Here is a 144179-nt window from a genome sequence, read left to right on the forward strand (position 1 = left end):
CCAGCAGCTTAAGGAGCCTCTCAACACAGGCAAGTTGAGCAGTTCAACAACAAACAGTAACAATATGCATTCATATAGCATCGTTAGCATAACAAAACATCCCAAGACACTTCACAGGAGTGTTATCTGACAAAGTTGTGCTGTTGGCACATCCCAAGCCACATAAAGAGCTATCAGGACACATGACCAAAAGCTTGGTCAAAGAGGAGTGTCTTATAGGACTAGAAAGGAGTAAAGAGACGTCGAGGCCTAATGAGGTAATTCCAGAGCTTAAGGCCAACGCAGCTGAAAGCATAGCCACAGCCACCAACGGTGGGGTGAAGAAAGTAGGGGATGTTCAAAAGACCAGAGTTGAAAGAACGTAGAGTTCTCGGAGGGTTGTAGGTCTGGAGTAGGTTCCGGAGGTAAGGAGGGACTTGAACATGAGGACGACAATTTTAAATTTGAGGCAGTGATGGACCGGAGCCAATGTAGTTCAGCAAGCACAGGAGTGATGGACGAATGATACAGGGTTGAGTTAGGGTACCACACTGGAAACTATTACCTGGGAGGGATTTTATGTGGCTGAAGCGTTGGGGAGAGCCCTATGTCACCTCCTCCAGGGAAGACCTGCCGCATTAAGTGCCAGTTAGACACTTAAGTGGACAGCAGCAGGCCTTCCGTGGGATTAAGCACCCCAGTGATGGAAGTCCCGCCTGCCAAGAGCTGCTAGCCAATTAGAGGTCATAGGCCACAGGTGAGTCAGGGTGGGAAGGGTTTCGCAAGGTGGGGAATGCAGGGAAAAGGGGTGCAAGGGGATCGGCAGCAAGTGCAGGGGGGTGTGGCTTTCAGTGGGCTCTTCCCCTTCCTGATGCCAGGTCCCTCGTTCAGGCACTAAGTGCCTTTTAATATGAGTGGCGATGGGACTTGGACCTTAATTGCCCACTTAAGGGCTCAATTGGAGGCGCGACAAGAAGACCATTCATGGGACTTCTCGCCATGGTCTTAATTGGGGTGGAGGCAGAAAAGTGATCGCCTCCCCAGTCAGAGAAAGGTTCAGTTCTCACTTGAAGCAATTCGGCAAATCGGATTAATCACATGACCGGCAGCCTGTTCCACAGGTTCACTATTTTCTGGGAAAGGAATCACCTCCTGACATCTAAACTAGTTCTGCCCCTACATGACTTGTATGCGTGACCCCTGATCCTCTCTTTATTGTCCAGTTTAAATGGTTGGTCCACAAAAACACAATCTAATTCCTTCATTGTTTATAAACCTCGATCAAATCACCCTTAATTCTATGATTCTTGAAAGTGTGGAGACCCACCTCTTCGAACATATCTGGGTAACTAGCGTGTTTTAAAGTGGGAATTAATCTGTGGCCCTCCTAGAACCATAGAAAGGTTAGGGCACTGAAAGAGGCCATTCAGTCCATCATGTCTGCACAAGCTGAAAAAACTAGCTGCCCTTCTAATCCCACCTTCCAGCATCTTGACCGGAGCCTTGCAGGTTACAGCACTCCAGGTGCATCATGTCCAGGTACCTTTTAAATGAGTTGGGCGTTTCTGCCTCCACCACCATTCCTGACAGTGAATTCCAGACACCCACTCCCTCTGGGTGAAAAAGCTTTTCCTCATGTCCCCTCTAATCCTTCTACCAATCACCTTAAATCTGTGCCCCCTGGTAATTGACCTCTCCGCCAGGGGAAACACGTCCTTCCTGTCTACTTTATCTAGGACCCTCATAATTTTGTACACCTCAATTAAGTCACCCCTCAGCCTTCTCTGTTCTAAGGAAAACAACCCTAGCCTATCCAATCTTTTCTCATAGCTCTAACTTTCAAGCCCTGACAACGTTCTTGTAACTCTCCTCTGTACTCACTCCACAGCAATTATGTCCTTCCTGTAATGTGGTGACCAGAAGTGTATGCAACACTCCAGCTGTGGCCTAACCAGCGTTTTATACAGTTCCAGCATTACATCCCTGCTTTTGTATTCTGTACCTCTGCCAATAAAGGAAAGCATTCCATATGCCTTCTTGACCACTTTATCTACCTGTCCCGCCACCTTCAGGGACCTGTGGACATGCACTCCAAGGCCTCTCACTTCTACCCCACTCAATATCCTCCTGTTTATTGTGTATTCCCTTGCTTTGTTTGCCCTCCCCAAATGCACTTCTCTGGATTGAATTCCATTTGCCATTTTTCTTCCCACTCAACCAAACCATTGATATCATTCTGGAGTCTATGGCTATCCTCTTCACTATCAACTACATGGCCAATTTTTGTGTCATCAGCAAATTTCCCAATCATGCCTCCCACATTTAAGTCCAAATCGTTAATATATACCACAAACAGCAGGGGCCCCGACACTGAGCCCTGTGGAACACCACTGGAAACCGCCTTCCATTTGCAAAGACATCCATCGACTGCTACCCTTTGGTTCCTGTCACTGAGCCAATTTTGAATCCAACTTGCCACATTCCCCTGTATCCCATGGGCTTTCATTTTACTGACCGATCTGCCATGTGGGACCTTGTCAAATGCCTTACTAAAATCCACGTAGACCACATCCACTGCACTACCCTCATCACTCCTCCTTGTTACTTCCTCAAAAAATTCAATTAAGTTAGTGATATATGATCTACCTTAACAAATCCATGCTGACTATCCCTGATTAATCCGTGCTTTTCTAAGTGGCAGTTTATCCTATCTCTCATAATTGATTCTAATAATTTGCCCACCACCGAGGTCAGACTGACCGGCCTATAATTATTTGGCCTATCGCTCACACCATTTTTAAACAATGGTACAATGTTCACAGACTCCAATCGTCTGATACCTCTCCTGTATCCAGTGAGGATTTGAAGATGATCCTCAGAGCATCTGTTATTTCCTCCCTGGTTTCCTTTAACAGCCAGGGATATAATCCATCTGGCCCTGGTGATTTATCCACTTTCAAGGATGTCAGACCCTCTAGTACTTCCTCTATCATTATGCTTATTGTATCTAATATTTCACAATCCTCCTCTTTTACCACAATGTCTGCATCAACCCTCTCCTTTGTGAAGACAGAGACAAAAAACTCATTAAGAACTCTGCCCACATCTTCTGCATCCACGCCTAAGTTCCCTTGTACATCTCTGATAGGCTCTATCCTTTCCTTAGTTATCCTCTTACTCTTAATGTACTGATAAACCATCTTTGGGTCTTCCTTGATTTTACCCAGCAATAATATTTCATGTCCTCTCTTTGCTTTCCTAATTTCCTTTTTTACCTCACCCCTGCACTTTCTATACTCCTCTAGGCTTTCTAAAGTATAAAGTTTTTTTGTGACCATCATAAGATTTCTTTTTCTGCCTTATCTTACCTGTAAGCTTCTAGATAAGCAGGGGGCTCTAGATTTGGCAGTACCACCCTTTTTCTTTGTGGGGACATGTCTACACTGTGCCTGTAAAATCTCACTTTTGAATGTCTTCCATTGGTTTGCCATTGATTTTCCTTCAAGTAGCTGTATTCAGTCCACTTTCGGCAGGTCAACTCTCAGCTTCGTAAAATTTGCCTTCCCCCAATTTAGAACTTTTACTATAATAAATAAAAACAAGAAATGCTGGAACCACTCAGCAGGTCTGGCAGCATCTGTGAAAAGAGAAGCAGAGTTAACGTTTCGGGTCAGTGACCCTTCTTCGGAACTTTTACTCCTGTTTTATCTTTGTCCTTTTCCATGATTATGCTAAAACTAACTGTATTATGGTCACTATCTCCAAAATGGTCACCCACTGCTACTTCATCCACTTGCCCAGCTTCATTACTGAAGATTAAATCTAGAATTGTGCCCCTTCTCATTGGGCTTGTTACATGCTGGGTAAAAAAGATCTCCTGAATGAAGTTCAAGAATTTTGTGCCCTCTGTGCCCTTCACACTTTTTGTATCCCAGTTGATATTGGGGTAGTTTAAATCCCCAACTATTATTGCCCTATAGTTTTTCACTCAGATATTTGCCTACTTACTTGTTCTTCTACCTCCCTCCCACTATTTGGGGGTCTATGGTACACTCCTATTAGTGTGGCTGCCCCTTTTTTTATTTCTGAGCTCAACTCATATGGCCTCATTTGATGATTCATTTAGCATATCATCCCTCCTCAAAGCTGTTATTGATTCCTTAACTAATAATGCAACACCCCCTCCTTTTTTATCGCCTTCTTTATCCTGCCTGAAAACTCTATATTCAGGGATGTTGAGCTGCCATTTTTTGCCCCTCTTTAAGCCAAGTTTCCATTATAGCAATGATATCATGATGCCATGTGTCTATCTGTGCCCTCAGCTCATTAGCTTTATTTGCTATACTCCTTGCATTTAAATAAATACCTTTTAACACTGCCAAATTCCTCTGCTCACACTTTTTAACCTTTGCTTTGTCTGTCTGTCTTTCTCCTCTGCACCCTTTCCAAAGTCTCAATATTCCCCGTCATATGAACTCACCAAAACTGGGAAGATTATTATAGCTGACGCCTAACCAAGGTTTTTGTCAAAAGATAAAATGGTAGCGTGTGTTGTATGGTGAATTGTCCTGTTTATACCTGTTAGGACCCAGTTTACTCGGGCTGGAGCATTTTGGCCATGGACCTTTAGAGATTTTCATTCTATACAGAGAAATACAAAGTCATGGTGTTGGGAAAGGAAGCAAACAGTGGGAGTACAAAGGAAAAGAAAGACTTGCATTTATATAGCACCTTTCATGACCACCAGATGTCTCAAAGCACTTTCCAGCCAACAAAGTACTTTTTGAAGTGTAGTCACTGTTGCAATGCAGAAAGCGTACAATATTTACACAGCAAACTCCAACAAACAGCAATGTGATAATGACCAGATAATCTGTTTTTGTGATGATGATTGAGGGATAAATATTGTCCAGAACACTGGAGAGAACTCCCCTGCTTTTCTTTGAAATAGTGCCATGGGATTTTTTACATCCACCCGAGCAATCAGATGAGCAATCAACGTCTTATCCAAAAGACGGCACTCCGACAGTGCAGTTCTCCCTCAGTGCCGCACTGGAAAGGAACTGGGAATGGTCTACAAGAAATGAGAAAAAGGGCCTGGGCGCTTGAGTAGAAAACTCCCTTGAGCCATCCGCACAATGAGTAGAAAATGCTGGAAACACTGAGCAGGTCAGGCAATATCTGTAGAGAGAGACAGCCCCCACTTCTAATGAAATATCATTGACCTGAAATGTTAACCCCTACCTTTCTGTCTCCACTGATGCTGACTTACCTGTTGAGTTCTTCCAGCATTAAATTTTTATTTCAGATTTCCAGCACATGCAGATTTTGTTTTTCGCACCATGAGCAACAATGATGAAAAAATAAAGGATCTCAGTGGACAGAGTTGAAGAGATTGAGCCCAAGAAGTTGTAACAAGCGAAGTAAGAGGAGTGGGGTCATGTGGAAGAAATGAATTTGAGTTGTGTATGTAAATATCTAGTGTGAAGGAAGCTGCGTACCTAGAGAACAGGATATAAAGTTAGATCCACTGCTAACAGTGCAGTAGTTAGTGAGGTAGTTGGGTTTTTGCTTTAAGACGATGAAGACTGCGCTGGTGCTTAGGGATGGCCAAGGAAAGGAATGAAGAGAGTGCTCTGTGTGTTGCTTTGCCAGCCCAAGTGAGGTCATTTGCCATTTTGTGGCACTGGGCTGCAGTCCTGTGGGTGAGGGAGATTGGGAATTAGTGTCTGTCTTGGGGGGGGGAGTTGGGAGTCCGTGTCTGTCCTGGGGGGTGGGGGGGGTTGGGAGTCCCTGTCTGTCCTGGGGGGTGAGGGGGTTGGGGAGTCCGTGTCTGTCCTGGGGGTGGGTTGGGAGTCCGTGTCTGTCCTGGGGGGTGGGGGGGGTTGGGAGTCCCTGTCTGTCCTGGGGGGTGGGGGGGGTTGGGGAGTCCGTGTCTGTCCTGGAGGGTGTTGGGGAGTCCGTGTCTGTCCTGGGGGGGTGGGGGTTGGGAGTCAGTGCTTGTTCCAGGGTCTTGTGGGGGGGGGGGCGGTGGGGCTGGGGGGGTTGGTACTCAACATTTGGATGTTTAACAACAACAGCACCTTTCGTAAAATTTCCCAGGATGCTTCACAGGAACGTTATAAAACAAAATTTGATACCAATTCCCATAAGGAGATATGAGGTCAGCTGACCTGTCTTCTCTTGGCATTTCTTCGCGGACGAAGATTTTGGGAAGGTTGTAGTCATCGGTTGCAGGCCCGCTGGTAGCTAGTCAGGCCTATCCGTGAGCGGCAGTTTCTCCACAGCGGGTACAAGTGAAGGTGTAGTTGCTGCTGGGGGCAATTGGATCTATCCTTCTCCTCCTTTTCTCTTTCATGCTGGTTCTTCGCTTAGTCTCAAAAGTGTCTGGAGTCCTCCTGATGTAGCATCTCCAGGCATCACAATCTATGGCCTGCACTTCCCATTGGCAATGGTCGATGTGGCACACAGAGAGGGACTTCTTCAGGGAGTCCTTCAAATGTTTGCATGGGGCCCCTCTGTTCTTTTTACCCATGGTCAGCTCTCCATACAACACGATCTTGGACAGGCAACTGTCGTCCATCTGGGCAACGTGACCCGCCCAATGCAATTGGCTTTGCAGGAGGATGGCCTCGGTGTTGGTGATGTTGGCTGTTTCCAGGACTTCAGTGTTTCTGATGCAGTCCTGCCAGCGGATCATGAGGATGCTGCGGAGGTAGTGCTGATGGAAGAGCTCTAGAAGGCGTACATGACGGCGGTACAGGATCCATGACTCGGCGCCATACAGAAGGGTGGTGAAGACTATGGCTTTGTACACTGTGAGTTTGGTCTGTGCTCTGAGGCTGTAGTTGTTCCACACACATTTGTAGAGCCTGCTGAATGTACCGTTTGCTTTTGAGATCCTATTGTCCACTTCCTTGTCTCTGGTGGCATCAAACAAGATGACGCTCCCCAAATAAGTAAATTGCTTGACGGCATTCAGCTCAGTTCCCTCGATAACAATGCTTGGTGGTCTATATTCACCTGGGGTGCAGGCTGATACAGGACTTCAGTTTTCTTTAAACTGATTTTTAATCCGAAGAGTTGTGCCGCCTCGGAAAAATGTGTTGTTATACGTTGCTGGTCTGACTGACTGTGGGCCAGCAGAGCACAGTCATCGGCAAAAATAAGTTCATGGATGAGTTTTTCTTGTGCCTTTGTGTGAACCTTTAGACGCCGGAGATTGAAAAGGCCTCCCTCAGTCCGGAAGCGTACGTAAACTCCCTCCTTAAGGTCTTCCGTTGCCTGCTGCAGCATCATGCTGAAAAAGATGGTGAATAGGGTCGGGGCCAGCACACATCATGAAACTGCTTCACCATGGCCAGGAACCTGGGTGGGCATCCAAGTTTTTCAAGGATTTTCCAAAGTCCATCTCTGCTCACAGTGACAATGCCTTGGTGAGGTCTACAGGCCTTTGTTTTGCTCACGACACTTTTCTTGTAATTGTCTGAGTGCAAATACCATGTCGGTGGTGCCTCTGTTTGCTCTGAAACCACACTGGCTCTCTGGGAGGTTTTCTTCCACACAAGCCTGTTCAGAAGTATTCTAGCCAGGATCTTCCCAGCAATAGAAAGGAGGGTGATTCCGTGGCAGCTGGAGCAGTCTGATATTTCTCCTTTGTTTTTGTACAAGGTGATGATAACAGGTGGCATTACAGGTGACCAAAAGCTGGCCAAAGAGGTAAGTTTTAAGGAGCATCTTAAAGGAGGAAAGAAAGGTTTAGGGAGGGAATTCGAGATCTTAAGGCCCACGCAGCTGAAAGCATGGATACCAATGTTGTGTCTATGAACATCAGGGGCACACAAGCGGCCAGAATTAGAGGAATCCAGAGATCTCAGGGATTTGCACTGGTAGAGGAGATTTCAGAGATAGAGAACAGAGAGGCCATGGAGGGGATTTGAAAACAAATATGGGAAATTCTCTGAGGCAGGGGCAGAGACAGGCGATGTTATGATGTGACAGTAGGTAGTCTTGGTAATGGAGAAGATATGGGATTGAAAACTCAGCTCAGCATCAAATGGGATGCCAAGGCTGCGAACAGTTTGTTTCAGCTGGAGTGTCCAGTGAGAGGGTTGGAGCTGCTCGGGAACAGTGCCAGGCACTGAAGATATGGCTTTGGTCTTCACAATTTTTAAGCAGGGAAAATTTCTTCTCATCCAATACTGGATGTCAGACAAGCAGCATGACAAATCAAAGGCAGTGGAGGGATTGAGAAAGGAGGTGGTGAGGTCGAGCTTCATGTTATAAATTTACATGTGGAACTGGACATATTTTCAGGTGATGGGGCCAAGGGTCTGCATGTAGATGAGGAATAAGAGGGTACCAAGTATAGATCCTTGGGGAAATCCAGAGGTGCAAACATGGAGTTGCAGAAAAGATGGATATCAATTTTGGAGATGACAATATGTTCAAGGACTTTGGAGAGGAAAGGGAAGTCAGAAATGGGACAATAGTTTTCAAGGACAGAGTGGTCAAGGGTTGTTATTTTGGGGAGGGAGGTGATCATAGCAGATTTTATGAGGAAGGGACAGTACTGAGGAAAAGCAACCATAAACTGTATCAGCAAACATGAGAGCCAGGAAGGGAAGTTGGGTGGTCAGTAGTTTGGTGAGAAGATGTTCAAGGGAGCAGAAGGTGGGTCTCCTGGACAAGCTGAGCTAGGGGAGGACATGATGGGAGATGGAGAGAAGCAAAAGAAAAATGTGAGCTGAGGGATAGGCAAGGGTAAATCTTCAAGGAAGTTTGAGCTGGTGTGCTAGGGTAAGGGAGGGAAGCTTCAGAAGCAGCTGTTCGGATTTTAGCAAAATGCAATCTTCTTGGTTTATCCTGCCCGATGTTTACAATGAATGGGTTGTTATGAATGAACGTTTAGTACACCATTAAGTAGCTGAAAGAGCAATTTGACAGGATGTGTTAATTGCACGTACTATAACACCACTCTGTGCCATTACTCCCCACTCTTCGTTTGATTGGTGCTTTAAGTAGGTGTACATTTAAAAGTATGTCTAAAATCCTGTTGCTCTTAAAATGAAAATTGTTTTAATTAAATGCGTGGTTTGTAGCTGCAGTTTGAGGCTGTGATCGACAGGCACTCTTTGCCAAGCCACAGCAATATGAGCTGAGTGGGAGGATCCATTATAAATGTCAGCAAGTGGGCTTCAAAACATTTTGTAGTTCTGGCTAGCACCATATGGAAGCAAACTGCTCATTACCACTTACAGCAAATTAAATTACAATTAGGGCATTAGGACCCTGTAGAATACTGGCCATTAAAGGGGAGATTATAAAATCATAGGAGGCCATTCGGCCTGCCGAGTGCATGCCAGCTCTCCACAGAGTTATCCAGTCAGTCGCACTCCCCCGCTCGATCCCCGTAGCCCTGCAAGTCGATTTTCCTCAGGTGGCCATCCAGCTACCTCTTGAAGTCATTGATTGTCTCCACTTCCACCATCCTTGTAGGCAGCGAGTTCCAGGTCATCACCACACGCTGCGTAAAAAGTGCTTCCTCACATTGCCCCTGTATCACTGACCCAAAACTTTCAATCTATGTCTCCTAGTCCTTGTGCCATTAGTTAATGGGAACAGTTTTTCCTTGTCTAACTTAACTAACTTATCAGTAGGAACAATCCAGAATTTGCTGTAACAGGGATCTAACACTGGCTGCCGTTAGTTCGATTGCCCCCAAACACTTCAGCTCAAAAACTGTGAAAGAGGGTGAAATAGAGTGGATGACTTCAATGTCAAACTAGGTATAGATAAATAAATTGAGGGAAAGAAAGATTCAATTAAAGCAGAAAAAAAAGAAAAAGGCAAAAAGCATTTATAAGTTTAAAATTTTACATTTTTAAAATCTCTCTGAAAAATTAAAAGCCTGAAGGAATGAGGCTGCTCATTTTCATTTTCTGTGCCAAAGAGGTTGGTTGACAAAAATTAACAATTATCATGTCATTAGAGGGGTACTTTGCACTTTTACTTTCTTCTTTATCCTCCTTGTCTCGAGAGACAATGGGTAAGCGCCTGGAGGTGGTCAGTGGTGTGTGGAGCAGCGCCTGGAGTGGCTATAAAGGCCAATTCTAGAGTGACAGACTCTTCCACAGGTGCTGCAGATAAAATTGGTTGTTGGGGCTGTTACACAGTTGGCTCTCCCCTTGCACTTCTGTCTTTTTTCCTGCCAATTGCTAAGTCTCTTCGACTCACCACACTTTAGCCCTGCCTTTATGGCTGCCTGCCAGCTCTGGTGATCACTGGCAACTGACTCCCACGACTTGTGATTAATGTCACAGGACTTCATGTCACGTTTTCAGACGTCTTTAAAGCGGAGACATGGACGGCCGGTGGGTCTGATATCAGTGACGAGCTCACTGTACAATGCGTCCTTGGGGATCCTGCCATCTTCCATGCGGCTCACATGGCCAAGCCATCTCAAGCGCCGCTGGCTCAGTAGGGTGTACAAGCTGGCGATGTTGGCCGCCTCGAGGACTTCTGTGTTGGAGATACGGACCTGCCACCTGATGCCAAGGATTCTCCGGAGGCAGCGAAGATGGAATGCTTTGAGACGTCGCTCTTGGCTGACATACGTTGTCCAGGCCTCGCTGCCATAGAGCAAGGTACTGAGGACAGAGGCTTGATACACTCGGACTTTTGTGTTCCGTGTCAGTGTGCCATTTTCCCACACTCTCTTGGCCAGTCTGGACATAGCAGTGGAAGCCTTTCCCATGTGCTTGTTGATTTCTGCATCGAGAGACAGGTTACTGGTGCTAGTTGAGCCGAGAACTCTTGAACCACTTCCAGAGCGTGATCGCCGATATTGATGGATGGAGCATTTCTGACGTCCTGTCCCATGATGTTCATTTTCTTGAGGCTGATGGTTACGCCAATTTCGTTGCTGGCAGCCGCAAACCTGTCGCTGAGTCTCTGCAGACACTCTTCAGTGTAAGATGTTAATGCAGCATCGTCAGCAAAGAGGAGTTCCCTGATGAGGACTTTCCGTACTTTGGTATTTGCTCTTTGAGTGGCAAAGTTGAACAACCTGCCACCTGGTCTTGTGTGGAGGAAAATTCCTTCTTCTGAAGACTTGAACGCATGTGAGAGCAGCAGGGAGTAGAAGGTCCCAAACTGTGTAGGTGCGAGAACACAGCCCTGTTTCATGCCACTCAGGATAGGAAAGGGGTCTGATGAGGCACCGCTATGCTGAATTGTGCCTTTCATATTGTCATGGAATGAGGTGATGATACTTAGTAGCTTTGGTGGACATCCGATCTTTTCTAGTAGTCTGAAGAGACCACGTCTACTGACAAGGTCAAATGCTTTGGTGAGATCGATGAAAGCAACGTAGAGGGGCATCTGTTGTTCACGGCATTTCTCCTGCAGCTTGCGAAGGGAGAACAGCATGTCAATGGTGGATCTCTCTGCTCGAAAGCCACACTGTGCCTCAGGGTAGACGCGCTCAGCCAGCTTCTGGAGCCTGTTTAAAGCGACTCGAGCGAAGTCTTTCCCCACTATGCTGAGCAGGGAGATTCCACGGTAGTTTTTGCAGTCACCGCAGTCACCCTTGTTCTTATAGAGGGTGATGATATTGGCATCGCGCATGTCCTGTGGTACTGCTCCCTCGTCCCAGCACAGGCAAAGCAGTTCGTAGAATGCTGAAAGTATAGCAGGCTTGGCATTCTTGATTATTTCAGGGGTAATGCCGTCCTTCCCAGGGGCTTTTCCGCTGGCTAGAGAATCAATGGCATCACTGAGTTCCGATTTTGTTGGCTGTACGTCCAGCTCATCCATGACTGGCAGAGACTGGGCTGCAATGAGGGCGGTCTCAATGACAACATTTTCCCTGGAGTTCAGTTCTAGGTAGTGCTCAACCCAGCGGTCCATTTGCTTGCATTGGTCAGTGATTGTGTCCCCTGATTTAGATTTGAGGGGGGCGATCTTCTTGATGGTTGGCCCAAAAGCTCTCTTAATACCATCATACATTCCTCTGATGTTTCTGGTGTCAGAGGCTAGCTGAATATGACTGCATAGGTGTTGCCAGTAGTCACTTGCGCAGCGCCTGGCTGTTCTTTGTGTAGCGCATCTGGCTGCTTTAAGTGCTATGGATGTTAACTCGCTGGGGGCTTTCTTGTAGTTCAACAGCGCAATGCGCTTAGCAGCTATGACAGGTTCCAGCTCTTCAAAGTGAGATTGAAACCAGTCTGCATTCCGTTTCACACGTTTGCCATAGGTGGTCATTGCTGAGTCATGGATGGCGTTTCTGATGTGGGCCCACTTGGTCTCTGCATCCCCTGTCGGAGTGTTATGAAGGGCTTTTTCAAGTGATTTTAGAAACTTATATAACAGCTGTGGATGAGAAATTCTGCTAGTGTTGATGCGCGGGTGGCCCTTCTGCTTGGAGTGATGCAGCTTCTTTGGTTTGAGTCTAACCTTGCTGCCCACCAGGGAGTGGTCAGTTTTGCAGTCCGCACTGTGGAAGTTGCGTGTGATTTGAACGCTGTCTAAAGAGGCTCGCCTTGTGACGATGAGGTCCAGCGGGTGCCAACGACGTGATCTTGGGTGCCTCCAAGAAACCTGGTGACAAGTTTAGTATGAAAGAATGAGTTGGTGATGCAGAGGTTATGATAGGTACACAACTCAAGCAGTCTCTGTCCATTCTCATTCATCCTTCCAATGCCATAGCGCCCAAGGTAGGTGGGCCATGAGTCATGGTCGGCCCCAATCCTGGCATTCAAGTCCCCCAGCAGGAACAGGTGTTCGGTATTGGGAACGCTACTAATGATATTATGGAGTTCCTCGTAGAACTGGTCTTTAGCTTCAGGTGGGGAGCAGAGTGTTGGAGCATAGATGCTGAGTAGGTGTACTGGACCAGAGGCAGTGAACAGTCGGATGGACAGTATGCGTTCCGAGCCATTTGAGAGTGGCTCTATCATGCTGAGCAAAGAGTTTCTGATGGCGAAGTCCACTCCGTGCTGTCTTGGTTCTTCAGGATCCCTACCCTGCCAGAAGAAGGTGTAGTTTTGCTCTCTTAGAGATCCGCTCGCAGGGACGTTCTGACGTTCCAGCTTGCAAAACGAAGGGCTGGTACCTTTTTTCCATTTTCTGTCGTGCTGTTTGGTGCGGTGCTACAGTCCACTTGTCGGGCAATGACCCTGAGCTCCAAGCACCCATTGAAGCAGGTGGACTATGGCGGGACAAAACCTTACTGACCGGGGGCTGCCCGGTTTGAGGTGGGCGGTATCTGTCCAGTGAGATGCGATGACCTCTCCCACCAACAAAGGCAACACGTGGCGCCCAATCTCTACGCCAATTGAGCTGGACTTATAACCCATAACTGTTGCCTTCCGTGTTGTTTTGGTCGCTGTGAGGCGACTGTGGAGTGACCTCTCCATGGCGCATGCCTGGGCGGATGTATGGAGGTTGTGAGTTGCAAGTTTACTTACTGGCCCTAAATATGTATGGTAGGTTTAGATCTTATGTACCATGCAACTTCAGGATATTCAGTGCATGTCAATGGTGAGTTTAGACAGCGAGATGCCGTTTTCGTGAAGCTAGCAGTGGATGGTGCAACACTGGCAGCAACTTTTGGATATCCACATTTAATCATGCACCTTCCCCTTGCTTGAGATGTCCCTACACCATGTGGGATTACAGCTAACTATTTATCTCAGTCATGGACAAGTTGCTAATTAGAGTCCTGGAGATTGGAATGAAGTGAGGAAGAGAGGCAAGCTGAGGGTGAGAGGATCTCCCAACAACATCCCAGCTGTATAAGTTGAAGACCTATGAATCAGAACCAGCCACTGCTCCAGTAAAGCTGTCCAGTACAGCTATGACATTGACAATTGCCCAAGTACATCCTACTTGCAAAAACATAACCTCCCCCCCAGTCATCAGTTAAGTGATGGAAGGAGTCATCAACAATATCATCAATTGACATCAACTCAGCAATAACCTTTTCCTGAAGCTCAGTTTGGATTCCACCAGAGCCACTTGACTCCAGATCTCATCACAGCCTTGATTCAGACATGGACAAAAGAGGTGAATGTCAGAGGAGAATTGGAAATAGCTTCCCCAACATTGAGGCAGCTTTCAACTAAATAAGGCACTAAGGCGCCCTATCAAAACTGAGGTCAATTATTTATTTTATTTATTTTATTTAGAGATACAGCACTGAAACAGGCCCTTCGGCCCACTGAGTCTGTGCTGACCATCAACCACCCATTTATACTAATCCTACACTAATCCCATATTCCTACCACATCCCCACCTATATTTCCCTACCACCTACCTATACTAGGGACAATTTATAATGGCCAATTTACCTACCAACCTGCAAGTCTTTTGGTCAAAGCAAAATCCTCCAATGGCTGGAGACATACATTGACACAAATGAAGATGACTATAGTTATTTGGGTCAGCTCCAGGACATCACTGCAGGAGTTCCTTCAGGAAGTATCTCCTTGGCCCAACTATTTTCAGCTGTTCCATCAATAACCTTCCCCCTATTATAAGATGTAGAGTGGGGCTGTTCATTATTGACTCCACAGTGTTCAGTTCCTTTCAAAGCTCCTCTATTAATGGATCATCCCATGCCAGCCTACATCAGGATCTGGATAACATCCAGACATGGGCACCCAGGTAACTGTCACACCACAGAAGACATGCCAGCCATATCAACAATGTGGCTCTAAGAGCTGGGCAGAGGTCAAGTTCTGTGGCCACCTCCTGAGCTCTGAAGGCCTCTCCACTATCTAAAAGGTTCAAGTCAAGAATATGATGGAATACCCACCACTCGCCATGAGGGTGGCAGCCCTAGCAAGACTCGAGAAACATTTTACTCAATGAGCGCAACTTTGATTGTACTCAATATCCACCCGCTCCATCACCGGGTGCACTGTGGCTGCAGTGAGTATAGTTTACAGCAACTAACCAAGGCTCCTTTAACAGCAACTCCCTCCCCATGACCTCTACCGCTGAGAAGGACTAAGAACAATAATATCATGGCAACACCATCACCTTCAAGTCATACACGTCCTGACTTGGACATAGATCATCGTTCCATCATTGTCACTCAGTCAAAATTCCTGGAATTCCCTACTTAACAGCATTATGGGAGCACTTTCACCACATAAACTGCAGTGATTCAAAGAGAAATTCCACTGGCCCCACATTCCCAGAGCAACTATGGGCAATGACTGTGGCCTTGGCACTGTCACCTACATCCGGAGATCAAATAATAAAAATAATTTGTAAATCATGCAGGAAGTATTGGCCAGAGAGTAAGTCACCTATTAACTCATTTTCTTCAACTCCCCATCAGGAAATAGAGTTGGAGATTTACCTTCCCCCTCTAAGGTTTATTAGATGCTTCAAGTTAAACTGTCCTGCATTCACCAGTTCACGGGATATGAAGTTACACAAATCAATCACTACAAGTGCCTTGCCATCATTGAATAAATTAGCTAACTGCTCCTTGCAAGAGTCATCAAAAAACAAAGTCAAGCATGGATGCACACCAACTCTCACCACTTCATTAATAGATTTGTGATAGTGCGATTAATAGGATGAAGCCATGAAGAGAACATGAAATATTTGATTAAAATTGTTATCTTTTCAATTTATAATAGTTACAGGCTCACATGTGATTTAATTTAGAGCTGTCTGGGTTCCATTTAATCAAGTACAAAGACTGTAGCCTTGTGTTATTTAAGAAAATCGCGAAGTTTATTAATTACATAGTTGGAGATCTAACAAATTTGAATAATGACTCTATTCAGGTACCTTTAAATTCCATTTCAGTACATCACTGGTAAACTATAATCAGTATTACTTCTGCATTTCATTCATCCTCATCCTTCCAGGTTGGTTGTGGTAGAGTTGAGTGGATCTGCCTCTCTCTGGGTACTCGGATTGGCCGCTGAGACACCTCCAAAGTGGATCCTGAACTGTAGCCATGTACTCCTTCCAATTTCCATCGTCTGCTCTTGGACAGGTGAATCTAATCTTACACCTTACAATATGTGTACAGGCGCAAACTGTGCTGGCTGCCATCCCTCTGCTCCCAAACATTTGAACTGATGCACTTAAAATACTTGCCTGTATCTGGCTAGACTTTATAGACTTTCACTCTTCACACTTTCTTGGTTTGGTCCATAAGCTGATCTGAATTTTTCACAGATCACTGCAACCTCTCCAGACTTCTGAGTGCAGGAAGTGGGCCTACTTACTGCTGCCTGTTCAAGTAACACCTGAGAGTTCCATTGCCATTCAAATATGAGGCCCACCTTAGAGCAAGCAGCAGGCAGCATTTATCAGGCCTGCACTTCTTGGTCAAACCAGCCTCTGGACCACTGTCCCCTTGACCTCGAGACAGCAGCAAGCTGCTGTTCTGAGATCCCATCAAGTCTACAGGGTAAGAGTACAATAGAACTGATACTAATGTGGGCACTTGCCACAAAGTGCAAGTGACCCAGGCTCTGGGATTAGTGACAGGACCATAGAGAGGGCAGAAACCATTGCTGGAATCTTGAGGTTAATAAATTGTGTTGGGAGCAGAGAATCAATTGCACACACAGGAAGACATCAAACTCTGTAATCTCCTTCAGCCTAACAATCCTCCCAGATCTCTAGTTTAGCACAACCCCAATTTTCATTGCTCCACCATTGATATCCTTTGCCTTCAACCATCTAGGCCCTCACCCCTGCTCATCTCTACCCCTCTCCCTCAAAGACGCTCCTTAAAACATACCTCTTTGACCAAGCTTTTGGTCACCTGCCCTAATAAAGCTCCTTATGTGGCTCAGTGTCATATTTTGTTTTGTAATGCCCCTTGAAGTGCCTTGGGACGTTTTATTAATTTAAAGGTGCTATAAAAATACAAGTTGTTGTTGTATTTATATACATCAAAGAGAGCAGTGGTCCCATGGAGGGAACCATGTTACCCTTCCCTACAGTCTGCACCTCTGCTCCTGCTTTCTGTTCCTGAGTCAGTTTTGTATCCACTGCCCCTTAAGCCCATGTGATTCTTTTTTTTAAATCAAGTCCATTAAGTGGTACTTGGGAGACTGTGGCATAGCGGTAATGTCACTGGACTAGTAATCCAGAGATGCAAGCTAATACTCTGGGGACAAGGGTTCAAATCCCACCACATCAACTGGTGGAATTTAAATTCAATTAATTGATAAATTCAATTAAATAATTTTTAAAAATCTGGAATTGAATGCTCTCAGTAATGAAACTACCATCAATTGTTGTAAAAACCCATCTGGTTCACTGATATCCTTTAGGGTTTGACTCCAGACCAGAACAATGTGATCGACTCTTAACTGCCTTTGAAATGGCCTAACAAGCTACTCAGTTGTTCAAAACTGCCACACAAAAGTTGAAAAGGAATAAAACCAGACGGAAAACCCGGCATTGACCTCGGCACTGAAAACGACAACGGCAAACCCAGTGCTGTCGACCCTGCAAAGTCCTCCTTAACATCTGGTGGCTTGTGCCAAAATTGGGAGAGCTATACCACAAACTAGTCAAGCAACAGATTGTCATAGTCATACTCACAGAAACATACCTTACATCCAATGTCCCAGACACCACCATCACCATTCCTGGATATGTCCTGTCCCATCAGCAGGACAGACTCAGTAGAGGTGGTGGCACAGTGGTATACAAGAGGGAGTCGCCCTGGGAGTCCTCAACATTGACTTCGCACCCCATGAAGTCTCATGGCATCAGGTCAAACATGGGCAAGGAAACCTCCTGCTGATTACCACCTACTGCCCTCCCTCAACTGATGAATCAGTACTCCTCAATGTTGAAAACCAACTGGAAGAAGCACTGAGGGTGGCAAGGGTGCAGAATGTACTCTGGGTGGGGGACTTCAATGTCCATCATCAAGAGTGGCGCGGTAGCACCAGTACTGACTGAGCTGGCTGAGTCCTGAAGGACATAGTTGCTAGACTGGACCTGTAGTAGGTGGTGAGGGAGCCAAACTAGAGGGAAAAACCTACTAGATCTCATTCTCACCAATCTACCTGTTGCAGATGCATCTTTCCATTAGCGACCATCTTCAGCCAGAAATGCCAAGTGGATGATCCATCTCGGCCTCCTCCTGAGATGCCAGAATTCAGCCAATTCAATTCACTCCACGTGATATCAAGGAACGGCTGAAGGCACCGATACTGCAAAGGCTATGGGTGCTGCCAACATCCCGGCTGTAGTACTGAAGAGTTGTGCACCCCCTATCAAGCTGTTCCACTACAGCTACAACACTGGCATCTATCCGCCAATGTGGAAAATTGTCTAGGTATGTCCTGTCCACCAAAAAGCAGGACAAATCCAATCCAGCCAATTACTGCCCCATCAGTCTACTCTCAATCATCAACAAAGTGATGGAAGATGTTGTCGACAGTGCTATCAAGTGCTACTTAAACAGCAACAATCTGCTCAGTGATGCTCAGTTTGGGTTCCACCAGGGCCACTCAACTCCTGACCTCATTACAGCCTGGGTCCAAACATGGATATAAGAGCTGAACTCCAGAGGTGAGGTGAGAGTGACTGCCCTTGACATCAAGGCAGCATTTGACCGAGTATGGCATCAAGGAACCCTATCAAAACTGGAATCAATGGGAATCGGGGGAAAACTCTCCACTGTTTGGAGTCATACCTGGCACAAAGGAAGATGGTTGTGGTAATTGGAGGTCAATAATCACAGCCCCAGGACATCACTGCAGGAGTTCCTCAGGGTAGTGTCCTAAGCCCAACCATCTTCAGCTGCTTCATCAATGACCATCCCTCCATCATAAAGTCAAAAGTGGGGATGTTCACTGCGCAATGATCAGCATCATACACGACTCCTCAGATAATGAAGCAGTCCATGTAGAAAGGCAACAACATCCAGACAATATCCAGGCTTGGGCTGATAAGTGGCAAGTAACTTTCGCGCCACACAAGCGCCAGACAATGCCCAAGTCCAACAAAAGAGAATCTAACCATCTCCCCTTGACATTCAACAGCATCACTTTCGCTGAATCCCCCACCATCAACATCCTGGGGGTTACCATTGACCAAACTGAACTGGACCAGCCATATACATACTGTGGCTAGAAGAACAGGTCAGAGGCTGTGAATTCTGTGACGAGAAACTCACCTCCTGACTCCCCAAAGTCTGTCCACCATCTACAAGGCATACATTAGGAGTGTGATGGAATACTCTCCACTTGCCTGGATGGGTGCAGCTCCCACAGCATTCAGGTAGCTCGACACCATCCAGGCCAAAGCAACCTGCTTGATTGGCACCCCATCCACCACCTTAAATATTCACTCCCTCTACACCGATGCACAGTGGCAGCAGTGTGTACCATCTACAAGATGTACTGCAGCAGCTCACCACGTCTCCTTCGACAGCACCTTCCAAACCCGCAACCTCTACCACCCAGAAGGACAAAGGCAGCAGATGCATGGGAACACTACCACCTGCAAGTTCCCCTCCACATCACATACCATCCTGACTTGGAACTCTATCACCGTTCCTTCATTGTTGCTGGGTCAAAATCCTGGAACCCCCTTCCTAGCAGCATTGTCGGTGTACCTACTCCCCAAGGACTGCAGCGGTTCAAGAAGGCAGCTCACCACCATCTTTTGAAGGGCAATTAGGGATGGGCAACAAACGCTGGCCTAACCAACGAAGCCCACATCCCAGGAACAAAAAAAAACGTTATCAAACGTCTTTTGAAAATCCAAATACACATCAAACGCACTTAGTTGTTGTTGTTTAATTGGCTTTATGAAGGAGTGGGTTTTAATATACTATTGCATGACTCTAACTTCTATTGGCATTAAGATCAGAAATAGATCAAATGATGCCAGAAGGCCATTGCCAAGATAAATCTCTCTGCTGTGTACTTGCTGACAGACAGAAAGGTAAAAAGAACTTTCATTTACATAGTGCCCTTCACAATCTCAGGACACCCCAAAGTACTTTACTGCTAATCAAGTGCTTTTGAAATGTGGTCACTTGTGATGTAGGGAAAGGTGGCAGTCAATTTCTGCACAGCTAAGTCCCGCAAATAGCATGGCAATAATGACATCAAATTCACATTTACAAGTAACAATCTGCAATGCTACAAAAGGTAGATGATTTAAACTGTGCTGAATGAGAATATACTGCATAGCTTGTAGTGTGGAATGTGAAATGTGTGTGAATAATGCTGGGCATTGAGGACCATGTCAAATTGTGACTCATTCAAGATATGAGAAAAAAGCTGAATATATCTACACATAGCCATGTTAAAATTGCAAGTCTTCTATAAAGCTGCAAATGGAGGCAGCAGAAGGTTCTAGAGACACTATAATAGAGCTGACAATCACAATGTAGTGAATCTAAAGAGCTGGGAGACTATAAGGACTCAGAACAAGCAAATGTCAAAGCATCAAATGGCACAAATATCTCATATTAACTGTTGATGAGCGAGCCTGCTTATCAGTGTCCTCAGAAACTGGCAGTAATCTAAACCTCAGATTAACTCTTATCAGTCTGATTGGTTTACTTGTTTGCTGCAGCAGGCGATTCTGGTCCCATATGATTATATAAGGACCTAGATTAAATTAACAAAAAATAAATCACTGAAAAAATTCTCCACCAGGCTGTAATTTCTGCATCGATTTCCTGTCCTTACTGTGGATACAGAGGATGAAATAGGTGCATCTGAGATTTGGGATGTTCTTGGAGCCGCCTGTTCCCCTTAGTGATTTAATTATCTGCCAGCATTCACCACTGGATGTGGTAGGACTGCAGAGCATTAATCTGAACCATTGGTTATAGGATCACTTAGCTGTCTATAGCATGCTGCTTCTACTGTTTGCCATGTATGTGGTTTGTGTTATGCCTTCTCCAGGTTGCCACTTCACCCTTTAGCACCCCGCCCCCCCCTCCCCCCCACTCCTTGGAAAAAGAAAGCTTTGCCATCATAAAGTTTTCTTTACAACAGTTCAGAAATACAGTAAGTTTTTCACATCATAAACACTTAACAAATAGCTTACTACATACTGTACTTGTAATATTTTTATATTCCACTATTATACATATATTTACAAAATCATAAGGGCTTAACCAATAACAAAATGAAGTAAATGTGACAATTAGAATTATCATGATTCAAACAGTATATAATTATCATAACTCAGAGTGTTCCCTCTCTCTTACACCTCTTCTTTAAACTCTGGACAGAGCATCAGCAATTACATTGTTTTTCCCGGCAACATGCATCATTTTTAGTGTAAATGACTGTAACATCAAACTCCAGCCAAACAACCTGAGGTTCTTCATTCTGAACCTTTCGAGAAACACAGGTGGGTTGTAGCCTGTAGAAAGGGCGGCACAGTGGCGCAGTGGTTAGCACCGCAGCCTCACAGCTCCAGCGACCCGGGTTCAATTCTGGGTGCTGCCTGTGTGGAGTTTGCACGTTCTCCCTGTGTCTGCGTGGGTTTCCTCCGGGTGCTCCGGTTTCCTCCCACATGCCAAAGACTTGCAGGTTGATAGGTAAATTGGCCATTGTAAATTGCCGCTAGTATAGGTAGGTGGTAGGGAAATATAGGGACGGGTGGGGATGTGGTAGGAATATGGAATTAGTGTAGGATTAGTATAAATGGGTGGTTGATGGTCGGCACAGACTCGGTGGGCCGAAGGGCCTGTTTCAGTGCTGTATCTCTAACTAACTAACTAAAACCAATACTTCCCCTGACTATTGGTTGTATATACCTCAAACTGTTGAAGGCTTAAAGCTTCATTCTCAATGGTTGAATACTTTCTTTGATGCTCATTAAGCTTTCTAGAGAAGTAGTTAATAGGCTGTTCCATACCAGGATCATGCTCTTGGAGCAGCACAGCTCCTCCCGCTACATCACTGGTGTCGATAGCCACCTTGAATTGCTTACTAAAATATGAGGCTGCAAGAACGGCTCCTTTAACAAAATGGCTTTTAACTTCTCAAATGCTGTTTGGCATGACTCTGACTGTTCGCACTTCACCTTTTTCTTTAACAAATTTGTCGTTGGAATAACTACTGTGCAGAAATTAGAGACAAATTTCCTGTAGAACCCACACATACTCATACATCATAACACTTCTTTCTTTGTCTTGGGTACAGGAAAGTCTATTATTATCTGAACCTTGACCTTTCACAGTAACACTTGACCTTGATCCATGATATGTCCTAAATAAGTGACCTTGGCCTTGGCAAACTCGCTCTTTGCCAGGTTTATGACAAGTCTAGCTTTGGCCAGCCTGTCAAATAGTGCTCTTAAATGTCTGACATGATCACTCCAAATGTCACTGTACACCAAAAGGTCATCGATGTACACAACACAAATACTTAACCTGGCAATCATTTGATTGTTTAATATTTGAAATGTGCACTTTTCATACCAAATGACATGACTTTACACTGGAACAGACCATCAGGAGTAACAAAATCAGAAATTTCTTTGGCTTGGTTGGTCAAGGGGACTTGCCAATATCCCTTAAGCAAATCAATCTTGGTAACAAAGGATGAGTTCCCCACCCTATCGCTACAATCCTCAAGCCTTGGGATCAGATAAGAGCCCGTCTTAGTTTTCGCATTAACCTTTCAGGAATCAATGCAGAATCTTTGATGTTGTCTGGTTCTGGTACCAGAACAACAGGAGAACTCCAAATACTTTGACTGGGTTTGATTATACCATTACTTAACATGTATTGAACCTCCTCCCTGACTAGCCAATTTACTGGGATTGAGCCTGTAGGTTTTTTTTTATTGATTTAGCTTCCCCAACATCAAACTCATGGATAGCTAGAGAGGTATGACCTGGCTTAGCAGCAGGGGCGGCACAGTAGCCTCACAGCTCCAGTGACCCGGGTTCAGTTCTGGGTACTGCCTGTGCAGAGTTTGCAAGTTCTCCCTGTGACTGTGTGGGTTTCTGTTGGGTGCTCTGTTTTCCTCCCACAGCCAAAGACTTGCAGGTTGATAGGTAAATTGGCTATTGTAAATTGCCCCTAGTGTAGATAGGTGGTAGAAGAATGGTGGGGATGTGGTAGGGATTATGGGATTAACGTAGGATTAGTATAAATGGGTGGTTGTTGGTCGGCACAGACTCAGTGGGCCGAAGGGCCTGTTTCAGTGCTGTGTCTCTCTGTGACCTGGTTCATCACGTGCACGAGTATCACCATCTGCATTCTCTACCACCTTTGCTACATCTACTGGCTGACTATGTTCACAGTCATAGTACCTCTTCAGCATATTCACATGACTCATCCTTTGTCTGTCCAGGGTACTGACTACATAGTTCACACCACTGAGTTTCCTTTTTATTCAATAGAGTCCACCAAACCTAGCTTTCAAGGGTTTGCCAGGCAAAGGCAACAATACTAGCACATGGTTGAAAACTACGTCCGTTAGCTGTTCTATCTACTTGTCCTTTCATTACCTGCTGAGAAACCTTGAGATGTTCTCTGGAAACCGCACAAGAGTTTGAGAGCCTTTCTCAGAGCATTGACACATGACCTAGGAGGGTAGTTTCTTCCTCCTGTGCCAAAATCTCCTTAATGTGTTTAAGGGGACCCCTAACCTCATGCTCATGGACCAATACAAAACCAGTAGACTCATTTGGGGTGTCCCTCATTGCAAATAACAAGGATGATATCCCCTTATCCCAATCCTGGGGATACTCAAGACAATAAAACCTAATCATACTCTTTAGGGTTTGGTGATATCTCTCCAAACCACCTTGGGATTGCGGGTGATAAGCATATGACTTGAGCTGCTTCACTCCTAAATTATACATGACCTCCCAAACAACACCAGACATGAAATTTGGCCCCTGGTTAGACTGAATTTCTTTTGGTAACCCATTCATAGTGAAAAACTGGACCAACTCCTCAAACACAACTTTTGCTGTGATCTTCTTCAATGATGCTACCTCTGGACAAATCGAGTGGACAAATCCAGGATGGTCAGGAGATACCTATCACCCGACATAGTCTTAGGCAAGGGGTCAACACAATCCACAAGAACCCTGCTAAATGGTTCATCAAATGCAGCTATCAGTATTAATGGGGCGGGCTTAATCGAAGGCAGTGGCTTCCCAAACATCTGACATGTCTTACAAAAGTGAACCACATGCTTATGCAACTTCGGCAGGTAAAAATGTGCTATGACCCTAGCTTGAGTCTTCTGAATACCTAAAGGACCTGCCACTGGAATCTCATGGGCAATTCTCAAAATGTCATTGCAGTAAGCAAGGTGCGACAACAATTTGATTAACTACAGCCCAATCCTCATCAGCGGACCTCTGGGGAGATCTCCACTTCCTCATCAAAATGTTATTCTTTACACTCAGGAACCTTTTCAGCCTTTGCGCCAGAACACATCGGCTGAGACAAGCTCCTTAAATCAGGGTCTGCCTGTTGCGCCTCAACCAAGGAAGATCTGCTAAACAATTCACTATTGTTATTATTGGGCGGCACAGTGGTGCAGTGTTTAGCACCGCAGCCTCACAGCTCCAGCGACCCGGGTTCAATTCTGGGTACTGCCTGTGCGGAGTTTGTAAGTTCTTCCTGTGTCTGTGTGGGTTTTTGCCGGGTGCTCCGGTTTCTTCCCACAGCCAAAGACTTGCAGGTTGATAGGTAAATTGGCCATTATAAATTGCCCCTAGTATAGGTAGGTGGTAGGGGAATTGAGGAAAGATGGGGTAGGAATATGGGATTAATGTAGGATTAGTATAAATGGGTGGTTGATGGTTGGTACAGACTCGGTGGGCCGAAGGGCCTGTTTCAGTGCTGTATCTCTAAATAAATAAATCCTTGGAGCCTTTAACACTAACATCCCCATGCAAATCCTTGAAAAAGGTTTCAGCCCATTAAATATCCGAATTGTCCTGCACAACAGCTGAATTGTCTCATCGTGTTTAACCCTATGAAGCTGGGATCTAGTCACAACACAATCCGGGAATAGTCCAGGAAATTTTTCCTGCTAAACCTCAAAATCCACAGCCTCAGTTGTCTTCCCCGAAACCACTGGAGACACCAATACCTTATCCCCAGCCAAGTTATTTCCCAGCAAAAAATCCATGCCTTCAGTAGGCAAACTAGGAATGACACCGACAGTAGCAGAACCAGTGATTAAGTCACACTTTAAATCAACCCTATATAAGGGAACAGGTAAATAATTTCCATCAATACCCTGAATTAATACCTTCGTATTCAGCAAACTACCAGGAGGAAATTCATGTCACCTGCCAACATCAGTGACTGCGCCACACCTGTTTCTCTAAGGATCACAATTGACTTGCCTGCCTTACTACATAGACATGGGAATACTTCACCTTATATTTTTCTGCAACCTGATTCACCTTATCAGCGAACGGGGGAAAAACTACTTGCTTGTCGTGAATGTTACCTACTAGGACAGTATTTCCTGAGGGGGTTCACCATTTGACTGGACAAATACAACGGGCTTGTTTTTTCTACTTCCAACACTTAGCTTTCACATGCCCTTGGTAAATGACAAAAATAGCATGTCAGTCCCCTCGAACCAAACTTGTCCTCCGGATTTTCTCTTTTACGAACCCGAGGAGTGTCTGTGTACTTATCTTTGGTTCTATTGAGAAAGATGGCTAGATCTCTTTTCATTACCAAACTTCCTTTCTCTTCAATTTCTCTGAAAGTTTCCAAATTGAGGCCTGTGACTACTGCTCTTGTGAATCAATTCACAATCATCTGTGGCTTCCTTTATTTTACAAGCTTTATGTTCTTCTAGGTGGGACCTTATTCCCGAAGGGGCCCTATTTTTGAAGTCTTCCATCAGAATCACTTCCCAAAGGCGCTCAAAGTCCTGAGCAGCCTTCATCGATCTATACCACCTATCGAACACCATTTCCTTCTCTAGAAAATTCTACATATATCTGGCCCCGTTTCCTTTTTCATTTTCTGTCTGTAGGCCCATGGCATTGAGAACAGCAATCGTTATTGTCATTGTCCTGTGAGTGCTCTTCTGAAAAAGAGGAGTATACCTCCAAAGCATTTCCTATGAAAAGATTCTGTAGGAGCATTGTCACAGATGATTTAAGCCAATTCAGATTTGTGGCAATTTTCTCAAAAACATAAAGTACATTTCTACTCCCTCCTCACAAAAGTAAGATACAAAGCAAATACTCTTTTCCAAATCAAAACTATGAGGAGTTTTCTCTGGGTCATCCTCAGCTTTCATCTCCAATCCATGTTCACAGACTTTGAGCTTTTTCCTTTTGATATTCTAATTTCTCCCTGTCCCTTTCAAATTCAAGTTGTTTCATTTCACTTTCTCTTTCTAATTCTAATTCAAGGTTTCACATTTCTCAGCCTGGATTTTATGGGCCCCAGGATGGGGTCAGAGGTGAGGGAGCATGGAGAATCGCGACGGGTGATTGGGGGGGGCAGAGGGCCCCGCGCTGCCCCTTTGCAAGTGATTTCGATAGGCCGATGATGGTCTTCCTGCCCAGAGGCCCTTACGTGGCCTATTAACGGCCACATAAGGGCCTCTTACCTCCACCACTAGGATTTAACCAGCAGCAAGAGTTGCCTCCACCACGCGAGGAGAGCACCTTGTAAAACAAAGCACAGTCCCTGTGGGCTTGAGGGGGTCCCTCCTCCGTGGGCAATCTGTGGTCCACAGAGGACCCCAGCTGGGAAACAGTACACATCCCAGGACTTCCCTCCCCTTGGACTTTACAACCACTCCCCACCCGCCCTCACCGAGGCTTCCGGCCTGGCCCCAGCGTCCCCGCCTAACTTACCTGAGGTCCGGGGTTCCAGCGCTGGGCCTGGGTCAGAGGCCTCTGCAATACCAGCAGTGGCTACTGCTCCCAGTGGCACTGCCCATAGTGCTGATCTGCCAGCCCAGTGATTGGCCAGCAGCTCTTGGAGGCGGGATCCCCGTCTTTAAAGGAACAGGGATCCCGGTGCCAGAAATATCATCTCTTGGTTTTAAGCTAACCCCTAGATTCCCTGCCTTAAAATTATCTTTTCTCAACTGTTTTAAAGCACTAAGAGACAAATCCTCTTACCCCACAAAAGCCCGAGCAAAGGGTCTCGTTGATTTCCCACTCAAAACAGCAAAGATAAATGTGAAATCGTGTTTGGTTAAATTCGGGAAAATTCCACTGAACCTGTTTCACAGCCTACTTTGGATGGATCCCAGACAAGCTCCCAATTTTGTTATGATTCCTCCATGGAGACCAACAAACCAAAAGAACCAAATTTACTAAATGACCCCAGTGAAAGAAATAAACTGGACAAGATTTCACTTTTATAACATCGACATTAACGAATCAAATCAAAATCAACAGACATTAAACATGAATGATCAGACAAATCATGGTCAAGATATTACAAATTACACATTTACAGTCAGATACAACAAAGATGGATCTCATTTATTTACTGGGCAGTTCACTCAGCAGATATGGCACCAAATTACAGACACACAGTTTTTCAAAACTCTGAAATTCCTCAGGTAGATCTCCAGATCCTGTCTTCTAAGATGCAGCCACCAATTCCCGATGGACAGCAATTTCCCCTTTAATCATAAACACCACAGGTACAAACAACACCAAAAAATCTGTGTGCTTTTCCGTAACCTTCCCAGTTCTGCTCTCGACAGGCTTGATCTCGTGGTCCACCAGTATTACCTTTATCCATGCCCTTCCATGACAACTGAGTATGGTCAGATCCAGTTAATTAGTTCTTCTAAATAACAAAAACCGCTCCTAGATCCAGTCTTCATTTTCTTCAACCTACCTGTAAAAATGCAGCTTAGATGGCTATGTCCCCTTTTTATCTGGTTCCAACCGGTTTTAGTTCTCCAAGAAACCTGAAGCATTTGGTTTCAATTTATGTTAGGATAGTATGTTTCAGTACCTCACAGTCTGTTCCAACAAAAAAGAAACAATCTTTGTAATCAGGGTCTGTGCACCTAACAGAACATTTGACAAGTCATCTGTTTACAAGACAGCTCACACATACTTCCCAGGGTCCCACAGACTCCATGACAACATAGGAACAGGAGGAGGCCATTTAACCCCTCGAGCCTGTTCCACCAATCAGTGAGATCATAGCTGATCTGCAGCTTAACTCCACATACTTGCCTTTGCCCCATATTCCTTCATACATTTGATTAACATATTTTTAAATATGAAATTGATAGGTTAAAATTGATCTAGCATCAATTGCTATTTGTAGAAGAGTGTTCCAAACTTTTACCATCCTTTGTATGTAGAATTGTATGAAAGGATTGGTTCTAATTTTTAGACTATGCCTCCAAGTTCTAAACTCCCCAGCCAGGAGAAATCGTTTTCTTTCTCGACCCTATCTGTTCCCATTAATACCTTGAAAACTTCAATCAAATCTCTCCCTAATTTTCTAAACTCCAGGGGATAAAACCCTAGTTTGTGTTCTCATAATTTAACCCTTGGAGTCCAGGTATCATTCCGATAAATTTAGACTGCACTCCTTCCAAGGCCAATATATCCTTCCTTAGGGGTGGTGCCCAGAACTGTTCACATTATTCCAGGTATGAATTAACTAGGGCTTTGTCTAGCTGAATTATGACTTCTATCCCCTTGTATTCTAATCCTCTGGATAGAAAGGCCAGAATTCCATTAGCTTTTTTGATTATTTTCTGTACCTGTTCATGATATTTTAATGATCTATGTACCTGCATCCATTAGGCTTTATGGACCTCCAGTGTTTCTAGCTTTTCACCATTTGAACAGTACTCAATTCCATGTGTTTTAGGTCCAAAGTGGATGACCTCACATTTGCTTACATTGAAATCCAATTGTCACAGTTTTGTCCATTCACTTAATCTATTGATAGCTCTTTATAATTTTATGCTTCCATATACATTGCTTGCAAAGTTGCCTATCTTTGCTTCAATGGCAAATGCTGTCCCATCCTCTAAGTCATTAATAAATACAGTGAATAGTTGAGGTCCTAACACAGATCCTTATGGGGCACCATTAGTCACATCCTGCCAATTAGAATACTTGCCCATTATCCCTACTTTCTATCTCCTGCTGCTCACCCAATTTCCTAACCAGGTCAATAATTTGCCCACAATTTCATGAGTGTTAACTGTCTCTTATGAGGGACTTCAAATGCCTTATGGAACTATTAGAGAGGATTCTTCGGGTCAGGATTTACTCCCATTTGGAAACAAATGAACTTATTAGCAAGAGACAGCATGTTTTTGTAAAGGGGAGGTCGTGTATTACTAATTTGATTGAGTTTTTTGAGGAAGTGACGAAGATGATTGATGAAGGAAGGGCAGTGGATGTTATCTATATGGACTTCAGTAAAGCCTTTGACAAGGTCCCTCATGGCAGACTGGTACAAAAGGTGAAGTCACACGGGATCAGAAGTGAGCTGGCAAGATGGATACAGAACTGGCTCAGTCATAGAAGACAGAGGGTAGCAGTGGAAGGGTGCTTTTCTGAATGGAGGGATGTGACTAGTGGTGTTCCGCAGGGATCAGTGCTGGGACCTTTGCTGTTTGTAGTATATATAAATGATTTGGAGGAAAATGTAGCTGGTCTGATTAGTAAGTTTGTGGACGACACAAAGGTTGGTGTAGTTGCGGACAGTGATGAGGATTGTCAGAGGATACAGCAGGATATAGATCGGTTGGAGACTTGGGCGGAGAAATGGCAGATGGAGTTTAATCCGGACAAATGTGAGATAATGCATTTTGGAAGGTCTAATGCAGGTGGGAGGTATACAGTAAATGGCAGAACCCTTAGGAGTATTGACAGGCAGAGAGATCTGGGCGTACAGGTCCACAGGTCACTGAAAGTGGCAACGCAGGTGGATAAGGTAGTCAAGAAGGCATACGGCATGCTTGCCTTCATCGGTCAGGGCATAGAGTATAAAAATTGGCAAGTAATGTTGCAGCTGTACAGAACCTTAGTTAGGCCACACTTAGAATATTGCGTGCAATCCTGATCGCCACACTACCAGAAGGACATGGAGGCTTTGGAGAGGGTACAGAGGAAGTTTACCAGGATGTTGCCTGGTCTGGAGGGCATTAGCTATGAGGAGAAGTTGGAAAAACCCGGATTGTTTTCACTGGAACGACGGAGATGGAGAGGCGACATGATAGAGATTTACAAAGTTATGAGCGGCATGGACAGAGTGGATAGTCAAAAGCTTTTTCCCAGGGTGTAAGAGTCAGTTACTAGGGGACATAGGTTAAAGGTGCGAGGGGCAAAGTTTAGAGGGGATGTGCGAGGAAATTTTGTTACACAGAGGGTGGTGAGTGCCTGGAACTTGCTGCCAGGGGAGGCGGTGGAAGCAGGTACGATAGCGACGTTCAAGAGACATCTTGACAAATACATGAATAGGATGGGGATAGAGGGACATGGGCCCCGGAAGTGCAGAAGCTGTTAGTTTAGGCAGGCATCAAGATCGGCACAGGCTTGGAGGGCCGAATGGCCTGTTCCTGTGCTGTACTGTTCTTTGTGAAGTCCACATAAATAATACCCAATGACATTTCTCTGACCACTGCTTTAGTCACTACTGGTCCCAAGGAGACAAGTGCACAACAGAGGGAAGCATAAAAGGGAGCTGCACAAAAGAGAGGTGCAGAACAGCAGAGAGGAGACCAACAGGGGTGGAGATAACAGGAGGCACTGCCCAAGTGAGGGGGTGTACAGACAGAGGCTCAGTTTCCTAGATCTAGCTGAAGAGCAGTGCTGCTGCAGGCTCAGAATGGCAGGGCAAGAAACCTAAGAGCGAGAACCATATTAGAATCTATGTTGATATGTGATCACCTTACCGAGCCATATAATGAGAAAGACACTTGACACCAACAAATCAATAATATCAGAGAAAGTGAGTGATGCTAAACACTTTGCTAAACTTGACCTCAATGTAGGCTGCAAACAAATCAAGTTTGCAAAAGAATCAAGATCTCTTAAAAGCAAAATACTGCAGATGCTGGAAATCTGAAATAAAAACAAGAAATGCTGGAACCATTCAGCAGGTCTGGCAGCATCTGTGGAAAGAGAAGCAGAGTTAGCGTTTCAGGTCAGTGACCCGATATACAATAAGATATCTTAACGTATTCTCCACTTACATTGGACTTTTTCAATACAAGACGCTCAACTTGAGTCAACTCAACAGCTGAGGTGTTTCAGCACCTGATTCAGGCTGCACTTCAAGGACTAGAAGGCACACTGAACATCAGTGATGACATTCTCATCTATGGTTGCACTGATAGTGAACTCAAGATGCGCCAACATGTATGCCTGCAACATCTTACAGAATGGAACCTCACCTTGAACAAAGATAAGTGCTTGTTATGAAAGCAGAATCGAATTCTTCGGTTATATATTCAGAGGTGGAGGAGTGTCACCTCATCCACAGAAAGTTGAAGCCATTGCAAATGCTGCAGATCCTACAACATGCAGGACTCTCATGTAGGATTCAAACTGTAGTTGCTTCATTCCTGACCTCGTTACATTATCTGATCCCTACACAATCTGACAAGAGACCACCAAGTAGGAACATTGGAAGATAGGAACAGGTGTAGGCCATTCAGCCCCTCGAGCCTGTCCTGCCATTCAATGAGATCATGGCTGATCCGTGGCCTAACTCCATATACCTGCCTTTGGCCCATATCCCTAAATATCTTTGCTTAACAAAAATCTATCTCAGATTTAAAATTAACAACTGTTCTAGCTTCAACTGTTGTTTGTGGGAGAGAGTTCCAAACTTCTACCACCCTTTGCATGAAGAAGTGCTTCCTAACATCTCTCCTGAACGGTCTGGTCCTAATTTTTAGACTATGCCCCCTAGTTTTAGAATCTCCAACCAGTGGAAATAGTTTATCTTTATCTAGCCTGTCTTTTCCTGTTAATATCTTGAAGACTTTGATCAGATCACCCCTTAACCTTCTAAATTCTAGCGAAAACAGGCCTAATTTGTATAATCTCTCCTCGTAACTTAACCCCTGTAGTCCAGGTATCATTCTTGTAAACCTATGTTGCACTCCCTCCAAGGCAAATATATCCTTCCTAAGGTGTGGTGCCCAGAACTGCTCACAGTACTCCAAGTGGGGTCTAACCAGGGTTTTGTACAGCTGCAGCATAACCTCTGTGTCTTTATACTCCAATCCTCTGGATATAAAGGCTAGCATTCCATTAGCCTTTTTGATTATTTTCTGCACTTGCTCGTGGCATTTTAAAGATCTATGCACCTGAACCCCTAAGTCTCTTTGGACTTAACCTCTTCCCATTTAGAAAGTACCCTGCTCTATCCTTTTTGGTCCAAAATGGATAACCTCACACTTGCCGGCATTGAAATCCATCTGCCACAGTTTTGCCGACTCACCTAGTCTGTCAATATCTCTTTGCAATTTTATGCTATCATCTAGACTGTCTACAATGCCGCCTAACTTTGTATCATCAGCAAATTTGGATATATGACTTACTATGCCATCATCCAAGTCGTTAATGAATAATGTGAATAATTGAGGCCCCAACACAGATCCCTGCGGGACACCACTAGTCACATCCTACCAATCGGAATACTTACCCATTATCCCCACTCTCTGTCGCCTACCACTCAACCAACTTCCTAACCATGTCAATAATTTGCCCTCAACTCCATGGGCTTCCAGCTTAGTTAACAGTCTCTTATGTGGGACTTTATCAAATGCCTTCTGGAAGTCCATATAGATAACATCCATAGACATTCCCCTGTCCACTACCTTAGTCACCTCTTCAAAAAATTCAATGAGATTTATCAGGCATGACCTTCCCATCATGAATCCATGTTGCCTGTCCCTGATTAACTGAAAATTTTCTCGGTGTTCAGTCACCCTATCCTTGATTATAGACTCCAGCAACGTGCCCACCACAGATGTCAGGCTAACTGGTCTGTAGTTTCCTTGGTTCCCCCTTTCACCCTTCTTAAAAAGTGGAGTGACATGTGCAACTTTCCAATCCAGAGGGACCACTCCTGAATCTCGGGAACTCTGAAAAACTATAGTTAGGACATCCCCTACTTCCTTTAACACCCTCGGATGGAAACCGTCAAGTCCTGGGGATTTCTCACTCTTTAGTTCCATTAATTTCCTTGTTACTGATGTTTTACTTACGTTAATTGTATTAAGTCCCTGTCCCCTATCGGCTATTAATTTTTTCGTGACTTCCTGCAAGTTATCCTCCTTTTCAACTGTAAATACTGAGGCAAAGTAATTGTTCAACATGTCTGCCATTTCCCCATTATCAATGACAATATCTCCATTTTCAGCTTTTAGTGGGCCGACATTGCTCTTGATCACCCGTTTTCCCTTTATGTATCTATAAAATTTCTTCTTATTGATTTTGATTTCCCTTGCAAGTTTCCTTTCATAATCTCTTTTAGTAGCTCTTATAAGCTGCTTTGTGACCCTTTGCTGGTCTTTGTATCGATCCCATTCGGCCGGATCTGTGCTGTATTTTGCATTTTTGTAAGCCCTTTCTTTTTGTTTTATGCTATCCCTAATCTCTTTAGTTTTTTCTGTTTTCTGTTTTTTCTGTGAAGTGGAGCTTTTTCCTCTCGGGTATATACTCGCTCTGTATTTCATTAAATGTTTCTTTAAATATTCTCCACTGTTTTTCAGTCGTTTGACCCATTAACAGATCTACCCAGTTTACTGTGGACAGTCTCTGTCTCATCCCGGTAAAGTCAGCCTTACCCAAGTCTAAAATTCTAGTAGCTGATTCGTGCTTTTCACTTTTAAACGCTACCTTGAATTCGATAATGTTGTGATCACTATTTGATAAATGTTCACGCACAGTTAGGCTACTAATTAAATTTGGTTCATTACTCATAACTAAATCTAATATTGCCTGTCCCCTTGTTACATCTAGGACATATTGCTGTAGGAAACTATCCCGGACACATTCCAGAAATTCACTACCTTTCTGACAGGTGCTAGTCTGCCTCTCCCAATCTATGTGTAAGTTAAAATCCCCCATTAATACTACTCTGCCTTTGTTACACACTTGCCTAATTTGTGCATTTAGACAATCTAACACCTCAGAACTGCTACCAGGGGTCTATACACAACACCTGTTACAGTTTTAGATCCTTTACTATTCCTCAATTCCACCCATAAGGTCTCCACTGGATGCTTTCCCCTCATTATATCCTCCCTCACCAATGAGGTGATATTATTTCTAATCAGTAAGGCTACTCCACCCCCTCTGCCATTTTCCCTGTCCCTCCTGTAAACTTTATAACCATGTATATTTAGTTTCCAGTCCCGACCATCCTGCAGCCACGTTTCCCCAATGGCCACCACATCTTAATTTTCCATTTGAATTTGCACCTGCAGCTCATCTAGTTTATTCCTTACACTCTATGCATTTGTATATCGAACTCTTATTTGGGCTCTACCCCCTAACCTGTCCCTCAGCACTGATGCTTTATTCGTCTGTTTATTATTTCTCTCTTGTGGTTTAACCAGTATACGTCTTGCAGTTTGGTAACAATCAGCCTCACCACTAACCTACACTCCTACCTTCTCCTTTAACTTCCTGTATTTCCATGCAACTGAACCCTCCCCCCCCACTATTTAGTTTAAAGCCCTATCTACAGCCCTAGCTATGCGATTTTTCAGGACTCTGGTCGCAGCATGATTCACAGGTGGAGCCCGTCCCATCGGAACAGCTCCCTCCTTCCCCAGTACTGGTGCCAATGTCCCCACGAATTCAAACCCATTTCTCCCACACCAATATTTTAGCCACCTCTTTAATCATATTGACCCTTTGCCAATTTGCTCGTGGCTCAGGTAGTAATCTGGAGATTATTACCTTTTTGGTTCTGCTTTTTAATTTAGCCCCTAGCTGCTCATATTCCCTCAGCAGAACCACTAACCTCATTCTACCTATATCGTTGGTACCTACGTGGACCACGACAGCTGGATCTTCCCCTCCCACTCCCGCTCAGATGAGATATACTGAACCCTGGCACCAGGTAGGCAACAGAGCCTTCGGGACTCTCGGTCCTGGCCACAGAGAACAGTGTCTATGCCCCTAACTATACTATCCCCGATTACGACTCCATTTCTCTTTTCTCCCCCCACGTGAATGGCTCCCTGTACCATGGTGCTGTGGTCAGTTTGCTCATCCTCCCTACAGTCCCCGTTCTCATCCACACAGGGAGCAAGAATCTCGAACCTGTTGGACAAGGACAATGGCTGAGGCTCCTGCAACACTACCTCCTAGATTCCTCTACCTGCCTCACTCATAGTAACACCCTCCTGTCCCTGACCACTGGCCGAATTCACGGTAGTTAATCTAAGGGGTGTGATTGTCTCCTGAAACACAGTGTCCCGATAACTCTCCCCCTCCCAGATGTGGGAGTGGACTAAATCACACAAACAGGTAATACACCAGATCAAACGTCTTTTGTCAGCAAGTTTCACAAATGCCTATTTCAACCCTGAGAAAACCACCCAGCTAGCCGTGGATAGTTAGTCGTTGGCTTCGGTGCGATTCTCATACAGAAAGACAAGACAGGTAGCCCATCAATCATTGTGATGGCAAGCAGATCACTAACGCCCGTAGAGCAACATTATTTGCAAAGGGAGAGAGAAGCACTCTCAATCACATGGGGTATCTTACACTTTCATCTCTACTTATACGGAAGCGAGTTTAATCATCGACCGCTAATGAGCTTGTTCAACAATTCACGTAGCAAAGCATCCACTCGAATAGCAGGTTGGATTCTCAAACTACAAGAGTGTGAGTTCCAGGGTGAGTATCACCCCGGCAAGCTCAACCCAGTGGATTATCCTTTGTGACATCCATTGCTGACAGTCAGTCCAACTGATAGTTAAGAAAAGATTGCTGAACAACATCTTAACTACGTAAGCCTAAAATGCGGTGCTAAACTCGCTGAAACTCTCTGACTTCAGAACGGCAACAAAACAAGATGAGGCATTGCAACTATGTATGATGGCTATGGAATCACGAAACTGGAAAGGTGTGATTGAGAGAGTATCTACAAACAAAATCGCTCACAAAGATCTTCACAATGTTCGAAATGAACTCACCATTACTCAAGATCAGATGTGGTTGTAATGCAGCAACTGTACAGTCATTCCACACTCATTGAAGAATGTGTTATCGAGATAGCACATGAAGGTCACCAGGGAATTGTCAAAACCAGACAATTCCTTAGGAAAAGGCATGACTCCCAGAAATTGACCGAATGGTCGAGCACAAAATCAGCGTTTTCCATGTCAAGCAACCACAATGTGAAATCCTCATAATCCTCTCAAGATGTCCGAACTACCTCCAGGACCATGGATTGAAGTTAGCGTTGATTTTGCAGATTTGCCCACAGGTGAACACCTGCTTGTTGACACTGATGACTACAGCAAATTCCCAATTGTGGAATTAGTTATGTCTACTTCAATGAAAGTAGTCATCTCAAAGTTCGACTTGTTTGACAGTGACAAATGTGACAATGGACGCTCATTTCAACAGCAATGAGTTCAGTAAATTTGCAAACTTCCTAGGTTTCACTTGAAAAAGTGATACAGCAAACAGCTAAGAGCAAATTGTGGAAGCAAGAGTTGTATCACTTTCTTCATAATTAGAGCGACTTCTCACTCGACTGCTGGAAAGTCTCCAGCTACACTTATCTTTGTACATCCTATGCATACACATCTTCCTGAGCTACCCCACGGAGCTAATGATCAAGATGTATGCAAACACAATTGAGAGCAGAAGGATTAAATGAAGGTAAAAGCAGAGCGAAACATGAAATTTAGAGCTACATCACTAAAGCCAGGAGATAAAGTACTTGTGAAACGTGTTGATCATATTGGAAAGCAAACAATCCCTTATGAAATCCAACCATTTGTTGTGAGCAACATAAAAGGGTCAATGATCACTACGAAGCACAATTCACAAACCGTCACACGAAACGCATCATTTTTCAAAGCACTGAAAACACCATTCACAAGCATTGAATCTGATTCCAACATCGACATCTCAGATGAAGAACATGAGTTAAACGAGATTATGTCAGATGATATCCTACTTGTGAGAAAAAACATTCACCATACTTAATTGATTATATTACCATGTGCATTATTGTAAGTTGTTGAACAAACATTTCATCTCATTGTATACGACCGAGTGCATTATTAAATTAATACAAAAGTTGGAATATGTAATAGTGTTACTGAAGTTGAATGTTCAAGTTATGCTTAATTTTATTGTTTACACGTTTAGAAACAAACCAATGAAAAATGCTATGCCTCTCATTTACTATGAAGCCAGAGATGTAGTGTATTGAGAATTGCATTGCGCATTTAGTCCACTTAAGGATACTATACACCATCATATGGTGTATAGTACCATCACACCATGCATATACACAGCAGAGGGAGTCTGGAAGCGAATAAAGGAATCCATGTTTTAAGAGCATGTGCAGCTGTTCTGTGTCTTACCGACTCTGGCTGAATCTTACTGTTTATTCCCAAGAACATCACCACCACCCCCCATCCCCCACCACCACCCACCCCCCCCCCCCCCCCAACCCTTGATATCTAAGTGAAAGAGACCACATTCTTTGCCCCCTGGGAGTTTTAAGTTGCACTGCTGTTTGAACATTGGAGGAATGATACAGTTGGGGTCAGGATGTTGGGTTTGAGTCCTCCCAACCTGACTGATATCAATCTTACCAAAAAGGTGCCAGACCCCACAAACCAGGAGGAAAGCAACAACTCGGATTATTTATAGACTTAATTGGATGTCCTGACAGTTCTGGCACCACTCGCTCCCTCAGCCCAGTCATACTTCATTGCTGGGAGGCCGGAATTCTACATGCACCTTTCCACCAAGAAACTTTGAGTTGAGCAGCCAATCAGCCCTGTGCTATGCCGGTTTTACAATTAAGCAACTCTTGGTGCTAACAATGTTGAGGAACAGCATTGTCCCGTATAGGGGAAGTGTCCCTGGCTTGGTCTCCAGCTAGGTTAGAGGTTTAGACCAGGAATGAGTTAAAGGATGTAGTCCTGGCTTGGCTGATTCACAAGGAAGAGCATCGAAGATAGGAACAGTGAGGACGACTTGCTAGGAGATAGTGCAGCCACATGGTTTCCAAGGATCATGGAAGACTGTCACAGCATAATAAGCCACCATTCTCCCACTCCCATGCCTGTTTTTGCCTCACCCTTTCTCCTTCTGTTATTGCTAGTGATTGCAGCGTTTAGTATGGTGACCGCTGAGTATTACCATGCGACTAACAAAGAGAACAACAGTTGGGTGATTTGGGAATAATCCCCTGGTGCAGTGATCAAAGTGGAATTTAAGTGTTTTGTGCTACGGTTTGGCATAACCTTTGCCCCCTCAGTTTATTTTACCTCTGTTCTTGTAACGTTCGGTTCTGCTAACTTAGAGGGCCAGAGACACACTGCTGCAGTACAAACACCGAACAGTGCCAAATACTGTCACAGCAATAAATTGCTTAGCTCCTGGTGTGTGTGAATTCTGCTTCATCAGTGTCCTACTTAGATAGGAAAATCCACATTATTACAGACCCCATGGAAACCTGGGGCTGGATTTTCTTGGATATATGCCCATGAGGTTGAGATCAGGTGCAGGCATGCATTGAAAATAGTGGTCTCGGATGGCATCACTGATTCTCGACACCTCCAGAAGGTCATGCGATTTTCAAAGGGAGTATGAGGGGAGCCGGCAACCCACATACCTCCAATTAACAGATTGTTGAGTTCATTGTGGAGCTCATTAACAGTCTTTGGGGCAGCAGTTTGTGACTTCCAGTTGGGAGGCACAGGGCAAACAGAGTGTCTGGGACTCATTAGGGAAGCCACGAGTACTAATGAATGCATTGCACAACAGTTGTGAGAAATGGGAAATTTAAACTCAGCTGTTCCACCAATGGCAGAATTGCCTTCGCTGGTGCTGAGAGGGTGGTATCTGTGAATGGTAAGCGGTTGGACTCTTGAGGAACATGAGGCTTCGGGGGTCAATTGGGCAGAGGTGGGTAGAGGAAGCCCAGGTTAACCAACAAGCGGCAGGTGAATGAGTTGAGATAGGAGCAGGCTACTCTGACAATGGACAGAGTAGAGACAAGGAGCTTCAGCAGATGCATCCTCCTGGTCGGGGGGAGGTCAGAGGAGCACAGCGAGGGGCTGCAAGGGGAAGAAGGCACTAGGCAAAACAGAGTGTACCGCCCAAGAGTCAGCTACCTGCAAATGACAGAGTGCCAGTGTCATAGGAGACTGCGCCTATCAAGGCATTGGTCTTGGAAATGTGTGCTCTGCTCCACAATGACTTGATACCTCACGGCCGCCATGACAGTCCCTTACCTGCAACTGTCAAAGTAACCATGGCGCTGAATTTTTTATGCATCCAGGTCGTTCCAGGGATCTTCTGAGGATCTGGGTGGCATCTCATAGTCAGCAGTTCATCACGCATCAGACCGGTCACGGGTGCCCTATTCCAGAGGGTGGGGGCTACATTCATTTTGAGATGATGGGCCAGTGCAGGCAACAATAAAACGTTTTTGAAAACATGTCAGAGTGGATCCCCAATGTCTTACCACCACCAGCCAAATTTCTCAGAGGTGGCCGGGCAGTGGGTTTGAGACCAAGCAGGCCAGCAGCGCTCATCCTATTGAGACTGGTAAGCAGCCAATTGACCACGATTCTGCACAGCTTTTAGTATTTTCCATGAGGTTCCATAAAGTTTCAGTGGCTCAACGGCTCAAAGGTGGCGAGAGCTCAGCAGCAAGTGAGTGTTGGCTGAAACTAGCAGCCATTCCATCATGCTGCGTTTATAAGCAGACAGGTCAGGCCAGAGAATCAAAGGCTGGGATCTTTAGAGGGATTGCTGTGTGGAAGATCAGTGTGGAGGGCTGTCAGTTGAAGGGTGTCTCCCAAGTGCCCTGCAGTGAGTGCAGGCAACACAAGGCCGGGGAGGGTGGGTGGTGGGGTGTGGTCAGAGTTATTGTGCCGGGCCGGCTCTGAAGGAACATGGTTGCTCTGCATTCAAAGTTTGCCTCCTGCAGTGAGAAGGAGAATGGGAGAGAGAGGCTGCATCAGCCACATGGGGAGGGGCAGCAGCAGGCAGAGAATCACCAGTGGCAGGACACTGTGATGGGACACAGACAAGGAGGAAGCAAAGGGGCAGTTAGCCAGTCAAATGTTCAAAGAAGGCATTAGTGAGTTCAAAGGGTGTACAGACAGGCTTCACTTCATGGAGATGTCGGAGCACCAGTGTCTCCGAAGACTGTGTCTGTCATGATAGGTGTTCACTGACCTGTGCGGAATGCTGCAGCAGGAGTTGAGGTCACTGGGATGTGGTGGAAACTCATTGCCTGTGGTGGTGAAGGTGACTGTGATGCTCAACTTTTTTGCATCAGGGTCATTCCAGGGAATTGGCTGAGGACATTTGAGGGATTACTAAATCAGCAGATGCCTTGTTCCAGAGGGCAAGGGAATACATCAGGTTTTGCACCGATCAGGCAAGTAAGGCCAAGAGGGTGATGGGATTCGGAGTCATCACTAGTTTTCTCAGATCCAGGGGGTTGTAAACTAGTCGTATGTGGCCATCAAGCCTCCATCAGAGCAGCCTGGCACGTTCATGAACAGGAAGACCATTTGAGCAGCCAATTGGCCTTTTGAAAATGCAATACAGATGCCTAGACCGATCTGGAGGGAGCCCTCCAATACGGTCCCTCAACCGTCACGCCTCTGTTACGTGCTTGGGCATGTCTTGGCCATGCTCACCAGCTGGTGCCACCTGTCCTAAATGCATGTTAATACCCACCAAATCTGAGTGGATCTGCACTGGTGGAGAGTGCGCTGGACTGATGTGATGGCGCATCCTCACGTGGCGACTCCTCTAAGGTCTCAGGTGGCTCCGGTGCCCCCAGCAACTCCTCATCCGCAACTGGCACTGCGGGAGAGACAAGAGTGGTGTTAACAACATTCATGTCCACCCACTTCCTCCTGCCTGTCAATGATCCAGGGCTTCATGTGGTCATGTGGGCCGCAGAGGCAGCACTGCAGAGACTAGTGAGATGTATTGGCTCCTGCGACCATTGCTTTTCTCAATCTCTCTGGGCTCCACACCTTCCTTGCCCTCTGAGACAGGTTGGCCTGCTTCCACCCATCCAATCTCCATCACCTCCTCCTCCATTTGTGTTATTAGAGCAAAGCATGGCACACCTCCTCCCTTGCATCTCCGTTCCTAAGCATTGAGCTCACTTCTCCTGCAATGACAAAAATACAGAGTGTCACACAACTCTCCTAGCCTAACTATGCTTGTCAGACTGCCTCACTTTAAATGGCCATTTTCATGCCACTGGGAGGCTTTCTGCAAGTGTTCATTCACCCTTGTCATTTGAAAGTCCCTTGTGGATCCAAATCCAATTAGGCAAGACTTAACCGATTAAGGCAACAGGATATTGATTAATAAGTATAGAGAATTTATTGAAAATAAAATGCTACTTAAGAATTAAAAATTATACTTAAAATTGGGAATGTAACTTCACAGCTCTCACAGGTGCGCTTTGCTGGTTGAGTATTGGTCACAGAGCGAGGCAGTCCTTTCTTTTCGGTTTTGATCCCTTGTCAGGCGGAGAGCTTGGCTGTCGATCTGCAATTCTACCTCTGAGGTCTTCTATTGTTTCTGCACACCGGAGCATTGTGGACCCTGTTTTTTTAATCCCTTTTTAGCCATCAAACCACCTTGTAGTTTGCCCGAGGTTTGGTCCAGGCCCTGAGATGTTGGTTACTACCCTACTCTAATTGGGGCTTAAATCGATAAAGTACTTGCCAATAATTATTTTTTAAAACTATGAAGAGTTCTATTTATTACAGTTATTATCTCCTTATGCTGATGTAGACAGTATGAAATTTGTACAGAAATGGATTTTGTTAGCCAGGCTATTGAATGTTATCAGGGTTTGCAATGCTTTTCTGCTGGCTTTGTATTACTGTGAGTTAGAGAAGAGATTCAACTGACTCTGAACTTTCTCACAAGCTTAGAAACTTAGTTTTAAACATGATAAACTTTAAATCAAAACCCGTTCTTTCTCGCATGATTATTAATTCGTTGATTATAACTCAATCAAGGTCCATTACTTTTCTGTTTGATGACCAGTTTCTATTTAATACCGTAATTTGATTAATACAGTAGTTAATACAGGATACAAAATGGCTTCTTTGGTCATGTGTTAGTATTAAAATGGCTTCCTTGACTTTGTTGGTTATTAAAGAGAAATCAGTATGAAAATGGTCAATTTAAGCCAAAATCAAACTACCCAAGCCTACTTACACTCTGCAACGTGCAGCTCTGACTGACCATGGTCCTCTATTATGAGGCCACTCTGTGGCTCACTGTACATGGTGGTCCTTAGTTATTCCCTCTGCCTGGGTCAACCACCTCACCTCACATCTCATTGGCACCATGTAAGACATGCAGGACTGCCACCTTGCATCATGTATGCCACCTACCTTGTCAGACCTCACCAGGTCATTGAACCCAGCACTGCACCCATGTTCTTGCAACCACCCCACAGCTGCTAACTTCCTCAGCCATCTCTAGCCATGCCTTCATCAGGCTTGCTGTCCTCCTCCTCCCATTCACAGGGAACAGAACCTCTCTCTGTTCCCTCACCACCTGCAAGAGCACCTCCAGGGAGGCGTCACTGAAATGTGGAGCCACCGTTCCCTTTACTGCAGCTAATCCTCCACATTCTCACTTGCACCCCTTCCTTTGTCCTCTGTGTGTGCAGCCTGTATGAAGGCTGTAGTGGCCCACCTGCGACCTCTTATTGGCTGGCTCACCCGCCACCATACGCTAATTGGCTGCATATCAGAAGATCGCTGAGGAAGACCTGTGTGGCTGCACAACCAACAAATGACCCCAGCATTGGGATGTCAACTCGTTTGGTAAAATCCAACCCAGTATTTCCAAGAACCAACAAGATGGCAGGTCATATTACATTAGGAACATTTATCTGATAGTTCAATGTAGTGTTTGAAAAGGAGAAATGCAAAACAGGTACTAAGATTCTAGATTTAGGTAAGGCTGCTGTCTATAATGCAATGAGATAAAGACTTTCCATAGTATCTGAGCAAACTTGTTACTGGAGTAAATGACAGAATGACAGTGGGAGGTATTCAGGCAGGTATTTAATACAATACAGAGCCAGTTTACACTCCTAAGGGGCAAGACTTCTACAGGACAAGATACAACTAAAGGAAAAAGCATACAAAAATGCAAAAACTAGCACAGATCCTGAAGAGTGAGGGGTATACAAAGAAAAATAAAGGTTGACAAAACAGATAATAAAAGCAACAAAAAATGAAGTATGAAAAGAAACTTGCAAGGGATATCAAAATCAACATAGAAAATGTTTACAATTATATTAGGAGCAAGTGTGGTCAGGAGCAATGTGGGTTCTTGAAAACTGATAACTCAGATATTGTAAATTAAAATAAAGATGGGGACATTTTGAATCAGTATTTACAGTAGAGGAAGAGGATAGCATGCTGGACATTCCAAGGAAACTAATAGTGAATCAAGGACAGGAACTCACTAAAATTAACATAAGCAAAATAACAGTAATGAAGAAAATAATGGAACTAAAGAGTGACAAATCCCCAGGACCAGATGGTTTCCATCCAAAGATTTTAAAGGAAGCAGCTGAAAACATTGCAGATGTCCTAACTATAATCTTCCAAAGTTCTTTTGATTCAGGCAACAGTCCTTTAGATTGGAAAATTGCCCATGTCACTCCGCTATTTAAGAAAGGTGTCGTTAATTGAGTCTCTGATTAAGGATTAGATGATAAACACCTTGAAAATTTCCAGCTTTTCAGAGACCAGCATGGATTTGTAAAGGATAGGTCATGCCTGCCAAACAAGATTAAATTGTTTGAACAATTGACTAACAGTACTCAAGCGAATGTCTATGGATTTTAAAATAATAATATAATATATGTCTATGGATTTTATTTGGGCTTTCTCAGAAGCATTTAATGAAGAGTCTCATAAGAGACTGTGAGCTAAAGCTGAAGCTTGTGGAACTGATGGCAAATTATTGATCTGGTTAGGAAATTGACTGAGCGGCAGGAGTAGGGATAATGGGCAGGTACTTTAATTGGCAGGATGTGACATGTGGTATCTGGCAAGGATCTGTGTTGGGGTCTCAAATAGTCACCATATTTATAAATGATTTAGACGATGGGATGGAAAACCATGTATCCAAATTTGACGATGGCACGAAGATAAGCAGCATTGCAAGCAATGTAGATAGTAACATAAAATTACAAAGAGATTAATAGGTTGGGTAACGGAACAAACCTGTGTCAATGCTCTGGGGCATAGTCCAAAAATTAGAGCCTGACCTATGAGGGTTGTAGAAGCAAAGACAATCAATGATTTCAAAAGGAAATTGCATAGGCACTTGAGGGTAATAAACTTGCAGGACTACTGGGATACAGCGGGGTAGTGGGACTGACTGGATTGCTCTGCAGAGAGCTGGCAAGGACTCGATGGCTGAATGGCCTACATCTGTGCTGTAATGACTCTATGACCTCTACACGTAAAGGGTGGAAGTAGTTTGGAGCTTTCTTCTGCAAATGGCAATTGATGCTAGACTTTTGTTAATTTTCAAACAGATTGATAGATTTTTATTAACCATAGCTATTAAAGGATATGGGGCAAGGGTGAGAATATGGAATTTGGTCATAGATTAGCCATGATCTCATGAAATGGTGGAACAGGCTCAAGGGACTAAATGGCCTCTTCTTGTTCCTATGTTCCTGTGTGTTGCATTTAGAGATAGTTATCAAATCCTACTCAGAAGAAAAGACTTGAATTTATACAACATCTTTCAGAACCTCAGGATATCTCAAAATGCTTTATGGCTAATGAACCTTATCAAATGCCTTCTGGAAGTCCTCATAAATAACATCCCTTATCAACCATGTTAATTACCTCTCAAAAAATTAGCTAGGTTAGTCAGACATGACTTACCCTTTACAAATCCATCTTGGTTCTCTCTAATCATGTTTGTCCAAGTTCTCAGTCACTCTGTTACTAATAGATTCTGGTAACTCCCCCACAGCGCAGGTTAGACTAATAGGTCTATCATTTTCTAGTTTCTCTCTCCACCCTTCTTAAATAATGGCATAATATTGATAATTTTCCAAACCAAGGGGACAATTTCTGAATCAAGAGATTTTTGGAAGGCAATGATCAAAGCATCTGCAATTTCCTCACCTGATTTAATGCCTGGTTTGGAAACCATTGGCCTGGATTTTAGCCTAGAAGTGTCTTCTATGCAGAAGGGAAACCCAGAACAGGTTTCCTGAATGTCCTGCAGTTTTAACTGCAGGGCTCCTTTAATTTTTTTCTGTTGGGTTCCCACACACAGTCAGCCTAATTTACAGGCTGCAGGCATTTCAGGTGTGAAGCCTGTTTCACAAAGTAACAGCCTGTGGGAGCAGGTAGGTGTAATCGAGCAGTGAGAGATTGCTAAAGTAAAAGCAAAATACTGCAGATGCTAGAAATCTGAAATAAAAACAAGAAATGCTGGAAATACTCAGCAGGTCTGGCAGCATCTGTGGAGAGAGAAGCAGAGTTAAAGTTTCAGGTCAGTGACCCTTCTTCAGAACTGACCTGAAACGTTAACTCTGCTTCTCTCTCCACAGATGCTGTCGGACCTGCTGAGTATTTCCAGCATTTCTTGTTTTATTTAAGTGAGAGATTGCTAGTGGGTTCCGATGTTGCTTGAGTTGGGGGAGAAAATAATGGTGGTGGGGGTGGGGGGAGGGAGTGGATGGTGGTCGGGAGGGGAGAAGACAAAACCCTGGGGTGGGGGATGGTGTTTATCGGTTAGCTTGTTGGGCCTGGAAGAAACACCTGTGTTCCTCCTGGCCCACAAGCAGTGGTGTAAAAGCACTTTTGGATTCAGCCCTCTTGCCTGCATTCACCTGGTGAGTTTCCTGTGGCCTGGGAAACCTGGTCGAAATGAATTTAAAAATAGAATCTGTTAAAATGAAGACAGGCAGCCTTATTATAATATTTAAATGGCCAATCTATTTCCCGCAAATAGACTCGTCCCCTCTCAGTTAAACTCAGAAGTGGACAGGTTGGGTTCCTGTTTCAGATTTTTTTTTGTATCATAACCTCTAGCACAGCATCCATGTTTGTAAGTTAAGAGTCAACCCACTAGGTCTATAGATGTGTTAATCTTCAGTCTCATTTTTTTTCTCCATTTCCATATTTTCCTTACTAACTCTAATAAGTTCCTCCGATTGATTTATTTTTATTTTGTCTCGTATCTCTTGTACTTAATCCCCTTCCTCTGCACTGAAGACAGACACAAAGAGCTGAATTTTCAGGCCCTGAAGGGGCGAGCGCAGTTGGGGGGGGGAGGAGCCCCTCCAAAAATCCCAGTGCCGGCTGGTGTTTCAGTTGCAGGACACCATTCCCAGCGCCAGCCATTGTTTTAGGGGAGATGAGTTCAGGACCTGGGAAGGCCACCTGCCCCCACAAGATGGGCAGGCAATTAGGCTCATTAAGAGTTGAAAACGGCTAACAAAAGTTTTGACAGGTATTTAAAAAAGAAAAGAGTAAGTAAAGTGAGTGTTGGTCCTCTAGAGAGTGAGAATGGGGAGTAAATAGTAGATAATAAGGGAAATGGGGATGAAATGAACAAATATTTTGTTTCTGTCTTCACTATAGAGGATACAAAAAAAATTGCAGTAATAGCTGTAAATCAGGAAGTGGAAGGAAGAGAGGAACTTGGTGAACTTACAATCACCAGGGAAGCAGTACTGTCCAAACTGATGGAGCTGTGGGCTGACAAGTCCCCGGGTCCTGATGGGCTTCATCTTAGGGTCTTAAAAGAGGTGGCTAATGAGGTAGTAGATGCATTGGTGTTAATTTTTCAAAATTCTCTAGGTTCTGGAAAGGTTCCATCAGTCTGAAAAGTAACAAATATAACCCCTCTATTCAAGAAGGGGAGAGGCAGAAAACAGGTAACTATAGGCCAGTTAGCTTGATGTCTGTCATGGGGAAGGTGTTAGAATCAATCATTACGGAGGCTATAGCTGGGCGCAGTGGTTAGCACCGCAGCCTCACAGCTCCAGCGACCCGGGTTCGATTCTAGGTACTGCCTGTGTGGAGTTTGCAAGTTCTCCCTGTGTCTGCGTGGGTTTCCGTCGGGTGCTCCGGTTTCCTCCCACCTCCAAAAGACTTGCAGGTTGATAGGTAAATTGTCCATTGTAAATTGCCCCTAGTGTAGGTAGGTGGTAGGAGAATGGTGGGGATGTGGTAGAAAAATATGGGGGTAGTGTAGGGTTAGTATAAATGGGTGGTTGTTGGTCGGCACAGACCCGGTGGGCCGAAGGGCCTGTTTCAGTGCTGTATCTCTAAAAAAATATATAAAAAATAAATAATCGGGAATAGCATGGTTTTGTGAAAGAGAAATCATGTTTAACCAATTTGAAGCTCTTTGAAGAAGTAACATGCGCTGTGGATAAAGGGGAGCCCATTGATGTACTGTACTTGGATTTCCAGAAGGCATTTGACAAGGTGCCACATAAAACGTTATTGTGCAAAGTAGGAGCTCATGGTGTAGAGGGTAACACATTAGCATGGATAGAAGATTGGCTGGCTAGCAGAAGAGAGTATGCATAAATGGGTCCTTTTCTGATTGGCAGGATGTGACGAGTGGAGTCCCACAGGGGTCTGTGCTGGGGCCTCAACCTTTTGCAATTTATACTCAGTGAATTAGATGAGGGGAGCAATGGCATGGTAGCTAAATTTGCGATGACACAAAGATAAGTAGGAAAATATGTTGTGAAGAGGACATCATTATATATATATATCGATATAGATAGACTGAGTGAGTGGGCAAAAATCTGACAGATGCAGTCTAATGTGGGAAAATGTGAAGTTGTTCACTTTGGCAGGAAGAATAATAAAACAGAGTATTTCTTAAACGGGGTGCAGATGGATCTCAGTGTTCTAGTATATGAGTCAGAAAACATTAGTATGCAGGTACAGCAACTAATAAAGAAGGATAATGGAATGCTATCCTTTATTACGAGAGGAATTGAAAATAGTTATACAGGGCATCGGTGAGACCACATCTGGAATACTGTGTGCAGTTTTGATCTTCTTATTTAAGGAAGGACGTAAATGCATTGGAGGCGGTTCAGAGGAGGTTTACTAGATTGATACCTGGAATGTGCGAGTTGTCTTTTGAGGAAAGGTTGGACAGACTGGAGTTTAGAAGAGTGATTGAGATTTGATTGAAGTAAATAAGATCCTGAATGGTGTTGACAAGGTGGATGTGGAAAGGATGTTTCCTCTAGTGGGTGAGTCCAGAACTAAGGGACACTGTTTTAAAATTAGGGGTTGCCCTTTTAGGACAGAGATAAGGAGAAATGTTTTCTCTCAGAGGGTTGTGAGACTTTGGAACTCTCTGCCTCAGAAGGTGGTGGAGGCGGGGTCATTGAATAATTTTAAGGCGGAGGTAGATAGATTCTTGTTAGACAAGGGAATCAAAGGTTATCGGGGGTAGATAGGAGTGTGGAATTCAAAACACAAACAGATCAGCCACGATCTATTGAATGGCAGAGCAGGCTTGAGGAGCCGAATGGCCTACTTCTCCTAATTTGTATGTTCGTATGTAAAATAAGTTTAGGAGGCTGACTGGGATTTTCCAGTCAGCCTCCAGTTTCCTGACCCGACCAACTACCTGGAGGTGGACACCTGCCAGCCCTATAGGCCCACCCTGCCTGGCTGGGCAGTCAAAGACCACCCTGTGGAGGGGCTTCCTCCCACAGTGGTGGCTTGGCTTCTTTTTCTGTTTCTTTAATTAAAGTTTTTAAAAAGTAGCTGAGAGAGCACCTTCTTGTCGAAGCGCCCTCTCAGTTACTTACCTTGTACTGCCGCCAGGTGCTTCTCTGAAGCTGGAAGGCCTCCAGCTTCGAGAGCCCACTCGCCGTCCTTAATTGTACTTGAAACACGTCTCCATGCCAAGTAAGGGCTTATCCACTTGAAAATCTTAATTTCTATCAGTTTCCCTCCAGAGTGGGGGGGGGGTTTCTGACCCAAAAACAAACCCGACTTCTGTTTCCCACCTCCATGGCAAAAATAGTAATTATTTAGCAAGTCTGCTATATCCTGGCTTTCAATTACAATATCACCTTGGTCTGTCTTTAAGGAATCCACATTACCCTTAGCCACCCTCTTTCTATTAATATACGTGTAATAACTTTTACTGTAGTCCTTGATATCCTTTGCATTTTTTCTCCTATTTCATTTCTCCAACTCTTAACACTTTCTTCATATCCCTTTGCTGTTCTTTATACCTCTCCCTGTCTGTGCAATCACCACTATTCTTTACGTTCATATTAGCCCTTTCTTTTAGCTTTATCAAATCTCCCATCGTTTTGTTGACCAAGCCTGTTTAATTACACAAATATAGTTCTTAGATTGTATGAAATACCTTCTTGAACACCTCCAATTATTATTCTGTAGTTTTATCCATTAACAGTTTGTCCCAGTTTACAGTGATCAAACCTTCAAAATCCGCCTTATCTAAATTTAACTCCCTCTCAAGTCAAATATCCAATTGTATGATGTTATAGTCACTATTAACTAAGCGTTCATTTACTGTTAGATTGTTGACTAAATCTGGCTCATTACTCAACAGTAAGCCTAATGTTGCCTGTCCTCTTGTTGTAACAAGAACATACTGTTCCAGAGAAGTGCCCTGAATACATTCAAGAAAGTCTGTGCCTTTGGGACTCAAGCTGTTCTGTATCTATGTACGAATGAAAGTCTCCCATTTAACCATTTTGCAACAAGTTGCTCTGATCTCCATATTTATACAGCCCACTGCTTTATCCTGGAAAAGTCAGGGAAGCAATATAATGACGATAACTCTTTTTTTATTTTTGGGGGGGAACATTTCGGGGATAGTGACCATAACTCTGTAAGATTTAAGGTAGTTATGGAAAAGGACAAAGATGGACCGGAAATAAAGGTACTGAATTGGGGGAAGGCCAATTTTAAGATGATAAAACAGGATCTGGCCAAAGTGGACTGGGAGCAGCTACTTGTAGGAAAGTCTACATCAGACCAGTGGGAGTCATTCAAAGAGGAAATAATGAGAGCTCAGAGCCAACATGTACCCGTTAAGGTGAAGGGTAGGACCAACAAGTCCAGGGAACCCTGGATGTCAAGGGATATAGAGGATTGGATCAGTAAAAAAAAAAGTAGGCTTATGGCAAATTCAGAGCGCTGAAAATAGTAGAGGCACTAGAGGAGTATAGAAAGTGTAGGGGGGTACTTAAAAAAGTGAAGAGGGGACATGAAAAAACATTGGCAGGCAAGATAAAGGAAAATCCTAAGGCATTTTATAAGTATATTAAAGGCAAGAGGATTACCAGGGAAACAATAGGGCCCATTAGGTACCAAAGAGGCAATCTGTGTGTGGAGCTGGAGGACATAGGTGAGGTTTTAAATGATTACTTTTCATCTGTGTTCACTGTGGAGAAGGACAATGTAGGTGTAGAGATCAGGGAGGGGGATTGTGATATACTTGAACATATTAGCATTGAAAGGGAGGAAGTATTAGCTGTTTTAGCGGGCTTAAAAGTGGATAAATCCACAGGCCCAGATGAGATGTATCCCAGGCTGTTATGTGAGGCAAGGGAGGAGATTGCAAGGGCTCTGACACAAATTTTCAAATCCTCTCTGGCCGCAAGAGAGGTACCAGAGGATTGGAGGATAGCGAATGTGGTACCATTATTCAAGAAGGGTAGCAGGGATAAACCAGGTAATTACAGGCCAGTGAGTCTAACATCAGTGGTTGGGAAACTATTGGAAAAAATTCTGAGGGACAGGATTAATCTCCACTTGGAGAGGCAGGGATTAATCAGGGATAGTCAGCATGGCTTTGTCAGGGGGAGATCGTGTCTAACTAACTTGATTGAATTTTTTGAGGCGGTGACGAAATGTGTAGATGAGTGTAAAGCAGTTGATGTAGTCTATATGGACTTCAGTAAGGATTTTGATAAGGTCCCGCATGGGAAATTGGTTAAGAAGGTAAGAGCCCATGGGATCCAGGGCAATTTGGCAAATTGGATCCAAAATTGACAGTGGCAGGAGGCAGAAGGTGATGGTTGAGGGTTGTTTTTGCGAGTGGAAGCCTGTGACCAGTGGTGTACCGCAGGGATCGGTGCTGGGACCCTTGCTGTTTGTAGTGTACATTAATGATTTAGATGTGAATACAGGAGGTATGATCAGTAAGTTCGCAGATGACACGAAAATTGGTGGTGTTGTAAATAGTAAGGAGGAAAGCCTCAGATTACAGGATGATATAGATGGGCTGGTAAGATGGGCGGAGCTGTGGCAGGTGGAATTTAATCCTGAGAATGTGAGCTGATGCATTTTGGGAGGACTAACAGGGCAAGGGAATATACCATGGATGGTAGGACAGTAGGAAGTACAGAGGGTCAGAGGGACCTTGATGTACATGTCCATAGATCACTGAAGGCAGCAGCACAGGTAGATAAGGTGGTTAGGAAAGCATATGGGATACTTGCCTTTATTAGCCAAAGCATAAAATATAAGAGCAGGGAGGTTATGACGGAGCTGTATAAAATGCTAGTTAGGCCACATCTGGAGTACTGTGTGCAGTTCTGGGCATCACACTATAGGAAGGATGTGATTGCACTGGAGAGGGTGTAGAGGAGATTCACCAGGATGTTGCCTGGGCTGGAGCATTTCAGCTATGAAGAGAGACTGAAAAGGCTAGGGTTGTTTTCCTTAGAGCAGAGAAGGATGAGGGGTGATATGATTGAGGTTTACAAATTATGAGGGGCATTGATAGGTTAGATAGGAAGAAACTTTTTCCCTTAGCGAAGGGGTCAATAACCAGGAGGCATAGATTTAAGGTAAGGGGCAGGAGGTTTAGAGGGGATTTGAGGAAAATGTTCTTCACCTGGAGGGTGATTGGAATCTGGAATACACTGCCTGAAAAGGTGGTAGAGGCAGGAACCCTCACAACATTTAAGAAGTATTTAGATGAGCACTTGAAACACCATAGCATACAAGGCTACGGGCCAAGTACTGGAAAATGGACTTAGAATAGTTAGGTGCTTGATGGCCGGCACAGACACGATGGGCTGAAGGGCCTGTTTCTGTGCTGTATAACTCTGTGACTCTAATATTTACAGAGGGATTGCTGTGAAGCATATTCTGTAATGTGCTCAGCAGTGACAAAGTGCACTTCTGATTACTACAGAAACATAAGATCACCTGCTCATTAAAGACAGCAGCTTTAAGTTAGTCATTCAGCAGAAGTTCTACATTGTAAAAACAAAGTTATAAGAGGACATTTTAGCAAATTCCTTTAATCTGTTCTTCAGGCATTGATGTTCCACCCTGACTGTAACCTGCTGTTGGAGATCCAGCTGGCGGAGGAGATGTGCCTATCTGACATATCAACTTTCCACATGGACTGGGAGTCTGGTGAGTAAAACACAGGAGCTACAGAATGGACCTGACACATGGTGAGGTGAGGTTCCTCGGAGCTTCCCCCCCTTTGGTGGAGAAAGCCTGTTTACACAGCGGATCAGATGGTCTGAGGATTTCAACCCGTTCGACTGTTAGCACATCCAGGGAAATGACAGTCCCCCTGGGCTGACCAGCTCCCATTCACATTTATTGATTTTGAAATATTATAATAGCATTACTCCCAAGGTGAGTCACTGACTGATGTCACACCTTGGAATAGTCTTGACTTTGTGCGATAGCTTAAAACAGGTGACAGTGATTGGTCAACCCGTTTTACATCTTGCCTGTTTATATTTTCAGTGACTTCATAAAAATGAGGAGGGATGTTAAGCTGGCTGCCAACTCACTTTTCCCTGTTTTACACTATTGCATAAAGTCAAAATGACCCCTTATCTCTCCAAGGTAAGTCTCTCAACAATATCAAAATACCACAACGAAGGTAAGGTACAGACTGATATTGCAAAAATGGGTCACTGACCTGATTTCATAACATCACTCTGAAGTGGGATTAATCCCCAAAATCACAATATCATACTTACTTTGGTAGTACCTCCCAAACCCTTGAATTCCATCACCTAGATTTACAAGGGAGCAGGTGCATGGGAACACCACCACCTCTGAGTTTCTCTCCAAGTCACACACCATTCTGATATGGGCATATATCGCTGTTCTTCCATCATCGTTGGGTCAATATCTTGGAATGCCCTACCTAGCAACACTGTGGATGTACTTACCAGTACCACCTTCTCAAGGGCAACTAGGGATGGGCAATAAGTGCTGGCCTTGCCAGTAATGCCTCCAAATAAACACTGACAACTTTCTTCTCTGCTCTTGCTCTGCAATGTTAGATTGTTGATGCTCCTAATGCATTCCTTTTGTCTCCTGCCTCAGGATGTGACTCCATGTGGGACAACCTATCCTGCTGGCCAGCTGCAGTTACTGGAGCCACCGTTGTACTCCCTTGCCCTAAACTTCTACTGCAGTACTCGGACAAACCAGGTAAACCACCATGTTTGAAGATGGGAGATTGCTCTCTATACCTCCCCACCCCAGAGTCCCATTCCAGAGACTTGATGACAAAAATCCAGGCTGACACTTCAGTGCAGTACTGAGTGAGTGTCGGAGATGCTATCTCTTGAAAGAGATTTGAAACCAAGGTCTCATCTGCTCAATAAGGTGGACATAAAAGATTCCATGGCACTATTTACGAGGAAGAGCAGGGGAGCTATCCTCGGTGTCCTGGCCAATATTTATCCCTCAATCACAACACAAAAAACAGATTATCTGGTCAGTATCACATTGCTGTTTGTGGGATCTTGCTGTACACAGATTAGCTGCTGCACTTCCTACAACAGTGATAAGTACTTCATTGGCTGTAAATTGCTTTGGGATGCCCTGAGGTTGTGAAAAGAGCTATATAAATGCAAATCTTTTCTTCCATTTTCTATAATTTAATAATTTTCTATAATTAACAACCCACGAATGAAACTGCAGAACACGTGACATGGACAGTGCGATCTTTTAGGGGAGTTTATCGTGAGTCTGTGCCAAGGGACTGGATCACTTGGGCACAGAGAATATCAGAAAATCGGGTGGATTGAAGTGCGCACTTGTAAAGGTGTTGCCTGATTTTTGGTATTTTCCACGACCGAGTGTGAAAATCTCCCGGTAGAATTAAATCCAGAGAAAGCCTGTTTCTCATTGAAAGAGAAATGTCACCACTGATGCCGTTAAGGATGAGGGAACATGCATTGATCTGGATTCTCCTCTGCAATCTTATCCAATTTTACTGGCAAGAACATGTTGGAGATAGCGGGTCGGATTCTGTTGTCCCGTCGCCGGTAGTGGCGGCAGGAACAGAAAATGGTGTCCGGCCCGCACGGGATCCATGCCACTGTGCCATCATGATTCTGCGGCAGGCAGCCACTTAACATACTGACGGCGGGGGCGGCATCAATGTCCCCGTGAATGGCGTCACCTGATGCGGGAGCAGGTGCTGGCACCATTTTTAAAAGGCCGCCAGCCCTGCAGACAAAATGCAGAGTTGGCCCCTTCCCCCCCACCCCCCTATCTATAGATAAAATGCAGAGTTGGCCCCTTCCCCCCCACCCCCCTATCTATAGATAAAATGCAGAGTTGGCCCCTTCCCCCCACCCCCCTATCTATAGACAAAATGCAGAGTTGGCCCCTTCCCCCCGCCCCCCTATCTATAGACAAAATGCAGAGTTGGCCCCTTCCCCCCACCCCCCTATCTATAGACAAAATGCAGAGTTGGCCCCTTCCCCCCACCCCCCTATCTATAGACAAAATGCAGAGTTGGCCCCTTCCCCCCACCCCCCTATCTATAGACAAAATGCAGAGTTGGCCCCTTCCCCCCACCCCCCTATCTATAGACAAAATGCAGAGTTGGCCCCTTCCCCTCCTCGGTGGCACCAGCTTCTCGTGGACGAGAGAGTGAAAGCGCGCGAGTGCCACACGTCAAGCTCAAGATCAGGAACGGACGGGAAGATCGCGGTGGATGACATTGAAATTTATGCAAAGAAGTGTTTGAAATATTTAAACTAGGGTTCCTTACTGGGGCACTGTACACAGACCCTCAGCTGCATTCTGTTATTTCATTCAAGTAGCCATTCTTCATGTGTGGGCCCTGACACTGAATGCCAGCAGGCCATTCGCAAATGTGAGGCATCACAGCTTGATCCTGTCCTTACTCACCACCCACACCCAGGAATTTTTGTAAAGGAAGTTTCTGGACAGCTATAAATAAGCAGGTGATATCTCACCTCCTTAACAAAGAGCTGCTTAGATCATGGTTCAGGCAGACCTTTCCTAGACTGAGAGTTATACATGCATGAGGGATGATTTGAAATATTATGGGGATTCAGCAGCCATTTTCTGATATACAATCTTGTGGATGAGGTCCTACATGGGGTGTGTTTTTGGTAAAGTTTCATAGAGAAAGAACTTGCATTTATATAGCACCTTTCACAGCCTCAGGATGTCCCAAAGCACTTTACAGCCAATCAAGTCTTTGAACTTGCTGTTATAATGTAGGAAACGCAACAGATAATTTGCACACAGCAATGAAATAAATCAGATAATCTGTTTTGATTGATGGATAAATATTGGGCAGGATAATTTTACATCCATCTAAATGGGCAGATACGTCCTTGGTTAACATCTCATCCGAAAGATGGCACCTCCAACAGTGCAACACTTCCTCAGTGCTGCTACATGGAGTGTCAGCCAGGATTTAGTGCTCAAGCCTCTGGAATTGGATTTGAAGGGGATGATAGCATAGTAGTAATGATACCAGACTAGCAATCCAAAGGCCTGGACTAATGCTCTAGAGACACAAGTTTAAATCCTACCATGACAGCTGGGGGAATTTAAAATCAATTAATTAATAAATCTGGAATAAAATGCTAGTCTCATTAATAATGATCATGAAAATATTGGATTGTTGTAAAAACCCATCTCGTTCACTAATGCCCTTCAGGGGAGGAAATCCTCCATCCTTACCTGGTCTGGACTACATGTGACTCCAAACCCACACCAAAGTGGTTGACTTTTAACTGCCCTCTGAAATGGCCTAGCAAGCTGCTCAGTTGTAGGCAGCTCACCACCTGCTCAAAGGAATTAGGGATGGACAATAAATGCTGTCCATGCCAGTGAGACTGACATCCCAAGAATGAATTTTTAAAAATGCGCAACTTTCTAACTCTGAGGTGAGAGAGCTGAGCCACAGCTGACACATTTCACCAATGCTTCTCAGTTCAAAACAATGCTCCCTGTGTGATTTTCTTCCCTCGGGTTGTTCTTTAATATTCCTCCACTCAATAACTCACACAGAAAAGTTCAACTATTGAAAAGACTTGGAAAGCATCCAGTGATGTGACAATCCCGCACAAAATATAAATGAGAGAAACTGAAACAAAACGGATTGTTTATCTTTCACGGTTCAGCATCTTCTTTGGAATAATCTTTAACAATGACAAATGGAAGGATTTCACAGACGGAGACACGAAAGGGTCATTATTGCTTCCTGAATACCAAAGCACTTCCAATGCATTCTGTCTAACATCATTACACAAATACATAATTCTGTCCTGGGGATTCGTGAATGAGCTGATTCTGACAGCTCACTATGACATTTATTTCTGGGTGACATTTTATTATGTCCCTTAACAATGTTTACATAAACTCTTCCTCTGAACAGTGCTGCTGTCAGGGTTTCACACAGAGCTGATGAAAACTCAGATGAAGAAACCATTTAATTTTCCTAAGCTCTGTCTCACGGCCACTTTACACCGAGAGGGCAGTTTTATGAATTCAGCCTTCCAACATTGAGCTTTGCACATTAGGAGCAGAAAGCTCCACACCCAGAAATGCCAATTTGTAAAATGACTTCCCAGCTTCCCTTTTGCAAGCCGTGGCTCAGTGGTAGCACTCTCACCTCAGTCAGAAGTTTTTGGGTTCAAACCCCACACAAAACCTAGGCCAATGCTCCAGTCCAGCACGGAGGGAGTGCTGCACTGTCTGTGGTGCCATCTTTCAGATGAGGCATGAAACCGAGGCCCCATCTGTCCTCTCTGGTGAATGTAAAAGATCCCATAACACTCTTAAGAAGAGCAGGGGAGTTCTCCCCATTGTCCCGGCCAATATTTGTCCCTCAAAGCAACATCACTAAAACAGATTATCTGATCATTATCATGTTGCTGTTTGTGCAACCCCCTCCATTCCTTAAATATTTCTCCATTCCTTATGATTTCTACATTCTCTGAATACCCCTTCATTCCATGTACTCTAGATAAAATCCTTCATGCCTAGAAATGATGTTGCTTATTTCTGTTTGCTGTGCACAAATTGGCTGTCACAATTCCGTTATTACAACAGTAGTTCATTGGCTGTACAACACTTTGGACATCCTGAGGTTATGAAAGGTGCTGTGGAAACACAAGTCTTTCTTCTTTCTTCCACACTTCATTAATGTACAGAAGTTTTTTTTTTAAATGCACAGTTCCTCTTAGTGACAGCGGCCAACAAAGGGAATCCACATCAAGTACTCTGACAACCATTGCACAGCGTCATTTCAATGGTGTTAATCTGGGCGATTCTATTTTCAGAGAATCATGATGTCCCTGAGTTTGGGAGGTTTCTGAAGACGACAGTAAATCCTTGAGATGACCTTGACCTGCATTGAAACAAAAAGCATTGCCATTGATGATTTGTCATATTTTCCCTTGGAAAACAGTATGAAATAATGGAAGGATTCGTAGACTGATTACCAGTCTGACAGGGCGCAACATGAACCCTCCTTCCATGGCCATAACCATGGTTAGTCCTATACAGCTGGGAATTTTATGGGCTCCCACAACCCAGACAATGAGGAAAGGGCCACCCACATCTATTGGACACAGGTATCCTGCTGGTTGTCAACCCAGAATTCAGAGCGGTCTGGTCTCCACTTGCTGTGACTGTCTGGAGTGGGGTTCGAGTGATGCATCTTCTGACTCAGAGGCTATCACTAAGCCGGAGGCTCACTCCCCTATTGTTCAGTGATAAGAAAATGTGTGACACAATTTTGGGTACAATAGGCTAAAGGAACTTGGGGCTTTCGACACGTTCACACAGCCCCACATGGAAAGCAAAAATTGAAAGTGTGTTTTGAAAATTTACTGCCTGGTTTGAACTGCGTTCCTTGGGGTTTGTGTTCAGCACATTTTATTAACGTGCCTGTTAGTTGCATTAATGACTTCCCACAGCTATCCTCACAGTCAAAGATTTGTTTTTAAACATGCTGATGGTACATTCTTAATCAGTATCTGACACAACTGCTAAAACTCTTGTAAAAGTGTTAGTTCACCACAAATAGAAACCAGGGCAACCAGAACATACGTAAAACCCAATCAATTTTATGCCTAAGTAATTTAAGTAACTGTCACCTTCAGAATGTGATTTTTTTTGGTGTATAGTTGGAGAAAAGCCCTTCAGAAATCTGATTGTAGGAAGTGTTACCAAAGCACCAGTCAATTCAGCCGATCAGTTCCTAACGCAGGCAGAGATGTGACCACTCTGAATCCAGGCAATTCAACTCACAGACTGCAACCAACCCAGGCCCATTTGTGTGGCTGTTTCTTGCTTGCTCATCCACTCAGACTGGAGGCAAGTATACAATAGTGTCCCACAAGAGTCATTCTTTCTGACATATATTAGCGACCTGGAGTTGGGCTTACAGGGCATAATTGTAACATTTTCAGATGACACGAAACTCTGAAATTTTGTAACTATGAGGATACTAACTGACTTCAGAAGGACATTGACAGACTGATGAAATGGGCAGACACATGGCATATGAAATTTAAGGCCGGGTAGTGTAAAGTGATACATATTGGAAGAAAGAATGGGAGAGGCAATATAAACTAAATGGTACAGTATTAAAGGGAAGCATTAACAAAGAGCCCTGAGGGTTTACATACACAAATCTTTTAAGGTGGCAAGTTGAGAAGGCTGGGAATCTTGGCTTTATAAGTACAAAAGCAAGGAAGTTGTGTTGAACCTTTCTAAATCACTGGTTAGGCTCAAGTTGGAGCATTATGCCCATTCTGGGCACCACACTTTAGAAAGGATTTCAAGACCTTGGAGAGAATGCAGAGGAGATTTATGAGAATGAGAATGAGAACAGGGATGGGGGACTTCAATTACATGAAGAGATTGGAAAAGTTGGGATTGTTCCCCTTAGAGCAGAAAAGGTAAAAGAGAGATTTAATTAAGATGATCAACATTTTGAGGGGTTTTGATAGAGTATTTAGGGAGAAACTGTTGCAGCTGGCAGAGATTTAAGATAATTGGCAAAAGAACCAGAGGGGAGATGAAAGGAAGTGTTTTTTTTATGTAGAGAGTTCTTATGATCTGGAATGCGCTGCCCAAAAGGGTGCAGGAAGCACATTCATTAATAACTTTCAAAGATGAATTGGATAAATACTTGAAAGGAAATATTTGTAGCACTATGGGGAAAGATCAATGGACTGAGTCTAATTAGATAGCTCTTTTGAAGAGCCAGTAGAGCATGATGGTTTGATTGGCTTTCTTCAGTGCTGCAGAAGATTCTATCCATTAGCATTTTTTATTGATTTTTGTACCTGCCTATTAGCTTTAAGTGATTTGTGTACTTAGACACCCAAATCTCTTTATTTCTCTACAGTTCCTGATATCTCACCATATAGAAAATATTCCAATCTGTCTTTCTTGGATCCAAAGTGACCCTGCACTTGGCCAAATTGAACTCCATTTACCATAGTTTTGCCCACTCACTCAGTCTATCTATGTCCTTTCTGTAATTTCCTGTTCCCATCTACACTATTTACTATCGCTCCTAACTTAGTGGCATCAGCAGACTTGGATATGCCACTTTCTATTCCTTCATCCCTGTCATTAATAAATATGATGAAAAGTTTGAACACCGCTTGTTACATCCAAACAATTCGAGTATGTTCCCTTTATCTCTGCTCTTGGACAGAAAATTCCACAGGTCGTGAACTAGGTGAATTGAGCTCATTCTGCAAACTCTTGATACACACTCCTGTCATGTGAAGTTCCACTTCAGAAAGCAAGTTCTACACAAGTTTACAATTTCATTAGATGTGGAATAATAAATATTCCCCTCTGGTTAGTAACACAGGCTCATGAATTGTAAACAAAGGATTAAGTATCCTTACCAATGGCCCATTATTGAACTTACATATTAAAGATTATACAAGGTTTACTTGAGTGATATCAGTGCTGCCTTGTGTGCCCTTAACTGCCTTTAGAGAGGGGCCCACTGCAAACAACTCCTCAAAATTACAAGGAAAATTAACCCCAGGAAAAACTTATTTTTAAGGAACGTTGGGTTGTTAGTTGACACATGCTGAGGAACGGACGGTTCTTTCCACCATTGTCAGAACCAAGCATACTGGGGTTAGATTCAGAGATTTATTCCCTCTACTTTCCCTCAATAGTGTCCCCTCACCCAAATGTTTCCATTTTTCAGAAAATCTTTCCATTTACCACTTCAAACCTGTCAGTTTGCTGCTTTGATTCCAGTTTGTATGGTGTGGGATTTTTGGTACCATGGGCCCTCACCCACTAGGAGCTAACTCGAGATTACCCCAATTTGTTTAATCTGATACCTTTACAAGCCATTGAGGGGGAAGACAGTTATTGTCAGCCTAAGCTGTAATCACACACTCATCTGAGAGGTGAATGCATGGGATTCTATCTCTCTGCATGACTCTTCTCCATTTGATTGCTTTCAACGTTTCACTACCAATCTCCATACATTTGATAAGACGTAAAGCTCTTGGAGGACACAATGAAACATTGGAATAAAAATAATTGAATTAAACTGCATCGTCCATCGTAACCCTTCACAGAAGTTGAGTGACTGGTTTATGTTTGTAGTTTGTTGAAGTTCCAGTCACAGTACAGATAGAAAGACTTGCATTTATATAGCTCCTTTTACAACCTCAGGACATCCCAAAGTGCAGTACAGCCAATTAAATACTTCTGAATTGTAGTCACTGTTGTAATGTAGGAAAACACAACAGCCAATTTGCACAAAGCAAGAATCCACAAATAGCAATGAGAAAAATGAACAGATAGTTTGATTTTTTTTTAGGTTGTTGGCCATGACACCAAGAGAATGCCCCTGCTTTTCATGAAACAGTGCAGAGATATTTTTTACATCCACCTAGGGTTTAATATTTCATCTGAAAGACAGCACAGCACTCCCTCAGTACTGCACTGAAGCATCAGACTATATTTTGTGTTTAGGTTTCTGGAGTTGGACTCGAACCCACAACCTTCTGAGGGAGGTATAAAAGTCCTACTCACTGAGCCACAGCTGATATCAAGGAGAAGGTTAAAACTGATAGAACCTGATCATTAAATATGGGCTTGCTCCTTACTAAACAGTGAGCTGGATTTTATAGAGGCCTCAACGTCGGGTTCTGTGGCGGGGGGTGCATGAAGATTGCCCCGGATGAGGCCCTCCACGGACCTCGATACCAGCAGGACGTGGCCCGCTCTCCACAGAGGCGGAGAGGCCTCATGGTGCCCCCCACCCCGCTCCCGCTACTTGGCATTCGGACCGTAATTTAAATATTTAAATAAATCTACATACCTGACTTAATTGCAAGCCCGCCTTTGCCTCCGGTCCCATTGCAATCTTCATCCCGGAGTCTGGCACTCCCACACCTTCCAATCCCCGTCCGGGGAATCAAGGCTGGTTGGGAGGGGGGAGCAGGTCAGTTTTTCTGTGGTGGGGGGAGAGCAGTAATAAAGTCTTCTCATTGGTGGAGGGGATGGTGGGAAGGGTGATGCACTTTGAGGGGTGAAAGGTCGTTTGAAAAAGGCAAGTGTTTTGGGCTGGAGAGGGCAAGGATTTAATATTGCGGTGATTGGGGATGGTGGGAGAGTTTCAAAAATACTGGTTTTAATTATTTTAATAAATATATTCCGATTTCTTAAAAAATCCCGGAAGGACTCAAAGCCCTTTAAAAATGGCGTTAGCACCTGTGCACAGGCAGCTGACGCTATTGCCAGTGACGGACGGGCCACCTGCTCCATGTGATCGGGGGGGGGGGCGGCCCACTCTGAATGTTTAAATGAGCTGCCGCGCTTGGCATTGCAGCGGCTCTTTGCCGTGCAGCCTGGGACGGTGGGACGCCATTTTTTTCACCCGCCGCCACTTTCAGCGGCAGGTCTATAGAATTCGGCCCAGTTTTTGTGACCTGAAAAGCACCAAGAGAGTAACATTTCAGTTATTTCACATAACTTATTCATGAATTTAATTTTTCAGTAATACAGTCAAGTTTATGTTATATAAAAACAGAAAATGCTAGAAATGCTCAGCAGGTGTGGCAGCATCTGTTAACGTTAACGTTTCAGATCAATGACCTTTCCTCATGAATTCTGATGAAAGGTGATCGACCTGAAACGTTAACTCTGTTTCTCTCTCTACAGATGCTGCTAGACCTGCTGAGTATTTCCAGCATTTTCCATTTTTATTTCAGATTTTCAGCAACCGCAGTATTTTGCTTTTGTATTTTACTTTTATGTTCTTATATGTTCTGCCTCCTCTCTACATCCTCTGTGTTGAAATCCAGGGGTATTGTCCAAGCTCCTGCTTTAACTCATTCTTACCCTCAACGTCAAAACTGTGGAACTCCTCATCTCCCTCAGTCTCTTCAATTTTCAGTTTTTTAATGCTCAGGACTTGACGATTACCAAGCTTCTCTTTCACCTTGCAGTCTGGGCTTTGACCCTTCATCCCGGTTACAAAAAAAAGTAGAACAGTAAAACAAAGCAGCCCACCAGCTTTATGACTGAAATATAAACAGAAAATACTGGAAACATTCAGCAGGTCAGGCAGCATCTGTGAAGAGAGGAAGGTTGGGTTACCGTCACTCTGACAAAGGGTCGTCGCACTGAACCATTAATTCTGACTCCCTCTCTCCACAGATGCTGTCTGACCTGCTCAGTATTTTCTGGCTCTATTTCAGATTTCCAGCAACTGCAGGATTTTGCTTTTTATCTTGATGGTCGATTTTACTGTCAGCTCATTGAGATTAAGAACCTGTTCAGCCTATCACCAATAAGTGTTCTCGAATTCTCCATTATACTCCAGGATTCACCTGACAAACATTCATAAGTGTTCCTTGGCCATTTTCCATGCTTCCGTTGTGAATATTTCAGACTTCACCTGGTTGCCACAGTTGGTTCACTGACTCAATTCTACAGGTTAATCAATGTAAAAGTGCCCTAGGCTTCTCAATAGGTCTGATCCAATGATTATGCTGATTTACTGCATCACTTGAAGATCACCTTGGCTCTCCAGCAATGTTTAACTCTTTATCCCTTCGTCCTCAATGGAGGTCATCAGATTTTTGACTTATTAGGGTGTGAGTTTGGCTGTCAGACCAACTGAACAACTAAAAATAGCAAAATGCTGTAAAACCTTCAATCCAGGGTAGCTGACTGGTTCATCTATGTTGCTCCGAATTTACAAAGGTTCCTGTTCACTGTAGCAGAGGGAAAATCAGTCGTTATTAACCACAGTTCTAATGATGTTGCTCCCACCATAGGGAATGTGAGCAGGCAGTGCACTGATGAAGGTTGGACTGAGATGCTGCAATCTTACTCAAACGCATGTGGAATCGACATTAGCAACATGGAGGCCGATGTTGAGGTCAGTCTTTCCGTTTGGGCTACTGTCTTTAAGTATCAGGATTTATTCCTTCCTTAGACAGGCTTACTAACACCACCATTTTTACTCGGGCTGTCTAAAAATAACATTCCAGAACAATTCTCTCCTTCCTTAATGTGTGAGTTGCTATCTAACCATAGCAAAATGAATAACTATTACCATGTGTATCATAATCCATTGGGCAGAAATTTGTTTTGGATAGTAGAACTAAATGGTATTATGTTAGCAACCTATATTTATTTATTCATTCATGGGATGTGGGTGTCGCTGGCCAGGCCAGCATTTATTGCCCATTCATAATTGCCCTTGAGAAGGTGGTGGTGAGCTGCCTTCTTGAACTGCTGCAGTCCATGTTGGGTAGGTACACCTGTTGCCCTCCTTGATAGATATTCCATTCTATTACCTTCAATAAAAGGAAACTTTTTCTGATCAATTTCATTGGATGTGGGCGCCACTGGCTAGGCCAGCATTTGTTGCCCATCTCTAATTGTCCTTGAGAAGGTGGTGGTGAGCTGCCTGAAGAACTGTGCTGCAAAGCTTGCTGTGCCCCTAGCCAAGTTGTTCCAGTACAGCTACAACACTGGCATCTACCCAGCAATGTGGAAAATTTCCCAGCTATATTCTATACACTAAAAGCAGGCCAAATCCAACCCGGCCAATTACCGCCCCATCAGTCTACTCTCAATCATCAGTAAAGTGATGGAAGGTGTCCTAGATAGTGCTATTAAGCGGAACTTGATTAGCAATAACCTGCTCAGGGAAGCTCAGTTTAGGTTCTGCAAGGACCACAGCCCCTGACCTCATTACAGCCTTGGTTCAGACATGGACAAAAGAGCTAAACTCGAGGTGAGGTAAGAGTGACTGCCCTTGACATCAAGGCAGCATTTGACCGTGTATGGCATCAAGGAGTCCTAGCAAAACTGGAGTCAATGGGAATCAGGGGGAAAGCACTCCGCTGGTTGGAGTCGTACCTAGCACAAAGGAAGATGGTTGTGGTTGTTGGAGGTCAATCATATGAGCTCCAGGAGATCACTGCAGGAGTTCCTCTGGATAGTGTCCTAGGCCCAACCATCTTCAGCTGCTTCATCAATGACCTTCCTTCAATCATAAGGTCAGAAGTGGGGATGTTCGCTGATGATTGCACAATGTTCAGCACCATTCTTGACTCCTCAGATACTGAAGCAGTCCGTGTAGAAATGCAGCAAGACCTGGACAATATCCAGGCTTGGGCTGATAAGTGGCAAGTAACATTCGCACCACACAAGTACCAGGCAATGACTATCTCAAACAAGAGAGAATCTAACCATCTCCCCTTAACACTCAATGGCACTATGATCACTGAATCCCCCACTATCAACATCCTAGGGGTTACCATTGACCAGAAACTGAACTTGAGTAGCCCTATAAATACTGTGGTTACAAGAGCAGGTCAGAGGCTAGGAATCCTGTGGTGAGTAACTCACCTCCTGACTCCCCAAAGCCTATCCACCATCTACAAGGCACAAGTCAAGAGTGTGATGGAATACTCTCCACTTGCCTGGATAGATGCAGCTCCAACAACACTCAGGAAGCTTGACTCCATCCAGAACAAAGCAGCCCGCTTGATTGGCACCCCATTCACAAATATTCACTCCCTCTGACACACAGTGGCAGTAGTGTGCACCATCTACAAGATGCACTGCAGCATCCCACCAAGGCTCTTCAGACAGCATCTTCCAAACCCATGACCTCTACCACCTAGAAGGACAAGGGCAGCAGTTGCATGGGAACACCACCATTTGCAAGTTACCCTCCAAGCCACACACTATCTTGACTTGGAACTATATCACTGTTGCTTCATTGTCACTGGATCAAAATCCTGGAACTCCCTTCCGAACTTCACTGTGGGTGTACCTACCCCACATGTACTGCAGCAGTTCAAGAAGTTGGCTCACCACCACCTTCTCAAGGGCAATTGGGGATGGCCAATAAATGCTGAAATAAAAACAAGAAATGCTGGAAATACTAAGCAGGTCTGGCAGCATCTGTGGAGAGAGAAGCAGAGTTAACATTTCAGATCAGTGACCCTTCTTCAGAACTGGCAAATATTAGAAATGTGAAAGGTTTTAAGCAGGTAAAGCGGGGGTGGGGCAATACATAACAAAGGAGAAGGTTATCTCTTGCCCCACCCCCGCTTTACTTGCTTAAAACCTTTCACATTTCTAATATTTGCCAGTTCTGATGAAAGGTCACTGACCTGAAACATTAACTCTGCCTCTCTCTCCACAGATGCTGCCAGATCTGCTGAGTATTTCCAGCATTACATGTTTTTATTTCAGATTTCCAGCATCCACAGTATTTTGCTTTTATGACAATAAATGCAGACCTTGCCAGCAATGCCCACATCCTTTGAATGAACAAAAAAACTTACCCTTGTTTACTCTCTCTCTTACCTCTTCAAAGAATTCAAGGAGGTTGGTCAAGCAAGACTTTCCCTTTGGAAATCCATACTGACTATTCATTGTTATATTTTTTGTTTCCATATATTTTTCTATATTTTTATTTAGTCGGGAATTAATTATTTTTCCGACCACAGATGTTAAAGTGACTGGTATATAGTTCCCTGGGCACGTTATATCTCACTTCTTAAATATTGTTATAAAGTGAACTATTTGTCAGTCCTCTGACAAATTAATTACTAAATATGTGCATCATGTCTCTCTTCTCTAATTTATTTTAAAATATGTGGATGCAATCCATCTGAGTCAGGGGTTTTGACCTTTTTGAGTTTGATTAGTTTATTTAATATTTCCCCTCCTTTTAAATGTGTTTCTATCATTTCTAATCTCATCTTCCGATGTCATATCTACCTGATCTGTCTCCCTGGAAAATACTGAAGCAAATTAATTCTTTAATATTTCTGCCATTTTGCTATCGCTGCCTGTGATTTTTTTCTGTTCAGTCCTTAGTGGCTCTATTCCCATTCCAACTTTTTTCTTATGTGCTTGTAGAATTTTTTTTATTGTTTTGTTTAATTTATAGTCCCTCTTTCCTTTCCTAGTTTTTTTAAACTTCTCTCCTCGTCTCTTTGTATTCTCCCTTGTCATGTTCTGCCCTGCTGCCCAAGTACTTAGTGTATGTCTCCTTCCTTACCCTCAGTTTTTCCCTTATGTCTTTCGGCATCCATGCTGCCTCATTAGTATTTAGCTTGTTCTTGTTTTTTTAGTGGAACATATTTTTCCCAGAGTCTGTTGAACACTGTTTTAAATGTTTCACGTTGCTCTTCAACATCATTGTCCGGTTTATTTTCCCAAATTCTACTGTCAACTTCTCAAAATTGGCTTTTCTCCAATCTATTGCTGTGGTCTATAACATGCTTATGTCCTTCTCAATTATTAATTTAAAGTGTATTATATTATGATCACTATTGCCTAGATGTGCCCCATACTTTTACTTCTCTAATCTGCACTGGTTCATTACTAGATACAACAACAACAGCTTATATTTATATAGCACCTTTAACAGATTAAAAGGCGTTTCACAGGAGCACTATAAAACTAAGTATGACACATGAGGTGATAATAGGGCAGATGACCAAATGCTTCGTCAAAGAGTGAGGTGTTAAGGGGTGTCTTAAAGGAGCAAAGCGAGGTAGAGAGGCAGAGAGGTGTGGGAAGTGAATTTCAGGCTTGGGTGCTAGGCAACTGAAGGCACAACCATCAATGGTGGAGTAATACCCAGTCGTAAATCATCCGTTATTGGGTTTCTTACACACTGGCTGGAATGTTGCGCTAGTCAGACAGGTGCCATCCTCTGACCGAAATGTCAATGATGATCCCGCCTCCGCCGGGCCTGGGGATCCAGCCGGATTTTACAGTCCCCAGGCCCTTAATTGGTCATCAGCAGGACTTCCACCTCATTGAGGCAGGAAGGCCCACCTAAGGGAGCTGCCAGCCATTCACTGGGCTCTTAGTCCCAGCAGCACCACTGGGAGCAGTGGCCACTGCTGGAACTGCAACCCAGCTTCATGGTCAAGATGGCGGAGCGGACGGAAAAGAGATAAGTTTTTGTAGCCTCGCTGGGGTGATCGGTTGGGCCCCAGCAAGGCAAGGGGGGGTCGATTGAGGGACGGGGGAGGGGCGTGTTGGGCATTGGGGGTGATTGGGGCATGAGGGGCAGCCCTCCATGGGGCACAGGATGCCTGATCAGGAGGCCCCACCCACCAGGCCGGCAGAAAGCCGCCTACTTTTTACAGGTGGCTTTTCTCAGGCCTGGGCCACCCGCCTGTCAATGATAAAATCCCCGTGGCGGCAGACGGAGGCCCTTAAGTGGCCGTTAACTGGTCACTTAAGGGCTTTGATTGGCCTGGGGCGGACGGGCGGTTCCCACTGCCGCCATCCCACATAAAATGGAAGTGGGAGTGGGTTGGGAAGGGCCCCCTGAGCCTCCCACTCCATTTTACGGCATCTCCCCACCACCAGCCCGCTCTTTGGTGGGGGGGTTGAAAAATTCCAGCCACTGGGTTAGAAAGGAGTCTTGTGCACATGTCGGAACTCCATTCCCTTCACCCCTCCTTCTGGCCAATTAATTTTGGGGTAGTTGAAATCTTCCATGATTATTATTCTATTTTTTTTACTCATTTCTCTGAACTGTTTGTATATTTGTTCCCCCACCTCTGTTATATTTTTTTAAATTTTGTTTAGAGATACAGCACTGAAGCAGGCCCTTCAGCCCACTGAGTCTGTGCTGACTATCCACCCATTTATACTAATCCTATATTTATCCCATATTCCCACCACATCCCTCTACCTATACTAGGGGCAATTTTATGATGGTCAATTTATCTATCAACCTGTAAGTCTCTGGCTGTGGGAGGAAACTGGAGCACCTGGTCAAAACCCACACGGTCTCAGGGAGAACTTGCAAACTCCACACAGGCAGTACCCAGAATTGAATCTGGGTCGCTGGAGCTGTGAGGCTGCGGTACTAACCACTGCGCCACTGTGCCGCCCTTGTTATACTATTGGTAAAGTGCTAGGAACTAATTAGCTGGGAACTAGTTGTTATGTGTAAGTGTTCCAGTGGGGCCACATTCATGGCTGCACTGGAGAATCATGGGATATATAACACAAAACCAGTTTCACCAGTCCTATAGATGGCAGCATGGTGGATGAATGATTAAACAAAGACTCCAGTCTTTCCAAGTTTAAAGTGTGATTATTTCCAACATTTGGGAACCAGAAAACAACAAGACAATGTAACATGGTGACAACGAGTGTCTGTGAGTAAACCTGGAACATTTTAATAGAATTAGATTGGGAAAACTGACCCTAATTAGTGCCAGAGAGAGAAAGAGAAACTGACTGACTCGTGCAAAAACAAAAACTGAAATGTCAGCTGGGTCATGAATGAATGCACAGCTGCAGCCCATAAAGAATTGGTGAGCTGATGATGTCGTAGAGGCATTTGAGAAGTTCAAACGAAAGTGCAGATTGACATTCAGTAGTTTCCTAAAAGGCACTAGTGAAGAGGAGCGGGTCAGATATATCCTTCTGTGGGCTGGAGATAAAGGATTAAATTTATTTAACAGCTGGGACCTAAGTGAAGAGGACAGAAATGTAGACAAAATTTTTGAAAGATTCTGCACCCATATCCAGCCAAAATCAAATCATCGGATATACCAATATGAATTTCAAGGCCTCAGACAGGAACTAGGTGAGCCTATTGACAATTTGTAACAAGATTGAAAAATGCAGCCAGAAAATGTAAATTTAAGGACACAGATGAACACAGATGATAGATCAGCTCATTTGGGGTTCTGCACATCCTGAAGTACAGAAAGCTCTAATCAGAAAGGACAAGCTCACAATATCACAGGCTGTAGACACTGCCAGAGCACATGAAGCCACAAACAGACAGATGAAGACTCTGACCACCCAAACGGCTGGTCTTCAATTAAGCCAAGGGAAAGGCAGCAGGGTTGATGCAGTGAAACAACAACAAAAGAATGTACAACAGACAGAGAGAAGGACGTGCAGGAGCTGTGGACGACCACATGAATTCACAGACATAAGGAAATGTCCCGCATATGGATCAATCTGCAGAGCTTGTGGAAAGAACAATCACTGGGAAAAGAAGTGCAGAACAAGGCAACAAGGTGGTAGACGAGTCATCAGAGCCAGAGTAACAGGGCACAGGAACAGTGAAAGAAACCAAAACATCCATACCCGGGAAGATAACGATGGGTTTGAGAACATGATAGACATAGGAACCATAGAATTGTACAAAATGTCTGGATGTGACAGTTCCCAGAGAAAAGAAATTCACACAACCATTCAGATCAGGAAGAGGCTGAGAAAAAAGCCCACAGCGATAAATCTGAAGGTGAAAATCGATACTGGAGCGCAGAGTAACATCATCCTGCTCGGACTATACCAACAGATCTTTCCTGAAAATTTGGAGGAAAATGGTTATCCAAGGAAAGGTGCTCTGAAACCAAACAACGTCATGCTAACAGCATACAGGGGAACTGAGATTCGACAGCTAGCAACAACCCAAATCAGAGGGACACACAAAGGAAAAGATGTTAACTATATGTTCTACATCGCAGAAACAGATGGTCCATCTATCCTGGGGTTGTGAAAAGCTTCAAATTATCTCAGTAAACCATGAGGTGAAGGAGGTGACACTGAGGGTTGAAGATAGTACACCCATTGAAAAGCGCCCTCCGATCAGAAGCAAAGAAGATCTGGTACAAATGTACCCAGCGTGTTTTGATGAGACAGTTGGATGCTTCGAAGATTTTGAGTATCACATCACTATTGACCCAGTGATGAAACCAGTGATTCATCCCCCACGCAAAGTACCAGTAGAACTAAAAGGAAAGCAGAAAGAGAGCTCCGAGAAATGGAAGGAAAAAAGGTGATCGTCAGCATCACAGAGCCTACAGATTGGGTAAATGATATCGTGGTGAGAGAGAAGCCAAATGGATTGCAAAGAATTTGCCTAGATCCCAAAGATCTTAACCAAGCAATAAAGAGGGATAATTACCCTATTCCAACATTAGAAGAAATCACACCAGCACTGGCAGGGTCAAACGTTTTCAGCAAGCTTGATGTCAGAAATGGCTACTGGAATGTGAAGCTAGACGCAGAATCTTCACTGTTGACAACATTCAACACACCCTTTGGATGGTACAAATTCTTGCGTCTACCCTTTGGCCTTAAAGTGAGTCAGGATGTGTTCCAACAGAAAGTAGACGAGACATACAGGGGATGCAAAGGAGCAGTCGGCATAGCTGATGATATCCAGATATATGGTGTAGATGGAAAAGATCATGACAACCATCTACATGAAGCCATGGAGAGACCAAGGAAAGCTGGGATTAAGCTAAACAAATGCATTGTGAAAGTGACAGAATGCCAGTTCTTCAAAATGGTGTGCACACCTGACGGAGTTAAGCCAAGCCCTGAAAGAATCTCAGCCATTTCTGGGATGGAAGCCCCAAGAGATGAGAGAGTTGAGAAGTTTCCTTGGTTTGATACAATACATGAGCTCCTTTATTCTGTATGTCGAAACAACACAGCAAACCTGTGGGAGCTGATAAAAGATGTAGAGCACCAATGGTCAGAGTCACATGACAGGAGTTTCAGCAAACTCAGAAAGGTAGTATGCAAGGAGACAAGTCTGTCACACTACAACAGGAAGAAACCTGTCACTCTGTAAGTAGATGCTTCCACAAAAGGACTGGGAGCAGCCCTGGTACAAGAGGGAAAGCCAGTAGCATTTGCATCCAAAGTCTAACATCAGCTGAGACAAGATATGCCAACACAGAAAGAGAGCATTTGGCAGTCATGTATGGATGTGAGACATTCCACATATATCTCAATGGGAGAAAGTTCATAGTGGAGAGTGATCATTGTCCACTGGAGCAGATCTACAAGAAAAATCTATGTAAAGCACCAGCAGAGATTACTCTTGAGGCTTCAGAGTTACGATTTCACTCTGAAATACAAGCCAGGAAGAGAAATGGTTCGAGCAGACACCCTATCTCAGCTGTCACCACAGCAGAAACATGAGATAGAAGATCTAGGCATAAAGATTCATCACCTAGTGAACGTAACACCACCGAAACTGAATCAAATCAGAGATGAGACCAGCAACACAAGGAGTTACAGATGCTATCTCAGCAAGTGATCCAGGAATGGCCTGATAGGATACAGCACACACAGCCAGCAATACAGCAGTACTGCTCTACCAGAGATGACATTTCATAGAAACATAGAAAATAGGAGCAGAGTAGGCCATTTGGCCCTTCGAGCCTGCTCCGCCATTCATTATGATCATGGCTGATCATCCAACTCAGTATCCCACTTTCGCCCCAAACCCTTTAGACCCAAGAGCTATAGCTAACTCCTTCTTGAAAACATACAATGTTTTGGCCTCAACTGCTTTCTGTGGTAGAATTCCACAGGCTCACCACTCTCTGGGTGAAGAAATTTCTCCTCATCTCAGTCCTGAAAGGTTTACCCCGTAACTGGCTCAGTCATAGAAGACAGAGGGTAGCAGTGGAAGGGTGCTTTTCTGAATGGAGGGCTGTGACTAGTGGTGTTCCGCAGGGATCAGTGCTGGGACCTTTGCTGTTTGTAGTATATATAAATGATTTGGAGGAAAATGTAGCTGGTCTGATTAGTAAGTTTGCGGGCGACACAAACGTTGATGGAGTTGCGGATAGTGATGAGGATTGTCAGAGGATACAGCAGGATATAGATCGGTTGGAGACTTGGGCAGAGAAATGGCAGATGGAGTTTAATCTGGACGAATGTGAGGTAATGCATTTTGGAAGGTCTAATGCAGGTTTGGAAGTATACAGTAAATGGCAAAACCCTTAGGAGTATTGACAGGCAGAGAGATCTGGGCGTACAGGTCCACAGGTCACTGAAAGTGGCAACGCAGGTGGATAAGGTAGTCAAGAAGGCATATGGCATGCTTGCCTTCATCGGTCGGGGCATAGAGTATAAAAATTGGCAAGTCGTACTGCAGCTGTACAGAACTTTAGTTAGGCCACACTTAGAATATTGTGTGCAATTCTGGTCGCCACACTACCAGAAGGACGTGGAGGCTTTGGAGAGGTTTACTAGGATGTTGCCTGGTCTGGAGGGCATTAGCTATGAGGAGAGGTTGGATAAACTCGGATTGTTTTCACTGAAACAATGGAGGTGGAGGGGCGACATGATAGAGGTTTACAAAGTTATGAGTGGCATGGACAGAGTGGATAGTCAGAAGCTTTTTCCCAGGGTGGAAGAGTCAGTTACTAGGGGACATAGGTTTAAGGTGCAAGGGGCAAAGTTTAGAGGGGATGTGCGAGGCAAGTTCTTTACACAGAGGGTGGTGAGTGCCTGGAACTTGCTGCCGGGGGAGGTGGTGGAAGCAGGTACGATAGCGACGTTTAAGAGGCATCTTGACAAATACATGAATAGGATGGGAATAGAGGGATACGGTCCCCGGAAGTGCAGAAGGTTTTAGTTTAGGCGGGCATCAAGATCGGCGCAGGCATGGAGGGCCGAATGGCCTGTTCCTGTGCTGTACTGCTCTTTGTATCCTTAGACTATGACCCCTAGTTCTGGACTCCACCACCATCAGGAACATCCTTCCTGCATCTAACCTGTCAAGTCCTGTTCGAATTTTATAGGTTTCTATGAGATCCCCCCTCACTCTTCTGAACTCCAGCGAATGTAATCCTTACCAACTCAATCTCTCCTCATACGTCAGTCCCGCCAACCCAAGAATCAGTCTGGTAAACCTTCGCTGTAATCCCTCTATAACAAGAACATCCTTCCTCAGATAAGGAGACCATAACTGCACACAGTATTCCAGCTGTGGTCTCACCAAGGCCCTATATAATTGAGCAAGACATCCCTGCTTCTGTACTCGAATCCTCTCGCTATGAAGGCCAACATACCAGTTGCCTTTTTTACTGCCTGTTGGACCTGCATGCTTACCTTCAGCGACTGGTGTACGAGAACACCCAGGTCTCGCTGCATATTCCCCTCTCTCAGTTTATAGCTGTTCAGATAATAATCTGCCTTCCTGTTTTTGCTACCAAAGTGGATAACCTCACATTTATCCACATTATGCTGCATCTGCCATGCATTAGCCCACTCACTCAACTTGTCCAAATCATTCTGAAGCCTCTCTGCATCCTCCTCACAACTCACCCTCCCACCCAGTTTTGTGTTATCTGCACATTTGGAGATATTACATTTAGTTCCCTTATCTAAATCATTAATATATATTGTGAATAGCTGGGGTCCTAGCACCGATCACTGCGGTACCCCACTAGTTACTGCCTGCCATTCTGAAAAAGACCCATTTATCCCTCCTCTTTGTTTCCTGTCCGCCAACCAATTTTCTATCCATCGCAATACACTAACCGCAATTCCATGTGCTTTAATTTTACATGCTAATCTCTTATGTGGGACTATGTCGAAAGCCTTCTGGAAATCAAAATAAACCACATCCACTGGCTCCCCCTCATCAACTCTACTAGTTACATCCTCGAAGAATTCTAGTAGATTTGTCAAGCATTTCCCTTTCGTAAATCCATGCTGACTCTGTCCGATTCCACCACTGTTCTCGAAGTGCTCTGCTATAAAATCTTTGATAATGGACTCTAGAATTTACCCCACTACTGACGTCAGGCTGACTGGTCTATAATTCCCTGCTTTCTCTTTACCTCCCTTTTTAAATAGTGGGGTTACATTAGCTACCTTCCAATCTGTAGGAACTGTTCCAGAGTCTATAGAATCTTGGAAGATGACCACTATTTCTAGGGCCACTTCCTTAAGTACTCTGGGATGCATACCATCAGGCCCTGGGGATTTATCGGCCTTCAATCCCATCCATTTCCCCAACACCATTTCTTTACTAATACTGATTTCCTTCAGTTCCTCTCTCTCACTAAACCCTGTGTTCCCCAACATTTCTGGTATGATATTTGTGTCCTCCTTGTGAAGACAGAACCAAAGTATGCATTTAGTTGGTCAGCCATTTCTTTATTCCCCATATGGGGCGGCACAGTGGCGCAGTGGTTAGCACCGCAGCCTCACAGCTCCAGCGACCCAGGTTCAATTCTGGGTGCTGCCTGTGTGGAGTTTGCAAGTTCTCCCTGTGTCTGCGTGGGTTTTCTCCGGGTGCTCCGGTTTCCTCCCACAAGCCAAAAGACTTGCAGGTTGGTAGGTAAATTGGCCATTATAAATTGTCCCTAGTATAGGTAGGTGGTAGGGAAATATAGGGACAGGTGAGGATGTGGTAGGAATATAGGATTAGTGTAGGATTAGTATAAATGGGCGGTTGATGGTCGGCACAGACTCGGTGGGCCGAAGGGCCTGTTTCAGTGCTGTATCTCTAAAAAAACTAAAACTAAAACATAATAAATTCCCCTGTTTCTGACTGTAAGGGATCTACATTTGTCTTCACCAATCTTTTTCTCTTCACATACCTATAGAAACTTTTAGTCAGTTTTTATTTTCCCCGCAAACTTGCTCTCGTACTCTATTTTCCCCTTCTTAATCAATCCCTTGGTCCTCCTTTGCTGAATTCTAAACTGCTCCCAATCCTCAGGTCTGTTGTTTTTCCTGGCAAATTTGTATGCCTCTTCCTTGAATCTAATGCTATCTCTAATTTCCCTTGTAAGCCATGGTTTGGCTACCTTTCCCGTTTTACTTTTGCGCCAGACAGGAATAAACAATTGTTGCATTTCATCCATGCGCTCTTTAAATGTTTGCCATTGTTCATCCATCATCATCCCTTTAAGTAACGTTTCCCAATCCGTCATGGCCAACTCGCGCCTCATACTTTTGTAGTTTCCTTTACTAAGATTCAGGACCCTTGTCTCAGAATCAACTACGTCACTTGATGAAGAATTCTATCATATTATGGTCGCTCGTCCCCAAGGGGTCACTAGAAGATGGTGTTCTGCTGGCCGGATCCAGAATAATCAAGCCCAAAACAATGCAGGAAGAACTTCTCCAAAAGATACACAAAGCTCATATGGGAATGGAGAAGTGTAAGCTCAGAGTCAAATCAGCTGTGTACTGGATAGGCATATACAAAGATATTGAAAATATGGTGTCTACATGCAATGTATGCCAGAAGTACTGAAACACACAGCAAAAAAGAGATGATAGCAACTGAGGTACCACCCAGACCATGGCGTACTGTAGGAGTCAATTTATTCACACATAATCAAGAATGATATCTCATTGTCGCAGACTACTACTCAAAGTTCCCTTTTATCCAGAAGGTGAAAGACTTGAGAGCCACATCAATCCTCTCAGCAGTACGAGTTCTGTTCGCTGAGCAAGGGATTCCTGAAAGGTTTACATGTGACAATGGCACACAATTTAGATCCAGAGAATTTAAGGAATTCGCTGACCAGTATGGGTTCAACACCATCACCTCATCACCACACTACCCACGGGGACACGGATTTATAGAAAGACACGTCCAAACGGTCAAAAGAACACTTGTGAAATGCCGAGAGATGAAGGAAGACCCAAACCTGGCCTTATTGTCACTCCGATCCACACCTCTCAAGGCTGACATGAAATCACCTGCAAAGCTGTTGAATAGAAGAAAATATAAGACAACTCTGCCAAGCAAAATACATCCTTCAAGTGACCAGGAATAAGTGAGACAACTCACTGAAGCACAGGTAAGAGGAGAGCAACACTTCAACAAATATACTAAATCCCTACCCGAGCTGTTGAAAGGACAAACTGTACACGTACAGGATCCAATCATGAAAACCTGGACTGAGACCGAAACCGGTAACCAAATGAGAAGGAACAGAATCCATATTCGACCTACACCAGAGCTGGAACAACAGAAAAGACCATCAACAACACTGGAAACATCACAATCCAGCGAGACAACTTTAACGTCACCAGCAAGTGACACAATATCGCCTGTACAGTGTGCCAACTCACCACTGAGACCAACAAATACCAAATCTACAAGATGGAGGCACAACATCTTACCACCCAAGCGATACCATGAATATTTTTTAGAAAAAGAATACACACTATAAAAGACTATAAAAAGGGTTCAGATTATTTCTAAAAGTCAGTTGATAATCTTCTTTAGTTACATTGACAGTTATATTGATATAGGGGCATTATGTTTTAAAGAAAAATGGATGCTATATATTGTTATACTATCCGTAAAGTGCTCGGAACTAATTAGCTAGGAACTAGTCGTTATGTATAAGTGTTCCAGTGGGGCCACATTCACCGCAGCATTGGAGAGTCATGGGATATGTAACACAAAACCAGTTTCACCAGTTCTACAGCAGACAGCATGGTGGCTGAACAAATAAATAAAAAACTCAAGCCTTTCCAAGTTTAAAGGGTGATTATTTCCAACATCTGGGAACCAAAAAACAACAAGAAGACGTAACAACCTCCCTTCTACTATTAGGTGGTATGTAGGTCAGTGTTAACAATAATATGTTTTGAGCAGTAGCCAGTTCCCCAAAATGGTGCAGGCACACACTGCATGACACGCTATGCACACAGCTTCACCGGCACCGTGCATGCCCTGCCTGTTACTGCTCCAGAATGTTCTTGTGTTCCAAGGCAACTGGGAGTGTGAGAACCAGCCTGTCAGGTGCCAACAGCCAGGGAAAAGCGGCTGGTTGACTGTTGTACAGGGAAAGGCAGCAGGCATAGGAGAGAGCAAGGTAAGGGGCAGGGGGCTCATACAGAGCAACTGGGCAAATTGATCATGAGTGCTAGGATTTTTTTTTTTTTTACATACAGCCTCCTTTGCATCCATTCTGAACAGTCATGGTGAAGCCTAAGAATGGTAGGCCTCAGGCTTTTGTATTGGCTAATATTGGACCCCCATCATCCATCCCAATTATGGCGACATTGGAAAGGGATTTGTGGAAATCTCTCCTAGTCAGAGAAATCATCAAAAAGTTGGAAAAGAGCTCTCTCTCAATCTTTTTAGAAATACCAAACAATAGAAATTTCTTGAGCATATTTAGGCTGTGTCACTAAAGCAGACCAGACTCTCCCTCCTCCCACGTCAATGTATTTTGCATTTATTTGCCATCAATAGGACTGTTCTCAAATTTCATGATCTCTGTTATTTTCCCATTCAGGAAATATTTCTCCAGGCAGTGAAGATAAGCTACACAGTCGGTCACAGCCTGTCTCTGCTGTTCCTGAGCGCAGCACTGATCATTCTATGTCTCTTCAGGTAAATTATTCTACAAATATTACAATGCATCATATTTGGGTGGTCGGTTGGCATCCTTCCATCTACAAAGGGTGATAGACATACAGCAAACAATCTATATTTAGGTGGGGTGTCTTCTCTTGGTGAACCTTTGTTGATGGCTGTGAAGGTCAATCCTTGAGAGGCAGGTTCTGCCACAAATGCTGGACGTGAAGCTGCCAAGTGATGCTGTGAATTGTTGTTTTTGACTTCGGCGCCTGTTGCCAAGCTGCTGTAGCAACTGGTTGTTGTGCTGGCGCAAGACACAGGATTTGTCGCCATTTCCCTCTTCCACCAGCAAGTAACTCCCAGGTGCGATAGTTGACATTTAGGGCCTTCACGTCGCGCTTGCAAGCATCCTTGAAGCAGAGCTTTAGGCACCCCACTGGTCGTCTTGCCCCAGATACCTCATCATACAGAAGGTCCTTGGGTATGACACCATCTTCCATTCTGCAGACATGCCTGATACACCAAAGCCACCTCTGTTTGATTAGTGCCAACAGACTCGGGAGCTCTGCCTTTGAGAGGACTGCCACATTTTGTTGTAGATTTAGATCTTCTTTCAAACTTGGCTTCAAATTTCTGGACTTAGCTCAACATCAAGAAGATGCTTTTGCTTTGGACTGCACTGGTTACAACACATCATATTCATAGAATCTAAAAATGTTAGAGGACAGAAACAGATTGCCTCCGTTTATTTCCTCACAAGAGTGATCACATCAACTCTCCAAAATCCCTGTTACCTTTAATATCCCATCTAAACTAATCCCTCTCTCCTCACTCCCTATACATCATAATATTCCACCTTGTCTAATTCCACTTTCCCACTCACTCCCCATACCCTTCAATATCCCACGCAGTCTAATCCCACTCTCATCACTGCCCAGACCCTTTAATAATTTACCTAGTCTAAGGCCTGCCAGCTCATGCTTTTTAGATTGTGTTAAAATGTGGGCTATAACTCCCACAGACCATTGAAAGAGAGAAAGCCCAATCCCTCTATCATCTGCAGTTAGGAAGCAGTAAATTACCTGAAAAGTAGAATGTTAAGGAAAGAAAGAAGTGATAAATATTGACTAGGACGCAAGGGAATGAGAGGGAAATCTACAGAAACTAATTAGAAAGTGCAACGTGGAAACAGGCTGATTGGCTCAACCAGTCCATATTGGTGTTTATCCTCTCCATATACCCGCCCCGTTCCAATATCCCTTTTGTTCTCTTTCCAGAAAACCACCTATCTAAGCCAATCTTAAATGTTGACATAGTCATAGAAAGATACAGCACTGAAACAGGCCCTTCGGCCCACCAAGTCTGCGCGGACCATCAACCACCCATTTATACTAATCCTACATTTAATCCTATATTCCCTACCACATCAATCCCATATTCCCTACCATTCTCCAACCACACTAGGGGCAATTTACAATGGCCAATTTACCTATCAACCTGCAAGTCTTTGGCTGTGGGAGGAAACCAGAACACCCGGCGGAAACCCACGCAGTCACAGGGAGAACTTGCAAACTCCACACAGGCAGTACCCAGAACCGAACCCAGGTCACTGGAGCTGTGAGGCTGCAGTGCTAACCACTGCACCACTGTGCCGACATGGTTTCTCTATTTCAATCACTAACCCTACTGGTGCATTCTACAGGCTCACAACCAACGGTGTAAAAAAGTCTTCCTCTCTGTCCTCTCTTACAATTAATCTGATTCCTATGTCCCCTTGTGCTAAACCCCTCAAATCACTGGAAACAAGTCTGTTTCTATCAATTCTGATCTAGCCCTTCATAAACTTAAACTCCTTTATCAAATTACCCCAAACTTTCTGCTGTTCTAATGAGAACAGCCCTAATTTTTTTTATAATTTTTTATATGTATTTCCTTATAACAGGCAGCATCCTAATGAATCCTAGTTTATCCTCTCTATCACCACTCAGAGTCAGAGAAGGGAAGGTTGGAGGGGAAAATGAAAACACGACAATGGGTGAGATTGGAGGGCAGGATAGGTCAGAGGAGAGTGAAGGGAATGAAGTATCTGGAGATCGTTGGGATCTAAGAGTTGTTGAAGCCTGTGGTCCTTCACATCTGAAAGGAAGAAAAAAAGTTATTTGTTAAAGTGTTGGATGACGTGATGGATGAAAGGGAACTGAGGATCATTTGAGGTACTGCTTTTAATAACTTGTGAAGCTAAACTCCCAAATGATGCTGCTCTTCCTCATCACCCAACCAACCCCCATTCAAAATATAATTATTATTTTTCACTTGTTTTACATAAATGTTCCACCTCACATTTACTGACATTGAATTCCATCTGCCACTTTTTTGCTTATTCCAAAATATTAAAGATTATAGCAAAGGTTAGCATGACCTCACTCTGTGCATGTTATTAGAACAAGGAACACAGGTTAAACATGCAGAAGCAGAAACTTTAGAGAGAGCTCAGCAATTCCTTCTTCAAATGAAGAGTGATTAGTGTTTAGTTTGTCTCTGGATAGAGTATTGAGGGTAATGGATTGATAATGTGATGGGGAGAATGTTAGTTACCTGTATTTCTGTTGGGTGCGTTAAGGATGGACTGAATGGCCTTCCTCACCTGCATCTAGCCTTGAAATGAGGCATGTCCTAACCCCACCCCCACCCCCTAGCCTCACCCGCCCTCACCCCCCCCCCACCTCTGCCTCACCACCCCTCATCCCAGGATCAGGATAGGGAAGTAGTTGTCATTAGGCAGTTCACTGGGACAGAATGCTGGAGGAAGTGCAATATAGAAGCAAAAGTATGAAATTTTGTATAGTTAAGACAATAAAGTGTTGTTGCTATAGAAACAGCAGGCACAGAGGGAATTAAAATGTACTGGTGTCAATTTTTACATTAGTTAACAAGTTCCTCAACTTGTTTTGCAAACCTATTGGAAACTATTTCTCTGTACTGTGAAATGCATAGGGACTAAAATTAAATTTGTAAAATGCATATCTAAGGAACCATTAATTCGTATTAAAGTTCAACATATACACCACCCACACTTGCATTCACTAATGCACATGACTGCCATGATAAGAGGAAGAGAGCTGAATTTATTACCAGGATCCATTGATCTGGTAAATGCAGTAGATGAACCTTTAATGAGGACAGATATGTTACAAATTTGAACCTGGTTATTGCTGAAAGCCTTGAGGGATTCAGTGAGGATGTCACTGGTCTCCCTCATAACTGACTACATGTGCTGAGGACCTAGTTTCAGTTTGTTTAATTTAGTTTCAGGATGTGGATGTTAGTGGCAAGGCCAGCATTAATTACCTATTCCTAATGACTGAGTGGAAATCTAGAACTCTCTCCTCCAAAAATCTGCTAAGGCTGGGGTCAATTGAAAATTTCAAAACTGAGATTGGGATATTTGTTGTGGATAGGTATTAAGGGTTACAGAACCAAAGGGGGGAGATGAAATTAAGATATAGGTCAACCATGATCTAATTGAATGGCAGAATAAGCTCAAGGGGTTGAATGGCCTATGAGTGGTTTAACTTAGAGAGTTAAGAATTCAGTACAGTGGAGTCACGTGTAAGACAGGTTATGTAAGGAAGGCAGGTTTCTTTCCCTGAATGACATTATTGATCCTGTGAGTTTTTTTACAATAATCTGACAGTTTCCTGTACTGATACCAGCTTTCCAGATTTTTAAATTACGAGATTTTTCTTTTAAAATTGAATTTAAATGGCTACAGAAGCATTTGAACTCATGTTCTCTGGGTTAACGAGTCTAGTAACATAACCACTGTTACAGTGAGGCACCCTGTAAGGGTTTGTAAGCTTGTCCCAGAACTGCCTGACCTGTCTAGAAGAACCAAAGTGAGCAGTGAGGATGGATGTGAATATCTGGAGCCTTCCATGTACAGATATCACAGGAGGGGGTCCTATATGTGTACCTGAGTATTTTACAGAGTACAGCTCACCTAACTTTAGCCAGTAACTCAATGGAAGTGCAACACAAAGGGACTAATGAAGATTGGTGAGAAATGCTCAATCAGGCCAAATAAGGGAATGTACAAGATGCAGGTAACGAAGGTTGATGATTGCCAATCATGCACACAAATAACTGGAAATTGGACTTCTTTCACTTTGTATCATTCCTGCTGCCAAGTTACTTCAAAATTCATTATAAAGAAAGACAGGATGTCCCAGAGTGCTTTAATTCAATACTATTTGAAATGTAATCACTGCAATCTAGGAAATGCAGCAACTAAACTGTGCACAGCAAGGTCCCACACATAATGACCAGATGACCCCTCCAGCAGTACAATGCTCCTTCAGTACTGCCCTGAGTGTCAAAACTCTTGGGGTAAGACGTAAGCCCACAACCTGCTGTTTTAGGGGGCAAAAGTGCTACCACTCAGCCCAGCTAACACCAGTATACTTGTGTAGTATACCTACATGAGACGTTAAACAATGAAATACAGATTTAGCTATAGACTGTGTAATGCCCACCCACTCAGCGTACATTGTCTCCTTACAGACGATGGAGACTGTAGGCTACAACATAGTGCATCCCCTATATGCTTCTATCACACAGGTACAAGCAGGTTCAAAATAAACTGATTACGACTTATGAAAAATCACCCAAAAATGTTCAACTGCAAAAGCCAAGCTACTGTCAATGGGATTTTATTAAAGCAACATGGCCCAGAGGAAAAAAGGACAAGACATAAGATGGAACATTCCCTGCCCTCTTCTCTGCAAAAACATAGGAGCTGTGCAAATTCAGACAGGATGACATGAGCCATGTAAATTCCTTCAAGCAGTACTTTCTGCCTGCCACACTCTAATATAATTTGCATTTTGCCATTTTAAATTGTATCACTTTGTTAGATACTTCTTAACATTCATGTGTGCATAATGTTTTTCTTGCATATTTTAACCTCATATCCCATATATGTCCTACATCTCCATATTAAGAATGTCTGAGTTGGCATCTGGAAATTCATCCATCTCTCTGTGTGAGTACTGTTTTTCTCATTGATATGTTTAACACGTGTCGCCTAAGTGCACTGCCAATACATGCCATCCACTTTAAGATTTGGTTCTAGCAAATTGATTCACTTGTGGGAGTGCTGCTTTTTTATTGATGTATTTTTGATATCTGCAAGGGAAAGGTAAGTCTAGGACGGGTTGTGAGGAAGGTAATTTTTGAATCATTTCCCAGCCTGTAAATGGTCTCCTTGAGTCAAGGAGCTCTTAAACTGTTCTGAGGCTGATCTGAAGCAGTAATCTGCTGTGGAGCTGTTCTTTGATTTACAAGAATGTTCGCCATAATTGACATTGCTGGAGTGACAGGAAGGGAAACTTTTCTCAAGGATCTGAATGCTGATAATGAAATTGGCTTTTTTGTTTTCATAAAAGAAAAAAAATTAGTAACAAAATTATTTGCTTCTCTAAAAAGGGAGAGTGTTTTGAATAAGAACTAGTCCTATACACTTTCCTTCATTTCAGCAAATGAGATTTAAACACATCACCCACGTTAAGACAGAATGATATTCTTTCCTTAGTTTGCCGTTTCTTTCAAGTTATGAAATGTCTTCCAGACCTCCTCTCAGGCCCTTCCATAAATTGACCCCTGTGATAATGTATGGCCGAGATCTAGGGATCAGGTGAAGTTTTGCGAGCTCCCACTGCAAGCAAACAGCATTCATTCAATTTTCTAAAAAGATGCTAATGTTTTCAAATATAGGTGGGGGGGGGGAATTTTAACACCCCATGACAAGCATAAGTGGGCCTAGGGTGGGGTCAAAATGGTAAAAATGTGAAACCGGACCCCAATTGGTCATAAACATGTCTATTTCTAGTTTAACTATGGCGGATTTCAGAACATGCGAGTAATCCGCTCTGGAGAGGCAGGTCAGTTATTAGAATATGTTAATGAAGCTGCCTGCCTCCGCTTTTGACAACTAATTTCATTTAATGGTTTTCGGCCATATTTCCCAGAACTCAGAAAACCTAAGCTAAAGGAGGCAAAGGCTGCCGCTCCCAGAAGATGTGATTTTCCTGCACTGCTTGTGGGCCATGAGGAAAAGCAGTGCTTCCCCAACCCCACTTGCAAACCTGCTACAATTTGTCTCCTCCCTGTGATCTGATCACAGTGCCCTGCAATCTCCTTTCCCCCATGACCTCCCTCCTCCCACCGTCTCCCTCCTCCATGACTTTCCCTCCTTTACGACCTCCCTCCCTCATGACCTTCCTCCTCCAACGACCTCCCTCTGCCAATGACTTCCCTCCCTCCCTCCATGACCTCCATCCTCCACGACTGCCCTCCTCCCACAAACTCCCTCCCCCTGTGACCTCCACCTGCAATCCCTCTTCTCCACTCCCCCCCCACCGTAACCCCCTGCCAGTTTCTGCCAGACATCCCCACTTCCTCTCTGCCTCCCTGTAAATATCAGGGCCAGTCTTCAACTGAGCCAGGAAGGTGGGGATGTGTGGTTGAGGGATATGGAGGTGGTGGGGTTGAGGGATATAGTGAGAAGATGGGACTGAGCAATGAAAAACAGATTACGAGGCTTATTAGGTCCCAAAATGCTTTTTTTATTTGTAAATCTTCTGTTCTTTAACTTTCTTTGACACAGAAAGCTTCACTGCACCAGGAATTATATCCACATGAACCTGTTTGTCTCCTTCATTATGAGAGCCATTGCTGTGTTTATCAAAGATGTGGTGCTGTTCGGCACTGATTCTGATCAGTGCACCCTATCCACGGTAAGTGAAAGCTTGTGGTGATCCCGGGTATTGTACAGGGAGACATGTCGAGCAGTTCATAGTGCTTGGTCAGCAATTACAGATATGATCTCACTCTCAGTATTGACTTTAAATTAAAACAGTAATGAAATAGGGTCAGATTTACCCTTAATTCTTAAATACGGTTCTGCCACAGCCATGGGGGAAAGCTTTCAGTTTCTTCGCCAGGCAGGAAACAGTGATAGTGGTTCAGCTACCCAGTTTACATACTGCCCAATTGAATTCCTTCACTCCAGAAGATGAACAGCCTCCCTTGTAAATTGGAATGGGGTTTGTTTCCATTTACATCTGAATCCCATTCCGAACTTATCCAGTCACCTTTCTTAGCCGGACAGGAAGCTAAAGGTTTGTCTCTGACCCTCCCTAAGTTCTTTGTGCTGAAGGATAGGTCATCAAGCTGTAACTAAATCTGCTACCCCTCTCCTCGATGTGGGATCCTGGTAACTACACCCCCAACCCTGTCCCCATTGAACAGACGGATGATCAACTCCCTGTAGATGTTCATTGTAAGCTGCCGCCGTGTAATGAGTAGCTTTTTATGTTGTCTGATGCAACATAAATGAGATGTGTGGAGTTCAGTTGACTGAAGATCTCAAACAGGTTTATTAACAGCCAGCTATTATGTACAGTACAGAGCTAACCATTTACAGGACTTGCCTCTTGATGTTGCAGTTACAGAGTGAGACTGGCATGTAGTCACGTGACTGCATACTGGTACTCAGCTCATTAGGATACTAAGATCTTAAAGGCATCACTCTTAAAGGCAATCACACAACATTCATTACCGTGTTGTATTAAACCTCCATTGCATTAAACCTCCAAGATGACCTGGTACGCAGGAACCTGATTCACATTTCCAGAATATATGTGTTCTATGGATTTAATCCTTTGGTAGCTAAATTTAACTTAATATAAATAACCTGAAATTAGTCCTGTGTAAAAATTGTCAAGTATCACAAAATGTGACAAGACAATAATTGAACTGTATACCTGGATTTTAACTCCATAGTCTGTGTCTTTCATAATTCACAGATTCCTGGCCCGGAAGTCAGCCTGATTGGCAGGCTTAGCATCCGAAGGGCTCCAGAAAAGGCTACAGGACCAGGTTCTCTAATCTATGGCCCTGGAGGGTGGGGGTGTGTGATCCCCGACCCCGGGGGTCTTTGTACATAGGGCTGGGCAACTAAGGCTGATGAGGTGGGCTTGGGGAGACAGGGGAATTGCGTCTATTCCTCCTGGCCCACAAGCAGCGCTGTAAAGGCATCTAAATTCTCTTCAAAGCTATCCTCACCTCCCCTCAGTTGCCAGGTTTCCCGAGGCCTGGAAAACCCAGATGGCCACAGTTAAACCAATAAAACAGCTTAAATCAGAGGCTGCCAGACTCATTAAAATATTTAAATTTCCAAACTGCCTCCTGGGACCACCTTAGTTGCCCAGCCCTTGTCCCATCTCTATTAAACTGGAGGTGTGCAGGTTGGAGGTGGATTAGGGTCATGTTTGAGATTTTTAAATTTGTAACCTCTGATCTGACCCCAACCCACTCATTTTTGGCTGTTAATATCCAGCCCATAGATTCATAGAATCGTACAGCACAGAAAGAGGCCATTAGGCCCATCATGTCTGTGCCAGCTGGTTGATAGAGCTATCCAATTAATCTCTCTCCCCGCTTTTTCCTCATAGGCCTGCAAATTTTTCCATTCAAGTATTTAACCAATTCTCTTTGAAAGTTATTATTGAATCTGTTTCCATTGCTCTTTCAGGCAGTGCATTCCAGATCATAACAAGTCACTGTGTAATTTTTTTTTCCTGTTGTCGCCTCTGGTTCTTTTGGCAATTATCTTAAATCTGGGTCCTCTGGTTACCAACCCTTCTGCCACTGGAAGCAGTTTCTCCGTATGTACTCTATTAAAACCATTCATGATTATGAACACCTTTATTTAATTTCTCCTTAACCTTCTCTGCTTTAAAGAGAAGACCCCCAGCTTCTCCTGTCTCTCCACATAACTGAAGGCCTTCATCCCTGGTACCATTCTAGTAAATTCTAGAGTGTGGTGCCCAGAGCTAGCCACAATACCCTAGCTGACCAGTGTTAAAGGTTTCACAGAACTCCCTGGCTTTTCTGCTCTATAGGGGAATTTTCCCAGGCAAGGGGAGGTGGGTTTGCATGTGGCAGCGAGTTAAATCCCCAGAAATTGATATGAGGTTGAGATCCCAACATTATCCTGCTCTCTTCCGGGTTTCACCAGGACGGGATTGAAGGCATGTGGGGAATCCTCCTTGGAACAGCTGGGTAAGTAATCAAGGTAATTAAAAAGCCAATTAAGAACAGTTTTAACCCCTAATTGTAAATTTCCCAACCGGGAAACTGTTTATAGAACTGTCAGCAACTCGCCAGCGTCACCAAGGTGAGAGCACAGCGGGAAGAGCCTCATCAGTGAAACTGACAAGCTGGGAAGGCTTTGATCAGTTATGCAGAAGAGCTTCCTCCATGGCCAGGTGAGAGGCTGCTGTTCAGAGACTGCTTTCACTGCTTGACATATGATTGTCAACTTCTTGGAACACTTTACCTGTCTAACACTTCACTCACCTTCAGCTGCACTTCCCTGCTGCCAGCCTTCAACACGGCATGAGAGCAGCTTATGCAGCTTTACCTTTCACCTAAGCCAAGGGGAAAGAGCAGAGGCCACGCCCCTGCCAGCTTCTCCCGCAGCAGCAGGAACAACACCAGCTGCAGCACCAGCTGCCTTCTCCTCAACCGCATACCCCTCCACAGGGCAGAGGGATGGACACTGAGATTCAACTGGAAGGAGGAGGTAAGACTCCCAACACAGGGTCTACAGGCAGGGGATCAGCTTGCTCAAAATGTCTGAGCACCAGTGCCTCAGGAGGCTCAGGCTCTCACAGCAGGTCATTGCTGGCATCTGCAGCCTCCTGGACAAGAGCTACTTCCCAGTGGAGCAGTTGGGCACGCGTTCCCAATGGGCAACAAGGTGCCTATCACTGGAGGGCCACCCTGCCCTCCCACCCCAGATCTCTGCCTCTTGCTAAGTTGTGTGCTCTCTTCTCCTGCAAGGATACAAAACAGAGAGGAGTGAGCATTGGTAATGACTGGTGTGGAAAGGAGGGAAAGACACCATTGCTGGAGGGTGACTGAAGCATGAGTGCCAGAGGGCAATAGGATGAGGGTGAGTATGAGTGTTGGCTGTTCAGATGGGGAATTGAGGTGGCTGCAAGGAGAGGAATTAGTGGAGCTGCAAGATGTATTATCCTGAGGAGTGCTGTGCAGGAGAATGGTGGGGAAGTCAAAGCAATTCACCCGTCATGCCCTCCTGAGGCCCTGGATCCTCTTGGTACACTATCTCCAGGTTGGAGGGACCACACCCCTGCTGTTGTCTTCCTCAGCCACACCTGCTTGGTTGAGAGAGTTTGTCCTCTTCCTCTCTTCCTTGGGAGAGCTCACCGTACTGCAGCCCCTCAGATCCCTCAGCAGGACCTCCAGGTAAGAGTGAGAGATCCCGGGAGCAACCTTCCCAATTGTCCTCTCCATTCCTGTGGTTGCTGTGGCCTCAAAAATCCAAGTGCTGGTGAGTCCTTGTAACCCATGTTACAGACCCTTTCATTAGAAATACTTCCTTTGGCAGAATAGATGCATCATCCGACCCGCCTTCCTGGAGGTGGGATGCTAATGCCATGGTTCTGGGAAAGAGCCTCGGCAAAGCCCATCGATTATTAAATTGGGTTCCGACCCACAAATGCTCCCACCGTTTTCCCAACAGATGTAAAGTACTCATTTAGTACATCAGCCATGCCCTCTGCCTTCACAATAAGATCTCCTTTTCGGTCCCTAATTGGCCCCACCCTTCCTAATGACTACTCTTTACTATTTATTTGTTTATAAAATACTTTTAACTTCCCTTTTATATTAGCCACTAATCTGTTCTTATATTCCCTCTGTCCCACATAGTCCCCTTTTCAGTTCTCCCCAGTACTTTTTGTTATCAGCTTGGCAAATTCCACCATTGATCTTGTGGTGTTGGTGCCAATCATGAGGGTTCCGTGTGCAGGGAGGGAGCACATGAGCAGGATATTAAAGCCCCGTTTTCTAGTTGGGGGAGAGGTCCACGCAGCTTAGCAAGGGATATGTCACATATTCGGCCTGTATTGGGTACCCGCCAGCCACATTTAGATTCATTCAAGGCTGACACTGTGCCAAATGGAACGAGGATGGCAGAGTCTCTGTAGGGGACCACAGCGACTTGTCCACTTCACACTGCAACCATCACCAGTGGTGCTGGCAGGAGTCGGCAAATGTTTACCCAGGCTATAGTTCAGCACTGGTAACCAAGTGTAAATATTACCTGGTGCTTTACTTAGTTCAAAGTTGTCTGTTCCAGGACAGATCCCATATAATGCCACACTGTCATCAGGACTTGTAGGATTGCTCTGTTACAATGTAACTAATAAGCATTAAATCCCAGGGCCAGAGAGACCACATCCTGTAAATAACCTCCCCACAGACGTTATGTCTTACAAACGGGCTTAATGCAGTACTGGTTAATTCTGAGGGTGATTCATGGAAGGACTGTATGTAGGGGTGGATGGGTGGATAAGGGGGCAAGAAGGAGGGTAATGTCAGCTTCTGTCCTTTCCAGCCATCCTGCAAAGCTGCAATCACCTTCTTCCAGTTCAGTATCACAGCAAACTTCTTCTGGCTGTTGGCAGAAGGCATGTATCTCCACATGCTCATCGTGGTCTTCTTCACTGAGAGAAAGTACTTCTGGTGGTACATCGTGATGGCCTGGGGTAAGGCATTTTCTTTTCAGTCATAGAATCATATAGCAAAGAAATAAGCCAGTCGGCCCATCATGCCTGTGCCAGCTCTTTGAAGGAGCTGTCCAATTAGTCCCACTCCCCTTGCACTTTCCCCACAGCCCTGCACTTTATGCCTTTTCAACGATTTATCCAATTCTCTTTTGTAAGTTACTATTGAAACTGCTTCCATTACCGCCTCAGGCAATGCATTCCCGATCAGAACAATTCACTGCCTAAAATAAATTCTCATCTCCCCCTGTTTGTTTTGCCAATTATCTTAAAACTGTGTCTTCTGGTTCTTGACCTGCCCACCCGTGAAAGCAGTTTCTCCCTATTCATCCAAACCCCTCATAATTTTGAACACCTGTATTAAATCTCCACTTAACCTACTCGACTCAATAGAGAATAATCCCAATTTCTCCACATAACTGAACACCCTCATCCCTGCTACCATTCTCGTAAATCTGCTCTGCACCTTCATGCAAGGTCTTGACATCCTTTCTAAAGTGTAATGCCCAGAATTGGAGGCAATATTCGAGTTGAGGCCTCATAAATGATTTATAAAGGTTTACAATAACTTCATTGTTTTTGTACTCTATGAGCTGGCTTTTGTGCTGGAGGCGGGGTTCCCAGCGCTGGGCCGAAAAGGCTGGGGAGCCCTGCATTTGCGTTTTCATGCCACCCGAGAACGATCTTCTGGTCTTTTTAAATCAAAGTTTCAGGAGGCGAGATCCTCATCCCTTTAAAGTCTTCAAAATCGCCTCCAAGAGCTGCCAGCCAATCAGAGGGCCAACAGTTCAGCAGCATTGGCAGCACCACCGGGAGTGGTGCCCACTGCCGGTACTGCAGAGGCCTCGAACCCAGGCCCAGTGCTGTAGCCCAGGAACAGATGTAGGTGAGGTGGGGTCGCCAGGGCTAGTCCGGAAGGCCCCGGCGAGGGGTGGGTGCTCACAAAATCCCAGCCTATGACTCAATTTATAACACCAAGGATCCCGTATGCTTTTTTTAACAGCTTTATCAACTTGTCCTGCCACCTTCAAAGATGTGAAAACCCAATTCTCTTTATTCATTCCGGAAGGTGTGACACTTCTTTGTCAACTGTGTCTCAGTGGGTAACACCCTCGCTTCTGAATCCGAAGGTTATTGGTTCAGGTCCCACTTGAAAGATTATCTGGTCACGAGCTCATTACATTATGTGAGAGCTCGCTATGTGCAAACTAGCTATTGTGTTTCCTAAATTACAACAGTGACCACACTTTAAATGCATTGTTAGAGAAGCGTGGCAGGAGGTTCACATTGACCAGTTGGACTGAATTGCCTGTTCTTGTGCTGTAACCTCTGTGCAATTCTATGTAGCTCTATAGATTTCATTGGTTGCAAAGCGCTGTGGCTGTCCTGAGGCCGTGAAAGGTGCTATACAAATGCAACCCCTACTTTCTTTCTTTCCTCTGAGAAATCCTTTCCCTCTTCCATTCCATCACCTCTCCTGCCTCCCAGTAATCACCAACTGTAACTACAAGGGCAGGCAGATGGATGACTTGGTCCTTTATAAAACCTAAACTAGTTTAGACTCAACTGGAGTATTGTGTCCAGTTCTAGGCACTGCACTTTAGGAAGGAAGGTTTTAGAGAGTGCAGAAAAGATTTACCAGAATTGCTCCAAGGATGAGGAATTTCAGTTACATGGATAGATTGGAGAATCTAGGGATGTTGTCCTGGGAGAAGAGAAGGTTGAGAGGAGATTTGATAGCAGTGTTCAAAATCATGAGGTAGCTGGACAGAGTCGATAGAGAGAAACTGTTCCCATTGGCGGAAGGATCAAGAACCAAAAGGCACCGATATAAGGTGAATGGCAAAAGAACCAATGACGACATGAGGAAACGCTTTTTTTATGCAGCAAGTGGTTTGGATTTGGAATACACTGCCTCAGTGTATAGTGGGAGGCAGATTCAATCATGGCTTTCAAAACGGAATTGGTAATTATCAATAGAAAAAATTGCAGGGTTATTGGGAAAGGGCGAGAGAACGGAACTAGCTGAATTGCTGTTGCAGAGAGCCAGCATGGACATGACAGGCTGAATGACCTCCTGTTCTGTAATCATTCTGTGATTCTAAGTTGTTGAGTAGACCAGTCTGAGGAAAATGGTGGAAAGGGCTAGAGTAGCCTGGGAATAGCTCTCCTGAAAGACCATGTCCTACCACTGCAAGACAATGTACATTTCTGCTTCACTTTATTGTTCTACTATGACTGGGAACCCATTGCTCATTGAAGCTGTCATCTATTGTTATTGTCACAAGTCATTGTATTTTCTAACAAAATTTAACCTCTCCAACCTGGTGAAAGAATGAACAGGAAGATGAGAAGTTTGTTTACTGGTTACATTAATTCCTTAAATCCACCATCAATTTCTTTAATCCTCTTCACCATGAAGAAATATATTAGAGTCATAGAGAGATACAGCACTGAAACAGGCCCTTCAGCCCACCAAGTCTGTGCCAACCATCAACCACCCATTTATACTAATCCTACATTAATCTCATATTCCCTACCACATCCCCAGCTTCCCTCAGTTCTCCTACCACCACTAGGGGCAATTTACCTATCAACCTGCAAGTCTTAGGCTGTGGGAGGAAACCAAAGCACCTGGTAGAAACCCACGCAGTCACAGGGAGACCTTGCAAACTCAACACAGGCAGTACCCAGAACTGAACCCGGCTTGCTGGAATTGTGAGGCAGCAGTGCTAACAACTGTACCACTGTGCCGCCCTTTGCCTGGTCTTTTTGAAAATAGTAGACTTGTTGACCAACTGCCATAGTCATGTTCATCATGGGAAAAATCACTGCCTAAGGTACAAAGCCTACGTTATACTATTGATGGTGCATTTCTGTTTCTGTAGGGACACCACTGTTGATCACTGTCAGTTGGACACTTGCTATGCTGCGCCACGATGATATTGGGTAAGAGAGAACAGCCTTATCTGTGAAATAGAGCAATGTGATTTTTTTTTCCAATTGAATCTACATGGTTCAGGTTCCAAAGACATTGGCTGCTGTCCAGTATCTCATCCAACGGCCATTCTTTATGTGTGAGTCTGGATGATGGGTGTTAGTTGGATATTTGGCCATTGAGATTTTTAAAACTGAGTGTGATCCTGACTACACCCCTCCACACATACCCCTACACACCCACACCTACACCTACACACCCACACGCAAACCCCTACACACCCTCAGCGACATCCACACCTACACCGACATCCACGCACCTACACCGACATCCACACACACACACCTGCACAGATGTATACACTCCTATACACATGCACCCCTACATACATGCACACAGAACTCCTGCACACACACCCTGACACACCCACACCTACATCCACACACACCCACCCAACACACACAGACACTCCTGCACATGTACCCATACACATACACCTACACAGACGTATACACTCCTACACACATGCACCCCTGCACACATGCACACAGACAATCCTACACACGCACCGCTATACACACATATCCACCCCTGCACACACACACCTAAACAAACGCACATACACAAGATCCTACACACACACTAAATGTGCAAGCACGCACGTGCACACACACGCACAGTCACACACGCACACACCCTAAACACGTGCATGCATGCACACACCCAGAGACGCATACATCCCCAAACACACTCACACACATACACGCACACACATGCGCATATTCACACATGCACACACCTACACACGTGCACATGCATGCCCCTAGACACACACACACACAAATATGCACACATACACACACCGACACACAGATCGCTACATACATCCCCCCACTAAACACATGCACACACACCCCCGCCTACACACACACACAGGTCCCTAGACGCACACACACAAATACACACATGCCTACACACACATATACAAATACATATACAAAAACACACCCTTACACATGCATGCACACACACGTGCAAATACACCCAAACACATATCCTTACACACACACACCTAAACATACATACATATACACACCTTCCAGCAGGAGTCACTGGTTAGAGATCAGGATCAGGAACCCTGGTTAACTATTGCCACTCCCTAGACTATGTGTAGTCTCTCTCTTGTACATTTGCACAGTTGCCAAGATCAGCTAACTCAGCTATTCTTGGGGTTCTATAAGATTTTGTTTATATTACAAAGTTTTAAAAGCCAGCCTTTTAACTGGACATTTCCTTTAGGTGTTGGGATTCCATTGACTCTCCATATTTTTGGATTATTAAGGCTCCCATTTCTCTGACGATCTTGGTGAGTATTCTTCCTTGAGACCTGTGCTGACATTGGGGTTGCTGATCATAGTTGCACGACAGTTCTGATGGTATTTTCTCTGCTTCTGCTGTTGCGGGTATCCCTGGGTCTTGCATTCCCCCTGGCTGTGAGGGAGGGCAGGAAACTTTCTTATCCTCTGCCAGTGGGCACACGAGATTGGCGACTCGGAGGCAAACAGGCGTGGTCTGCATTATTCCTGCCTGTAGTTCTCAGCTCATCTTGAGAAGCAAGAAAGAAAGTTTTGCATTTCTACAGCAACTTTCATGGCATTTGGATGTCCCAAAGACATGTCCCTTTACAACCGAGGAAGTACTTGTTGAAGAATAGTCACCATTATGACGTAGGAAATGTGGCAGCAAAGACCCACAAACAGCAATGTGATAATAACCAAATAATTTATTTTTTACCCTGTCCATTGATGGATAAATATTGGCTAAGACAGCAGGGAGAAGTCCACTGCTGTTCTTTGAAATCATGCCATGAGTCCTTCTATGTCCAACTAAGAGTGAGAATAATGTCTCATTTGAGAAATGACCCTTCCAGCAGTGTAGCAGTCCCTCAATACTGCACAGGAGTGTCAGCTTGGATCTTGTGTTCAAGTCCTCGGAGTTGGACTTGAACACACAACCTTTTGACTCGGAGAGGACTACCACTGAGCCACTGCTGACAGCGAGAGGCACAGCTGAGTTCACTAATTCAGTGTGTAGAGCTTCACATGTGTGAACCTGCAGTTTACTTCTCCTTGATATTGCAACAGCCATGGTAATGTTGTGACAATTATACTGTGCACAATTCTAGTCTCCATATTTCAAAAATGACATAAAGGCACTGGAGAAGGTGCAAAAAAGATCCATAAGGATGATACCAGAACTGAGAGATGTTACCAATCAGGAAAGATCAGGAAAGGCTGGAGTTCTATTCTCGAGAAAAAAGAAGGCTGAGGGATGACCTGATAGAGGTCTTGGGGTAGACACAGAGAGGATGTTTCCACTTGTGGACCAGACCGGAACGAGGGAATCACTAATAAATTCAATAGGGAATTCAGGAGAAACTTCTTTAGTATATGGAACTCACTACCATATGGAGTAGTTGAGGTGAATAGTTTTGGATGCATTTCAGGGGAAGCAAGACAACCATCGGGAGAATGGAATAATGCTGATAGGGTTAGATGAAAAGTGGTGGGAGGAGGCTCATGTGGACCATAAACACTGGCATAGACCAGTTGGGCCGAATAGCCTGTTTCTGTGCTGTACATTCTATGAAATTCTATGTAATAGCAACTGGTCAAACTTTCCACCAGCGCTGAAATAGCAGAATCTCAATGCTGTTTCCAAAGCCGGGTGTTCTGGTACAGGAGATTGGCTGGAACTCCCTTCGATACCATTGATAGGAACCCAGCAAAGAGGTTAAAATTAGGTTGTGAACTACAACAGCAAATTCTTAATATGTCCATATGTAATTTCTTATTTACTTTTTAATGGAGTGGCTTACCCATGTAAATTAAACTTGTTAACATCTTCAGGAGCAAAATGGACTAAAAAAAAATCATAATATGCCTGATCACTAATATCACACAGCTCAATTTCACCTCGTGCAGTACTTAGATGGTCCCTGCACACTGCCACCTCTAATATCCCCTTGCTCAGCCTAAATGTGGTAACAGTCCTTTTCAAAATAAAATTGAGAAATTTCCAAAACTAAACAAACCCTTAGACGGACTCCAAACATTTGTTTTTGCAGTTAAACAGCACGACAGATGTTTTACCTCAGGCCAGAAATGCTGAACTCCACTGAACTATGATGTTCTTTTTATTTAGGTGAACTTCATCCTGTTTATCTCCATCATCCAGATCCTCATTCAGAAAGTGTATTCATCAGACAGTAGAGGAAGCGAATATAGGCAGTACCTGTAAGTACAGAGTGTCCCCTCAAAAGCCACGCAACAGCAAGAAACCCCTCCTGATCTGGGGCCCAGCTTGTACTGGTTTCATTGACTCTTTGCTGGTCATTGTTTCCAGAACAGCCTCATGTGAATCCATTCTTCCAATCCTTTAAAGATTTGGGGCTCACATTTTGAACACTTTCTGATCTTAAGCAAGAGCAGTAGGGGGAAATTTATGTCTTCAGCACATCTTGTACACTACATAGGAACATAGGAGTAGGACTAGGCCATTCAGTCCATCGAGCTTGCCCTACCATTCAATAAGATCATGGCTGATCCTCCACTTCAATGCCTTTTTCCCACACTATCCTCATATCCCCTTATGTCATTTGTATTTAGAAATCTGTCAATCTCTGCTTTAAACATACTCAATGACTGAGCTTCCACAGCCCTCTGGGGTATAGAATTCCAAAGATTCACAACCCTCTGAGTAAAGAAATTTCTCCTCATCTCTGTCCTAAGGCTTTCCCCTTATTTTGAAACTGTGTCCTGTTTTAGACTCCCCAACCAGGGGAAACATCTTACCCGCATCTATCCCTTTAAGTATTTTGTAGGTTTCAATGAGATCACTTCTCATTCTTCGAAACTCTAGAGAATACAGCCTCAGTTTCCGCAATCTATCTTCATTGGAAAGTCCCATCATCCTGGGAACAAGTCTGGTGAACCTTCGCTGCACTCCCTCTATGGCAATAATATCCTTCCTAAGGTAAGGGGACCAAAACTGCACACAGTACTCCAAGTGCGATCTAACCAAGGTTCTATACAATTGAAGCAAGACTTCACTACTCCTGTCCTCAAATCCTCTTGCGATAAAGGCTAACATACCATTAGCCTTCTTAATTGCTTGCTGCACCTGCATATTAGCTTTCAGTGACTAATTGACAAGGACACCCAGGTCCCTTCGGATATCTACACTTTCGAATCTCTTAACATTTAAGAAATACTCTGAACATCTATTCCTCCTACCAAAGTGGATAACCTCATATTTTTCCACATTATATTCCATCTGCCATGTTCTTGCCCACTCACTAAGTCTGTCCAAATTCCTTTGAAGCTGCTTTGCATCTTCCTCACAACACACATTCCCATCTAGTTTTGTGTCATCCGCGAACTTGGAAATACTATATCTTGTCGCCACATCCAAATCATTGATGTATACTGTGAACAGCTGGGGCCCAAGCACCGATCCCTGAGGTACCCCACTAGTCACAGCCTGCCAACGTGAGAATGACCTGTTTATTCCTACTCTCTGCTTTCTGCCTGTTAAACAATCCTTAATCCATGCCAGTATGTTACCTCCTATCCCATGTGCTTTAATTTTGCTAACCAACCTCCTGTGGGGGACTTTATCAAAAGCCTTCTGAAAATTCAAGTATACCATGTCCACCGACTCCCCTTTATCAATTGTATTAGTAACATCCTCAAAAAACTCCAACAGGTTCGTCAAACATGATTTCCCATTCATAAATCCATGTTGACTATGCCCAATCAGATCATTATTATCCAAGTGTCCATTTACTACATCCTTTAGAATAGATTCTGGCATTTTCCCAATGACTGATGTAAGGCGAACAGGTCTGTAATTCCCTGTTTACTCTCTCCCTCCCTTCTTAAATAGTGGGGTGACATTTTCTACCTTACAATCTGCAGGAACCGCTCCAGAATCTATACAGTTTTGGAAGATGATCACCAATGCATCCACTATCTCCATAGCTATCTCTTTCAACACTCTGGGATGTAGAATATCAGGTCCTGGGCACTTACCAACCTTCAACAGCATTAATTTCTCCAATGCAACCTTCTTACTAATTTGCTTCAATTCCTCATTCCCCCTAATCCCTTGGATCTCTAATTCTGGGAGATTTCTTGTATCTTCTTCAGTGAAGACAGACACAAAGTAATCATTTAGCTTCTCTGCCGTTTCTCTAATCCCCATTATAAATTCTCCTGACTCTGCCTGTAATGGACCCACATTTGTCTTAGCCAAATGTTTCTTTTTTACGTACCTATAGAAGCTTTTACAGTCTGTTTTTATATTTTTTGCTAGCTTACATTCATATTCTGTTCCCCCTTTCTTTATCTTTTGCTGTATTCTAAAATCCTCCCAATCTTCAGGTTTACTATTATTTCTGACAATTTTATAGGCCTTTTCTTTTAATCTTATACAATCCTTAACTTCCTTTGTTATCCGCGGTTGACTGCCTTTACTTTTGGGGTTTTTGTGCCTTGAAGGAATGTATAGTTGCTGTAAACTATGTAATATTTTTTTAAAGACTATCCATTGCCTATGTACTGTCATACCTTTTAATGTATTTTCCCAACCCACCTCAACTAATTTGCCCCTCATACGTTCATAATTTCCTTTGTTCCAATTTAACACCCTGGCTTCAGATTGAACTACTTCACTTTCAAACATAAACTTCTGTCATATTATGGTCACTCATCCCTAAAGGTTCCTTTACAATAAGATTATTAATTAACCCTTTCTCATTACATAATACTAGATCTAAAATAGCCTGTTCTCTAGTCGGTTCCTCAACATACTGCTCTAGAAAACCATCCCTAATACACTCCAGAAACTCGTCCTCTACAACATTACTGCTCTTTAGGTTTACCCAGTCTATGTGCAGATCGAAGTCACCCATGATTACTGTATTATCCATGCCACATGCTTCTCTAATCTCCTGATTAATGCCATGCCCCACACTACCACTATTGTTTGGTGGCCTATGAACAACTCCTATCAATGTTTGCTGCCCCTTGCTGTTTCTTAGCTCCACCCAAACAGATTTCACATTTTGTTCTTCCGATCTGAGATCCTCCCTTACTAATGTACTGATCCCATCCCTTATTATCAGCGTAACACCACCTCCTTTTCCTTTTTGCCTGTCCTTCCGAAATGTCGAATATCCTTGAACATTCAGTTCCCAGTCTTGGTCACCCTGTAGCCACGTTTCCGTTATGGCAATTAGATCATACCCATTTACCTCTATTTGGGCCTTTAAATCATCTACCTTTTGTGCATGCTGTGTGCATTCAGGTAGAGTGCCCTTAACCTTGTGTTTTTGACATTCTGCGTTCTAAGCCTAGTTGATGCTCACCTTTGTTTTGCCTGCCTTCTAATGTCACTTGCTAATTTTCTACCTTCTGTTACCAGCTTTACTTCCTTCCAATTTGAGCTACCTCTCAAGTTCCTATCCCCTGGTCAGCTAGTTTAAACTATTATCTGAATGGTGATAGATTGGGAAAGGGGAGGTGCAACGAGACCTGGATGTCCTTGTACACCAGTCGCTGAAAGCAAGCATTCAGGTGCAGCAAGCAATTAGGAAGGTGAGTGGTATGTTGGCCTTCATTGCAAGAAGATTTGAGTACAGGAGCAAGGATGTCTTACTGCAGTTATACAAGGCCTTGGTGAGAGCGCATCTGGAGTATTGTATGCATTTTTGGTCTCTTTATCTGAGGAAGGATGTTCTTGCCATGGAGGAAGTGCAAAGAAGATTTACTAGGCTGATTCCTGGGATGGAAGGATTGACATATGAGGAGAGATTGGGTCGACTAGGCCTATATTCACTAGAGTTTAGAAGAATGAGAGGGGATCTCAGAAACCTATAAAATTCTAACAGTACTAGACAGGTTAGATGCAGGGAGGATGCTCCCGATGGCTGGGGAGTCCAGAACCAGGGGTCACAGTCTCAGGATATGGAGTATGTCATGTAGAACCGAGATGGGGAGAAATTTCTTCACCCAGAGAGTGGTGAACCTGTGGAATTCTCTACCGCAGAAGGTCATGGAGGCCAAGTCATTAAATATATTCAAGAAGGTGACAGATATATTTCTTAATACCAAAAGGATCAAGGGATATGGGGAAAAAGTGGGAATCGGATACTGAATTAGACAATCAGCCATGATCTTTTTTGAATGGCGAAGCAGGCCCAAAGGACCGAATGGCCTACTCCTGCCCCTAGTTTCTATGTTTTTAAACACTCTCCGACAGGACTAGCAAATCTCCCTGCAAGGATGTTAACTCCAGTCCTGTTAAGGTGTAGCCTGTCCATCTTGTTCCATCTGCTCTTGACCCAATGCCTCAGAAATCTGATGCCCTACCTCTTATACTAATTCTCCAGCCACGTGTTCAATCGATCAATCCTCCTAGTCCTGTGCTCACGAGCACATGGCACTGGGAGTAATCCTGAGATTACTGCTTTTAAGATCCTGTTTTGTAATTTCCTTCCTAACTCCCTAAAACCTGCTTTCAGGACCTCATCCCTCTTCTTACCTATGTCATTGGTACCAATGTGGACCACGATCTCTGGCTGTTCACCGTCCCCCAGAAGGATATACTGCAGCCGCTCCGTGACATCCTTGGCCCTGGCACCAGGGAGGCAACACACCATCCTGGAGTCACGTCTACTGCCACGGAAACGCCTGTCTGATCCCCTAACAAATCCCCTATCACTATTGCTCTTCCACTCTTTGTCCTCCCCTCCAGTGCAGCTGAGCCAGCCGTGGTGCCATGGACTTAGCTGTGGCTGCACTCCCCCGAGGAACCATCGCTCTCACCAGTATCCAAAATGGAAAACCAATTAGCAAGCAAGATAGATCAAGGAACTCCTGCACTGCCTGTCTGGTTCTCTTAGACTGCCTGGCAGTCACCCATTCCCTCTCTGCCTGCATGCTCCTAACCTACGTTGTGACCACCTCCTTAAACGTGCTATCCACATAGTTCTCTGCCTTGTGGATGCACAACAGTGACTCCAGCCACCACTCAAGTTCCGAAACCCGGAGCTCAAGCTTCTGCAGCTGGTGACACTTTGTGCAGATGTGTTCGTCTAGGACATGTGGTGCGTCCATGACTTCCCACATATCACAGGATGTACCATCCACTTGGCCAAGCTGACCTGCCATAACGTAACTTTAAAAACACCAATCAACTTATTCCCCTGTTCCGAAGAGAGAAGCAGCTACTGGAGGCGAAAAAAAGGTATAAGAAAGAAATGAGCCACTCCCTCATGCACCAAACTTCCACTTTACACTCTGTGCACTCAAATTTATTTTCTTCTTAATTTATAGTTCCACTCTTTCCCCAGATCCCTCACTTACCAAACTCCCTTCACACTCTGTGCCCCCCCCCCCCCAGCTACACTCAGTGCAGACAAGCAGCACTGAGCATCCCCTGAATTTATACTCTGCAAACAATGCTGTGTCAACTCTGCTAGAGCTCAGAAACCAGTTTAAGCTAGCTACCTAATTAACTAGATTCAGCTAGCCTCAGATTATTAGTATACCCCTATTTAAAATTGTAAGAAACCTAACTTACTTCTTAACTGAAATAGGAATTTCAATTACTTGCTATATGTAAACAAAACAAGTACTAGTCTTGAGAGATTAACCCTTAAAATTCACTCACTTACCGACCTCCCTTCTTCACATTCAGTGCAGATTTTACATCAATTAAAATTATGCTTTGACACCAATCTGAGAGCCAATCAGAAGCTCCCCAAGCTCAGGATAACACACTACTATCAAAGTATGAAGAAACCCAACTGGTAAATACTTTCCCAGGGTTGACCGTCTGTGAATCAGTTCCTGGACTGGCTTTTATTAAAGTTAGTGCAGCTGCCCCAGGACCCAGGTAGCAGCTTCTGTTCGTGACATCAGTGGAGTGGAGATCCAAAGTGGCGATGTTTTTGCTGGGACTTCAAAGTTTAATTTGAAATCCCGTATATTTTTAAACAAGTGTTTGTAAAATCCTCTCTGACTGGTACATTCGTGAAGGTTCCTTTCCCATTTAGCCAAGTGCAGCGGGATGAGGAGCCTCTTCATTTATGTCAATTAATTTCTTCCCCAAATATATGAGATCCAAAACAGTTTGCAATGAATTGTTGTATTTCTTTTATTAAAAGGAGACTGGCCAAGTCCACTCTGCTCCTCATCCCACTGTTTGGGGTCAACTACATTGTCTTTGTATTTGTCCCTGACCATCTGAACGTCTACTTCCGGTTGGTGTTTGATCTTGCCCTGGGATCTTTCCAGGTGAGTAATCCTGCATTCTTGAATGACACCTTGTTCTCTAGGGGACGTGAATGCAAATTAATAATAAATCTAACTTTGGTTAAAGCTGCTTGGCATGGAATATATTAACAGGAGTAGACCATTCAAACCCTTAAGCCTGTTCCACTATTCAATCAGATTATGGCTGATCTGTACTCAACCCCACTTACCTTCCTTTGCTCCATATCCCACTTGATAATCTTACTAAACAAAAATCTATTGCTCTCAGTCTCAAAATCTTCAATTGAATCCATTTGGTTAAAATAGCCTTCACTGTTGAGGTGGTAACTTGCCTTCAGAATCTGATGAAGTGAGTTTAGTGGGCTCAGTCTAGTTCAGTCTGGATTCTGTGGAAAATGGAAGAATTTCACATTGGTGCTGAGCAAGTATCTTCTGAAGTTGGAAATGGGCGATTATAACCCTACAACCACCCCCCCACCCCCACCCCGCCCCCCCAATGAAAACCGGGTGGGAGAGCTGCTAAAATCAACCTGGAGAATCCACCAATGTTTCACCATCTGCTATTTTAAATAAAAACAGAAAGTGCTGGAAATACCCAGCAGGTTTGGCACCATCTGTGGAGAGAGAAGCAGCATTAACGTTTCAGGTTGATGACCTTTTGTCAGGACTCTTTCTCTCTCCACTGATGCTGCCTGACCGATTGAGTATTTCCAGCATTTCTGTTTTTATTTTGGACTTCCAGCATCCACACTATTTTGTTTTTGTATTATTCTGCTACTTTAGTCTGCTCTTCTGAGCAGACAGCAAGAATACTTGCATGAAGCTGATGGCAACATTCTTTAAATAAGCAAATTGGGTTCCAACAGCTATATTAATTGGCTGAGGCAGCTCCAGTGGGGTTTGGTACAAACACTAATTGGCTACCAGTGGGATATTAGTGAAAACACTAATCAATCACCAGTGGGGTTATGATATAGTCAGTATAATATATTGGAGGGCTATCAGGCAGTTCTACTTGGTTAGAGCTTAATGGAAGATGTAAGAATTTGGAGTGGAGAGAGGGGGTTTCTGTCAGGGGTTGTAGTTTGGTGTTAATGAATGCAAGATAGACGAGTTCCTGAACTGTTGTACCACAGGGTAAACATTCACCGTTGGTGCATCCAGTGCAAAGGTCCTCACACCATATTGGAGAGTTGGGCCTGTGATCAAAATTAATGGTTGGAATTGGTCGAGTGCCTGAATTTCTAATTCATGCTCTGTTGGTTCACAAAAGTCCCAGAGCATTTGACCCACTGTCAGTCCACCAGCAATTCCATTCAAAATGTATTTTCATTCCAGCTGAGTTTAATGCCTGAATATACAGCAAGATAGTGCAGAGTGCATTTTGTGTGACCTTATTTTCTCTGTTCTCAGGGTTTCATTGTTGCGATCCTGTACTGTTTCCTGAATGGAGAGGTAAGACCAACCACACAACATTGGATATTGATGTCAGTATTACATTGATATCGACTGTGCCCCAGTGTTCAGGAAATACTGGAAATACTTCAGCAAACTATTGAGAAATTGTGTTTGTTACAAATTTTATGCTATTATTTTGAGTTTCAAAGTTCATTTTTCCTGCCACGTTGGATGTTTTGGTAAATATTGTAAATGTTGTCAATTACACCCATCCTGAACCCATCAAGAGACATTTTTGAATTGAATTGGTTCTTCTGAAACAACGAAGGTGTGAAATGGCCACATCCTCGTCCATTGTTGGTCACCAAAGGAAAGGAGATCTACGTCTCCCAACAAAGGCAACACGTGAGTAATTTTTGACCTTAAAGTGGCTGTCTGGAGAGAAAGAGAGGGAGGAGAGAACCAGAACAAACATCACAAAAGCCTACCCAGCTGAGAACCGGGAGAAATCCAGCAAAAGCTGAAGAAGGTGACCTGCTGTGAATTCTACACTTCAACTTGTGCCCCATATCTAGATTGAAGACCTCAGCTACCAGAGAAATCTACAAAACTCAGGCCTGCAACTTTAAAAGAGAAATTGACCTTCAAGAAGATTCCACAGGTTTACCATGAACCCCGAAACCTACCTCATTGCTTTTCCTCTCTGTCTATGTCTCCGTGTGTGTGTGAGTGAATATGGGTGTGGGTGCGACCATTTCAGGGGTGAATATTGCTCAATAAATACTTAATCTTCTGTTTTTAACCTACAAGAAAACCTGGCACTGTCTGTTTATTTGACAAATAAAACACAAAGGGGTTAAAACCCGAATAACAAAAACATTTGCTGCAGTCAGCTGGGATTTGAACAGTGGGAACCAGCCACTCCCCTTATCACTTGGCCATAGTACAATTGTTAGGATAGCAATTAAGGACAGAAAACAGCAAGTTGTGGTAAATAGTTATTTTTCAGACTTGCAGATGGTGTAGACAGTGGTGTTCCCCAAGATTCAGTGCTAGGACCAGTACTTTTTTTGATATATACATACCACTTGGATATTGAAATTGTCAGGCAAACCACCTCCACCCCCCACGCCCCCCCCTCCTCCACCTACCAAGACTGAGGCACACATTATTTTCCACATGAACATTGAAACTAAAAATTGCAAGCCCCTGACTGCAAAGACACTTGCATTGTACCAGACAGTGGTGAAACAAAGGGAACCAGTCCCCCGCAATGCACAGAAGAGACTGATCTAACCAGTTGGTCACATGACCAACTAGGGGCATTTTAAATTGGAGAAAACGGGATTTGAACTCCCAACAAAGAAATTGGAACAGAGACAAAGCTGTGTGCTCTTGGAGTAAAGATCTCTCCTGGAACTGAAGCAAAAAGACCTCTCTCCTGCCTGCTTCCATCTCCTTCCCACGGAACTGAATCTTGTGAAAACATGAGAAATGTTTCCTATGTGAACAAGGTTTTAAGACGACTACTGGGCCCCAACAAAAAGCAAGACTACTTACAAAAGGACTAAACTGTGAGCTCGAAGCACTGCAACAAGATATTGCATCAAACTGTTTCACGTATTTTTTTCTTCTCTTAGCTACATGTGTATATCGCGTGTGCATGCTAGCGTGGGCACATTGTATATCCATAGGCGTGAACTGTATTAGAGTTGATGTTTTAATAAAAGTTCATCTTCTTTAAACCTGAGAAACCTGTGTGAATTGGTGTCTTTGCCTTATATTTGGAAAACGGTGAACAAGGATTCACAAAAAGGGGAGTTCAAAACACAGAGTGTTTAAAATCCTTGTTCACCGCTTTCCAATTATAAAGGCAAAGAAACCAGCACAACAGGCTTTCTTAGGTTAAAGAAGAAAAGTTGAAATTTATTAAACTTAAACTCTAATTTGGTTAATGCCTACAGATACATGACGCACCCACGCTAGCATGCATACGTGATACACACATGCAAATAGGGACAGAAAAGAGCAGAAGAAAAATAAAGTGGAAATGTTTGAGGAAATATCTGAAGAGTTATTGTTACAGTTCTTCAAGCCCACTGTAGAGTCCTTGATTGTAGGTAGATATTGCTTTGCGTTGGGGCCCAGTATTCTTCTTAAACCTTGTTCACTGTAGGAGACTTTTCTCTCTTGGGGTTCATGTGGATTCAGAGGCTTGTAAAAAAGAGATGGGAGCAGACAGGAGAGGCCTTCTCAGTCCAGAAGCAAGCAGACACTCTGAGTTGAGCAATTCAGAAAACCCCTCGTTGCCAAGCAGGTTAGTCATGTAACTAACTGGTCTGACCACGTCTTGGATTGTATCACCTTAGCAGTCTTTGGAATGCTCCTCTTACACATAATACCTGGTGATCAAGGTCCATTGTGGGTTGAATGTGTCAGGGAATGGGCCTCTGTCCTTGCAATCACCGGCTGTTAATATGCAAATATCTTTTCCAGCCACGGCTGATCTGTTTAATAAGTCCTTTCTTCACTCCAGTAGCAGTTTAAAATCAATGTTCATGACAAAATTAATGTGCCTCATTCTTGGCAGGTGGGGGCCCAGCATGACATCTCCACACCTAATGGAACGAAGTGCGATTTGAGAAAAGGCACATTTCATTAAAAGGATTGAGAGAAAATATAAGATACAGAAGAAAACCATGCATTTCTCTCATTCATTCATAAATCCTAAAATTTATTAAAATTGCACCTTTTGGCATCCCAATAAACAGGTGGTTCTTTTGGTAAGTTTTTCTTCAGTTTGCCTATTTCCATCGCTGCCTCGGGTCTTTGAGATGGTTAGGTTTAATTAGCCCTGAGTTGGAGTTTTTTTTCAGGAGAGTCAGTAGGGGGCAGGGCTATTCTAAACTCTCTTTCAGTGCTTATTCTGAGTCATGCAAAGGCTTTTGACTTCAGGGGATGGGTGGTTCACTTTTTTTCTGACTGTGTAGGAGGATTCTTTGCTGATCTCCCCTTTGTCCCAGAGGACACTCCTGCCTGCAGGTATTTGTGCAGACTCCACTGCACTTCCCTGTGGCACTTTGACTAGGTGAAGCATCGCCCTCATGGTTTCTCTGCCCCCTAGAGGTCTTTCTTTGTCTCTGCAGGTTCCTGTAAATGCTGTTAGCAACTCTGGTGGGGTGCTTCCAGTGTCTGCATTTACATAGGAGGATGTGGGGTCTACCTCTTCACATTTTTCGGGGTTAGCTGACTGGGCAGTAGGGGTTTTCATCTGGGATTCCTCCTGGACTTCCTTTAACCTACCCTCTTGGTTACTTATTCCGCATCCCTGTCTAACCTTTGCCAGCCTTGTGCCTGCCTGTTCCTTTTTGTTCTCAGTGGGGGTCCCTTACAGTTCACTAGCCCTTTGCTGGACGGTCCTCCTAACACTGGTACAGGACTTAGGGGTTCAGGTTTCACTGTAGGTTGTGTTTCCCCTCAACCTGGCACATGTGGCAACTCCTGCAGTACTCCACCACATCTTTGTGGAGTTTTAGCCAGTCAAACTGCTGTCTTATGCTGGCTTTGGTCTTTCATATGTACAGCCACTGTAGTCTCCTGGGCCCTTCTTAATATTTCTCTCCAGTAAATCTGTGGCACCATTAACTGGTGAACTCCATTTCCTGATCAGTACCTCATTCTTTAAATAGTAGCAATCAGGGACTCCCTCTGCTTCACTTTCAGACTGGGCAGCCTGTGCTAACTTTCTGTGCAATACTGGGTCGACTCGCTGAGCATCAGCTAGGGAAAATCCATTTAATTCATTCCCTGGCTCTCCTAACTTTCCAAAGAAAGTCTCAGACAGACAGACCAAGTCATCTGCCTGCAGTGCCAATGCAGTCTCCTCTGGGGGAGCTGGTTTGATCATGGTCTGATCCACTACACATTCAGGGAAACTGCAGGGGACCGTCTCCTGCCACAGCCCTGTCTCTCTGACCTCTTGTGGTCTTTCTTTCATTACTGGAGGGGCTATCACCTTCACCCCCGCCAGGTCATTACATAGGAACAGGTCAACCCCGTCCACAGGCAAATTAGGGACAATGCCTATGGTCACCAGTCCTGAAACTAGGTCGCACTCCAGATGCACCCAGTGTACAGGTACAGGCATATACTGCCCTCCAATACCATTCACCACCATTCTGGTGTGCACAGCACTCTCTGGGGGAAAGGTCAGACCTTTTCCAAGTAAAAAGGATCTGGTAGCCCCTGCGTTCCTGAGAATCACTATGGGCTTACTTTCCATTCAGACACAAAACCCTGATAACCTTCAGGAATCCTATTAAATTTTCCTGCACTTGCAACCATAAGCTTCCTGGGTTTCACTCTTACTGCAGTTAAAGCCACAGCTTGTTCTGCTGTGCTTTCCATCAGGGTCCCTTCTCCTTCACTGACTGGGTGTGCCCTCATTAACCCTACAGGTTTTCCCTTTAGTTTCCAGCAGTCAGCTTTTAAATGCCCTGCTTTATTACAATGGAAGCACACAGGTCTCCGGATCTCAGCATGACATTAGATTGGAGAAGCTGGGGTTGTTCAATTGGAGCAAAGGAGATTAAGGGGAGATTTGATAGAGGTGCACAAGGTTATGAGGTTTTGATAGGTTAGACAAGAAAAAAACTGGTCCCATTAGCTGATGGTACAAGGACTAGGGGACACAGATTTAACATTTTGAGCAAGAGATGCATGGCGGAATGTGTGGAAGAACTTTTTTAAGCAGCAAGTGGTTGCTGCTTAAGAAGGTTGAGGAAACACGGACAATCACTGATTTCAAAAGGAAATTGAATGGCCACTCGAAGGAAATAAACTTGCAGGGCTTTAGGGATAGAGTGGGGAAATGGGACTGACTGGATTGCTTTAGGGAGAGCAGGCATGGACTCGATGGGTTGAGTGGCCTCCTTCTGTGCCATAAATCACTCTGTGACTGGCTGCCAATCGTTGGCAGTTCCATCAACCAAAGAGAACTCACAGAGGTCACATGTTCAGTATGGTGGTACATGAACCATATGGGCCTCCAGCCCACCGATAGATCTGAAATCTCCCTCCTGTGATTTAAACGATTGTACACAGGGGACATCTGGCCTAGATTAACTTTGCCAGCTTCCTTCACAATCTTGAAAGCTTTAGCCAGGTCACCTCAAATTCTTCTCTTTCCAAAGAGAGAAATCCCACTTTGGTCTTTCTTCATAACTTGGAATATTCTTTGCTGCTTCACTAGACTATCTCTGCCCAGGTGATAAGAACTGCACAGAGAGCTCCAGGTGAGGTTGGACCAAAGCTTTATACAGGAACAGTGTGAGCTCTGTTGATTTGAAGGCCAGGTGTCTGTCTTCAGTTCATTGTTGGAGTACATGGCCAACCGGCTCAACTCTACTCAGCCAAAGTGACTATTTTGCATTCTCAACATATTATGTGCCCTCTCAGTTGTACCAGATTGCACAGTGTCATGTACATTTTGAATGGTCACTGAAGCAGAGGGTGCATGTGGAAGGGTCTGCATGTGGTTGATGTGCTCTCATGTCTTTATTGAAAAAGTTGACTGGGGTTTTGTTTGGTGGTCTCCAGAGCTGGACCTGTGTAAGTGTGAAGTCTATCTGTTCCTGTAAAGTAAGAGTTTCTAAGTTTTTTGTCTTCGTGGGCACCTTAGGAATGTACCACAAAGTCTTGGGGGGGCTGATTTTCCTGCCAATCCACCCCAGCAACCCTGGCAGGACCTTGCACCAGCAATTATGATAGAGACAGTAAAGCACCTACAGCTGCAGTACTGGCCCATGGTCTGGCCACTGTGAAAGCTTCTAGGCCTAGGGGAGGCAGTGGTGTAGTGGTATTGTCACTGGACTAGTAACCCAGAGACCCAAGATATGGCTCTGGGGACATGGGTTCGAAACCCATGTCAGAATTGAATTCAATTAATAAATCTGGAATTAAAAGCTAGTCTAATGATGACCATGAAACCATTATTGATTGTTGTAAAAAAAAAACTATCTGGTTCACCAATGTCCTTACCTGTTCTGGCCTACATGTGACTCCAGACCCACAGCAATGTGGGTGACTCTTAAATGCCCTCTGCCATGCAGTTGTATCTAATCAAGGGCAATAAATGCTGGCCTAGCTGGCAACGCCCACATCCCATGAATGAATTTTTTAAAAAGATTGAGACAAAAGGAAAGCCCTTCAGCTTTTCAGGCCTCCTTGACCTTACTACTGGCCCTGTCAAACTGTCCAATCTGATGGAGGTTCCTGTGCAAGACCCACCATCAACTTCTTTGTGTAGCCTTGCTCTGGGAACCCTTCCAAGGCAACAAGAGGAAAATGAGGCAGCTGCCTCACTTCCATGACAATCCTGGGGAAAAAATGAAGGGGCTGGGAACCCAGATGTCTACTTCCTTTTTCCTGACCTTTGCACGCAGAGAGTAAACGTTCCCCAGGCAATGGTCTCTGGGTAATCAACTGTACAAATTTTAATACTTTTCAAATGTCTTAAGTTGTAGACATTAATGAATCTAGAAATTCTCATTTAGCTTTTTACCAGCAGTGGGGAAGCAACACCAAGAAAAGCTGCTGCTAATCCTTTAGACTCAGTAAATTCAAACAACACAGCCAATGAATGAGGGAAATACAGAAATTTCCCCATTTTATAGTCCCAAAGGAGCATAGGTTGGCGTTTGGGCGACTGCCCCATAATGCCGATTCATCAACCTGCATTCCCTTCAAGCCCAACTTCCCACTGGGAGCAATCAATTAGTGAATTACCCTTGTAAGCACTAGTGTAGCTGAGTTTTATGGGCTTTGTGAGCCAATCTGCAGATCTCACAGGCCATAGTTTGGATGCCCTGATCTATGAACAGTCAGTAGTGTGGCCCCCAGGATTTCAAGCTTTCTGGGCTGTACTGATATTGCCAGATGTGTCATGAAGCACCACCATTGTCATATTCCTCCTGTTGTACTCAGTGGGAACTCTGGAGCACGACAGGGTAGATGTCTGTGCAAGAATCACCTGCGAGTTCATCAAAGAATTCAATTCTCTACTGGATTACTAATAAATTGCATCACATCACAAGACTCCAGAAAAGAGAAAAACAATTAATTTATGTACTTCAAGCCCAGGAAATAATTATCAGCCAAGCACATTACATCTTGGGATTCACAAACACATAATAGAGAACTTCCACCTGTGTGTGTTAAGAGAACAGCACCTGTTGATTAGAATCAACAGCAGGGTCAAGTTTATGATTTTGTCCTCCTGTCCCATTCGTCATCTTTCTACACCTTGCCCATGAATTCCCACACCCATGGCTCTCTCTGAGGGCGACGTTACTGTCAGACAATATACTTGATGACCTCCTTATTTCTCTTACCATCTGCATCCCTCCTGCCTGCTTCCAACCCCGGGCGAAATGGAGTGACATCACAAACATGCAGGTAACAATCGCCTCTGGTTGGGATTTCTAGAGAATCATAAACGTAAATTGACCTAAAGAATTCTTACTCACAGAGAATTGGTTCTGTGCCTCTCTCAATGTCTTTTAACATTACAGTAACAGGCATTGGGCTCATTTCAGCTTCTGGCAGTGCATAGTTTTTGCAATAAGCTAATTCACTGCAAAAAGTGAGAACTGTTACTGCTCGACCGTACATTTTGTTGAAAGCGCTTCCCTTTAACGGCCCAGGTATACTGCCTGGAAATGGGCATTCCAATACATTAGTTTTAGTTTCAGATTCAGGATATTCTATTGCTTTGAATCAAAATTGAAATCTTGTTTGAACTTAATATTATAAGAGCACAAACAAGAAAGAACCAGGTCCAGACTGCCAGGGATGAGACAATTCCAGCTTGCCTCCTCCCATCCTCCACTTCGAATCAGGCACAGACCCACCTCACCAGGGCACCACAAATCAGACAGTTGTTTCCCTTCGTTAGACTGCTGGAAATATTGACATTGGAGAAGGTTACAATGAGTAAATGATAGAGAGAGATGCAACTGTTTACAACGACTTGGAGCCTCCTCTGAATATTTTTGTGTTTGGTTGTTCAGGTGCAACTGGAGCTGGGCCGAAAGTGGCGGAGATGGTGCACTCAGTGGTACCTCACAGCGGATTCAAGATATTGTCCCCCTTCCATGGAGAGTCACATCACAAAAGAGGGCACTCAGCTGTCCATGGTGTCCTGCTACAACTCCCAAATCCAAGCCGTCAACAACGATCCAGCTGATTTGACCATTGCCTAAATGTAGTGAGGTGAAAGTTCAGTTGGGTTTGATACTGAAGGTGACCAGAGTGTTCCAATTCAAGGGGCAATTATCTGAGCACTCGGTACTGGCAGGTAGTCTCGCTCATCATCATTACAAAATTGGAGCCAAGAAATCGTGGGAATCCTGATATACGTGGCCACTGGACAAAAACACACCACCAAACAGTTTGCAGTCAGAAAATCGGCTCTTCAATGTTAAACTAAGGCTAATTTGTATGATTCAGGAGTTTTATTCATCAATATTCATTGCAATTTGATGTAGTGATATATTCGAGAAAATAACATAGCTTCACTCTCACCGGGAAATAGCTGTCAGCAACATCAGCGGATGAACATCTCATGAGTTCATGCTTTGGCCATTTCTGGGAATCCCAAACCGATTCTGTGGCCATCAGGCAATTAACTTCTTGGTGTCAGGGCTCTTGTCCCTTTAAGGGAAAAGATTCCACCTCCAAGAGCTGCCGGCCCATCAGTGGCCACTGCTGGGACTGCACCAAGCCAGGAATGGGCCATGTGAATGGGACAGGGGTTATCTGGGCCAGTCATGCAGGCCCCGGTTTGCAGGGGGGTCGGGGGTGGTGGGGGGGGGGGGAGTCTGCCAAGGCATTGTTGATAAGGGCTGGTTATGTGGTCCAACAAGATGCCCAATCAGGACGGCCCCCCCCCCACCTCCTGGGCCCACAATTAAGCTGCCAGTTTTTACTGGGTGGTCTCCCCATGTGACTGAGGGCCAGTTAAGGGCCTCAATTGACCTCTGGGCAGAAAGGCCTTCCCTGCCTCGATTGAATTGGACAGTCAAGAAGGTGATGGGCACTCCACTACCACCCACCCACCCTGCCTCCCAAACTACTCCCGTGGACCGGACTAAATTCCATCCAAGGTTTCCAATTGCTGACTGGCTTCATAAAGCTTTGAACATCTAAGTGGAGCGAATGGTCACATGATTATCAACAACCAGTCAGGTTACTAGAAAGGGTTGAATACAACATCAAGCAATCAGCTCACCAACAGAGGGGAGATGGTGGTGCAGTGATAATGTCACTGAGCTAGGAATTGAGAAGCCCAGCCTAATGCACCGGGAATGTGAGTTCAAATCCCACCATGCCAGCTGGAATATAAATTCAATTAATTAATACATTCTTTTAAATCTGGAATTAAAAGCTAATCTCAGTAATGTTGCCATGAAACTATTATCAATTATTGTAAACACCCATTTGGTTCACTAATGCCCTTTCAGGAAGGAAATCTGCCATCCTTACCTGGTCTGGCCTACATGTGACTCCAGATCCACAGCAATGTGGTGATGCCCACATCCCATGAAAGAAACAGAAGAGGTAATTTGAGCACACTACGTTTATGTTATTGCGATAGATGACAGTGATGTGATTATGATTCAGGTACCTCTGGATCATGCAGTTCAGCAAAAGCTTCCTGATGGGAACTCCAGACCTCCATAGAACCATTCCACTCCCTGGTACCAGCTATTGAAATTAAGAAGGTTTAGAATAGAGGTAACCTTTCTACTGCTGCACGAAAGTTTTGTCTGCTGGTAGGCTAAGGGTCATTTAGGGGTAGACGCAAGGTCATTTGGGGTAGACTAGGGGTTGTTTAGGGGTAGATTAGGATGCATTTAGAGGCAGACTCAAGGTGATTCAGAGTAGACCAGACGTCATTTAGCAGTAAACTGGGGATCAGCTTATGTGTTGCTGGGAGTGCCTATCAGCACTAGAACACCCGAGACCTTGTTGCGCCTGATGTTTTAATCATTTACATTAATGGTGGGAATATCATGCACTTCACAAGTGTGAATTTTCAACTGACAATCCCAGCCACACAGCCACAGCATTTTCCCTTATGTGACCTAACAACGCAGAAAAGGCCTTAGGCACTGGCCAGGGACAGACCAGGACACGTTATCAGAATCCAGTGGAATTTCTACAATATTGGTTACTGCTGATTGGCCATTTATATTGATCTGAAGAGTGCTTGCATTTTTATATCATTCATTTGCTGTGTTGTTTTTGTAATTGCAGTCATATTGTGTCAAAGAAACCGTATTGTCCATTTTGGAGGTAAACATTCATCCGCCACAGTGTCCAACAATTGCCACAAATTTCTTTCTTCCCCCAACTTATGAGAAACGACAGAACGTGAAAGAATATTTGGGGAAAGTAATTATTGCTGCAGAGTTTTGTTGTAGTGATATATTGGGGGGGCGGCCATAAGAACGTAAGAAATAGGAGCAGAAGTAGGCCATTCGGCCCCTCAAGTCTGCTCCACCATTCAATAAGATCATGGCTGATCTGTTTGTGTTTCAAATTCCACACTCCCATCTATCCCCGATAATCTTTGATTCCCTTGTCCAACAAGAAGCTATCTACCCCGACCTTAAAATTATTCAATGACCCTGCCTCCACCACCTTCTGAGGCAGAGAGTTCCAAAGTCTCACAACCCTCTGAGAGAAATAATTTCACCTCATCTCTGTCCGAAAAGGGTGACCCCCTAATTTTAAAACAGTGCCCCCTGGTTCTGGACTCACCCACAAGAGGAAACATCCTTTCCACATCCACCTTGTCAAAACCGTTCAGGATCTTATAAACTTCAATCAAGTCTCCCCTCACTCTTCTAAATTCCAGTGAAAACAAGCCCAGTCTGTCCAACCTTTCCTCATAAGACAACCCGCTCATTCCAGGTATCAATCTAGAAAACCTCCTCTGAGCCGCCTCCAACATATTTACATCCTTCCTTAAATAAGGAGACCAAAACTGCACACAGTATTCGAGATGTAGTCTCACCGGTGCCCTGCAAACTGAAGGATAACTTCCTTGCTTTTATTTTAAATTCCTTTCGTAATAAAGGAAAACATTCCATTAGCCTTCTTTATCACCTGCTGTACCTGCGTACTAACTTTTTGTGACTTATGCACTGGAATACCTAGATCCCTCTGCACCTCGGAATTCTGCAGTCGTTCGCCATTTAAGAAATACTCTGCTTTTTTATTCTTCCAAAGTGCTAAAGTGAACAACTTCACATTTTCCCACATTATACTCCATCTGCCAGATTTTTTCCCACTCACTCAACCTATCTATATCGATCTGCAACCTCCTTATTTCCTCTTCACACCATACTTTCCTACCTATTTTTGTGTCATTTGCAAATCTAGCTACCATGCCATCACTCCCCTTATCTAAGTCATTGATATAAATTGTAAAAAGTTGAGGTCCCAGCATAGACCCCTGTGGGACTCTACTTGTCACATTCTGCCACTCAGAAAAGGACCCATTTATGCATACTCTCTGTTTACTGCCAGCTATCCAATTTTCTATCCATGCTAATATGTTACCCCCTACACCATGAGCTCCTACTTTGCACAATAACCTTTTCGGTGGCACCTTGTCAAATGCCTTCTGGAAATCCAAGTACAGTATGTCAATGAGCTCTCCTTTATCCATGGGACATGTTACTTCTTCAAAAAACTCCAATAAATTGGTTCAACACGGCTTCCGTTTCACAAAACCTTGCTGACTATTCCCGATTACAAACAAAGAACAGTACAGCACAGGTACAGGCCATTCGGCCCTCCAAGCCTGTGCCGATCTTGATGCCGGCCTAAACTAAAACCTTCTGCACTTCTGGGGTCCGTATCCCTCTATTACCATCCTATTCATGTATTTGTCATGATGCCTCTTAAACGTCTCTATGGTACCTGCTTCCACCACCTTCCCCCGGCAACATGTTCCAGGCACTCACCACCCTCTGTGTAAAGTACTTGCCTCGCACATCCCCTCTAAACTTTGCCCCTCTCACCTTAAACCTATGTCCCGTAGTAACTGACTCTTCCACCCTGGGAAAAAGCTTCTGACTATCCACTCTGTCCATGCCGCTTATAACTTTGTAAACCTCTATCATGTCGCCCCTCCACCTCCGTCGTTCCAGTGAAAACAATCTGAGTTTATCCAACCTCTCCTCATAGCTAATGCCCTCCAGAACAGGCAACATCCTGGTAAACCTCTCTGTACCCTCTCCAAAGCCTCCATGTCCTTCTGGTAGTGTGGCGACCAGAATTGCACGCAATATTCTAAGTGTGGCCTAACTAAAGTTCTGTACAGCTGCAGCATGACTTGCCTATTTTTATACTCTATGCCCCGACTGATGAAGGCAAGCATGCCGTATGCCTTCTTGACTACCTTATCCACCTGCGTTGCCACTTTCAGTGACCTGTGGACCTGTACGCCCAGATCTCTCTGCCTGTCAATACTCCTAAGGGTTCTGCCATTTACTGTATACTTCCCACCTGCATTAGACCTTCCAAAATGCATTACCTCACATTTGTCCGAATTAAACTCCATCTGCCATTTCTCCGCCCATGTCTCCAACCGATCTATATCCTGCTGTATCCTCTGACAATCCTCATCTCTGTCCGCAACTACACCAACCTTTGTGTCGTCCGCAAACTTACTAATCAGACCAGCTACATTTTCCTCCAAATCATTTATATATACTACAAACAGCAAAGGTCCCAGCACTGATCCCTGTGGAACACCACTAGTCACATCCCTCCATTCAGAAAAGCACCCATCCACTGCTACCCTCTGTCCTCTATGACAGAGCCAGTTCTGTATCCATCTTGCCAGCTCCCCTCTGATCCCATGTGACTTCACCTTTTGTATCAGTCTGCCATGAGGGACCTTGTCAAAGGCTTCACTGAAGTCCATATAGATAACATCCACTGCCCTTCCTTCATCAATCATCTTTGTCACGTCCTCAAAAAACTCAATCAAATTAGTGAGACACGACCTCCCCTTCAGAAAACCATGCTGCCTCTCACTAATAAGTCCATTTGTTTCCAAATGGAAGTAAATCCTGTCCCGAAGAATCCTCTCTAATAATTTCCCTACCACTGACGTAAGGCTCACCAGCCTATAATTTCCTGGATTATCTTTGCTACCCTTCTTAAACAAAGGAACAACATTGGCTATTCTCCAGTCCTCTGGGACCTCACCTGTAGCCAATGAGGATGCAAAGATTTCTGTCAAGGCCCCAGCAATTTCTGCCCTTGCCTCCCTCAGTATTCTGGGGTAGATACCATCAGGCCCTAGGGACTTATCTACCTTAATGCTTTGCAAGACACCCAACACCTCCTCCTTTTTGATAATGAGATGACTGAGACTATCGACACTCCCTTATGCTCATCATCCACCAAGTCCTTCTCCTTGGTGAATACTGATGCAAAGTACTCATTTAGTACCTCGCCCATTTCCTCTGGCTCCACACATAGATTCCCTTCTCTGTCCTTGAGTGGGCCAACCCTTTCCCTGGTTACCCTCTTGCTCTTTATATACGCATAAAAAGCCTTGGGATTTTCCTTAATCCTCTTTGCCAATGACTTCTCATAACCCCTTTTAGCCCTCCTGACTCCTTGCTTAAGTTCCTTCCTACTGTCTTTATATTCCTCAAGGGATTCATCTGTTCCTAGCCTTCCAGCCCTTACGAATGCTTCCTTTTTCTTTTTGACGAGGCTCACAATATCCCGCGTTATCCAAGGTTCCTGAAACTTGCCAAACATATCCTTCTTCCTCACAGGAACATGCTGGTCCTGGATGCTAATCAACTGACATTTGAAAGACTCCCAAATGTCAGAAGTTGATTTATCCTCAAACAGCCGCCCCCAATCTAAATTCTTCAGTTCCTGCCTAATATTGTTATAATTAGCCTTCCCCCAATTTAGCACCTTCACCCGAGGACTACTCTTATCCTTATCCACAAGTACCTTAAAACTTATGGAATTATGGTCACTGTTCCCGAAATGCTCCCCTACTGAAACTTCGACCACCTGGCTGGGCTCATTCGCCAATACCAGGTCCAGTACGGCCCCATCCCTTGTTGGACTATCTACGTATTGTTTCAAGAAGCCCTCCTGGATGCTCCTTACAAATTCTGCCCCATCCAAGCCCTTTGCACTAAGTGAGTCCCAGTCAATATAATGGAAGTTAAAATCACCCACCACTACAACCCTGTTACCTTTACATCTTTCCAAAATCAGTCTACATATCTGCTCCTCTACCTCCCGCTGGCTGTTGGGAGGCCTGTAGTAAACCCCCAACATCGTGACTGCACCCTTCCTATTCCTGAGCTCCACCCATATTGCCTCGCTGCATGACCCCTCCGAGGTGTCCTCCTGCAGTACAGCTGTGATATTCTCCTTAACCAGTAATGCAACTCCCCCACCCCTTTTACATCCCCCTCTATCCCGCCTGAAGCTTCTAAATCCTGGAACATTTAGCTGCCAATCCTGTCCTTCCCTCAACCAAGTCTCTGTAATAGCAACAACATCAGAGTTCCAAGTACTAATCCAAGCTCTAAGTTCAAATGCCTTATCTGTTATACTTCTTGCATTGAAACAAATGCACTTCAGACCACCAGTCCCGCTGTGCTCCGCAACATCTCTCTGCCTGCTCTTCCACTTAGTCTTACTGGCCTTATTTACTAGTTCCCCTTCATTTATTTCACTTGTTGTCCTACTGCTCTGGTTCCCACCCCCCTGCCACACTAGTTTAAACCCTCCCGAGTGACGCTAGCAAACCTCGCAGCCAGGATATTTGTGCCCCTCCAGTTTAGATGCAACCCGTCCTTCTTGTACAGGTCCCATCTGTCCCTGAAGAGATCCCAATGGTCCAGATATCTGAAACCCTCCCTTCTACACCAGCTGTTCAGCCACGTGTTTAGCTGCACTCTTCCTATTTCTAGCCTCACTGGCACGTGGCACAGGGAGTAATCCCAAGATTACAACCCTAGAGGTTCTGTTTTTTAACTTTCTACCTAACTCCCTAAACTCCCCCTGCAGGACCTCGTCACTCTTCCTGCCTATGTCGTTGGTACCGATGTGTACCACAACCTCTGGCTGTTCACCCTCCCCCTTCAGAATGCCCCCTGTCCGTTCAGAGACATCCTTGACCCTGGCACCAGGGAGGCAACATACCATCCTGGAGTCTCTTTCACGTCCACAGAAGCGCCTATCTGTGCCCCTGACTATAGAGTCCCTTATAACTATTGCTCTTCTGCGCTTTGTCCCTCCCTGCTGAACAACAGTGCCAACGTGTTGCCACTGCTCTGGCTGCTGCTGTTTTCCCCTGATAGGCCACCCCCCCCCCCCCAACAGTATCCAAAACGGTATACTTGTGAAAGAGGGGGATAGCCACAGGGGATTCCTGCACTGACTGCCTGCCCCTTCTAGCGGTCACCCATCTATCTGCCCGCACCTTGGGTGTTACCACTTCTCTAAAACTCCTGTCTATGACGCTTTCTGCCACCTGCATGCTGCTGTGCATCCAGTTGCCGCTCCAACCGATCCATGCGGTCTGTGAGGAGCTGCAACTGGGTACACTTCCTGCAGATGTAGTCGCCCGGAACGCTGGAATCGTCACGGAAATCCCACATCTCACAGGTGAAGCACCTCACCCCTCTAACTGTCATTTCTAGCACTAATTAGTTAATTAATATAAAATAAATACTTACTAAATCCTTACTAAATTGTTATAATTAACTATATGGTCCCTACTGCTAGATTCCTACTATAAATATTAAATGCTAACTAAATACAGTAATCTCCTCCCTCTGGTTAGTTACTCTACTTATTAATTAGTTAATTAAGGGTTTTAACCTCCTTAATGCTCAATTCTAACACCTTCTCCATGACAGACAGCAAGATAACTGGCTTATAGTTTCCTATTTTCTTCCTTCCCCCCTTCTTGAGTAGAGGGATTATATTTGCTACTTTCCAGAATCTAGCGAATTTTGAAAAGTTAACACCAACCCATCTCCAACCTCATTAGCCACCTCTTTTAAGACCCTCGGATGAAGTCCATCAGGACCTGGGGACTAGTCAGCCTGCAGTTCTATCAGTTTTCTCAGTACTGCTTCCCTGGTGAATATAATGTCACCAAGTTCCTCTCTTCATTCCACCTCGTGATTTACAGCTATTACTGGAATATTTTTTGTATCCTCTAGAGTGAAAACAGAAATAAAATATTTGCTCATTTCATCAGTCATTTCCTTATTATCTACCATTAACTCACTAGTTTATATTATAGGGTCGATAGTACTCATTTGCACTCAAAGTACAGCCCTACACAGCTGGAACATATATCAGGAGCTCAGACTGAGAAGATAAGCAAGATTTTCCATTGGTTCTGAATTCCCATTGTGAAAAGCTCTGTTGTCACCTACACCAGTCTTGTATTGAGTTACTCAGACTACTGTCCCTCTGGTTACAAGCTGTTTTATGTCCTGTAGGTTTATGTTTCTTGATTCCAGCAGTCCTCTTGTCACAAAAAGGAAATACAGTGGTTTATATTTTGATGAAGAACTGCATGATTCTTTCATTAAAGACCCATAATGGCTAATCTAGCAGCCCTGTGTTCCCAACTCCGAGCCTCTTTCGGCAGGGCTACTTGTCGGGAACTTGGGCTACATTGATGTAGCAGTATTCCCAATCTGTGCTCCTACCTGATGAGACACCAGCTGGAAGGACAGGATTGATACCAATCCCATTGACCACAAAGTCTTAAAAATGCAAACTAATTTACTTTTGTTTTCTCACTAATTTCTCTGAACCCATTACTCAATAAAAACAAACAACTGCTGCTTTTTGTCACCATTTCTCCCCTAACTATGGGCATGGGGAGAATAAGGCCCCTGAAGTTCACACACCAATCTTGAAGAGATGAGGAAGCTGCAACACTGAATGAGCTGACACAAGCCACAAAGGTCTGAAGACTGCATTAATGACTAGTAAGCTTCATTTGAACATATCTCTACAATAAAAAAAAACTGATATTAGTAGCCAAACAATCTATTCAAGTCCTTTATGACTTGATGGGATAATTTCTCCTATTAACTCCAGCAGTAAAAGACTGAACAGAGAAATGTCACACAAATACATTAACCATTCATCTAACAGTGATACCTAGGGTATACTGTCACATTATTGTAAATATTACCTTAAAGGTCAGCACAGTACTCTGTATAATACTGCCTTTATTCTGAGTTTCAAATCTTATATCCTATTCAATGCCAAGACTGATTATTTCTAACTCCATAGCCTATCTCTGCCCCCAGCACCATCCTTACCTTTATTCTTCTTATATCCAGACTTGATTTCTGAAATGTTCTGCTTTCTGGCTTCCACCTTGCTTGAACTCCAGCTGACCGAAACACAGCATTCCATATCCTGTCCAGCACCAAGTCCTCCTCCCTGTCCTCTGGCATTTACACTGGCTCACAATCCCCACAGTGCATTACATTTAAAATTCCTGACCTTATTTTCAAATTCTATCATGGCCTCGGCCCCCCACCCTATCTCTGCAACCTCCTCCAGCCCTATATCCTCTCCTCAACCCCTCAGTCTTCCATTCCTTCACCCTCCTCCCCATCAGTGAAGTTGCCTTGGCCTCATTCCCTGGAACTAAACCCCTCCAGCTCTTCACTCCTCTTTCCAGTTTTAAAAACCTTCTCAAAGCCCATCTGTTCGACTGAGCTCTTGGCCACTCCTCCCAATCTCTCCCTTCTTGCCTCAGTCTCCACTGTCCTCTCTTTTCACTTCCTCCAATGAAGCAGCATGGGGCATTTTTCTATGTTAAAAACACTATATAAATGGCCTAGTTCTGGATGACTGATGCTGTACTCTAAAGGGTTAAATTTATAGATTGGTGCTGCTGGAACAGAGCCTCCATCACTGGGAATGGATATGGGAACACAGCACGGGCATGTGCTCACAATGGCTTTCCATATGGAAGGGTCATGTGGAAGGTGTGCCGAAATTCAGTGGACGATGTCCATGTCAGGACTGCGACCCTTTTAATATCCAACACTATAGTACAGCAGCTCATAACCTCACAGTGACACACCGATGAGATTGTAAAAGAAACCAATAATTTAAATTCAATATCTTATATCTTAACATAGGATTCTGCATGAAGTTTGCAACAATTTGGCTGCCCAGTGATTTCTTTCCTAAAGTTATTCCTGCGTAAAGATCAGAGGTACCTCTGACAGGTCAGTCTCCTCTATACCGAACGGGGAAAAACAGGTGACAACTGTGGGACACTTCAGCTTGAGGTGTCTGTGTTTACATCTGTTTTAATATGAGCTTCTACAATCTAGTAACAAATGTGCTTCAGGTGCCTGATGTAATGGTACAATGCAAATAAATGAATCAAAGCCCAAAAAAGCCTGTGTGTGCTTCTCTCGCATCCATTATTACTAACACACGGGGGTCAGGAGGGGTCATTCCGTAGATTCAAGTGCTCATGGAGAGCTTTGGTGCAAATTCAGATGCAGCCCCTGACAACACAGACAGGAGAGTCATGGAGGCATTGTCAAGGTTGTGACACTGTCAAAGTTGGGAATGTCAGGTTTCCTCAGGATCCACATTTGTGTAATTTATTCTGAGCCCCATTTCCAACTTCCCTTTCTTCTCCAAAGTTCTCCCAAATCAGTGCCCAACTTTCCCGCAACTCCATTTTTGAATACCTCCAATCAGTTTTGCACCCCTGTCACAGCACTGAAACAGCCCTTTATCAATGGTACATATGACATCCTATGGGATTATAATGAAAGCAAAATACTGCACATGTTGGAAATCTGAAATAAAAACAAGAAATGCTGGAAATACTTAGCAGATCTGGCATCATCTGTGGAGAGAGAAGCAGAGTTAACATTTCAGGTCAGTGACCTTTCATCAGAACTGGCAAAGGTTAGAAATGCAATAGGTTTTAAAGCGAATAAAGTGGGGTGGGGCAAGAGATAACAAAAGGGAAGGTGTTGATAGGACAGGGTCACAGAGAATAACTGACAACAAGGTCATGGAACAAAGGCAAATGGTATATTACTGGTGTGCTGAAAGACAAAGTGTTAGTGCAGAGAGGGTGTTAATTGACCGAAAAAGAAGCAGCCTGGCCCCAAGCACAAATGAAAAAAAACAGTAGGCAGACATATGGTTAAAAAAAAGAATGATGAAACAAACTAAAATAAAATAAAAAGAAATAAGAACTAAAAAAGGGGGGACCCGTCATGCTCTGAAATTATTGAACTCAATGTTCAGTCTGACAGGCTGTAGTGTGCCTAATCGGTAAATGAGATGTTCCTTGATCTTGCATTGGTGTTCACTGGAACACTGCAGCAATCCCAGGACAGAGATGTGGGCATGAGAGCAGGGAGGGGTGTTGAAATGGCAAGCAACCAGAAGCTCGGGGTCATGTTTTCGGACTGAGCATAGGTGTTCAGCTAAGCTGTCACCCAATCTGCGTTTGGTCGCCCCAATGTAGTGGAGACAACATTGTGAGCAGTGAATACAGTATACTAAATTGAAAGTAGTGCAAATAAATCACTGCTTCATCTGAAAGGAGTCTTTGGAGCCTTGGATAGTGAGGAGAGACGAGGTAAAGGGACAGGTATTACAGCTCCTGCAATTGCATGGGAAAGTGCCGTGGGAAGGGGGCGAGGTGGTGGGGGTAATGGAGGAGTGGACCAGGGTGTCGCGGAGGGAACAATCACTTCAGAATGCTGACAGGGGAGGGAAAGATGTGTTTGGTAGTGGCATCACGCTGGACGTGGCAGAAATGGCGGAGGATGATCCTAAAGATGTGGAGGCTGGTGGGGTGTAAAGTGAGGACAAGGGGAACCCTGTCGCGGTTCTGGGTGGGAGTGGAAGGGGTGAGGGTAGAGGTGCGGGAAATGGGCGAGACACGGTTGAGGGCCCTGTCAACCACAGTGGGGGGGAATCCTCGGTTGAGGAAAAAGGAAGATATCAGAAGCGCTGTCGTGGTAGTAGCATCATCAGAGCAGATGCATCGGAGATGGAGAAACTGGGAGAATGAAATGGAGTCCTTACAGGAGGTAGGGTATGAAGAAGTGTAGTCGAGGTAGCTGTAGGAGTCGGTAGGCTCATAATGAATATTAGTAGACAGCCTATCCCCAGAGATGGAGACAGAGAAGTCAAGGAAGGGAAGGGAAGTGTTGGAGATGGACCATGTGAAGGAGAGAGAAGGGTAGAAATTGGAAGCAAAATTGATTTTAAATATTCCAGTTCAGGGTGGGAGCAGGAAATGGCACCGATACAGTCATCAATGTACTGGATAAAGAGTTGGGGGAGTGGGCCTGCGTGGACTGGAACAAGGAATGTTCGACATATCCCACAAAAAGACAGGCATAACTGGGATCCATGCGGGTACCCATAGCAGCACCTTTTACTTGAAGGAAGTGTGTGGAGTTGAAGGAGAAGTTGTTCAATGTGAGAACAAGTTCAGCCAGGCAGAGGGGGGCAGTGGTGGATCGGGACTGGTTAGGCCTCTGTTCAAGGAAGAAGATGAGAGCCCTCAAACCGTCCTGGCAGGGGATGGAGGTGTAGAGAGATTGGACGTCCATAGTGGAGAGGATGCGGTTGGAGACCGGAAACTGGAAATTGTCAAAATGACATAGGGCATCAGAAGAGTCACAAATGTAGGTGGGAAGAGACTGGACCACGGGAGAAAAGATAGTCAAGATAGGAAGAAATAAGTTCAGTAGGGCTGAAACAATGGGTCTGCCGGGACAGTCCTGTTTGTGGATTTTAGGAAGGAGGTAGAAGCGGGCTGTCCAGGGTTGCGGGACTATGAGGTTGGAAGCTGTAGAGGGAAGATCTCCAGAGGAGATGAGGTCAGTGACAGTCCTGTGAAAAGTAGCTTGATGTTCGGTGGTGGGGTCATGGACCAGGGGGAGGTAGGAAGAAGTGTCTGAGAGTTGGAGCTGAGCCACTGCAAGGTAGCAGTCGCTACATCAGACAACAACAGCACTACCTTTGTCTGCAGGTTTGATCACAATGTGGGGGTTAGACCTGAGAGAACGGAGTACAGCAAGTTCAGAGGGGGACAGGTTAGAGTGAGTGAAGGGGGCAGAGAAATTGAGACGGCCGATGTCTCGCCGACAGTTCTCAATGAAACGATCAAGAGTGGATAAGAGGCCAGAGGGAGGGGTTCAGGTGGAGGAGAATGCTGGAGGTGGGTGAATGGGTCTGCTGGTCGGGGGGAGGACTCCTGGTCAAAGAAGTGAGCCCGAAGGCGAAGGAAGAAGAGTTCAACATCATGCCGAGGGCGAAATTCATTGAGGTGGGGGCGTAAGGGGATAAAACTGAGTCCTATGTGATTATGACCGGAAAACTATCCCTCCTTATCCTTCTCGACCTGTCTGCAGACTTTGACACAGTTGACCACACCATCCTCGTCCAATGCCTCTCTTCTGTCATCGAGCTGGGTGAGACTGTACTCAGCTGGTTCCATTCTTATCTGTCTACTCATAGTCAGAGAATTACCTATATTGGCTTCTTTTCTCACTCCCACACCATTACCTCTGGTGTTCCCCAATGATCGATCCTTGTGCCCAAGCAGCCTCCCCCCCTTTTCTATCTCATCGGCATGCTGCTCCTCCATGGCATCATCTGAAAACACATCAGTTTCCACATGTATGATGATAACACCCAGCTCCGCCTTACCACCACCCCTATCAACCCCTCCTCTGTCTCTAAATTGTCAAATTTCTTGTCCAACATCCAGTCTTGGATGAGCAGAAATTTCCTCCGACTAAATATTTGGAAGATTTTTTTTATTCTTATAGAATCATAGAATGGTCACAGCTCAGATGGAGGCCATTTGGCCCAACTTGCCCATGCTGGCTCTCTGCAAAAGCAACTCACCCAGTCCCACTTCCCCGCCTTTTCCCTGTAGCCCTGCAAGTTTTTTTCTTCAGACAATAATCCAATTCTCTTTCAAAGGCCTCGATTGAATCTGCCTCCACTACACTCTCAGGCACAACATTCCAGATCCTAACCACTCGCTGCATAAAAATGTTTTTCCTCATGTTGCCATTGCTTCTTTTGCCAATCACCTTGAATCAGTCTCCTCTGGTTCTAGATCCTTCGGCCAATGGGAACAGTTTCTCCCTATCTACTCTGTCTTTCTGCCCTCATGATTTTGAAGGCCTCTATCAAATCTCTTCTTAATCTTCTCTTCTCTAAGTAGAACAGCTCCAGCTTCTCCAACCTATCCACGTAACTGAAATTCCTCATCCTTGGAAACATTCTCGTGAAACTTTTCTGCACACTCTCTAATGTCTTCCTGTCCTCCCGAAAGTCTGGTGCCCTGAACTGGACACAATAGGCTGAAATGTATGGTCCCGCCCTCGTAATTGGTGGCAGGTGAAAATATTGGCGGCCTGACATCATGGGACCACCACGATATTAAGTGCCGCGGCTCATTTAAATAGGCAGGGTGGAACGTACCACACCTCCCCCCGCCCCCCACTGTGCCCAATGACGTGGAGGGAGTGGGCTGTTCGTCCCCAGCAATGTCGTCAGCTGCCTGTCTGCAGGTGCTGATGCCATTTTTAAAGGGCTTCGAGATCTTCCATTATACTTAAATATTTAAAGACACATTGATGCAAAAGTGATTTTAAGAAATTAAATAAATTTATCTTGCCCCTCTCACACCCCCGCAATAACCATAGAATTAATTACCTGCCCTCTCCACCCCCCAAAATAACTCACCTTATGCACCTGATCTTCCCCCCTCCAAAGTTCATAAACTTTACACTCTAACCCTTCCCACCATCCCCTACACCAATGACTCTGATGCCGCTATTACCCCCCCACTTCCCCCACACTGAGAAACCTACCTGCTCCCCCCTCCCCACCAGTGTTCCGCTGGGGATTCGAAGGCGCGAGAGTGCCAGTCACCAGCACAAAGATCGCACCGGGAGAAATGGCGGGAGCGTAAAGGTAATTAATTTGTTTACTTACATTAAATTAAATATTTAAATGGAGCTCCCTTCGCCAAGCAGCATCGGGGTGCCGCCATGAGGCCTCACTGCCGCCGACAATATAGGGCTGGGCCTTCCCGGCGTGGAGGGCCTCTCCCGGAGGGATTTTCCACCCCCAACCCTGCCATAGCCCCCCACGCGGGAAGGGGTCTGTAAAATTCACCCCAATGCTCCAGTTGAGGCCAAACCAGTGTTTATATATAAGTTCATCATAACTTCTTTGCTTTTTTACTCTATGCCCCTATTTATAAAGGCCAGGGTCCTTTATTGGATAGTGGGAAAAAGCATATCCCAGATCTCATATGCTTTTTTAACCACTTTCTCAACCAGCCCTGCAACCTTTAATGCTTTGACCACATCCACCCACAGGTCCCTCTGCTCCTGCACTCTGTTTAGAATTGTACCCTTTAATTTATATTGCTGATCCTCATTCTGTCAACCAAAATATATCACTTCACAATTTTCTGCATTAAATTTCATCAGCCACGCGTCCGCCCATTCCACCAGCCTGTCTATGTCCTCTTGAAGTTTATCACTATCCTCCTCACAGTTCAAAATAGTTCCACATTTTGTATCATCCGTAAATTTTATAATTGTGCCCTGTACACCCAAGTCTAGGTCACTAATATAGATCAAGAAAAGCAATGGTCCTAACCCCACCTTGGGCAACCCCCCTATATACCATCTTCCAGTCCGAAATACAACCGTTCACAACGACTCTCTGTTTTTCCTATCCATATTGCTACTGTCCCGTTTATTCCATGGGCTCTAATTTTACTCCAAGCCTGTCCAGTGGCACTTTTATCAAACGCCTTTTGGAAGTCCACGTACAGTACATCAAACGCATTACCCTCATCAACACTTTCTGTTCCCTCATCAAAAAACTCAAGCAAATTAGTTAAACACAATTTGCCCTGAGCAAATCCTGCTTTTCTGTTACATTTTGATCACAACTTGTTACAAAGGGCTGGATTTTATGCACCCGCCGCTGGAAGTGGCAGTGGACCGTGTGCTGCCGTGATGATCCTCGTGACAGCCCACGTTAATGACCCAGTCAGCCTGCACATCCCCCCCCCCCCCCCCAACTCAAATCAGGTGGAGGGGGCAGACTTTCTGATGCTGGCAATGGTGTCAGCTGCCTGTGCTCAGACGCTGGCGCCATTTTTAAAGAGCAGTTAACTAATTTAAATTTTTAAAGTTATACCCCCCCCCCACTGTAATGATTAAAAATCTGCTGCCCCTTTTCCCACCCCCAATAACAATAACATTCATTATTTGCCCTCTCCCCCCAAAACACTTACCATCCACACTTGACCTTTCCCCACCTCCCCAAACCAAACAAAGTGCATAGGTCACCCCTTCCCACCATCCCCTGCACTAATGATGTAAATTTGACCCCGTTTCCACCCCCACACGAAAAGTCTTAAGTTTCCCCCTTCCCCACCACTGCAGCAATTGCTTCCCTGGCGGGAAAGTGAAGGCGCGAGTGCCGGTCACCACTCAGAAGATCGTGGCCCAATGATAAGTTTGCAGGTAATTTTATTTAAATGTATGCATCCTGATCATTTAAATATTCAGAGCCAGATCCTGTCGCCCAGCGGCGGGGTGGGGGTGGGGGCAGGGGGGGCTGCCACAGAGCCTCACCGCATCGGGAAAATCGTGCCTGGCCCTCCAGGCGTCAGGCTCCGTGGTGGGCCGCTGCTGGAACAATCTTCCAATCCCCCCACCGCCAAAGAGCCAAATGTCAGGGGCTTGTAAAATCCAGCTTATAGTTTCCAATGTCTGTTCTTTCCCTTTATCTTTTTGCAATTAGTCAAAAGGCAGCATCTGTTTTCAGTAAGGTATACAGCTAAAAATAACTTCAGTTACCAAAAGCTTATACAAGACATATACATGAAAGTACATAAAACTCATAATACAAAGGATATAAAAAGGCCATGAAAATGACAATCAATATTTCTTACACTTGTAGATGGTTGACAGGCTTTGAGGAGTCAGGAGGCGAGTTACTCACTGCAGGGTTGGAGTTGGTGGTAAAGGCAGAGTAGGGTAAGGCCATTGAAGAATTTGTAAATGAGGATTTGTAAATTGTAGTGCGGAGGGAATTTCTCATCACTGTTCAATTACAGACCTCTATGTATTGCAAAACGATGCAGCATAGAGGAAAATCCAAATATCATGCACAGCTCAATGGGCGTATGCAACTCAATGCCAATAAAGCAATCTGACCACCTCCATCCAAAGGTTTAATGATTGACCTTGTCATTTTATTTGCATGGTTGTAAAGCTCCAGATTAAAGCTGCACTCTTGTGCAGTACTGAGTGCCTTCTGTTGGATGAGATATTAAACCGAGTACCTGCCCGCCTCTTCCTGTGGTTCAGATGTGAAAGCTCCGTGGTACAGATGAAAGAAGTGCAGGGAGATTCGCAAATATCCTGGCAATAGTCATCCTGCAAGCCAAACATAGATCAACTCATTGTTCTTTTTTATTTCTGCTTATGGGATTGTGCTCTGCAAAAATGGCAGTCAGAGCCTCAATTGGCTCTTCATCCAATGGACGGCACCTCCAGCAACAGAGCACCCATCAATACTGCATTGAAGTGTCAGTCTGTTTGACTATTAACTGTTCTCTGAAATGGTTCAGAAAACCATTCAGTTGTAGCAAACTTCTACAAAGAATTCCAGTGATTCAAGAGGGCTCAGGTTTAGGAGGGATGGGTGATATATGCGAGCCTTGCCAGAAACACACAGTTCTTAGGAATGAATTAAAAGAATAAGTTCATGTGACCTTTCCAAGCTTTCTATTTTAGTCAAGATATTAACCGATTAAGATAATAAGGTTAAGGTCTATGTTAGAATAGTAAAGAGAGAAGCATCACACAAAGTAGTAATGTTCAATCCAAAATTACTCCAATAGTAATTTCTACTCAGCATGGTTCACTGGTTAGCACTTTCACCTGAGTCAGAAGGTTAAGGGTTCAAGACCCTCTCCAAACATTAGAGCACAGAAATCTAGACTGACACTCCAATGCAGTACTGAGGAAGTGCTGCACTGTCAGAGGAACAGTCTTTCAGATGAGACATTAAAACAAGGCCTTGTCTGTCCTCTCAGGTGGATGTTAAAGATCCCATGGCATTATTTCAAAGAGCAGGAGAGTTCTCACTAGCATCTTAGTCAATATTTATCACTCAACCAACGTTAGACAAGTTGGTCATGAATTCGTTATTGCTTGTGAGACCTTGCTGTGTGCAAATTGGCTGCCTTGTTTCCTACATTTACAATAGTGACTGGAATTCGTTGGCTCTAAAGCGCTTTAGGAGGTCCTGAGGTTGACAAATGAGCTATATAAATGCAAGCTTGTTCTTTCTTTCTAAGGTGACAAACACTGAACATTACATGTGAAGTCGCAGGGCTTAAAAATCCTTGTGGCCTGCTTCACTGGTGCAATGCAACAGAGCAGAAAAACCCATCCGACCTAGTCTGACACTGCAGACACACTGCCCACGCCCCCCCCCCCCACATCTCCCTCCATCACCTGCCCCTCTCTCAATCCCCCACCACTCCAAATCTCAGGGACGAGGCCATTTGTAAGACTGGATCAGGCACATCACACCTGATGGGTGCTTCAGTAACGCCAATCCCAATTCGCCTTCAGGAAGGCAGAGAAACCCTGAATGATTTGAAAGCTGTTAATTGTATTCCATAGTAATTTATGAAGCTAAAGTGGTATATAATAACAGAGCCAGGACAGTAACAGTAGAGGACATCTTTAACTGCATTGAAAGACAAACTGTTGACTTTCATAGAGAGGGAGACTATTGAAGTCACTGTAGCTTACAGGGGAGGTGGTGGTGTAGTGGTAATGTCACTGGACTGGTAGCCCAGAGGCCCAGGATAATGCTCTCGGGCCATGGGTTCGAATCCCACTGCAGCAGATGGTGAAATTTGAATTCAATTAATAAATCTGGAATTAAAAAGCTAGCCTAGTGTAACCATGAAATCATTGTCAATTGTTGTAAAAACCCATCTGGTTCACTAATGTCCTTTAGGGAAGATAATCTGCTGTCCTTACCTGGTCTGGCCTACATGTGACTCCAGATCCACAGCAATGTGGATGACTCTTAAAATGCCCTCTGAAATGGTCACTCAGTTCAAGGGCAATTAGGGATGGGCAATAAATGTTGGCCGAGCCAGCAACGCCCACATCCCATAGAAAAAAAACTGATGAACTGCAGATGAGCATATATTTATCAAAAGAGCAAGAGCAGGCCATTCAGCCCTTTCAAACTGTTCTGCCATTCAATTAGATCAAGGCTGCTCTGCATTTTAATTTACCTGCTTTGGATTTATAACCCTTAATAGCCTTGCCCAACAAAAATCGATCAATCTCAGTGCTAAAATTTTCAATTGACCTCAGCTTCAGCAGCTTTTCATGTGCCTGTACAAACTAATTATTTGACATCCATGGACAAAATAACTTCTCTTAGGGGGCACCCAGTAGAGATGTTCTTTTTCATATTACTGCCCCTATTTGCTTTGGCTATTTGCTGGTAATTACTGCTATGTTTAGTAGCTTTTAACTTCAGTGCACTGTCCCACTATTACTGTGGGAGGCTGCACTTTACATCTCCCCTATTGTTACCCGAATTCGCTACTCAGGCATCTCCAGTTCTGCACTCTGACCCACTCACTCCCACGCACAGCATTACTTACAACTTTAAAAAATGTCAAAAATTTGTTTACCACCTCATTGTATCTGGGAGTTACAGTTCCCTGTGTCTGAATCTCTCTGTGTATCAATGACCTACTCCTCCTCCCTACACAAGGAGCTGAGTTTTACGTTGGGGATTGTGGGGGGGGGGGGGTCCGGAAAATCCCTCTGGGAGATGGCTGCTGTGCACCCCGACGCCGGGAGGGCCCAGCTCGATATTGCCAGTGGCAATGAAGCCTCGTGGCAGTCACCACCACCCCCCCCCCCACCGCCACTCGGACCCCAAAACATATTTAAAATTCATGAATTAATAATACTTACCTTCCCACCGTCTGTCCCGGTGCGATCCTCCTGCCACCGGCCAGCACTTCCCTGCCTTTGGATCCACGTCCGGTGAACCGAGGTGGAACACTGTTGGGGAGGGGGGAGGAGGTAAGTTTCTCAGTGTAGGAGGGGAGAGCGGGGTCAAAGTAATATCATTGGTGTAGGGGATGATAGAAAGGGTTATAGTTTAAAGCATATGCACTTTGCGGAGGGGTGGGGGAATATCAGGTGGACAAGGGAAGTGTTTTGGTGCGAGATATCAAGTAATTAATTCTATGGTTATTGTGGGGAGGGGAAAATAAATGTATTTTTTTTAATTCAATGTCTCTTTAAATTTTTGAATTCAACAGTAGGGCTCAAAGCCCTTTAAAAATGACATCAGCGCCTGCGCACAGTCAGGTGACACCATTACCGGGGATGGACAGCGCGCCCCCCCCCTCCAAGTCATTGGGGAGGGGAGGGGAGCGGCCTGCCCCGGCTATTTAAGTGAGACACCGTGCTTAGGATCGCGGCAGTTCTTTGACATGCAGCCCAGGTGGGTGGGTCGCCATTGTTTTCTCCCGCCGCCGATTTCAGCAGCAGGAGTATAAATTTCAGCCCAAGATGTGTGATAGCGTCTTCATGTGCAGACTGCATTCTGTACAGCTGATCTGTTGAATGGACCGTTAGCTGCTATGACTTTGGATGCAAAGCTTGTGTTTTTTTTGTTGAGACAGTTATTTACTGGAAATGAAACTGAAAGCTCCAGAGAGTTCTGGGAAAGACAAAACTGGTCCTAACTAGTCTGAAACACAGTCTTATGATCAGAGAAGTAACCAGAGCCATGTGACTGGAGCTCAGGTTTCAGTTTAGAAGAATACTCAGCAGTGGGTGCAAGCCAGCTCTTGTTTTAAAGAGACAAGCTGGAGCTGCAGGTTGTTACACTTCCAGAGAAGCTGCTTCGCATTGAAACAGGCTGTAAGCTATGAGGACAGACTGCAAAGCAGCAGGTTGGTGCAATTGCTTTGGCTAAAAGCAGAGGAGCCTGGATTCCGAGAGCTGACCATTGGTGAATACGACTTACAGCAGCTGTCTTCAGTGACTTCAAGAGTTATCTGTGGATGCACGCCATAAAGGCAGTTTTTGATGAAGCCAAGGCTGTCCAGGAGATAAGAAGACCGAACCATTAATGGGAAAATTACATCATTACTGCATCCTGGAGGACAGGACGTAGAAAGCTACCTGAGGAAGTTCCTGATTTTGATGTACTTTTGTACTGTTTGGCACCCTCTTGCTGATAGGACTGTTTAGAGGATTTGTAAGGACTATCTTTGATGCATCTGAAATTAACATCTAACCTTTAAGATATATATGTATACATGTCGACTATGATTTAACTGTCAGTTCAAGTTTAATTTATGTTGAGTGTTAAAGTAAAATTTATAAAAGTGAAATTTTGTCTGTTTGGTTATTTATTTCCTAAATTGGGATCAGTCAGTGGATTTGATTCTATTGATTTGTTGGTGGTCTCCACGGGATCATAACAAGGTGGAACTTTAATGCTTAACAGTCATTCTGTTTAGCACCTGGTTACTGCCTATTTATATCAGGGCAGAGACAAACAGACAGAAGTAGTGGTGGAGGGCTGGGGGTAGGATAAACAGCAGAGAAAGTTTAAAAAATTAAAACCTTTTCAAAACAGATTTGGCAGAGACGAACTCTGGCCTCAAGCCAGCCAAGCCTTGAATCCAGACCTCCAACCTGGCCTCAACCCAAAGTTTCACTAGTCAAGCTCAAATCTCAAGTCAACTAGGTCTTGGAGTGCAGGCTTCCAACCAGGATCCAGGCCCTTAGTCAATACAGTTACACCCCAATCTTCAGTTAGCCTTACCCCAGACACCAGAGTCTAGACCTGGACCGCCAGTCTGACCCCAACTTCCAGGCAGCCAGGCCCCAGACATTCTTCACTAACGCCAATCTACCAATGACAACAACAGCTCGTATTTATAGAGTGCCTCTAATGTAATGAAACTTCCCAAAGAGCCTCCCAGGGGTGTTATAAAGCAAAATTTGACACTGAGCCATGTAGGGAGACAATAGGACAGATGACCAAAAGCTTGTTCAAAGAGGTAGGTTTTTTAAGGAGAGTCTTAAAGGAGGAAAGAGAGGTAGAGAGGTGGAGGGGTTTAGGAAGGAAATTCCAGAGCTTGGGACCTTGGCAGCTGAAGGTATGGCCATTAATGGGGTAGTAATTAAAATTAGGGATATTCAAGAGGGCAGAATTAGAGGAGCACAGATATCTCGGAGGGTTGTAGGGCTGGAGGAGATTACCGAGATAGGAAGGGGTGAGGCCATGGAGGGATTTGAAACCAACAATGAGAATTTTAAAATTGGGCTATTGCTAAACTCGGAACTATTGTAGGTCAGCGAGGGAGAAGGGTGAACAGGACTTGGTGCGAATAAGGACACGAGCATCAGAGTCGCGGATACTCAGGCCTCCTGACTGCCGGTCCCAGACTCCAGCCAAGCTCGAGGTTTTATTCGCTTTGTTACCAATCTCTAGATTGACTGTGTCAGCCCTTCCTTAACCTTGCCCTGAAATCATGTCATGCCAAGCTCAATGTTTGGCTACTTCTGTCAGTCACCAACTTTGAATTTCCTTGTCTACCATTGTTCCCAAATTCTATCAATAATTATCAGACCTTAGACTCTGTACATCACTCTTGCAAAGAATAAGAAAGATGCACATAAAATGCACTAAAGTGTCTTTAATTTGGAGTTTTCATTAATCCTGCTGAACTGTGAAGAAAGGAAGAGTGAATGCCCAGAACAATGGATATTTTAAGCTAGTCCAGTGCACTGTGTGGGGGATCTGTAACAGTTGGCATATGGCTCCAATTATTGGCTGGAACCAAAAACACTCAGGCTTGTCAAGGGCAATAAAGGATTATGGCCTGATAAGCACAATTATCCTTCACCTCATCCAGTCTCCCTTGATGTAATTATAGCCAAACATCATGAAAGGAATCCTTGCATGCAACCCTGAAGACTTGACTCTTATAAGAGAGTCTTAATCCGGAGTATTTATGGCTCAGCAACGAAATGCTCTTGCAGCTGATGGGTAAATCTAGCCTTATCCCTGAGCAATTAAGAGCTTACACATTATAAGTGCTTGACATGTGTCCAGCAAAGATAGCTGTCACCAAATCAGGAAATCGCTGCCATAAAGTAGATCACTCCGATTGTCCAGCATATAATAAAAATCTAAACACAAAGTTGGTGATTGAGAGAAGAAAGGGATTGCAGGAAATGAAATTGAAGGAATTTGCTTTGTAACACAAAAAATCAGAACAATCAGTTGACTCATGGCTGAGTCACAGTCAAGTAGAAGGAAGAGATCTGGATGGTAAAGATTAAGCCGAGAGAGATGTTACAGGAGTTCAGAGAAATTTAACAATTGCATTACCAGAGATAGGTAGCTAAATTCAATATACTACGTGTATGTGAGAGTTATGTCCCCAATAATAAGGATAAGTTTAACAAGGCAGATTCAACGTCAAATAGAGGAAAGAAGACAACAATGATCGAGATTCATCATTGCAACTTCCCAGAATCAAACACAAGCATCCCAGATGGAGGCACACTGCTGTGCTGACTCAAAGTCCAAAGGTTTGGAGTCATTGCTAAAGCTTATCAGAAATTATCTGAACTAACTAAATTTTAATATACCCAATTAACTTCTTATTTACATTGTTAACTTGTCAGGTGTACAATGAGTCCAGTCTAAACAAGCTTTGCTGTCTTTTATTTCAGTCGTGGATACTGAGCATAATATTGATTTGTGATAAGTAGAGCCCAGCAATGCTGAGTTAATGTGGTATATTTGAATTGCCTTTGCGAACTAAGATATTAATTCTATCAATTAATAATGAGTCTAGCTTACATACTCTCCCTGTTTAACATCATAAATTATACCAATGTATTATTCTAAGTGTGTTAATATAAAAATGTTAATTCATAATTTATGGTCCGACTTCCTCTTTGATGACCTTGGTAAGAAAAGATTAACTTAATTACTCATTAGCTTATATTTATCCTAATACGGGGTTGATAGTGTAAATATTAATATATTTGGACTGGTTCAATGTAAGACTGTTCAAGCAAGACAATTTTTTTTTATTTGTTCAAGGGATGCGGGCATTGCTGGCAAGGCCAGCAATTATTGTCCATCCTTAATTGCCCTTGAGAAACTGCTAGGCCATTTCAGAGTTAATCACATTGCTGTGGGTCTAGAGTCACATGTAGGCCAGGCCAGGTAAGGATGGCAGATTTCCTTCCCTAAAGGACATTAGTGAACCAGATGGGATTTTACAACAAACAACAATGGTTTCATGGTCACCATTAGACTAGTTTTTTAATTCCAAATTTCACCATCTGCCATGGTGGGATTCAAACCCATGTTCCCAGGGCTTTAGCCTGGGCTTCTGGATTACTCATCCAGTGACATTACCTCTTTACCATTGCCTCCCCTAAAGCAGCTAATACTTAACTAGATGGGAACACAAAAGGTCCAGACAGTTTTTGAATGAGGAGTCAAGATGAAAGGATTAAGGATTTATCTGTATTCCTTGATTGATATCCTTTACCAGGCTTGTTAAAGTAATGATCCCAACGTTCTTACAATAGTCCATGGACAAATTTATAGGAAGATAGGAACAGGAGGAGACCATTTAGCCCTTTGAGCCTGTTTCAGCATTTAATGAGACCATGGCTGATCTGTGACCTAACTCCATATCCCTTTGCCTCATATCCCTTAATACCTTTGGTTAAATCTCAGATTTAAAATTAACAATTGATCAAGTATCAACCGTCACTTGTGGAAGAGAGTTCCAAACTTGTACCACCCTTCGTGTGTATTAACATTTCCTAATTTGACTTCTGAAAGGTCTAGCTCTAGCTTTTAGTCTCGGTCTCTAGTCCGAGACTCCCAAAACAGCGGAAAAAAATTCCTCTTTATCTACCCTACCTGTTCCCTTAATATCTTGAAAATTTCGATGAAGTCACCCTTAACCTTCTAATTCCAGGGAAGACAACCCTAGTTTGCATAATCTCTTATCGTAATTTAACCCTAGAGTCCATGTATGATTCTGGTAAACCTACGCTGCGCTCCGTTCAAGGCCAATATATTCTTCTGAAAACGTGGTGCCCAGCTAGAGTTTTTGTATAGTTGAAGCATAACTTCAATCCCATTGTTTTTTTATTCATAGAATTTGGGCATCATTGGCAAGACCAGCATATATTGCCTATCCTTAATTGCCCTTCAGAAGGATATTCTAGTATTCTAGTCCTCTAGAGATAAAGGCAAGCATTCCATTAGCCTTTCTGATTATTTTTTGTACCTGCTCTTGGCATTTCAAAGATCTATGTACATAGACCCCTGTGTCTCTTTGGACCTCCACTGTTTCTAGCTTTTCACCATTTAGAAAGTACTCTGATCTATCTTTTTTAGGTCCAAAGTGGATGACCTCACACTAGTCTATATTGATATAGATTTGTCACAGTTTGTCCTTTCATCTAATCGATTGATATCTCTGTAATTTTGCACTTCCATCTACATTGCTTACAATTCTGCCTATCATCGGCAAACTTGGATATGTGGCTCTTTATTCAATCATCCAAGTTATTAATAAATACAGTGAATAGTTGAGACCCCAACACCACTAGTCACATCCTGCCAATTAGAGTACCTGCCCATTATCCCTACTCTCTATCTCCTGCCGTTCAGCCATTTTCTTAACCAGGTAATAATTTGTCTTCAATTCCCCAAGTTTCAACTTTAGCTAATAGTCTCTTATGAGAAACTTTCTTAAATCCCTCTGGAAGTCCATATAAATTACATTCATAAACATTCCCCTGTCCACTACTTTAGTCACCTTTTCAAATAATTCAATTAGATTTGTCAGGCATGTAACCATTCTCTGTGTATTTTCTCTGCCATCCCAGAACTGAGTTTTTCCCTTCTCATTTTTCTCATCAGCCATCCACTGCCCTTTTCTTCCTCTTGTTCTCATCAACCCCTCCATCATCATTAAATGAACCTGAACACACTCACAATCAACAAGGGATCACATAAGATGTGGTCACAGATACATACATGGGTTACAGCCAATTGAGATTGACCCACCAGATGCCTCCTATCATCATTTCCCAACTTCTCAACACAATGACCTCACTTTTAAACTCAACAAAAATGCTATTACATCACTTCCTCCATTTCCCGCACTCTTGGTTTTACATTAATTACAATCAGAGGCGCAAGGGGAGAGCCAACTGTGCAACAGCCCCGACAAACAAATTTCTCTGCAGCACCTGCGGAAGAGCCTCTCACTCTAGAATTGGCCTTTATAGCCACTCCAGGTGCTGCTTCACAAACCACTGACCACCTCCAGGCACATATCTCTTGAGATAAGGAGGCCCAAAGATGAATCAGCTCAACATACTAAAGACTCAAAAAGGTTCAACAGTATGATCATAGGATGATACCGCATAGAAGGAGGCCATTTGGCCCATTGTTCTTTTGCCAACTCTTTGAAAGAGCTATTCAATTAGTCCCACACTCCCTACTCTTTCCTCATAATCCAGCAAAACTTTCCCCTTCGAGTATTTATCCAATTTCCTTTTGAAAGTTATTTTGTATCTGCTTCTACCATTCTTTCAGGCAGTGCATTCCACATCATAACAACTCAAAGGACAGAACATGAACTACCTCTCTGCTTACATGTCCAGAATAGAGAAAACATATAGATGTATCCATGAGCAGATTAGAAATATCCAAGGCTATTTTATATGATGACAGTTTCAGCCTTACAGATTACTGCCTGTCAAGTTATATTTACAGTTTGTTATTCTTGGATTTTAACTACAGAACTAAAACTAAAAGAACTATATGTGATTCTTTTGCATTAAATGGTTGCTTTCACTATTTCTCAATCTTAATCTCCAACAGTCACCCATCCTGAGAGAGTTTCCAAAGATTCACACCTCACCTTACCATCATCACAATCCTAAAGCCATTTGCGCTTTGAGACTGAATTTCATTTGGTTAATATCATGATAAAGACAAAGAAAAACATAATGCATTGTACAGGAAACTACAGTGAAAGCTGAGCTGCCCAAATACTACTAAATATCAAGAAATCATCTATAGCAGTTTTTTCTACCATTATCCAATTTATGGATAATTCTGACAGTATTATTTCTCTCTAGCCCTCAATCATCTTAAGTTCAGTGTTAACTGGGGAACTTCAAATATTATGATCTTTTCTACGTTAATCTCAATCCCTGGATGGGTATCAGTGTGTTTATCTCTATCCTGTTTCATTAATTTGTATGGAAACAGTTGGTTTCTCTATGGTGCATGTCAGTGCCTTGAGTAAAAAGTTTAAATTCGCACTAATACAGTGCGCATGTTCTCACTCTCCTGAGCCATGTGAACCATTTCATGCAGTGATGTTGTTAATGGGACTGACACCCATTGTCTGACAATAATGTCTGACACCCATTATTCAATGTACCTTCATCAAATATTCCACATATTAGTTACCCCTCCCGCAACACATCATACTTGCATAAACATGATCATATCACATGTGACATTAAATACAAGCCATTTCTGTACTTCCAGGCTATCTTAACATTAGAATGGGAGGTGTCTGGAGGACTTTGGAAGAAAGACTTGCATTTATATAACACCTATGATGACCACTGGATGTCTAAAAGCACTTTAAAGCTAATGAAGGAGTTTTGAAGTGTAATCACTGTTGTAATGTAGGAAACGTGGCAGTCAATTTGTACACAGCAAGCTCCCACAAACAACAATGTGATAATAACCAGATATTCTGTTTTTGTAATGTTGATTGAGGGATAAATATAGGCCAGAACATGAAGGAGAACTGCCCTGCTCTTCTTCAAAATAATGCTATGGGATCCTTTATGTCTACCTGAGAGGGCAGACAGGGCCTTGGTTTAATGTCTCATCTGAAAGACAGTGGGTTGGATTTTACCAGCCCCCCGACATCGTGGGTCGTGGCAGGGGAGCCCGGAAAATACCTCCAGGAGAGGCCCGTCACGGGCCTCGACGCTGGGAAGGCCCCAACCCCGGTGGCAGCGAAGCCTTGTGATGGCCCCCCATTGCTCGGCGATGGGACCTTCATTAAAATATTTAAATCTATTTAAATTAATGAATTAATACTTCTGTCGTCGCAACGGCATTCCCGCTGCGTTATTCCGGCGGGTTGCCGGAACGTCCATGCCTTCAGATTTCCATTCAGAGATCCGAGGCGGAATACTGATTGGGGGGGGGGGGGGCAGGTAAGTTTTCAGTACAGGAGTGGGGGGGAACGGGCAAAACCATTGCGATTGGTAGAGGGTAGAGGGTATGGTGGGAAGGGGTTGAAAGTTAAAGTGAAGAAAGTTCAGGGGGTGGGGGGGGGGGGGAAGGTTAGGATCATGAGTTTACTTTTTTTGGGCGAAAGGCAAGTAATAAAGTGTGCAGTCATTGGGGTGGGGTGGGAGAGTGGATTGAAACTTGAAATAAACTTTTCCTTTTAATTTTTCAGGTCAGCTAACTTTAAATGTTTAAATTTAAATGAAGGGCTGGAAGGCCTTTAAAAATGGTGCCGGCACCAGAGGCTGTTGCCGGGGACAGAACGCCCACCCCCTCCATGTCACCAGGGGCGAACCTTTGGGCTAAATATCGCGGCAGCTCTGCGGAGCGAATCCCACGCCTGCACACTGCTGTGACAGAAACATTCTGACCATCTCCAACAGTGCAACACTCCCTCAGTACTGCACTGGAATGTCAGCCTACATTTTTGTGCTGAAGTCCTCGAGTGGCACTTGAACCCAGAACCTTCTGATTATGAGACAAGAGTGCTACAAACATCCCTTGCACGGCCCAAATGTTTCAGCTTGTGACCAGATTATAAAATGCAACATTCTTCTCTTTATTCAGTACAGGTAATGACACAACCATCTCCAAGAGAAAGCTATTAGTTAACCATCCTTTACTACTATCTCTTGACTCTCACCACATTGTACATTGGTTCCTGATTGATACCCTTTTGTGTGTTGCTCCCAGGTGATGAATGTTTCTCATGGGTGTACTCACAAGTCTGTTTTCCCTAACCCTTTGGTTCTGGTTATCACAAAATTCATTATCATCCATGATCAACCTTAGGATGCTGATTTTAGACCCCTATTGGTGGTACAATTTTTCCTGTTTCTACCTCATACACTCAGTAGCTTCCTTGTGTCGAATTAAGTTACATATTCCAATAATATTATAATTTCATCTCTGACGTGAGCCCTGAAGGAACTTTACTAATCAATAAAGAGACGCAGGGTATTTCTCTGGGGACGTGGGTTCGAATCCCACCACAGCAGAAGGTGGAATTTGAATTTAATTATTTTTAAAAATCTGGAATTAAAAGCTAGTCTAATGATGGCCAAAAAACCATTGCGATCGTTGTAAAAACCCATCTGGTTCACTAATGTCCTTTAGGGAAGGAAATCTGCTGTCCTTACCTGGTCTGGCCTACGTGTGACTCCAGACCCACAATGAGGGCGGCACAGTGGCGCAGTGGTTAGCACCGCAGCCTCACAGCTCCAGCGACCCAGGTTCAATTCCGGCTACTGCCTGTGTGGAGCTTGCAAGTTCTCCCTGTGTCTGCGTGGGTTTCCTCCGGATGCTCCGGTTTCCTCCCACATGCCAAAGACTTGCAGGTTGATAGGTAAATTGGCCATTATAAATTGCCCCTAGTATAGGTAGGTGGTAGGGAAATATAGGGACAGGTGGGGATGTGGTAGGAATATGGGATTAGTGTAGGATTAGTATAAATGGGTGGTTGATGGTCGGCACACACTCAGTGGGCTGAAGGGCCTGTTTCAGTGCTGTATCTCCAAAAAGAAAATGTGGTTCACTCTTACATGGCCTCTGAAATGGCCTAGCAAGCCACTCAGTTGTACCTAACCACTACAAAGTCAATAAAAAGGAATGAATGTGACGGACCACCCGGCATCGATCTAGGCACCGTAAACGACAATGGCAAACCCAGCCCTGTCGACCGTGCAAAGTCCTCCTTACTAACATCTGGGGGCTTGTGCCAAAGTTGGGAGAGCTGTCCCACAGACTAGTCAAGCAACAGCCTGACAGTCATACTCACGGAATACCTTACAATGTCCCAGTCACTGTCATCACCATCCCCGGGTATGTCCTGTCCCACCAGCAGGACAGACCCACCAGAGGTGGTGGCACAGTGGTATACAGTAGGAAGGGAATTGCCCTGGGAGTCCTCAACATCGACTCCGGACCCCGTGAAGTCTCATGGCATCAGGTCAAACATGGCCAAGGTAACCTCCTACTGATTACCACCTACCGCCCTCCCTCAGCTGATGACTCAGTACTCCTCCATGTTGAACACCACTTGGAGGAAGCACTGAGGATGGCAAGGGCACAAAATGTACTCAGGGTGGGGGTCTTCAATGTCCATCACCAAGAGTGGCTCAGTAGCACCACTACTGACCGTGCTGGCCGAGTCCTAAAGGACATAGCTGCTAGACTGGGTCTGCGGCAGGTGATGGGGGAACCAACACGAGGGAAAAACATACTTGACCTCGTCCTCACCAATCAGCCTGCCGCAGATGCTTCTGTCCATGACAGTATTGGTAGGAGTGACCACCGCACAGTCCTTGTGGAGACGAAGCCCCGCCTTCACATTGAGGATACCGCCCATCGTGTTGTGTGGCACTATCACCGTGCTAAATGGGATAGATTTCAAACAGATCTAGCAATGCAAAACTGGGCATCCATGAGGCGCTGTGGGCCATCAGCAGCAGCAGAATTGTACTCAACCACAATCTGTAACCTCATGGCCTGGCATATCCTCCACTCTACCATTACCATCAAGCTAGGAGACCAACCCTTGTTCAATGAAGAGTGCAGGAGGGCATGCCAGGAGCAGCACCAGGCATATCTCAAAATGAGGTGTCAACGTGGTGAAGCTACAGCCCAGGACTACTTGCATGCCAAACTGCATAAGCAGCATAAAGAGCTAAGTGATCCCATAAGCAACGAATCAGATCTAAGCTCTGCAGTCCTGCCACAACCAGCCATGAACGTTGGTGGACAATTAAACAACTAACTGGAGGAGGTGGCTCCACAAATATTCCCATTCGCAATGATGGGGGAGGCCAGCACATCAGTGCGAAAGATACGGCTGAAGCATTTGCAACAATCTTCAGCCAGAAGTGCCGAGTTGATGATCCATCTCGGCCCCCTCCTGAAGTCCCCAGCATCACAGATGCCAGACTTCAGCCAATTCGATTCACTCCGCATGATATCAAGAAACGACTGAAGGCATTGGATACTGCAAAAGCTATGGGCCCTGACAATATTCCGGCAATAGTACTGAAGACCTGTGCTCCAGAACTTGCCGCACCCCTAGCCAAGCTGTTCCCAGTACAGCTCCAACACTGGCATCTACCCTGCAATGTGGAAAATTGCCCAGGTATGTCCTGTACACAAAAAGCAGAACAAGTCCAACCCGGCCAATTACCGCCCCATCAGCCTACTCTCAATCATCAGTAAAGTGATGGAAGGTATCATCAACAGTGCCATCAAGCAGCACTTGCTGAGCAATAACCTGCTCAGTGACGCTCAGTTTGGGTTTCACCAGGGCCACTCAGCTCCTGACCTCATTACAGCCTTGGTTCAAACATGGACAAAAGAGCTGAACTCAAGAGGTGAGGTGAGAGTGACTGTCCTTGACATCAAGGCAGCATTTGACTGAGTATGGCATCAAGGAGCCCTAGCAAAACTGAGGTCAATGGGAATCAGGGGGGAAACCCTCTGCTGGCTGGAGTCATACCTAGCGCAAAGGAAGATGGTTGTGGTTGTTGGAGGTCAATCATCTGAGCTCCAGGACATCACTGCAAGAGTTCCTCAGGGTCGTGTCATAGGCCCAACCATCTTCAGCTGCTTCATCAATGACCTTACTTCAATCAGGAGGTCAGAAGTGGGGATGTTCGCTGATGATTGCACAATGTTCAGCACCATTTGTGACTCCTCAGATACTGAAGCAGTCCGTGTTGAAATGCAGCAAGACCCGGACAATATCCAGGCTTGGGCTGATAAATGGCAAGTAACATTTGCGCCACACAAGTGCCAGGCAATGACCGTCTCCAACAAGAGAGAATCTAACCATCTCCCCTTGACATTCAACGGCATTACCATCACTGAATTCCCCACTATCAACACCCTAGGGGCTACCATTGACCAGAAACTGAATTGGAGTAGCCATATAAATACCATGGCTACAAGAGCAGGTCAAAGGCTAGGAATCCTGCAGCGAGTAACTCACCTCCTGACTCCTCAAAGCCTGTCCACTATCTACAAGGCACAAGTCAGGAGTGTGATGGAATACTATCCACTTGCCTGGATGGGTGCAGCTCCAACAACACTCAAGAAGCTCGACACCATCCAGGACAAAGCAGCCCGCTTGATTGGCACATCTACAAACAT

At 44.3% G+C, this 144179-nt stretch overlaps 1 protein-coding gene across 1 annotated transcript; it reads left to right on the forward strand.

Annotated features, from left to right (window-relative positions):
* Window positions 1–43419: 43419 nt before the first annotated feature.
* LOC137347984 (vasoactive intestinal polypeptide receptor-like) lies at window positions 43420–111712 on the forward strand. Its single transcript, XM_068013056.1, has 13 exons — window positions 43420–43542; window positions 52514–52616; window positions 53553–53660; window positions 63788–63891; window positions 78056–78153; window positions 84785–84914; window positions 89606–89756; window positions 92663–92723; window positions 94012–94078; window positions 95917–96008; window positions 101945–102074; window positions 103467–103508; window positions 111521–111712. Exons 1-13 carry the CDS (start codon window positions 43420–43422, stop codon window positions 111710–111712), a joined length of 1401 nt encoding a protein of 466 aa, XP_067869157.1.
* The last annotated feature ends 32467 nt before the right edge of the window (window positions 111713–144179 follow it).

Source organism: Heterodontus francisci, chromosome 33 (genome assembly GCF_036365525.1).
Source record: "Heterodontus francisci isolate sHetFra1 chromosome 33, sHetFra1.hap1, whole genome shotgun sequence".
NCBI lineage: Eukaryota > Metazoa > Chordata > Chondrichthyes > Heterodontiformes > Heterodontidae > Heterodontus > Heterodontus francisci.

Coding starts and splice junctions, on each gene's coding strand:
- LOC137347984 (XM_068013056.1), top strand. CDS start 43,420: ATGAAGTATGAAAAGAAACTTGCAAGGGATATCAAAATCAACATAGAA. Junction 94,079..95,916: donor CCATTTCTCTGACGATCTTG/GTGAGTATTCTT, acceptor CTTTTTATTTAG/GTGAACTTCATCCTGTTTAT. Junction 103,509..111,520: donor ACTGTTTCCTGAATGGAGAG/GTAAGACCAACC, acceptor TTGGTTGTTCAG/GTGCAACTGGAGCTGGGCCG.